Source organism: Ptychodera flava, chromosome 2, assembly GCF_041260155.1.
Source record: "Ptychodera flava strain L36383 chromosome 2, AS_Pfla_20210202, whole genome shotgun sequence".
Lineage (NCBI taxonomy): Eukaryota > Metazoa > Hemichordata > Enteropneusta > Ptychoderidae > Ptychodera > Ptychodera flava.
Window position 1 is genome coordinate 21,488,965 of NC_091929.1, and position 144,179 is coordinate 21,633,143.

At 38.2% G+C, this 144,179-nt stretch overlaps 3 protein-coding genes across 5 annotated transcripts in view; all 3 read right to left on the minus strand.

Annotated features, from left to right (window-relative positions):
- Positions 1-26,177: 26,177 nt before the first annotated feature.
- Positions 26,178-78,434, minus strand: LOC139116851 (uncharacterized). 2 transcript variants are annotated; one of them, XM_070679566.1, is made up of 33 exons: positions 78,384-78,434; positions 68,992-69,100; positions 67,212-67,747; positions 66,402-66,516; positions 65,337-65,872; positions 64,485-64,599; positions 62,969-63,507; positions 62,313-62,427; positions 50,921-51,459; positions 49,823-49,934; positions 48,723-49,258; positions 47,763-47,877; positions 46,910-47,442; positions 46,358-46,472; positions 44,784-45,319; positions 44,424-44,535; positions 43,886-44,229; positions 42,864-43,058; positions 42,302-42,413; positions 41,189-41,727; positions 40,975-41,086; positions 39,789-40,327; positions 38,659-38,761; positions 37,525-37,584; positions 36,920-37,075; positions 35,503-35,739; positions 34,990-35,232; positions 33,539-33,772; positions 31,761-32,048; positions 30,884-31,120; positions 29,381-29,665; positions 27,572-27,808; positions 26,178-26,990 (listed from the first exon to the last, which is right to left on the minus strand). In XM_070679566.1, exons 2-33 carry the CDS (start codon positions 69,065-69,067, stop codon positions 26,764-26,766), a joined length of 8,778 nt encoding a protein of 2,925 aa, XP_070535667.1. In that variant the 5' UTR covers positions 69,068-69,100; positions 78,384-78,434; the 3' UTR covers positions 26,178-26,763. The 2 variants fall into 2 exon arrangements, with proteins under 2 accessions (XP_070535667.1, XP_070535677.1); XM_070679576.1 differs by lacking the exons at positions 62,313-62,427; positions 62,969-63,507; positions 64,485-64,599; ... (3 more) ...; positions 68,992-69,100; positions 78,384-78,434 and adding exons at positions 52,126-52,240; positions 52,635-53,169; positions 55,951-56,036.
- A 19,995-nt stretch (positions 78,435-98,429) lies between these two features.
- Positions 98,430-103,845, minus strand: LOC139116884 (aqualysin-1-like). The gene is made up of 9 exons (XM_070679620.1): positions 103,702-103,845; positions 103,198-103,305; positions 102,722-102,833; positions 101,893-101,993; positions 101,062-101,185; positions 99,909-100,093; positions 99,139-99,295; positions 98,839-98,891; positions 98,430-98,528 (listed from the first exon to the last, which is right to left on the minus strand). The coding sequence occupies exons 1-8, from the start codon at positions 103,801-103,803 to the stop codon at positions 98,878-98,880; spliced, it is 903 nt and encodes a 300-aa protein (XP_070535721.1). The 5' UTR covers positions 103,804-103,845; the 3' UTR covers positions 98,430-98,528; positions 98,839-98,877.
- A 9,028-nt stretch (positions 103,846-112,873) lies between these two features.
- The window catches only part of LOC139116867 (aqualysin-1-like), a 31,808-nt gene continuing 502 nt past the window's right edge, over positions 112,874-144,179 (minus strand). Inside the window, exons 2-9 of one of the 2 annotated variants that reach the window (XM_070679608.1) lie at positions 144,166-144,179; positions 143,602-143,713; positions 143,114-143,214; positions 142,287-142,410; positions 141,148-141,332; positions 140,376-140,532; positions 113,277-113,328; positions 112,874-112,972 (exon numbers count right to left, since the gene is read on the minus strand). The exon at positions 144,166-144,179 is cut by the window's right edge and continues 94 nt beyond it. In XM_070679608.1, the coding sequence (XP_070535709.1) occupies positions 113,315-113,328; positions 140,376-140,532; positions 141,148-141,332; positions 142,287-142,410; positions 143,114-143,214; positions 143,602-143,713; positions 144,166-144,179 (707 nt within the window). In that variant the 3' untranslated portion in view covers positions 112,874-112,972; positions 113,277-113,314. Of the gene's footprint in view, positions 112,973-113,276; positions 113,329-139,666; positions 139,765-140,075; positions 140,129-140,375; positions 140,533-141,147; positions 141,333-142,286; positions 142,411-143,113; positions 143,215-143,601; positions 143,714-144,165 lie in introns of those variants that run through there. The other variant, XM_070679601.1, reaches the window with a different exon arrangement.

A 144,179-nucleotide genomic window follows, 5' to 3' on the forward strand; every position in this document is an offset into this window, starting at 1 on the left:
ATTACTGATGAAGCAGCACGAAACGAATTATTTTGATGCAAAGATTAGGTATGGAAAGCTGTATTATAAAAACCTCAGGCTATCAAAAACTACAGGACGTGGATTTAGATCACTCGAGACAGTAAAAAGAGTAGAAGGAGGATCTGAATTTGTAAGGAAAGTATATAATTATAGTGAGCCCGAAAATGTGAGTCGTGAATTGCATTCTTTAGATGTGGAAAACGATAAAATACCGGCTGAGAAAGATGACACCAAAGACATGGGTATATACAAAGATAAACTGACATTCTTACGACAAGATGCTTCTGGTAATGCAGATAAAATACAAGCTTTTGAAAATAAAATCGAACAATGGAACAATCTAAACCCAGAATATAGAGCTATTAATGATGAATTAAGGATTGCGAATATGCGTCTTGGCGAGCTTAACAATGAAAAAGTTAAAATAAGGCTAGAGAAAAGAGAAGTTGAAAAACAGTTAGAGGAAATTCCTGTAGAACACACCCAAGCAAAAGTAAAAGCTAAAAACTACTAGCTGAACTCATAACAAGAGAAGCTAAAATGTTGATCGAATTGAATACGAACATGGTAAGATTAGCGGGGCACGTGAAAGTCTCGCTACGACTAGGTCTCTTCGTGATGTAATTTCCGATCCAGAATTGTCACTCAGGCTGAAGCTGACAGAGTTATTTAAACGAAAATGGTATAACAATCGCTGCAATACTGACTGCCCTTGGAATGACAATATCAACAATTGCCCTAGCTGTGACTAAAGGAGGGGGAGGAGCGGAGCAGGGGGAGGAGGAGCAGAACGGCGGGTCGGTTCAGGTCCACCCAAAGTATATACAAAAGCGAAAGAAATTGTAAAGCAATTTGGCGAATGGTTAAAAACATTGGCCGCAAAAAGTGCTGCTGCAATACCAGGTTTATCGGTCCCTCGTCAGTTTTCTATGAAAAACAGCAGGATCGGTGGTCGGATTTGTTGGAGAACAGCTATGGATATTTTTAACTGGATTAACATTAGTCATTATAAATAAAATTATGTATTAATATATCACACACCCCTACGGCATCAACATGTTTGGTGAAAAGAATATTGCAAAGTTTCTTTCCAAAAATAAAGACCTGTTTGTTTCTCTGTCGAATTGGAATGGTGCAAACTCCGACGGTAAATCGACATATACTTCGAGCAAATCCAGGTGTCCGACTCAAAGATGATAATCTATATCATAACATATTAGCTTTCGTGAAGGAATGTCAAAAGACTAACTTCTTTAAGCGACTAGAATTCATAGCTGTATTCCAGGATACTGAGGATGACCAAGAGGCTCATCATCTCCAAGAATATTGGGTTCTTCGATTGATTCGCGACACAGGCAATCGATTTATCTTTCAGGCAGACGGAAATATTTACGTAAAGATGTGATTTTTTCTTCTAAGTCATTATATACACGAAGTGAAACTTAAGATGTGATTAATTTTCTTTTTTTTCTCTACTATATACATTACACGAAAATGGGGTACGATAGAACATTATCACCGACTTTCACCAACCGAATACCGAATGGAACGAAGTCAGAAAGAACTCATCATGTGATTGCTCATAATCCAAGTGAGGCAGATCCAGGCCAGACACTTATCATACGATGTCCGAAGTTAGAAAGCGGAGTACTCTTAGTTCCAGATACTTTCGACCTGGTTTTTGATCTCGAAGTAACGGGGGTGGAACTACCCGTGTAGTAGTCAAAATGTTGCAAAAAATTTGGTGGAGCGTATGAAACTCACATTTGAGGGTCAGACACTTTTCGATTTGAATAAATATAACCTTATTGAATGTTATCGCGATCTCTTCAAACATAAAAAGGAGAGAACTAACATGACACTGTACGGAATTCAGAACGAAAATCTAAGAAAATTAAGAAGCGGTTCGACCGATGCAGATCAAAACGTCGTGGGCGATAAGTTACTTTTCGACACATATAAAACAAAATATGCTATTCGTCTCACTCACCCCCTCGTGACAGACCATGGAGTTGCATATCCAAAAGCGTTAGGGAGTCATATTGAATGGGAAATTACGTTGGCACCCGCCCCCCAATTACTTGTCAGTAATCAGTTTATTACAACCAATTATAAATTAAAAACATTCAAATGGAATACGAGACAATTTCTGACCTCAATCTCGCGAGGTCAACTGCTGGTTATTACAACGGTGGAAAAAGTTACCTTTACGAGCATATACATTATTTTAGAACAATCCCATTCAAAGAATCGGACACGGTTATCAATGAAAATATAAATGTACCACGACGTAGCATTAGAGGTATCGCTATACTCTTCACTAAAAATCAGAATCAGGCAGAACTGAACAGTGAACTTTTCTTTAACCCCATCCATTGAATCTGTGTCTGTATCAATCGAAGGCATTGCAAATAAAGTGTACGCTCAGAAGATGATACCAAGACAATTTTGGCAAGAAGTGCCGACGGTATTTTGCTGAAGATAAAGATTGGTGTGAAATTGATATAGATGAGGCCGATTATTTGAAGAATAAATTCTGTCTGTTTATCGATCTGCGTAGTTTTAAAGATATTGAGTTTCATGGAAATGGTTTAAAAGTAATGAACACAAAGGACGGAATTCAACTTGAGATCCTGAAGAAAGATACCGCGTGGGTTGGCGATGACGCTCACAATGATAATATATTTGCCCACATTTATGTTATCAGTGATGCCCTGGTCTCTATTGAAAATAGTAGATTAATGTCTTTACAATATTAACCATGACCCGTCGTCCGTCCTATCGGCCATGTTTCTGCCAGCCATTCGCCCGTGTCTGGATTGTATAACTGCACACGTTTGATATCATTGGCGCCATCATGATTTTACTACGCTTTTCACTACGGATTTCTCCAGCCTTTTTCCGTACAAACTGTACAAACTGTGCCGGCTCCGGCTTCTTCCCAGTTTCAAACAGATCTTTATAATCTTCAAAGTTCAAATGTTTTCTAACACAAACATCTTTCACCCTTTTTTTTTTTCGTCTCGGAAACGGGAGTTCGAAAAGCATACACTTTCGAGCGTATGCCGACAAAATCAAGAATAGGTTCACCATTCAACTCATCTTTAAATTTACCTATCACTTTTTATTAATCTTCGGAAAGTTGGGGCCACCATGGCCCCACTCATCCCACTAGTATCATATATAGACTTCTCACCATTCTTTTCAACATCTTCTCGGACTATATCATTGAAAGTTACGTCCGGGTCCGGGGAGGGTATTGGTACACTGTAAACAAAACTGTCAGTATCCATGTAGGCTAATCGTATTCCAGGGAACTGGGCCCGAAAGTAATTGTAATGCGTCTCATACATAAGCAGCTTAGAAAGTTCCAGTACTGCGGCGCCGATGAAAACTGGTTTTACATATCTATGCTCATCCGTTTTCAGTTCCAGTAGGGCACTGTCGCAGGAATCGCCATCCTCTTCGGAAGTTATGAAAGTTATATGTTTCATCTTTGGATTATACTTCTGAATCTTTTTACGTCCACTATCCGTGCCGTTCCAGTCCGAAACAAATTTAAAGTCTCTGTACTTTCGAACATCTTCTATTGTCTTACCGAACATTGCATTATTCATCAGCTTATAGAAATTCTTTTCGAAATCTGTCCTCCCCTTTGTCCTCATTTTAGTGTTAAAGTCAATATATTTCGCGAGACATGGAGCTTCATCGAAAGCAAGCACCCGATAAATCTTTTTCAATCTCATTCCCATCCGAAGATAGAATTCCAGCAACTTGTAGTGTAAGACATAGGACTCTCTATCCATCACACTTGTAATCAGTCGACCGCCCTGCCTCGGAAATTCATAGTGATGCGGTGCTAATGGCAAATCGCTGTGTTCTTCATGTAATTCGGTGGGTATTCTAAGTCTACTTCTAGAAAACTTGGTGGAAAGGTGGAACCAGGTCCCCCCCGCCCTCCGGCTCCGCCCCCCGCTCCGCCGGCTCCGCCCCTTCTCCCATTCCTCCCACTCTTCCATCGTCATCCAATGAAGTCCGCCCGTGGGCATTGCCTGACTCATTGCCCAGCCGTAGAGATTGTTTGCATCGAGATATTTTATTTCGGTCACTGGCTTCTCTGGATCGTAATTCCCGTAAGCAGGATGATTTGTCTGTAAATAATGAATATTACACTGGCTGATACCGCCTCGAATTCCCCTCTGTACGAAATTCATCTGCTCAGCATCTTGAATGAGCCCAAATTTATTACCTGTGTAAAGTAACATAGCATCCCATGTCAAGCCGGGCGCTGACATATAGTGGGCTGGATCTAACTTATATGCTTCTAAACATGTGTCACGGAAATTTTCAAATATATTGCAAGAAGTAGAACGTCAGTCTCACAATAGAATTCCATATAATCACGAATCGTCTTACATCCAACTTCGTCCCATACTCTTAATGCATGTTCGTAATCAGACTCTGAAATCCCCTCTTCCGTCAATTCGCTATAAAATTCCCCCTCTTCCGGAGCTCACCCTCTCCCAGTCTGTCAACCGAGTCTAAATATTCGTAGGGGAAGAAACCTTTCGCCCTTTGAATGTCCGGGTACGAAAGTGGGCCGCCGTCCACCCGTGGGTCTCCGGCACAGTTTTTGCCAACTTCGCCAATGACCCCATCATCAACTGAGCACTGTCCATAAACTTTATAGAAAATAAACGTCTCTTTATCTCCCTCTTCCCATCGACAACAATTGAGCCACTAAAAATAAATGTTTTCGAGAGACCCATAATTCCACCATTGCTCGTCTTAGCTATTAAATTTGGCTCTTGTCCGGGACCATCATCTATTTCATGTAACTTTTTCAAAATAAAAGAACCATCGTATCCCTTGAGGTTGTGAAAGTAGATAGGAATGGTTCTCGACGGGCGACATCCCTCGCAATAAAAGGTCGCCTCCTCCTTCACTACTCGGTATCCTGCCGGCTCTCCACATGCAATACAGACTGGATCACATCCGTCGCGCCGGTAATTAGAAGGATCCCTCATCGGTATTATTTTCCAATAATACGATTTCGAATAATACTCGGCCCGTTCTTTCATATCCTTTAGAAAGTCTGTAACACAGGAGAGACCTGTGAATGTTCTTTTACCATAAACAGTGGGTCGGCCCGGGCCTCGTTCCGAAGGTCCCCACCCCCGTTCCACCATAACATACGAAAGACAAATTGGAATGTGCCGGCCGGTCCCCTTCTCAATAATTGCCTCAGTATCTGCATAGACGACGTAGGGGGCGGGGACCTTCTTCCGATGTCCTTCGAATTGACACACTTCCTTAGGAAAAACTGGCTGGGCGTCGTCTGTTCCACAGTACACCTGATGTATTTCTAATTCTTCTGTTGACTTAAAACCTCTTTTACAAACCAGGCAAATACACTTCCTTCTGCGCTCATTCTTTCGATTAGTACGAGAATTACGAAGGCGATTTAACGCAGTAATTGGTATGAAGTGGCACCTTCGGGCTTCGCCAACTATCAGTAAGATATTTGCTATTTGATTCCTATCACCTTCGGAACGGGCTCCGCTACAGCTACTATATAACACATTTATGCCGGACGGATCGGGATCATTCTCGTAGATCTGAAATACTTGAAGTTTGACGCTCGGATTTTGCTGCTCGAAGCGCCTGAATACAGTCATATCGGCGGGCGTGGGCGTGGGTATTCCCTCCCAACAGTAGTCAGCCATAAATGGGGCGTACGTATTCCATTTTCTCCTTACCTGACCACATTTCTTTTCACGAAACTCGGGGTCGGTCAACTTTAAACTTGCTACGACAGCATACTGAAAACAGTTCTCGCTGCCCGAAGGTAGCACCAGATCGCTCACACAATGCTTATTTTTTAACCATCCGGGAAGTTGAATCCCAGCCCCCGGGCCAGCCCCGAGTAAAACTTCTACTAGAATTACTTCAAAATTAAGTATCTCCTCGAGAACGAGACCAGAACCCTCAACATTTTCAATTGTATCAAGCATACGATCGTAGCGATCTATTAATTGTTGCCCCACATCCGCCCCTCTTACATCTTTTGTGTATGTATCTTTTAATTTAACAGGCAATGTACGATTTTGTGTATTACCAGTTTTCGGATCCGATAATTTGACTTCCATTTCGGTATAAACAGAGTACATCTTTCGTTCCGAATGGCTTTCTTTGACCATACCTTCAATATCCACCAGCTCCCCGATATCCTTGACTCGCTTGACTTCAGGAAATTCTTTTCGTAAAACTGCTCCCTTGAATGCTGTATGTAATTGACTGGCCATAATAATCTTTATGATATATACTATCCTAAAAATTTTTAAAATGAAAAAATAATTATTCTATGATAGGTCATCAAAATCCACTATAATATTTTTGGCAGCATTTATTTGTTTATATATCTCGCCTAATCTTTCTAAGTCGACTATTCTTCCGCATCTTGAATTTCTGGTTTATTAGGCGCAGCACAAAAATTAACTCTCAACAGTGAAAGAAAGAGCACGCTTACTTAAGCGCGGTTTAAATGCTAAGAATTCTATCTTACTACCTTTCGGATATTACGAGGTACAATAGCAGGATTTTCTCGGACTGGTAGTAACGGACTCACTGTTTTAAAACCGCAGTCAATTTCTTGAACCATATCAATACATGTAGCGAAATCGTGAGCCCCTCTCCCTCTCCCTCTTTTAAACTGAAATTTAAAATACGCACTGGCTGAGGCCCCTCGCTCCCTCGCTTCTGATACACTTTAGATGGATTGTAAAATCCGGTAGTATTCTTGGAGTGAGCGGCCAGGCTTGCAGCATAACTTTTAGCAGTGCTTGCATCGAAACTTTCACCTAGGGTACGGAATATTATTAAATCGGTAAACTTTTGAAGACTCGGTTGCCAACGGACACACACCCCATCGCATGTAGCAGGATCTCTAGAGCGTACTTAGGTCCGATGGGGAAAACACTTCTAGCTCACTGTCTACGTATATGAAAGGATCTACCAATGATTCACCAAATATGAGTTTGCCGTCACTGATTTGAATATTCTCTTCTCCGGTTTCAAGTATTTTTATTGCAGTTGAAATAGAAAGGATTGTCATTGTCTTATCGTATATATCTTAATAAAAATAATTTAAAAAATTTTTTTCTATGATATAGTATCCTAAAATGTCATACATATTCATAAATGGACCAACTGGAAGTGGTAAGAGTTACGATGCAGTAAATTTGGATCCGTATCACGTACCAGAATTTGACACTAGTTTTTCCAGCAACATTGCCGACTTTTATAATGGGCGTGTCACCCACGTTTCGATTGCCGATTTTCAGAACCAGTTATAGAACATACGCTTAGTTTACAATGTCAGGCTGGGAGGAGGAGGGAGGTTTCCCTCCCTTCAGAACAATACATTATTTGTGACTCTTCCATAATTCAACATCTGACTTTTTCTCGAATCCGGGGCGTTTCCGTGGCAACGGAAAAAAAAAGATTGTTTCTAGAGCATTTGACCATTTACCCAGTTTCATTATCATATTCAAAGATATGCCTTGGGATTATTGCAGGCGGAATGTGTTGACTCGAGCCAGGTCGTACGAAATAGCCGCCTTAGAAGAACTAGAAGAGATTCACAATAAGTTCAAACAGACTTTCTTAGAAATTTGCCACGACTACAGACTTCCATGTTTGGTAATTCGGAACGCTCTTACCCCCCTCGTTCTCAAGAATATACTTAATCCAACAATTGATACCGAGACAGTCGGACCAGTAGAATATCCACGAGCTTTTGACTTTGGAATTGCATGGAGCGGCGGCAGCCAGGGATTTTTAATAGACGGTTTCAAGGAGGAGGAACTTGAAAAAGCGTACTTCCCACCTGGTCAAGAACAACTAGAACAACCTCGAGTCTCACTAAAGAACCTACACAAACTTCTTAACGCTTGTGAATCTGTGTGTGCTTATAATGCTTCGTTTGACCTACGAGCACTTGACATTATGAAAAGGGGGGACTTTGAAGTTACTTGTCTATGGCTTATGTCAGTTGTGTACATTATACTTCAACCAGAACTTATCGATAAAGCTGAACAAGGGGGACTCGAAAGAACGGACTGTGGTAACATGAGAAGTCGTTTTGAAGATCTTGCAAACTTAATATGTTCAGGAACTGAGGGGTACCACCTCATCCACATACGGCCGAAAAAGATGCAGTAAGTGAACATTACTTACGACAGTACATGATAAATACTTGGCCAGGTGGGGGGTGGAAGTGGGGTGGTAAACTGACACTTTCGGCTTTCAAGAAATTAAGACTTTTTCCATGGTACTTATTGAATAACTTTCGTAAATACTTACGTTAGTACTTACGTAGTACTTGACAAGTACCATGGACAGGAACTTACGAAGTACTTACGTAGTACCAGCACAGGAACTTACGAAGTTCTAATAACATTTTCCTCCGGCTCCCAACTATTGAAACTTTCTGGATAACCTTTCCATTTTATCAGATAATATTTCTTTCCTCTAATTTTTTTCGTCTTCAAAATTCGTTCTACTCTGTACAGCTCGTCCGAAAGGGCGCTCTGAAGTTCATCAGAATAGAAAGTGCCGAGTATTTCCTCTCCATTCAGATCTTTTATTTTGTAAACTGGTGGTGTTCCCAAGCCAGCTGCGTACACAACTTTTGAAACTACGAAAATCTCCTCTGTCCAATTTGGTAAATATCCTTTCTTGAAAGTGGTCTTGTATTTTGTAATTCGGACCCGTTCTCCCGGCTTGAATTCAGGGTTGGCTCCCCGGCTGCCAACTCAGGACCGAATAGTGTATAAAATGCCTGCCAATCGTTTCCTCTGTTACGTCCCTGGGTTTCATTTTGATACTTCCATGAACGGTGTTATTGTAATTCTCGAGAAGGTGGGGTAGAATAGAAAGCCATTCACGTGTCTGTCTGTATGTAAAGTATTTCCACATCATCGTCTTGAGGGTCCGATTAAAACGTTCAACGACGCTAGCTTTTTGTCACTGTAGGTGTGAAACCAATGAATTCCTCACCTCCTGGAGCCACCCCTGCATTTTCGATTAGTAAATTCCCGCCCCTCATCTGTCTGAAGTTTGTCGGGTCTTCTCCCAGATTTCTTAATCACATCTTGTAGTGCCTTCAGAGTGTCATCGGCCGTTTTTGACTGTATTGGCCTAGCCCAGGCATATTTACTGAGTACATCGATTACTGTTAGCATGTATCGAATGTTATGATTCTCTTTTGCGAATGCTGCAGGGAATTCCACAAGGTCTGCTTGCCACTGTGAGTCTATCGATGTTACAAAAACGCGTCGGCCGCCCGTAGCATGAGAACGAGGTACCGGTTTATGTAGATTATAAGTTAGCTGAGTTTTTAACCAGTCCTTCACCTCTTTCTTAGTGACGTGGAGTCCGCTGGCCCGTGCTGCGTCATACAATTTTTGTACACCTCCAAAACCAGTTTTCGGGTTGTAATATAATTCTCTAAGAGTACGCTTCAGCTTCCATAATTGTTATATTATACGAATAATTTATGTCGTACGGTTGCCGTAAACGAAATACTAGTTTACTGAATGGTCTACTTTCAATTGCTTGATTAGGCCCACGGCTTCCTGTTCTGACACCTCCATTCCATATTCTTTATAATAGTTTTGTTGTCTATCTTGTTCGGTGTGTAAAATAGTACTAACATCTGTATGTTTTCCCTGAATGGTTTACTAATACTAGTATATTGTTGAGTCAGAACCCAGACAGATAATCCGTCGTGCCTTGCGCTGAAACCAAGTTGGACTAAAACGTTACTGCGCTTCTTCATATCTTTGGACGAGGCGCAGTCGTCGAGGATTATTAAAGTGTTCGTGCCGGCCCATTCTTTATGCACGTAGGTTAATGTATCATCCACTGCATCGAGTCCGACTGGAAATATAAACACATTATCATCGGTGAAAATGAATCTTCTATTATACGCTTTATTATTCATGAATGTTGGGCAAATGAATATCACATATTCGAATTTCCTTAAGTACGGACCGGTGAGGAGGTCAACATAAATTCTGTTTTGCCAGAATATGTCGGTCCAGTTATAATCATGTTGAATGGTGGGGTTACGTATATTGACATTTCCTCTGGATCTATATACTGTAAATTAATGAATCTCTTCTAGTTCTTTTAAGTTACTGGTTCGAGTTAGATGAAACCCAGTCACATCGACAGCATCTGAATGAACTATATAGTTAGTGACTTTATTCCAGTACCTACAATAGTAATGAATATTGCTAAAGATAACAAACCAATTTTACCATATTCGTGAATAGGGTCTGCAGATGCTGCCCGTTCCGGGGAGGGGAGGGGAGGCCCCCGAGTCGTGTCATTGTGAGGTGACTCTCCGGGCTCGTCCTGCCACTTCACAGGATCCCCCCCTCCTCCCCTCCTTCCATCTCGTGTACAGCACTTTCTCGAACTTCCGTGTTTATATCACCGTTCACCCGAAGGACATAGATTCTGTTGCGTATTGCAATTCATTATTATAACCCGAGATTGCCGGGCCCGAAAGAATGACCATCTCAGACGGTAAGAGAAGTAAATTTGGTGAGACTGCCATATCAAGTTTGACACCAGTATTCATTATTGTGTCTTGATATCGCCTATAACTAATTACTTTGTCGGTATTACGAATTTCATCTTCGAGGAGAACACCGAATTCTTTTCGGACTTGCTCTGCACTGCCAGTATCGCCCACTATGGTACTACGAATATTTGCTTGTGCGCCAAGTATGCAATATACGTAGGCTTCAAGGCTTTCATTGAGGCGGGCGAGACCGGCCTTTGTTAGTCCCGAGTCTCCTTCAGAGGAATGAAACTATTGTATTGTCCCTCCGATCCATCATTTCGGAAGAAATAATAGTGTGGTCTGTCTTTGTCGGGCAGTACATGTTTTTTCTTTCCAAAAATGGTATGTGTATAGAAAACGCCTCCGTCGGCGGAGAGGAAAAAGTCATGACCGTTGTATATCGCTTTTGCTGTCGAACGGGACCACGATTAGTGTAATATTCATATCCATAACCAAGACCTTTATTTTGACCTTTTCGATAACGAAAGTCGGACTTCGTTGGACTTATATTTCCAAATTCAGTACATAGAAGTTCATATTGGACGAGATTGTATGGATTGTCGCCCGCTTTGAAGGTGGGGGTATCGTCTGGAAGTGCAACGCCCATTTCGTGAAGGATCCGACGTATTGTAAAGTATACATGGAAACGGCAGAATGATCGTATTTGCGGAGGAAATTTCTTATCGAAGAGATGGGGGAATGATATACCACAACCAGTAGTGCTGCACCATACAGCGAAATTCAGTTGCTGGTCCCAGTATTTCATCTTTGGGCTGCCCAGCCAGACATTACTTTCTTTGCTGTTCGATGAGTGATTACATTATCTTTGAACACATCCCGTGGATGAAAAGTAAATTTATCTGTCGGCGTTACATATATTTCTAAGTCCATGAGAATAGGTTTTATTCCCCCGTCCGGTTTGGAAGGAATATCAGCATGCTGTACTGTCGGTACGCTCGTCTTATTCAATTGAAAAGCAACTGGGAATAAGTCTGTACTCATTATTCGTGTTTCTATATACATATAGATTTAAATGGAGGAGAATTTTCCGGAATCCCTGTCGGAACGTTAGGGGTACTAACATTCCAGACTATGTTAATACTTTATTTCGGATTCAGGTTTAAACGAATTTTTTATTTTTACTAAGAATAGATAACATACTGCAAACAATGGAGAATTTAATAAAGTCATCGGCAGCGGCAAATATGGCAGCGCATTCCGAAGGGGCTTCGGCACCTTCAGCGCCTTCGGACAATAATCAATCCATAATAGAGACAAAACGTGAAAAAATACTCTGTGTCATCGCAAGTGGTCAAAGTAAGTTATTTTTGGTAAGGAGATTTCAGTTGCTGACGTAGAAAAATGGAAAGATGAAACGGTGGTTAAAGCCTTCAAAATGTACGAAGCGAAATACAGTTCTCTTATAAGTGATACCATCACTCAAAGTTTCATAGATCTAGGAGCCCGTGCAATCAGTCAGGTAGTTCCAATCGATGATCGAGATAACTATGCCACTGATCTTAAAAAGGATTTTATTCTAAACAGTGAAATAAAACGATTATCAGGACGGATAGGGTACACGTGGGGGCCCCTGATTGCTCTAATTTCCACCGGTTTAATTACGGGTAAACATTTAAATTTTAAAAAAATCGGGTTTAATATAGTACCTGAAATAAATGGATTCAACTTCGACGACTCAGCAAACGGCTCCGCCAGGGACTCCGTCAGGGACGATCCTAACACCAACACCGGCACCTCCGACACAGCGCAACATAGAGAAAATGACGTTACCGACGAAGCATCCAGGGAGAGTTGCTGCGGGCAAGAAATTAGCGGAATGGAACAGGCAAAACAGGGAGAAGAAACTAAAAGCAATGGAGGAGGGAGGGGGGGAGGGATCGATGCGGTAGCAGACCTACCGCCTACAATGAAAGAACAGTGTGATAATAATTCACGCTGGTATAATAAATGTTATCTTGTTTTAGGAATTGTGGGAGTTTCATTGACTGCATTAGGGCTATATTGGGGGCGTGCTCGGCATACCCCTGTCCCGTTAATCGATCGAGTCCAGATCGGAAAGATCCTCCCAAAATAAGAAAGCGGAAAAAACAGAGCCAGTAGCGGCTCCCTCCAGAACAGTTCCGACGGGAGGGGAGGGGGAGGGGGAGGGAGGACCCAGCTCCTCTACATTGTATGAGATGGATTAACTCCCCATATTTTTTATTTTTTTTTTATTTTATATACTAGTCAGCAATCATGGATATTAAAACAGTTGTAAACACAATGTACGATGGTATTGTAATCGCAGGACTTGCGATGGGATATCTTATGATCTCCAGCAAATTTCTGAAAATAGAGGTTGGCGATCCAAGTCGTCCAAATTTGACTCGATTGGCAAAATTAGGCGGTGCGACTGCTGCCGCGGTAGCAACCAAAGATCTCCTTGAACAGAAAAATATTATTCCTGCAGAACCTTATACTGTGTAATGGGCACCTTCGGAATAATAATAATATTCATCGAACACTTATACTTAGTAATATATACAGCGCACAACATGATCATTTGGATTGAAAGCCAAACAGGTGAACCAGTCACTGTTAATTTTTACCCTTGCATTGACACGACACAGTTTACGAAGATAAGACTGCTAGAGTGCGGACTATATAATTCATGGCATAACATAACATCGACGAATAATGTAATAAAATATCAAGAAGGTGACCAACCGAAGAAGACTAAATCAATACGTCCAGGTAACTACAATATCGATACGTTAAACAAAGCAATCGGGTTGAAGCAAAAAATTAATTTTGAAAAACATCTGCCGACAAACCATGTTTATCTAACTTTGGCTAAAGATATTAAAGTCTATTTCAATGCCACAGGTAGCTTCGCCAACGTCGTCGGCTTTTCAGATAAACCTGAGAACAACCCAGTTATAAAAAGTACTATGAGTCCGAAGAAAGTGGATTTCTTAACAGTCACTAAATATATAGTTCATTCAGATGTAGTCGATGTTACTGGAAATTATGTTTCATTTGGTTCGGGTGCCTCCGGAGGATACATACAGGGGAAAGTATCGAACTGTTTACAAATACTTCCCATCCGGGATACGAGAGAAATAAGTGAAAAGGTTACTTACGATTGATTTAAAAACGGAGCAATTTCTATGCCATTGAGAAAAGGGGGAGATTACATGAATTCAATGCGTATCTGGATAACAGATCAGGATGGGAACATGATCGATTTCAATAACTGGCCAATTAGCTTTTGTATTGAATTGCTGTAGTCGTTCTGAAGCGTTCCGAAGGAGCCCTACCGGTGTAAACATAAACCATCCCACGACTAATCCTCCAGCAATATAGATCATCTCATATTTCTTTTGCTCAGGGCTGGGTTGATAATAATCTGAGAATTGAACTGGACTTGACGTAGAGTTGCTTTGCACCGCTTCTGCTTCTTCCAGGATTTCTGCATCTGTATCTCTTAATTCTGCCGCAGCATGCGCATCCTTTGCTTGATTTTCTCTTTCCCAGTCAGCCTGTAGTAATCTTTTTTCTGACCAGACGTTGCGATCATGTTCAAATTTTTCTAATGCTTTATCATGTCGAACTTTCTCTTCAATAAGAGCCTCACCATTCCAGAAAGCTTTTGTCCGATAATATTTCCTCCTGTGAATGCCGTTGCATTAATACAGCCGAGAACTGTCATTCCTATAGCTGAAGCCATGGTTGTGTATATTACAAGGTATTATTTTAATTTTCACTGTATATAGGACTAATTATGTCTGATCCAAGTGGCTTCGGTCTAGGTACAATTCGTATGCAAAATCTTGAGCTTGAAGATCTGAGTGATGTTAAAGTTAACAATAATACTAAGATGGCTGCTAATCATAATAAGGATTACGTCCTTCGTTATAAAGACCGCGAAAAATATTTCGTTTTAGCCAATGCCGCGGCGCCACCCACGAACATGCTGTAGAATTTTCCGAACTTAAAGACATTGATGAAACTGTAATTGACGCCACAAAGGCTTCGAATGATTCTACTCCTTTTGCTCTGACATGGGATTCGCTAGTCAGAAATTCATGCCTTATAATGTGCCGCGTAACATCTTAGATATATTGGATAGTGAAATTGCAGGAGGTGTTGCTGAACCACCAGGAACTCCGAATGTGATTTATTTTGATAGCAATGTAAACAAATATAAATTGTTAGATTTTCGTAGTTGGCTTACTCCTACGAATCCATACATTGCACTTCTGGTATACCGATTCACCTTAAAATTAGTCCTCTTAATACAATAATGAAGGCAGATAATACACTAAGAAGGTGGATAAACGAGGGGGAGAATTATTGCTCGTATACAGCTAGCGGAGTTCCAGTTAGATTATTTTGGGCACAACTTTAAAGAAACTGGGTCTTAAAAGTGTCGGTGATGAGGCAGCTGTTCTCACTTTACAGACTGTAAATCAACAGATGACTGATAATATGAAAATACTTCAACATGGTACAGTTCTCATTAGATGTGTAAAGTTAGCTACTGGAGATGAATTTGACGATTTGGTTGGATATTATGCTATGAAAACAGATAACAGAACAACTTGTGATATTATCATAAGTATTGATAAAGATCGGGGAGGGGAAATGAGTATTGAATGTTTTGTTGGTGGGAATAGAATAGAGAACGACTTAGGAACTACATTTGTACGTAGAGATAAAAGAGTGAACACTTTAGATATCAGTACCATTCATCTGAAACGTCTCATATTATTTGAAGTAATGGTCTTCCGTCACATTTTAAGTTCAGAGGAAATTACTAAAATTTTATCTATCAGGTGAACAAGTTCGCACCGATAGGAACTTCGTGTTCAACATCAGCTAGACTCCGCGACCGGCCGGCCGGACTGACAACGGGGTCCTTTATATAGGCTAGTTTGATGGTGATGACTCACACGGAATTTCCCGTACATGTATAAACATGTTGTGTGTGACTCAGAAGGAATTTCCCTGCTTAGTTCAGGACAATGCACTGCTGCGCGTGCGTGAGTTCGTATATAGGTCAGGGTCACACTTTAGTTACATAGATGGTTAATTTTTCCTTCGCTTCATGTAGATAAATGAATAAAATGGGGTGTAAAATTCTTACTTCATCCCAGTTGTCCACGTTTACTTTACTACTTCGAGTTTCACTCATTTAGAGTTTGCTGAGTCATTTAACGTCACATTTTGATTAAAGACACAAATAAGTAACATGAAATAACGTTTTTTAAGTATCCTTGCTGCAATATAAAGTTATTTTCTTCCTCTAATAATTGAATTTTAACTGTGATGACTCAGCAAAATCTAAATGAGCGAAACCCAAAATACATCTTATGCGAGTGTTCTTATTGTATAGCAATCATAGGCAAAGATTTATAAGGAACTTTCGTAATGCGCATGCACGCCTTTCATAATAGCCAATGTGGCATTTTCCACCATATCACGGAGCTTGGTCGTTATAGAAAAGTGCGATTTGCCCAGTCAGGAATGTTTTGAATTTCTATGGTAACGAACGGACGACCGCCATCTTGGATATTAGCACGCCATACCCCCTCCCAACAGTTACCGATAGGTCGCTGTTATCAGATGATCAATACACTTTGTGATAGGAGGATCACTATCAAAAAAGTCCTGTTCACGTAATCAGCAGGGAAACACTCAGGCCACCTCGAAGTAAACCGTTTTATAGTACCCTCTTGTATAATAAAATCATAACCCGAAAGAACTTTTGATAAAAAGTTCCACTCTGTCAACGTATTACCTGGAAGGTTCATTTAGTGTGTTTCCTGTACTTGTTATGTGTATGCACAATGTTCGGGTCAGATCTTGTTTTGTATCAGGATTCTCCTCAACTGTTACAGTATGAATTACATTTGAGAGGTTAAGTGTAACTAAGGCAGTTTTTGTAACTTAGCATACTTTGTCTTGAAACTGGCGAGGTTACTCGATATTGTACAGTGTCACATCAGGCTCCCCAACTAACGGTATTATTTTTAAGTCCATTCCAGGTACATGTATGCCCTAGGCGTGTTATTACTTCAGATAACACAGTCTGATGACGTAGGTCAAACGGTTTAATTAATTACACATAGTGTGGATGTTTTGACGGACGAATTTCATGTGTTATACAGCTATAGTACGCAGTAACGTAGTACACAATTATACCATAGTAACAGTACATACTCATTCAATGATTAAGATAGAATGCACCTGAGTGACAGACATTCCAAAATTACACAATATTTTTTCTGGTCTTCCGCTATTTTGAATCACTTAAAATGGCTAAAATTTTCACCGTATTTTTTTGTGAATTCGAATTTTTAATTTGCCCTAACGGAATTAACACTTATATGTTGGCCATTTTGAATTTCGTGTATCAGTAAATTTAAGATAATTTGTTTCCACAGCACAAAAATTTGTGCGGTGATGCCGATTTTGATTCTTATTTTTGTAAGAGACTGTGTGAGGGTTTCCTTGAGAAAAGTTTGAGCAAAAGTTTCATGTTTCTCAATTCCAAAGCACGTACTATCCTTAAAAAGAAAGACGCTCTACAACTAAATTCCTTTGATCAAAGCTTTTGTATGGAAAAGGATTAAAGTAACTACCTTGTCACGTCCACTTCATTGTATCGATGTATTATGTATCGCTTTCAATGAACTATGGCTAAGTTCGGCTTGTTTTGCGACTTGCCGTGATAATAAATAACGATTATAGGAAACTTGATCCCCCTTTGAAGGTAGTCAACTTTTCATTATCGTGACAATTCCCAGGCACCACTGTCGCCGCACTCAAACATAATTGTGTAACAGTTAGGTAACATTTTTTATCTGCCTTGCACATTGTTATGTAGGTCATTTCCCCCACACTCATCATGACCTGAGTTCAATTAGTCTAGAACATTCCCAAGGTCACTGCCCTTGATGACCTCACAACCTTGAATTCAATTAGTCATGTTTGGAATGTTCTGGAAAGTTGATTAGTTGTGTAAGGGAGATAATTTTAGAACAGTAATTAGCATGTCAATAAAAGTTCTAGATTGTTCTTACATGCCTTTATAAAAGGGACGTGCACAGCTTCCAGTCAGACTTTTGGGATCGTGTCTCTTGTGTGTTACTAAACTCCAGCAGTAGTCATTCTCAAGACTTTTCAAGACCTTCACTGTCAACGCTGGATTTATACTGTGGACTTTGTACAGCTTCAAGCCTGCAAGCCAAAGGACTGTTCATTCATTCGACTGACTGTTACAACTCTGAGACTGGAGCTTTGCCGTCCCAGCTGAGATAAGTAGTCTGTACACTTTTAAAGCTTGTACTCTATCCCTGACTTAGCAATTAGTTTTATTTTTGTAATAAATTTTGTTTAAACGTTAACTGCTGAGTTCACCCTTTTGTTCGTTTTCTCTGCACGTAACAAAATTGGGGGCTTGTCCGGGATACGAATATTTTGAGCCGTTTGACAACATTTTGCCAGCCTTTTCAAAACTACTGTATACTGTGAACTCAGCGAAATTTAATCATGGCGGAATTTAAACCAGACGAATTTATGGATGACCTTGATCAGGACACATTTGATTCCCTCAGAAAAGACGACCTCATAACACTGGCCAATTTCCTTAAGGTAGAAGTTAAACGATCTATGCGCAAGCGAGAAATACAGTTCAAGATTGCAAAACATTTAGTTAAATCAGGCCATTTTGAGGAGTCTGCCTTAAAAGATTATGAGCCCGAGTCTACCTCTGAACTCAGAAAATTAGAATTAGAAATGCAGACAAATTTGGAGATCAAGAAACTAGAATTACAAATGAGAGAGAAAGAATTAGAAATGGAAGAAAGACAAAGAGAGAAAGAAAGAGAGGAAAAAGAAAAGGAAAGAGAATTAGCAGAACACCGACTGCAATTAGAAATGAGACGTTTAGAGCTTAGAAAGTCAGGAAAATTCTTCCCTTCAGACAATTTTGACATCACTAAGCATTTCAGGTTAGTTCCCCTTTCCAAGAAAAGGATGTTGATAAATATTTCCTTCATTTTGAGAAAATTGCTCAGAGTCTGAATTGGCCTAAGGAGTCCTGGTCTATGCTTTTGCAGAGTGCTTTGGTGGGTAAAGCCAGAGAAATTTACATTCAGTTGTCAGTAGAGCAGGCTTCAAATTATGATTCTGTGAAGGAATTAATTCTCAAGGGTTATGAGTTGGTGCCTGAAGCGTACCGTCAGAAATTTAGGGATTGTGAGAAGGTGAAAGATCAAACTTATGTTGAATTTGCTCGAACAAAAGAACAACTGTTTGATCGTTGGTGTTCTTCTGAAAAGGTCAGTCAGAATTATGACAAATTACGACAACTTGTTTTGATTGAGGAATTTAAAAGGTGCATCCGGAGTGACATCAAGACATTTATCATCAATGAACAAAAGGCAGATACATTGGAGGTTGCTGCACGTTTGGCCGATGATTATTCATTGACCCACAAATCTTCATTTCTCAGCAAACCATCCCAGTCCTTTTCCTACAGAAACAATGCAGGTAAATTTAACTCCTCCTTTTCATCCAAGAATTTTTCAAAGGAGAGTAGGAAATCAAATGACAACAGTTCACAAAATTCAAGTAACACTTCCACATCATCAGATCCCAAGTCTCAATCTCCTTCTGACAAACAGTTCGGTACACTTTCTTGTAATTATTGCAAGAAAGACGGCCATTTATGTCAGAGTGTTTCAAGTTGAAAAGAAAACGTGAAGGTCAAAGTGGTCAAAGTGGATCTAAGCCAACCGGCTTTATTTCTTCATCAACTCAATTAGAGTCTAATAATGTGTGCAACACATTTTCTGAGGTTAAATCCCTCTCATCCCCAATTAATGAGGTCAAGGTCAATTCTTCTCAAGATAGCATTATGGGTATTTTCGAGCCATTTATTCATAATGGTTTTATATCACTTTCTAGTGATTTTTCTTCCGCTACCCCTGTCAAAATTTTAAGAGATACCGGGGCTTCCCAGTCTCTTTTGTTGGCAGATACCCTGCCGTTTTCTGAAAAGTCATTTTCAGGTTCTAAAGTTCTTATTAAGGGGGTAGATTGTAATGACTACATTCCTGTTCCTCTCCATAATGTCTATTTGTCTTCGGACTTTGTTTCTGGACCTGTGACTTTAGGTATTAGGCCTTTTTTGCCTTTGAAGGGATTCACCTTCTTCTTGGAAACGACCTTGCTGGGGACAAGGTCATTACTAATCCACTTGTGACTGATAATCCTAGTTTAGATCAAAATCCAGAGCCAATAGAGGAAGACATTCCCGGCCTTTTCCCATCATGTGCTATTACTCGAGCCATGTCAAAGAAACTTCCGAGAATCAAAATACTCTCAAAAATAATGTCACAGATGTTGACTTAAATGACACCTTTCTCAGTCAGGTGTGACACGGATCATTCCGTTATCCCTCGTGGATTTGAAACTTCCAGTAAAACTTCTGCTGACCAAAGTCAGACATTTTCTAGATCAAATCTCATTGCAGAACAACACAAAGACCCAGATATTTGTCTTTGTTTGACAGGGTAGATGATGAAGGTAAAACTTCAGATAGCTCTGTTTCCTATTATACAAAATCTGGTATTCTCATGCGTAAATGGAGACCTCCAGATGTTTTGGTTGATGACGATTGGGCTATAAAACATCAAATTGTGGTTCCAAAGCCCTACCATGCTGAAATATTGCGCCTAGCCCATGAAACCCCCTGGGCTGGTCACTTAGGAGTCAGGAAAACTTATCATAAAATTCTCAGTCACTTTTATTGGCCTAATCTCAGGCAGGAGTAGCACATTTCTGTAAAACTTGTCACACATGTCAAATGGTAGGAAAGCCAAATCAGACCATTCCAAAGGCCCCTTTACAGCCAATTCCTGCATTTCAAGAACCATTTAGTAGGATACTTATAGACTGTGTTGGCCCCTACCAAAAACAAGATCAGGAAATGAGTATATGTTGACAATTATGTGTACATCAACTCGGTTCCCAGAAGCCATACCACTGAGAAATATAAAGACAAAGACTATAGTGAAAGCTTTAGTCAAATTTTTCACTTTATTTGGCCTCCCTAAATGTGTCCAGTCCGATCAAGGCTCCAACTTTATGTCTGGAATTTTTCAACAAGTAATGGATCAGCTAGGCATTAAACAGTATAGGTCATCCGCCTATCATCCAGAAAGTCAGGGTGCTCTTGAGCGATTTCATCAAACTTTGAAAAACATGATTAGGACCTACTGTTTTGACACAGAGAAGCAGTGGGATGAAGGAATTCATTTTCTGCTCTTTGCTGTAAGAGAGTCAATTCAAGAGTCTCTTGGTTTTAGCCCATTTGAGCTTGTATTTGGACATACAGTCCGTGGCCCACTTAAGCTCGTTAAAGAGAAATTCCTATCAGACGATGATGATTGTCTGAATATTTTGCAATATGTGTCAGATTTTCGTACAAAACTCTCTAAAGCATGTGAATTAGCCAGAGAAAATCTTGAGTCATCTCAGCAGTCAATGAAAACCAGATATGATAAAAGCACCTCAAAACGGAAGTTTGAACCAGGTCAAAAGGTTCTTGTTCTACTTCCAATTCCTGGCAAACCACTCCATGCTCGTTACTTTGGGCCATACCTAATTGATAAGAAATTGAGTGATTTAAATTACATCATAATAACACCTGACAGGCGAAAACAAAAACAGCTATGTCACATAAATATGCTTAAGCCATATTTGGATAGGGATAATCCTACTATAACTCAGCCTGTCAGTGCAGTCAGTTCTGGCCATTATGAAGATAGTGATACTGAAACTGACTTGAGTGAAAATACTCTAAACTCAAAGCTGGGCTCGGTCAAGCTTCAGAACTCAGAAATCCTGGAGAAGCTGGAGTCTACAAAGTTGGCACACCTCCAGCCAGAACACCAACAACAGCTGAAAGAACCAATCCATGAACATTTGTTCCAAGATGTTCCAACGAGGACAAACATCATCTACCACAACGAAGATGTCTGCGACAGTAATCCAGTGGAACAACATCCAGACGGACTGAATCCTGCGAAAGCGGAATATCTCCAGGAGGAAGCCAAGTATTTGCCGAACAATGACTTTATCGAACTCAGTAAAAATAACCGGACTTTGCCGTGCATACTTTATGCCAAATTCAGTGCCATTTCAAGTTTTCCAACAACAAATTGCAAGAAGATAGTCATGGGACATCCTGTTTGCTACTTTTCACACAAATTTAACAAATCTCAGAGAAACTACTCTACAATGAAAAAGAGTGTTTATCTTTGATATTAGCTTTACAGCATTTTGAAGTTTATGTTACTTCTTCAAATCAGCCAATAGTGGTTTATATTGATCACAACCCTCTTGTTTTTCTGCAGAAATTCAAAGGCAAAAATCAGAGATTGCTAAGATGGAGTTTAATGTTACAGGAGTTTAATCTTGACATTAGACATATCAAAGGCAGAGACAATTTAATTGCAGACTGTCTCTCTCGTATTTAGAAATTATTGTTGTTCACTTTCAAGAAATTTTATTGTTGTTCACTTTCAAGAAATTTTACTTTAGAGTAAAACAAAAAATTTGAGTACTTAAATCCTTTTCAAGATTACATTTGTAAAAGAAAGATTTTTCTTTGAAAAATTTTCTTTTTTGAAGAGGGGGTGTGTTTGTAGGTCATTTCCCCCCACACTCATCATGACCTGAGTTCAATTAGTCTAGAACATTCCCAAGGTCACTGCCCTTGATGACCTCACAACTTGAATTCAATTAGTCATGTTTGGAATGTTCTGGAAAGTTGATTAGTTGTGTAAGGGAGATAATTTTAGAACAGTAATTAGCATGTCAATAAAAGTTCTAGATTGTTCTTACATGCCTTTATAAAAGGGACGTGCACAGCTTCCAGTCAGACTTTTGGGATCGTGTCTCTTGTGTGTTACTAAACTCCAGCAGTAGTCATTCTCAAGACTTTTCAAGACCTTCACTGTCAACGCTGGATTATACTGTGGACTTTGTACAGCTTCAAGCCTGCAAGCCAAAGGACTGTTCATTCATTCGACTGACTGTTACAACTCTGAGACTGGAGCTTTGCCGTCCCAGCTGAGATAAGTAGTCTGTACACTTTTAAAGCTTGTACTCTATCCCTGACTTAGCAATTAGTTTTATTTTTGTAATAAATTCTGTTTAAACGTTATTTGCTGAGTTCACCCTTTTGTTCGTTTTCTCTGCACGTAACAAAATCAAAAGTTTTGACCGCCCTTGGTTAAATGTAATCCAAATAGCAATACTCAATATATGGGACATGTTTAAGCCCGTTAACTTGTATTGGACACATATTTACAAATATTTAAAAGATACTCTATAAAGCATAAATCTAGATTAATTTCTTTTGCACAAGGACGGTATGTAATACATTTCGACTAATTTAAGTAAATATCAATAGTGTTTTTTATGTAAATAACTTTTTATGTAAATAACTTTTTATGTAAATTACTTCAGATAACACATTCTGATGACGTAGCGAGGTCAAACGGTTTAATTAATTACACATAGTGTGGATGTTTTGACGGACGAATTTCCTGTGTTATACAGCTATAGTACGCAGTAACGTAGTACACAATTATACCATAGTAACAGTACATACTCATTCAATGATTAAGATAGAATGCACCTCGGTGACAGACATTCTAAAATTACACAATATTTTTTCTGGTCTACCGCTATTTTGAATCACGTAAAATGGCTAAAATTTTCACCGTATTTTTTTGTGAATTCGAATTTTTAATTTGCCGTAACGGAATTAACACTTATATGTTGGCCATTTTGAATTTCGTGTATCAGTAAATTTAAGATAATTTGTTTCCACAGCACAGAAATTTGTGGGGTGATGCCGATTTTGATTCTTATTTTTGTAAGAGATTGTGTGAGGGTTTCCTTGAGAAAAGTTTGAGCAAAAGTTTCATGTTTCTCAATTCCAAAGCACGTACTATCCTTAAAAAGAAAGACGCTCTATCTACAACTAAATTCCTTTGATCAAAGCTTTTGTATGGAAAAGGATTAAAGTAACTACCTTGTCACGTCCACTTCATTGTATCGATGTATTATGTATCGCTTTCAAGGAACTATGGCTAAGTTCGGCTTGTTTTGCGACTTGCCGTGATAATAAATAACGATTATAGGAAACTTGATCCCCTTTGAAGGTAGTCAACTTTTCATTATCGTGACAATTCCCAGGCGCCACTGTCGCCGCACTCAAACATAATTGTGTAACAGTTAGGCAACATTTTTTATCTGCCTTGCACATCAAAAGTTTTGACCGCCCATGGTTAAATGTAATCCAAATATCAACACTCAATATATGGGACATGTTTAAGCCCGTTAACTTGTATTGGACACATATTTACAAATATTTAAAACATACTCTATAAAGCATAAATCTAGATTAATTTCTTTTGCACAAGGACGGTATGTAATACATTACGACTAATTTAAGTCAATATCAATTGTGTTTTTCATGTAAATAAAAAAAAATATGACAGCAACAACAACAGAACAAGCAGCGGACGTGAAGGGGCAAACACGCATATTAGAGCTCCAATTTGCACAGTGACTGTAACGTAGCGAACAGAGCGCTTCTAGCATTGTTCGTACATCATAATATTTGATCAGGGAGTCCCTTATATTCAATTTTAGCAATTTCGAAAGGGTGATAAGTAAGCCACATTTGAATGGACTCGGCCACCATTCCAATAAATAAACGTCACTGGCCAGCGCCGCTCTTTATTCTCTCCTAACGATACAGTTTTGTCCGTTCTATGCCACAATTGTCACTGCTTTATTTGTCTTCTAAATAAAGCTCTAAGGAGGAACTCAGTCAAATATTTCGAGTAATTGAACTTTGTCCCTACTTTGTTGATGCCACTACTTTAGAGTCGGCGTGGGCGTAGCTACTAATTGACTTTGTATCAGATTTATCGATTATCTGAACGGCGTCTGTAAATATCTTACTTAGCATACTCCATGTAGAATGTCGTCCTGCCATAGCTTTAGTTTTGCGTGTAACAAAATGACCATGGCGGGCTTCTGCATAGTTTTCTTTCGTTTTATTTTTATTTCTGCCAGTTTCGCATAGTAAAAGATCGTAAAAATACTTCTTTCGGATATAACAAATTTCAGATTATATATTTCGAATAACGCGGGCAAGAATACCAAAAGACCCTTCTATGAAACAGGAACGCCTCTCTAGGGGTTGTTCGCTGAATTCCTCTTTGTACACTGTGACTGCAAGTCTCTAATATCATTTTGCATGAGTTGTATATGAGGTAGACCTAACTTACCCATAGACCTTTCCCCGGTTATCCCACAATGCATCGCTGTGGCTGTATTAAACATCGCGAAAACACTCAAAACTATTATATACTGATTTTGTGCTGTTTAACGGTTTGTAATAGAACAATGACACAAATTTCAAATGCTAAAAAATGTCTCGTGTATTTTTTTATCCATCGGCGACGAAAGTGTAGGTCAGGTTGTGACCTGCCATAGTGATCTACATACTCTGCATGTACCCTACGGCTAAATAGTTCAATGAGTAACATACGCTTTATATACTCTAGCGCGCACTGCATCATGGAACCGGTAAATGAACTATTGTACAGCTTTCATCCATTCCAGGGAATGCGTATACTTTTTGAAAATCAAACCCAAGAGGGAGCGATTATGAATCAGCGAGAGTGTATTAAAGCGGGATATCTGTGTAATTATCCCACCGCCACGTCTATACTCGTCCACATACACGCTGCTGATAGGAAGGGAATTTGAGTAGTTCGTATAGTATTGGTGAAGTAAGTGCCATCAAAGAATAAACACGTCAACAAAAATATTTTAAAATCAATTCGTGTACGACAAAAAGATCGTGCCCCAACACCAATTTCTTTCGTTTCTATTCGGAGACTAGTTGTTGAACTCGATCATGGAGATAGCACATACTGCATCTGACGAGATTTCATAACAAATAGCAAGATACGAATTGAGAAAACCGGTATATGACCGTGGCAGTTAATAAGACTTACTTCATAAAATATGTGTGAAGTGGCTGTCCCCTAGACGTGCAGTAAATTAATTTGGCGTCATTCTGTTGACGGGTCCAAAATTGTCCATCGTCCTTCAGCTGTCTTCTCTCTCTCTTTACTTCCAGGCTGTCCTAGCAAGGTTTGCTTTCGCACGATGTGCATGCCTTTTGCAATACGATGTAACATAGCTGTATTGGAAACGACGATCAGGCCATTTTGCTTTGATTTATTATTATATCTCTAACATTACTAATATGTGCCTAAGACCCATTCGTTGAAGTGCAACTTACTATACATTGCGAACACGCATACATTTGTTCCCCGTGACAAACCGTAGCTTCTAAAAAGATATATTAAGTGATTGTCGAGGTGGAGAGTAAAGATTTCACTGAAGCATACCAGATTTTGCATAGACCTTTATTAATCTGAAGAAAAACGAAAGAAGTGTTTATCAGTAGTTCTTGAGAACTTAGGGGCGAGCACCTTCGTCCGTTGTTTAGATATTTCATCAACGTTTCAACAAGTTATTGGATGTCTTCAACGAATTAAAATTGGGAAGTGTTGCTCCGAGTCAACTCTGGAAGAGAGAAAGTCCTCAGCTAAACTGATCGATAGATGAGGTTGTGTTGCTTTGTACCAGTGTGTTGTTCAGCCTACTTACAAAATGTAGCTAAGGACATTAGGCTTGTAAAATCGGGCACATGGCATTTATCAATCAGTGAATGCAAAGCCGTATTGGATGTCTCTGTATGAATATGGTCCTAGTATATCTATCTACTAGTATCCACCTACACAAATCTATCTACATATATCTATCTATCTACATAATCTTACTGTCTATACCACTAGCGACATTTTCAAAGACAGCGACAGGCGATAGAAACTTGCCCTGATAATAAGAATAATGATTTCAGTAAATTCCTTATATGAGTGAATTTCTTTCATCATGACAGCACTGTCTACAAAGTTTTCGTCTGGAGAACTATTCTACGGAGCTGCGAACACTTCGAGTTCACAGATGGCCAGGGTATTCGTCTTGTCCTCTAGTTGCACGGAGACGTAGCGACCGGCCATGGGAACTTCACAGCCGCACACGATGTCGATTGTCGCCTGCCTGACTCTTCTATCAGAGATCGGACCGCTTCCGCACATCGGGTTTTCACCGACGTTGGGGCTGTCACCAACTCGTATCACAGCGCCTTTCAATCGGAAAGCTGTTGAACGAGAAATAAGAATACGAAACGTGAGATGTGGTGACATAAAAGTCCAAACTATTGAGGTAAAACAGTTCTTCTACCTCAAAGGATACATCCTTTAATGTTTAAATTTGCTTGTTCTGCAAAAGGAGAAAAAATGTGGGCACGAATGAAGATGAATGAACACAGACCTATGGACACTAACCTATGGGGTCTTCCTGAGTGACAGCACCGTATGTATTCTATTCCCAACCCAAACAACTCCCTTGGTCATTGGTGATTAATATGACATGCTGCGCTTGCCTTTGTCTAATAAATTTCACCTTGCCCTTCGCTTTATAGGAACAGAAAAATGCAGTTTCATGATCAATTGGCACGGTGGCAGACTTTCAAACTGCTAATGGCATCCCCATCGTTTAGGGAAAAAAAAACGATATTTAATTCAATTAATACGTTGTCTGTCCAATATTATTTTTCCAACATAATTTCGGGACAAGTCCTTGATTCGTTCGTTTGTCCATGACATTTCACTTAAGTATAATCTAACGAGACATATACGTTGGGTATGAGCTATTAGCGTGCAAGTTAGCCTTACTCACAGCAACAATCCTGACGGTTGGTTATCGACACTTGATGAACTTGACGTTGTTGGCCAAGGTCGAGTTGTATCCAGGGTTCGGTCTCTTTCTTCGTCATTGCACAGTGACCATCGGACAAGGTACCGCTCTTGTTTCCGTCAACAGCTCTAGTAGCATCGTTGCCGCTTTTTGTCGAACTTTGTTCCGCCGCCGTAGACGGCGTAGCGATGTTCACAACATCGTCCGGTAAAACACAGGCTGTAATAAGAACCAATAAGACAAATCTGTAGTTTATTGATAGTCAAATTTAGAGGACATGGTCAAAAGGAACGCTTTCGATTGGTCTCTGAAAAATTAATATGGGGAGAATGCTATCATTTCTCACCAATCAATAATGACAGTTTATATATTCCCTCAGGCAATAAACGTTAACCACACTCAGCGATTGTATACTACAAGATGTTGACCAGTTTACGACATATGTGCACTAGAGATAGCGAGTGCATATGTAGAGTAAACTGGTCAAAATATCAATCGAGAGGTATACCCGTTGCTGATGTGGTTTATCACCGTTATATCATAATATTAAATTGCAATTCTGGCAGGGAACAGGGAACTGTTCTGTACCTTGGAGCTTGTGTCTGTTCCAACTGTGCCATATTGCACGAAACTGGCACGATTATTTTCACCTCTGGACTAATCAGATTGCAGTATTTGTGCCATCAATATACTGTTATGATGTAATTATGTATATATGTGTAGGAAGTGCAGGTTAAATCTACATTTGCTTTAGCATAAATACTTTGGTTGTTGTTTAGTGGGAAAAATCTGTAGCAGAAATAGAATAAATGCCCTACCAAGAATACCAGAAATATGCAGGACGGGATAAATCTTACTCTTATTCTTGTAAATAATTGTACAAAATCATTTCAAAGGTGATTGTAATGAATGACGATTACAGAACACGACCACATCTGTATCACCACAATATGTAATAATTAACCCAATATGTAATACTAACCCAATATATAATAACACAACCCAATATGTAATACTAACCCAATATGTAATAACACGTAACCCAATATGTAATACTAACCCAATATGTAATAACACGTAACCCAATATGTAATACTAACTCAATACGTAATAACACTTAACCCAATATGTGATACTATGAGGTTATTACGAAAATACCGCAAAGGATGCACGAGGACATTGGCGCAGCGTATCGCCCGACGCGAAGCGGAGGGCGATGCGAGGCGCCAATGTCCGAGTGCATCCTTTGCGGTATTTTCGTAATAACCTTATTATTATACATCTTACATTCCTGATCGGGGCATCAAAATGTCGGAGTAGTGACCGTTTTCGTGCAATGTCAACAATTTTTCTTCCGATTTTATCGCGCCAGTATGGAACGCTACCCTCGGACGCGCTTCTGCAAGTTTTGGAGTGTGTGCACTACACACATACGTACGTACAGAGCGCGCGCGAGACTTGTTCTGGCACTCGTCCAAGGGGTCCCTTGAAACCGTTCTACAGTGAACGCGCAGATACAGCCGCAGGGAATGGGGCGCCTTGAAACCGTGCCGTACGGAACGGGCGCGAGTTCCGTACGGCTTTTTTAGCGCACGCTAAATTCTATTGTTCTCGATGGTAGATGTATAATAATAACCCAATATGTAATACTAACCCAATATGTAATACTAACCCAATATGTAATAACATTTAACCTAATATGTAATAACACTTAACCCAATATGTAATACTAACCAAATTTAGTCATTACATATTGATGACACACACATCAACTAGTAAATGTCAACTTACGTTCCTCTGTAGTGTAAGACGCAGCTGCAGTCGTATGCTCGGCTGGTGGAACTGGCGACGCTAAGGGCATCGCAAATGCTTCTATTTCACAAATTGTGAGTTGCTGGGTCTTGTCGAAAAGCTGTACGCTGATATAGCGTCCAGGCATCGGGTCATCGCAGCCACAAATCACGGGAACCGTCTCCTCTTTCACTCGCCGGTCGTTGAGCGGTCCTCCGCAGATTGGATTTTTAGTGTGGTCGGGATTGTCTCCGACTCGGACAACTGCCCCTTTCAGACGGAAACCTTGAAAGGACAAACACGTAAATTTGTTATGCCTTCTTCCAAACAAAAACAAAAGCAAGCAAACAAACAAAACTTACGAGGAGGTTGCTCTGTTTTTTATGATGCAATCTTAAAGGTAGCTTGAATCAGTGAGTGAAATCCACTAGAAAAGTGAAACACCGTTTATTCTATATTAAAACTCCATTTTGACACAGAACTTGACAGGTCAATATTCAACTATGTAGATATGCCTCTTGATGATTATGTTCGGGACGGGTTGCATTGAATACAAAGAGACTTATGACAAGAGAAGTTTTTGACAAAGGAAAGCAAATAAAGTCTTGACCAGATTGTGAATGACGTATGATGCAGTTTTACGTATTCTAAATTGAGCTTATTTGTGTGTTAAATCTATCAACTTTAAGGTGGTGTTGCACGTAACACTTTTTTTGCTCAAAATCACGTTTTTTGCAAAGATTCACTCAGTTTTCATTAATATGTTAACCCAAGATTAAAACAATGTTTTGCTTCACCTTTTAGCACGACAAGCTGCCGTACGTTTGGTAAGAAAGAAGTGTTATTGATGAAAATTTATGTAAATCATCCGATTACCTAGTTACCTGGCGTCTTTTTTCCTCCCATTTTCAGTATTTCAAAAACATATAACTCCTCTCTGGCGGGGTCAAAGTTTTTGAAATCTTCACGTTATGTTCTTGAAATACTATGAAAAAACGACATTTTTCTTTGGCAATAAAGTTCGTACATTTTGAATAAGAGTCTTTTTAATTTTGTTTATCTCGATTTCAATTTCCTTTTACTGTCAGTCTTTCAACCCCTGCCATTTAAGAATTAGAATAGCTAGTACAAAATAAAATTGTCGCTTTTTTCTACATTTACTTTAGTATATTTATATTCATATAGTATATTTAGTTTCAAATGACAGATTAAATTTCATAAAGTACAACCACGTTTTCGACTGAAATTACTTTTTATCATTAATATCAAAATTAATGTTTTCTACCCCAAATGTGTATCCCTTCATCCTTCGAGTAAAATATTACTTCCGTACTAAACGTCAGATTCTTTGCTTTCTTGAAAATATATGCAATTTGGCGGTTATCTGTCATCTTTGATAGAAACATTGCTTTAAAAAGGGAATGTTGGTTAAGAGCATCGACAAATAAAGTGATTGGTGGGTCATAAGACAGGGTAATCTTCACATTGAATTCGGATACATACTACAGCAGTCAGCACGGTTGGTGATTGTCACTTGATGAATGTCACGAGACACTCCGAGGTCAACTTTGAACCACGGTTCAAACTCTTTGTTGGTCATACTGCAGGAGCCTTCGCTGAGAACGCTATTCTTGTTGCCGTCAACCGCCCTGGCAGCCACGTTGGATTTCTTTGTTGAACTCTGCTCCACGACACTGCCCGCATGGATGACATCTTCGATGCTCTCGGGGAACACGCAAGCTGAAATGTGAAATGCAGAATTGTAGTTTTCCTGTCCATGATGCACTTTGAAACGCGTCACATTGTCGCAGGAAAGATTTTATACGACGCAAACTTATTATAATTGAAAATTCAGAGAAATTACGGAAAAGAGCAAGATGATTCGTATATATGATCAGAACAGAGGAAAGTTATGTTCATGTGATATATCAAAGAAATTGTAGGCCACTTTAGGATGGCTAGCGATCGAAGCAATAACACACGTGAACGCAAAGAAGCTATGGTGATTTTGGCGGGTTCAGTTTTTGAGTAGAAAATAGTATGCAAAACAGGATATATTACTTATGTAACATTTATTGACTATTTCTTTTTTTTGACGAAATAAATAAAAATGTGTGTTTACCCGCGTTAGTCCTAAGTTAAAGGGAATTTGTTCTGGAATAATGTCAAACTTTTAGAAATGAATTTATACTAGGTAGACAGAATTATAGAATAACAATAGAACTTTTATTTTTTGTTCGTTTTTTACCTCGCCTAGTTGATCGGATTGTGTTCGAAATTGCCAGGATATTCTGAGAATAGCTTAACAGCTCTGCAAATCACAAATTTATAAAACATAAATGTGTGGTTAGGCATTGTAAAGAAGTTGGCGACAACATACGTTCCTCCGTGGTGAAAAACTCAATTGTCGACACGTCGGGGGCTAGTGTCGGAGCAACAGTGAGTGTCCCCTCTGTCCACACCTCAACTTCACACAGTGTTAGCGCCCTCGCCGATCCCGCCAGCTGTACACTGACGAAGCGTCCATTGAGCGGATCTCCACAGGCACAGATCAGTACAATGGTTTCTTGGTTCATTTCATCCTCGGTGACTTTCGTCCCACAGAGGGCGTTTCTAGCGATGTTCCTACTGTCGCCAACACGAACTTCAGCGTCCAGTATCCTTTCGGCTGCATAGAAAACTTATAGTTAATAACTTGGCGTGTTAAGGTAGCTTGCACTTCAAAAATGAAAGATTTAATCGTTTGCTCAAACTTTCCCCAAGTACACTTTCAACCATTCTCTTTCAAAATTAAGAATAAACATCAGTGGTCACCATGCAACTTTTGGTACCAGAGAAATAAATAACCCAATTTCTACCGATATTTGAAATTCAAAATCATGGCCGCAATCCCTATATTATCCCGGGGGGGGGGGGAATTCTCGATTTTCACAAAACTAAGCCCTGTGAAACCTTTACTTACTCCATAAGCTTCAAAATGAGCCCTAACAAGCGGAAGTCCAAAATTGTAAAAGTTTTAGAGTCCAAATATCAGTTCACGAGGCTCATTCTACGATATCACACATCGTAAATAGTACAACATAGTTAAAACAGCGCCTATAAAAGTTGCATGGATTTTATTGTAATATTATATTCAACTTTTCGAATACTGGGAAATCATTTCTACAAAACGTTAACGAGCAACTCCGAAAAGTTAACGAGCAATAGCCGAAGGCTTGTATTCAACAGCATAGGAACTCGACCACATCATGCATTGAGCTTTCTATAGAGCCCTTGCCTGATATTCAACTTTAATTTGTGAACAACTATGCTATGAAACCACAGTAGTATCAACCGATTTGTAATGTGATCACTTCGTCTTGTATGACCCAACAGGTAGTTAGTGGATAGAGTATGGTAGGGGGAACTCCCGTATTGTTACCGCTGCATGGCGCGCCTAGGGGACAGACCATTCGGACTCTCAAACTTATTACATTTCTCTTCTGATATACCACTTGTGGGGGTTCGTTTTGAAGCTATTGGTGCAAGAAAACTTTTCACCGGCTTAGTTTTTCGAAAATCGAAAATTTTATTTTTTTCTCCATAGAGTTAACACAGGGATGGCGGTCATTTTGAATTTTAAATATCGGTAAATCTTGGGGTATTAGTTTCTCTTGTATCAAAATTTGCACGGTGACCCCGATTTTTATTCTTGATTTAGCAAGACAATGGCAGAAAGTTTCACTGAGGAAAGTTTGAGCAAAAGTTTAAGTCGTTCACTTTTTGTGGACTAATTTTGAAGCCTGTGGAGTGATTTGATTTTTTCACCGTACGCGTCTCGGCGGTTGCTGTGGAAATCAAAGATTTTATTTCCCCCATGCTGGGGATATGCTGGCCACTTAAAATTCCACCCATCGGCGATATCCGAAACTTTGCTCAGTTAATTCTGACTTTTTAATTGGATTTCTTGAAAATGTTTGCAACAAGGCATGTATAACTTTAAACAGGCAAAATCATGCAAGATACAACGTCACCATTAAGAGAGAATTCCATTGCTTCCTCACTTTTCATTTGAAATTGCTCATTCTTTAAGCTCTTTGTTTTGTTCTTTTTTGGGGGAGGGTAATATTCTTGATACAGCCATCAGGTTTGTTTATCCCTTTAAGTGTTTACACTTACCACAACAATCTTGTCTATTTGTAATAGTGACCTGGTAGACATCCCGACTGTCGCCTAGATCGACAGACCACCACGGGTCGCTCTCTGAGCCAGTCTTACTGCACGATTTCTCTTTGTAGTTGCTGTTTTTGTCGCCATCAACAGCTCTCGAGGCGGTGGCTTTACCAGCATCTGAAATCTGCGAGGCCTGCTTACCAGCAGCAACATTGATGAGATTCGGAGGTACGACACACTCTGTATGAGACATAAAGATAGTTTATAAATGCATTCTCTGCATAACGTCTTTAAAATAACAGATGATGGAAATTAGCCACATGTGGGAAACTCACACCCACCTATTTTTGCTCCTGGTAAATATTCCTTGTGCAAAATCGTGTGACGTTTCACTTCGTGTATCCCGTAGTAAGACAGGGAGACGTATTTGCATCGTTCACCAAATATACGTATGCAAATGATGACGTCACAAACATTCAGGTAAAATGCGCCTCGGGGACAGATATCTTGACTCTAAATTTTTAAAATACTTTTCTGCTCTATCGCTTGTTGGGGCTCATTTTTAAAATCTTGGAGTAAAAAACAATTTTCAGCGTCCAATCTCTCTGACAATAGAAAGTTTCATTTTTCCTTATAGAGTTAACACAGGGATGGTAGCCATTTTGAATTTAAGGTATCGCTAAGTATTATGTGATTTATTTTTCTTGTTCCAAAATATGCACGGTGACCTCCGATTTTTATACTTGATTTTGAAAGGGAATTGTTGAAAGTTTCATTCAGGATAGTTTTGGAAAAAGTGTGAGTATTTCGCTTTCGAGGCGTATACTGCCTTAATTGCCCCGTGTATTTGTAAACTACTGTTTAAGGTGAACTTCTTATAAAAACTACGCAAAATATGGTACAGCCTCTAAAGACCATTGGGTAGTGCAGCATGTATACGTCAATAAGCTTCATAAAATTGATAATATCAAAATTTTACGAGAATAATATCAACATTTTGTGTATCATGCTAAGCCTGGACATTCATAATTCATAATAACATGAAATACGCGTTAACATGATAATAAGTGACCAATTTGCGTTCTACCGCCACCTGCCTTAAAGTGACACAATTCACTTTTAATCAATCACATTACAAATTTTCATCATTTCCCCCCCGCAATTCAAACACTTTCATTCATTGAATAAAATGGCATGTCCACCAAAAACGTTTCAAATTGTTGTCCTTGTTTAAAATATATATCTCATCAAAGAAAATGATGAACTTTGATTTCAGAACTGTTTGGTTTGCCAATGAGAACAAATTTGCTCAAAGACACACAGTCATAGACATGATACAGAAACATAGATTTGACACAGTGTATAACAAAGGCGCTGTACCGTAGGCTACAACCACGCGTCAGTAAAAAATGTGAGCGTTTCTGCTTCATACTGATGTCAATTATGCAAATACGTACCTTCCGGTTTCTCGGTAGCCACGGCTATTCCTCCAACGCTGACCTCACATAATGTCAAGGATCGTGTAATTCCCGGAAGATGGACACTCACGTAGCGACCATTGATCGGTTCCCCGCATGCGCAGATAATTTCGATATTCTCGTTCGCTATATCACTCTCAGTCACTTGTGCTCCACAAACATCGTTGTCATCGAGATTTGGACTGTTTCCAACACGTACTTCAGCACCCACTAGATCCTCAGCTGCAAAATTGAAAAAAAACCCAAAAATGATTGTTCACGCGAATGTTGACGAAATAAGTAAATTTTGGCGACCGTGTGAAAGATGTCAAATCAAACGATTTGTAAATTGATTTCTCAATTAAGAAATTCATCGTCAGTATAAATTAAAATTCGATATATGTATCAGACTAAATAATTGAATGTCATTACATAATAATTATGTTGAATAATCGAACATGAGTTCTCCCTCCCCTCCTTCCCCCCCCCTCTGTCATTTAGTTGGCTACTCACAGCAGCAGTCTTGTCTGTTCGTAATGGTGACTTTGTAGACATTTGTAGACCTGCCAATATCGACCATCCACCACGGATCTCTCTCTTCAAGCGTTCGCGAACATGACTTGCCAGTTGACATATTACTATCAGCATTGCCGTCGATCGCCTTCTTTGGTTTGCCGCCGCCTCTGACGGAACTTTGACTTGCCTCGCCACCAACGGCGAAATTGTCCATGTCGTCGGGTACGATGCAGGCTGCAAGAGGAGGCAATACATATTACATCCAAACATTTTACTTAAATGGGCAATATACTTATTTGTTTGTGGGAATCAGAGCCCGGCGTATTCATTCTTTTGATGTAGTGATTTACTCAGATATAAACTAATATATAGTGACTTGTCTGATAGCATTCAAGCTTTGTTTTGAAAAGTCCTGGGGGAATACTTAAGATGGAATATGCTTTGGGGACATATTATTCAGACTCTCAAAGTCTTGCAGTACTTTTCTGGCCACTCATTTAAACGATTATGGAGTATCCCCATAGAGTTAACACAGGAATGGCAGCAATTTTGGATTTCAAAAACGGTAAAAGTTTGGTAATTTGTTTCTCTAGTACAAAAAAATTGCCCAGTGACCCCTGATTTTTATTTCTTATTTGATAAGAGAATGACTGACAATTTCTTTAAGAAAACTTTGGGCCAAATTGTAAGTCTTTCATATACTATAATAACGGAAAATAATAAAGTTAATTTTAGCATCAATTTTCTCGTTTTTAGTTACAACATATTTAAAAAAAATATTCATCTGATAGCTTTGAAAAGTTTAATACTTTCGGTGGATCATAAAATGTACATTTCTTTGAAATATGACGTAATTTTTATATGAATCTTTTTGGACCGATTTAAATTTTTTTATCAAAGCATATTGTTTCTGACAGTGTTTGTATCGTACCTTTCATATTTGGTCTAAAGACGCTAAAGTAACCGTATAGGAAGATTTTCTTCTTTGTTTTCCCATGCTCGTATTTATTTGAACGATCCCTTTTATGAAATGTTGTTGCCAAAAATAAATAGGCAGTTCAAGTATTCTTTCTATTTAGTTTTCTGATGCTATGCACAGGTTCAGTCTTTACCGAATCTATTACGGAATTATTTACACCTTTTATGCTACATAGTAAATATTTCTGTCACGTGTTTGAGAATAATTATTTTGCCTTTCGGACATTATAGCTAATTTGTACAGGTAGCTTGTTTTATATTAGTTTCGTGAATAACTGTTATCATTCTATAATGTACTTTCTGGTGAAATACAGATTTAATATTTGAATAAAACATGTAACTTTCGTATTAACATAAAAGAACGTGGACGTGTGTATAGATATATTTTGACTTATTCAAAATTCAAACCTGATGCTGAAACCGTTGCCTTGTTTACCTTCTGTGGTGACCTCTGGGGTCACAATGACAAATTCTTCAGTCGTTATGCTTGGCGCGGCAGTAATAATGACGACGGGTTCGGTCGCTTCCTCGGTAGGGACAACCGGCTCTTCGGTAGGAACCATTGGTTCCGCTGTTGTGGCCACAACAGGCGCTGATAGTAAAAAGATGCACCAACATACATCAATGTTTGAAATAAACATAGCCTATTTGGTATGCCATGGCGTGACATGATATGGCACGATATAGCACAATATATATATATATATATATATATATATATATATATATATATATATATATATATATATATATGTATATATATATATAATGCAAACATTAAATTCTTTTAAATATATCAGTAAGTCACATTTTAAATCTATATGCTTGTCACTAAGGTTTGCAAAGGTTCTTCATAATGGATTTAATAAGCTTATTAGGCAACTAATCTAGAGACCACCATATGCAACAAGTTTTTCACAGACATAAATTTTCGGTAGTTCGTGAGTAATATGCCCCGTTTTCCCAATACATGTACACAAGATCTCGAAAAATCTCGCAAAATGGTCTGTTTGTGGATAACTATCAAAAAGCTACACCTACGCGTTTCAGTTGTTTCGTCTTCCCCTTCTTCAAGATCAATGGAACCGTCAGGATTTGTCCCTGTGAGAGAGGTAGAAAACTTAGTGTTATACTTCGTGTACAATCGTGGGGCACGATTTGATAGGCCCACTCAAAAACGACGCCCTCAACACGTTGTCAAGCTCCGCTGAAAATTCCTACTTTTGATCTGTGCAATGGGAGTTGCCAATCGAACGATGCTGATAAAATTAGATTAGATGAAACGATAGCATGGCAATTGATTAAGTATAAACTACACCCAACGGCGGAATACCTCGAGATTTTGACCAGTTCATGACATATATGTACCATCGATAGCGAGTGCATATATGAAGTGAACTGTTCTAAACCAAGTGGCACACCGCGCCGTCCCTGGGTTTCATTTATCGCCATTATATCATGTCAATATATTGAAATTCTTGCGTAAAACGTTACAAAAGTGAAGTTTCTTTAGATAAAAACTCGCGATTGTTACAACCGTGCTATATCGCGAATATACCACGGTTATTTTCATGTCTCGACCAATCAGATCACTGTATTTGAGCCATCAATATACTGGAATGATATAATACCGCATATAGAACACTGTATAGAATAGGCTAGGTAAATATGTACTGTTATATACACAAACGGACATTTTGGAACAGCGTTTATGTAAACGTCATGAGTACTGCACCAACCCACTATGTCCTGAATTTCAATGTGTCTCTGACATGTGTTGATTAGACTCAAATGCCCGTTATGTTGTTTATGAATACGACCACCTCACTCACATACTACAGTCATATTCCGAACGGACACATTTCTATCAAATTTTGCCGACGAAACATTTATCGTTAAAGATCAACATTGTTCTACTACACTAATAGTATTCGAACAACGCATCCTGACAGTTGACCTGTTTGGGCAAAAAAGTTGTGATATTGGCTCGTAAATCTGGACTAACGAACCAATGAATAGTCTACATACAATGACGTCACATATCGAACGTAAAGTTTACATCGACACCCTCACTCCTTGATATTAGTGTTATACTGACATCACCAATTTTTGAGGCAACCTTTTCAAGAATTCTGAGTCTGATTTATCTTAATGTCTTGTAATCAAGTTACTTACTACATCTCATTTTCGTGGTTGACACTGATGTGACGTCGAAATATGTAAATTCATGCCATGACATCAAATCTCCACAGCCTCCCTTGCACATATTCTCTGAAGACTGTAAGGAGAATTTCGAGTTATTCGTGAACAGTGGGAACAATATTGATGCTCTGCGTCTTAGGTTATATATGTAGCGTTGGTGCAGTCTATTTATTTATTTATTTAATTATTTATTTATTTATTCATATTTATACTGGTTAGCTCTCTCAGTCAAAATGTACTGATTTCCAAGGAGGACCAGTGTAAAATAAAATAAAATATTGTAATAATGAAAACTCAAACACATTAAATGGAATAAAAGACAAAACACAAAATACGATTGAAATATAAACGTCACGCGGCGAACAAAAAGTGAGATATATACAATAAAAAACAACACTGCAAAAAATCCAACTCAAAAAATTGTATAGGAGGATGTTTCTTAAGGAAATGTTTAAAATGCCGTAAAGAAGTAATCTCCGGAAAAATAGCAGGTAAACTGTTGAAATAGTTAATTGCACGATATATAAGGGAACAACACGCTGTAGTTCTTCTGTAAGAAAGTAGAGTAATTCTTTGAGAGCTCTTGTTTCGTATTGATAAATTGGTTTAAAACAATCGAACACTGTTTCTAAATTTGGCGAAACAATATCCCCTTGATTAGATTTTAAACACTAGAATATCATATGACACACATAGCCTCGACGTCTAGACTCAATCGTAATCCAGCCAAACGTAGCCAGTAGCTGTGGCCCAGCTTTAACAAAAGCCAGTACTGTTATATTGTAGAGGAAATGTTTTCGCGACAGTTAAGCTTACACAAGGGTCCGGAAGTAGATGCGCTAACAGCAAAAAATAGTAGGCGTGTAAAGAAAATCAAACAAAACATAATACACTTTTTATTTATTTGTGAATGTGTTATTTTGAGTAATTTATCTCATTTCTGCCAAGTGTTTCCTGCGGGCGGGGAGAAATGAATGCTACAGGTATTGCGTCATTTCACAACTAGCCACTGAAATACTATTTGTATTACTTCGAGGGGCTTTAAACATATTTGACGTTATAATTGGGCATGTGAATAAACTTTATTGAATGTAATAACTCACTCCCAGTTCGTCTTTGTCAAGGACTGTACTCCACATGTTGAAGTTCATAATGTTACCATTCCATGAATACGATCGGTAGAAATATCCTGGCTTCCAATACTGATTCTGACCAATCACAAAGGAGCCGGCGCCTTTGATGGTTTTGCCGGAGGCCAAACCTGAACCGCTGTGCTGCAGGGTGCCCTGGTCGTATAACTTGTATATTCCCCCATCAGACGACCACGTGACACACAAGTAGTGCCAGCTACCATCGTCCACTTTCTTGGACGTCTGCGCGCCCCACTGGTTGATGACATACAGGCGAAGATTCCGTGGGAACGAGAAGACGATGCTGCTATACCAATCGCCACTGGCCAGGTAGCTGAAAACGGTGCTGTAGTAATTCGTATTTGACTCTGGAGTTTTCAACCACAGGCATATGCTAAATTCAGTCATGTCCGGCAGCTCCTTCGGCACAGTTGCATAACTCCAGTCGACGGAATTATCCAAAAGCCATGCCTTGCCCTTGAACGTGCCTCCATGGCAACGGTCTTTGTCGACTGAAGATAATAAGAAAAGAAAAGAAAACATAATAGAAACTTGTAGAATCAACTTCCCTACATTTTTTCCAGATCTCAATCCTTGAGCCACATAACTTCCTTTATAGGCAACATATTACATTCCTTACCTTCGTCATAGACTTCAATGCACACGTAAAATGTTTACAAGATTTCTGAACAATGCTGTCGATAATATGATTCATCATAATGATTATATTTGACTTTGTAAACAACTTGGCACGATCGGTTTACAGATCAATTTTGGTGTGCTTTAAAGAAGTGTGTTATAGACTTTGACTTTAGTTTGACCACCATCTGTCGTAGAAACTAATTTGCAGACGCGTATACCAGCGGGTAAAATCATCAAGCCCCATAGCGTAAGTGCTATCGGGTACCCTTTTCAGTTTCACATTTGAGAAGACAGTATTCGCAGATCGTCAATGGAATGAAATGAAATTCGCTCCCTTTTTGAAGGTAGCCTGTGCCTTAGGATGGAATGAATGACAGATTTCTCTGTCGATGTCGACAAAACAGGCACAATGGGCGCTTTATATCCGCAAAGGTGAGTACACGTACTATTATTGGCATAAGAAGTGTTGATCAATTCTAAATTCGACATGAGAACTCGTTCGGAGTGAATGCCTTACCACACTGAATGTCAGAATCAACAACGTCAACTTCGGTGAGATCATCCGATGTAAAGGACGGCCACCAGACCAGGTTACCACAGCCGTCAAGACAACCATCGTCTGCCATGGCCTGGAAGCAAATATTAAAGTCATATAAGTCGATTTTAAAAAATAATTTGAAAGGTCAAATGTCTGTTGATATGCGCCTCCTGTGAAAAGGATACACACATACCTGAATTGCTTCGTCAGCGATCACTTCACCCCAGACATTAAAACTAGTCATCTCTCCTATGTATGCTCTATTTCTGGTGAAGCCTCCTCCGAGACTAGCCTGCTTCTGACCAATAACCATTTCACCACCCCCGCGAATGAGTTGATCCTTCCGCAGGTTAATATTGGTGTAGGCCAGATTTGCGTCTTTGAAGTACTGGTACCGACCCTCGACGGTGGACCACGTGACGCACACGTGGTGCCACAGCCCGTAGTTGACTTCCATGGAGGAGAACGCCCCCGCCTGGTTTCCGATCCACAGCCTCATATTGTGGACGTACTCCAGCACAACGCTGCCGTAGGAATCTCCGAGGGCGAAGTAGCTGACCAAACTACGCGGGAGATTTGAGCTGTCCGTCGTCTTCATCCAGAAGCTAATAGTCAAGCCATCCTGGTCTCTGATTGTTTTGTCAACATTTACGTAGGTGTACTCCGCCGTGCTGTCAAACTCCCACACCTTGCCTTTGAACTCACCGCCGTAACATTTAGGCATCTCTGGACCTGTGATGAAAAATGAGTTCATTCAGTGAGTGAACAATCAAACGAATGATTGAACAATTAAACTTGTAAATAAATAAATAAATAAATAAATAAATAAGTGTGAACACGTAAACAGGTTGTACATTATGTATGTACATTGTATACTTATATATACACATAAATTGTTAACACATTCATGTATATATGCATGTATATTCATGTATATATAGACACGCATACACATATAACCAATTTGTGAAATGTTATACATACATACATACATACATACATACATACATACATACATACATACATATATATATAAATATATATATATATATATATATATATATATATATATATATATATATATATATATATTTATATATATACATACATGTACATACGTATGTACAGACAGACAAACAGAGGCAGACTACAGCAGATACATATGTTATTTGCAATCACACTGTTGACTATCACACTTTAACGGTCAATACAATTGGATACAAGTCGACTGAAATCGAATTAGCCAAAGCGGTCGTCTACAAACACTTGGCAGAGGAAGTGTGTGATAGGAACAGGTTTCACTTACTGCATGGTATATCATTTTCCTCTTTCTCCACGTTGATGACGTCAGAGGCTGTGAGAATCGACCACATCATGATGTCACCACAGTCGCTATCACACGGTGCGACTGCCATGCCCTGTCAAATACAACCATGTCAACAATCAATATCAGTACGTACATGGATGTCCTCACAATTATCTATTTGTATATATGTTCTTTATTTCTTGCAGTGAACATAAATATTCTCGACAAGTTAAAAATGACAGCCGTAAAGAGCAGAAAAATTAGGCAATGCAAAAATATAAAAAGCAACAAGAAAAGAAAGTGATAAAACAGAACTAGCACACACGTAGAAAAAACACTGTTTTGAAATTTGTTAAGAGACTTGCCCCCCTCCTTGGATTGTGGTGATATTAAAATTGATTTTGAATTGATCATTGTTGACCCGGCTGACATGCTCCGTTTACCATATGTGGACATGTGCAGTGAACGAGTAACTTTGAAGGGCATTTTATATTATATATAAATAAAAGGCTGGAAGAGAATTTTAACTTCGAGACCTGAAGAGAATTGTTTGAAGTTTTACCTTTATTTCATCAGCGTCCTTCGCTTCACTCCACCAGTTAAAATTCGCGAGATCTCCATAATAAGCGTAATATTTATGGAAACCCCCGCCATAAGAAGTCTGTCTCTGGCCAAGCACCAAAACGCCATTACCGTCTATTGTTTCAAAACTCCGGAGATTAACGCTGGAATATCGCAGCTCGCCATCTTTGTATGCCTGTACCGACATGAGAAAAACCATACCAATGAAGTGAATAGTTACAAAGAGACTAAGTGCAACCATTGAATTATGAGGACTTGCCGCATTCTTGAAGAGACCGTGCTTTCACAAGTCATGCAAAATTTTTCAGTGAATTATTCTCTATTCAGAAGAAAGAAAGAAAAAGATAAGAAAGAACTTCTAGCATGATGGTGGTCTATACAAGTTATCAGCGCATAATCACTATTGATGTCACGTGACCAAACGGTCATTGACACCAGGTTTGATAACGGCAAAGGGAGGTTACAGTAATGGAACTGTTACAGCAAAAATTACAGGCATATAAATTTTTGTCTATATTAAAGGTTGAGAAAACTATATGCAAATTATGATATTACGTCATCTGATATTTGTGGACATCTCAGTTAACAATTGAGGATTTCATATGATAGAGGGCGTAACACTAGGGGTTCTCGCCACCAATTTGCAAACTTAAGCAAACCCAAGAAACAAAACTTCACAGATAGACGCAATCACAAGAAAGAAATTCGCGCAATATAAGAATGCACCCTATATTTCCAAACATTCTATCTGCGATATATCTTTCATTGTCTATACAAGGAATTAAAATCTATGTACAGTGCAAGATGCGAGATCGATAAATATTCCACATTGATAGTGAAAATGTTAACGCAGAAACAGTGCTCATTAATATAATATTCTTAATGAATATTAATCGACCTCGCATCTTGCACTAATTGAAAAGCTGTCTGCAAAAAGGTAAATGTATTGAATGACTTTTCCATGAAAACCAGACTGTCGATCAAAAACACGCAGCTTTTTACCTTGTATGTGCCGCCATTAGAGTTCCACGTAAAACACACATGATGCCACAGGCCGTAGTTGACTTTGATGTTGGTATATGGCCCTGCTGTACCCTTCACCCACATGCGTAAGTTCGTTGGGTATTCAACCCATATGGTGCTGTAGTAACCGGCTCCCGGAGCAAAGTAGCTGACCAGCGACCGCCTGTAAGCGACCGTGTCTGTCGTGCGCATCCACCAACACATGGTGAACTCCTGGAGGTCCGGCACGGCTCTTGTGATCTGAACGTAGCTCCATAGTTCCGAGCTATCCATTACAAACGTGTCGTTCTCAAAAGGACCGCCGCCACATTCAGGCTCGTATCCTTCAATTGAGATGAATATAGTGTTAACATTGATTAAAATAATATTTTCTCAACTTGAGCAGTCGACCAAGGGGCTATGTACATAATTTGACTTAAAAAAACAACGGAAATCCTCCACTTATGAAAAATGACGTTTGAATGTGACACACGGAACAGAAATTTGAGCACGGACTGAAATGTAAAGCCTTACTTACGACATTCAATTTCGGAGTCCAACACCTCAATTTCCGTGAGTTCATCTGATGTAAAGGAGGCCCAGGACAGAACATCCCCACAGTCATTTTGACATCCTTCAAGTGCAATGCGCTGTGAAAACAGGCCAAACCACTTAAACGGTTTCTGACATATCTGAACAGAATATCTAGCTCGAGTACCATTTTGAAGATAATCATTCAGTATTTTAGGGTTCAACATCAAATTCGTATGAAGATTGGCCAATTCTGATATCAGTTTTGGAATTCTGTGTAAAGCTGGAAGAGTTTTCTACTTTAGAACGTGTTTAGCGTTGTTATATAGTGCGTAAAAGGTTTGTACGGTGGAGCAGTTTTTCTTACCTCGATTTTATCGTCAGTTAATATGGTGCTCCACAAGTTGAAGTTGGAGATTTCGCCCTCCATGAAGTATGTCCTCGCCATGAGAGACCCATCAACAGCAGTGAGACGCCCACCAATGATGAAGTCACCATTACCAGGGATAAGGCCGTTCGCCTTTAAGTTTGTCCCAGATTTAGCCACAGCCCCATCGTGGTAGTAGCTGTATGTGCCGTCCGACCTGTCCCACGTGAAGCACAGGTGGCTCCATCTATCATAGTTCACAGTGACAGTGCTGGCGGTGGCCGCCCCGTTGTTGACGTAGAGTTGCAAGTTGCCGAAGTTCCACACCATTATGGCTAGAGTTTGACCCACCGCGCTGTAGGTGAAGAGCGTTGAATAGACGTACGTATCTGTAGTCTTAACCCAACTACATACGGTAAACTGGAAGAGGTCGGGTACGGTCCTAGAACTTCGCGCATAACTATATGTCACAGTGTTATCCAGTCGCCACTTTTTGCCATCATACTCACCACCATTACACAAAGGCAGCTCTGGGCCTGTCAAGTTGACATCAACAGAGTCACTTTTGGTATATAACATTCTTTAAAGTGAATTTAAAACTCTCTATAACACCATACATTACCTAGGACCGAGGTCTGACATTCAGATTTAAAACAACCTAATTAAATTTTGAGGCATTTCTGTTTACCGCCCGTGTTGCTGAAATAACTTGTTACAGAGTCCATTTACTTTGACAGCAATTATGCATAAAGGTCAATGACAAGGTTTATAATTACGGACGATGTACGATAGCGATACGGACTGTGAGAAATCAAACAATTAAATAATTGTTCTAGAGTTTATGGTGTTGGCCATTGATATGAACCTTGACCACATAGGAAGGGGCACTAATGATGAGATGGTAATTGTATGTAAACAACCACAATTTAGATTTTGTATAGGAGTTGTATTTGCCAACACAAGCACTAGACAGTACATGGGATAACACCTGGTAGTAGGTAACATCTTTGTATTAGAAATAAATTGTGTTATCTTTGGAGACTTCGAGCCTCTACTCTGTTGCGTTATCCGGGCAACATTTGGCTAGTCATTCCCCGAAGGGAGACTATGAGTTGTAATACATGGTGAAGAATCCGGGTACCTCTCGCTAGCTATTGCCGGAAGCACAGTCCCTCTATCTACTGTGCCTGAAGGGAGACGGTGAGCTGTAATAAACTCATGGTAAAGTCGTAACATCGAGTACATAAATATTCAATCATTTCTAAAGTAACCACATGTCAACTGAAGTTATACCACTTCATGAAGTCATTTTCATATCTTTCTACAACGTGATTGAGCGAGCTCTTTTACAAATTAATGCTCCTTTGCACATAATTGGTAAATTGCGTTAATTATGATTCTAACAGTTGAGCTTGTTAACACATATAACACTAAAATTTCCATTCAATTGCTCCGAATGTATTCCGAATCTTTCAGACAGTTTCATTTCTGATTTTTTTTCCAGAAAATGTCTTACATCTCTGTCGTAAAAGGAACGCGTGCAGTTCCTGGCTGAATAGTTGACATTTGCTTACCACAAGGGATGTCCGAATCCTTCACGGTGACTGCCGTAGAAATGTCACTCGATCTAAAATAGGACCATGAAATCGCATCCCCGCAAGACGGGTCACACGCATCGTTGGCAAGTTTCTGTAAGGAAACAGGCATAAATTTATGGCAAGGAAAAGTGCTGCACCTATATCTGTAAAGGGTGTGTTTTATCCCCAACGATTTAACACCCAATGAGTTGCATTTGGCCACCACGGTATCGTTTTCAGAATTCATGGTATCCTAGCCAAGTGTTATAAGCAGCGCACTGTTTATCATTTTACACTGAATTCTAGTCTGGATGAGGATTCGCTTTTCAGCAATAACAATGAAGTCGACACATGTACAGGCAGAGTTTACAAGCTTATTACTGTGTGTATCAGCATGTTTTGGAACGTGAAACAAGAAATTATGGCTGACATTTAAAAAAAATCATCAAAAGGTAGCATAACTGGCCCTTTAATGTTTGGAAAAAATGAAGCTAATTTGTGACATGAAAAAAAATTGAAAAACCCTTACAAAATATTCGTCGCACTCACCGTAATATCACGGCTCTGAAGAACTTCTGTCCATATGTTGAACTTGGATACTTCATGATCAAAGGAATATACCTTATTCAACCCTCCTCCTACAGATGTCTGATACTGACCAAGCATGAGTGACCCTCCGCCGAGAATCGTCGCTCCCTTCCTCAAATTGTACCAAGTCTTCGTCATGATGCCGTCCTTGTAGTAGAAGTAATTACCGCCACCAGACTCCCACGTGACGCACACGTGATGCCAAAGCCCGTAATTCACGCGAATGGTGCTCGCAATTCCCGCTACATTGTTGACGTACAGCGTGATCGTTGTTGGGTTGTAGATGTATATGTTGCCGGTGGCTCTATTGGAAGTGACGTAGGACACAAGGTACGACGCAGCCGCAGTGTCTGAGCTTCTCAACCACCAGCACATTGTAAATTCTGTCAGATCCGGCATGGTTTGGAACGACTGAACAACGCCGAAATCATCAGTACTGTCTAAAACCAACACTTTTTCATCGAATTCACCATTTTCGCAATCGACCCTTGGCTCTGAATGAAAAGTTGTTGGAATTAGTTTTTCTCATAATTTCCAGAATGATCGTTAGGCGTTTCATTGATTGTCGAGCTAAAACACCAGCAAAGAACACGCAATGCTATACATGTATGATCATTGGCAGTGTCTCTATCGTGCCATACGCCAACCTTCCTCTCTCATACGCTGACATGAATTGATATGAAAACCGAGACCAAAAAATACCAAAATGGTCTTCCAGTAGAAACAAAACAGTTCGAGAATGCTGCACTAGATATTTCAAATACCGATATGCTCAATAAGTTTTGAATGGCACTATGCCACAGCGTCTACTTACGACAAACAGCGTCAGCATCACTGACGTCAACTTCCGTTAAATCCGATGACGTGAAGGAAGCCCACGTGACCAAATCTCCACAACCATTGTCACAGCCACGATTTTCAGCAAAGCGCTGAGAAGATAATTGATATATAGGATAAACAATATACAGAATTAATGAAAAAAAAATACATAAAAAGTACTTAAATAAATGAGTAAATAAGTGAATCAATATTAAATAAATAAATCGCTGAGAAGATAAATGATATAAAGGATAAACAATATACAGAATTGATGAAAAAAAAAACATACATAAAAAGTACTTAAATAAATGAGTAAATAAGTGAATCAATATTAAATAAATAAATCGCTGAGAAGATAAATGATATTAAGGATAAACAATATACAGAATTAATGAAAAAAAACCATACATAAAAAGTACTTAAATAAATGAGTAAATAAGTAAATCAATATTAAATAAATAAATACGCAAAAATAAATAATAATAATAAATAAATAAATAAATAAATAAATAAATAAATAAATACAAAAAATAAATAAATAAATAAATAAATAACTGTTGATGGACTCACAAAAGACAGTTTAATTATTTACGATATAATAACTTTTTGAGATTATGGTCTCTGTTAAAATACTATTGTTTGTCATATTGTATTTACAGGCGTACAAGCAAAACGTGACTCGGGGATAAATGATGTGTCCAGAAGGCAAATACTTGATCGAAAGAAGGATAAGACCTTAATCTGCATCTAGCTTCTTTTTGAGAACTTTGACGGAACTGCTTCACTGTGGTAAGTCAATATGCGAACCCTGTGCATGTATTTTCAAGAAAAATGCAGGTGACCTCCCATACCGGATTTAGTGGATAAGCATTTCAAGGCGTGCAGTGTAAAAATTGGATGCGTCATTTTCCATATTATATATTGAAATGAGACGTTCTTAACACGAGTATAGTACCTCGATATCTGAAGCCAGTAATACTTCACTCCACATATTGAATTCAGACAAGTCCCCTGTGTAAGAATAAGCTCTGTTGTAGGTACCAGTGGTCATCTGTCTCTGTCCGATGACAAGTTTTCCGCCACCACGAAGCATCTTATTCACCGCCAAATTTGATTGGCTAAACGCACGCCCACCATCTCTGTAGAACTCGTGTTGTCCACCGTCGCTTGCCCACGTGACGCACACGTGATGCCAGATGCCGTAAGTCACAGATATACTGGATGAGGTTCCCCAAACGTTCTTAATGCACGCCCTCAGATTGCTTGCCGTCTGCACAATTATGCTGCCCGGATTGTCTCCACTTGCAAAGTAGCTAAAGATTGCACGAGCTTGTCCTGTGGCATCATTGGTTCTCATCCACCAACAGGCAGAGAAAGACCAGAAATCGAGAAAATCTTCTGGTGCTGTAGCATAGGTGAACTCAGCGGTACTGTCAAACGACAGGGTCTGGTTTGTGTACGGTCCAGCTTCACAAACTAATTCTTCCTCCTCTGTTTCACAAAAGCAATGATACCAGTGAATGAAAGTAAACTCATCATATGAATACGGAAAAACAGAAGTATTACTGCTCATTTTGTATGCAGAACGGTTTCTGCAAACCACGGAGAACGCTTCATACCAAGTTTACAAAGTACGGCGTCTTAGAGGATTCATGTGTACCTGTTGCTCTATCTGCTGGTTCAACATTCTACCCCAGGGTGAATGTACCAAGACATCGTATACCCCTTTTCCCCACTCGGCTACTTGAAATATTTGATGGGATCGGCGGGATTGCTTCAAGCCAGAGCCTTCAATGTTATATATGGGCTTAGCCACCTACATAGTGCTACATCCCTGGAGGACGTGTGCTTTCTCAGCAAGTTCCAGCTATTCCCTTTGAAAACTACAATAAATAAAAAAATTGGAACATCTAGGTCCATTTTGCTTGCTGCTTGCAGCATAAAGCACATACTAAATCTTACAGCTCTCTCCTCAAGGAATATATAAATTTGATGCTTCATAATACAGTAATATTTGTTGCTTCATTGTACTTCAAAATAAAATGCTTCCCATACCACATTGTAAACCATGGTCTTCCACCGTAATTGACGCGGTGTCATCAGATCTAAAGAAGGACCACCACACTATGTCACCACAGATGTATCCACACGGCTCTGTGTACATTTCCTGTGTATAGGACGGAGAAGAAAGAGATACATATATCGATTGATTGATTCGTAACAATCGATCGTTAGCACTTTAGCGATGATTAATTAATTTTAAACCAGGCCTTTCATTATTTGTGTCCTTGGCCACCCATTGATTGAATGTTTGTGCAGACAGTATATTCAAAGTATGAATCCACAGTGTGTAAAAATATTTGAGTTTTGTGGCAGATCGTTTAATGTCAACTCACTTGCTACGGCATATGGACTACTAAGATTTATAACGCACGTTCAAGGGCAAAAAATAGTGCAAATTTGACAAATTGCAACCAGAGGTACTTTTTAAATTTCATGTAAACATGATTTTCTAACATATCTTAAACGACATAAAATTGAACACGGAAAATAAACTATTGTAACTGCGCTCCCACACTACGGTAAGACAGCTTTCACCTCCCGCCCATAAGTTCTGTTTTCCCTGCTCTTCTAGCTTCATAAATCACCAATGTTTTTTTTATTTTCTATGTTTCCTCCTCCCCTTTGGCAAAGTCTAAAAACAGCCTTATACTCTCCATTAACCGTTTTGCCTCTCTTAAAGTGCCACGACAGCTAGAGAATGAACTTTTTTCAACTACTATTTAGGCGGCATATTTGTTCGCGCGCCCGTCACCTACATCCCCCCTCAAATTTTCGCTTACAAACACCTTTTTATATGGACAGCTTTTTCCCACTTTTCAGTACACAAAGACAGCTAATTAACTAACATTGTGAGGACCTTGGCCGTCTTAAAATGACGCAATGTGTCAAGTAATTTTACGTAAAGTTACCCATACTTTCTGCAGCACAAGTAACCCGGATGTCAACTTTTGTGACAAAGGTCTCTTGTAGCTACTCCAAGATAAGCACCTCCGACAATATATATATATATATATATATATATATATATATATATATATATATATATAGATCTGAATATATGATCTAAAACAAAAAACAAGCAAGCCTTGCCTCAATTTCAGTACTGCTTAGAACTTTACTCCAGATGTTAAATTTGGTGATCTCTCCATTAAACGAATACACAGTGTTAAATCCGCCTCCAGGAGTGCTTTGATATTGGCCTATTATTAAGGTACCACCTCCATTTATTTCAACGTTGGTACGGAGATTGACTCCTGAGAGTCTCATATTGGCGTCTTTGTAGTATTGGTAAGCTCCCCCAGCTGACGTCCATGTTTGGCAGATGTGGAACCAAAGTCCATAGTTGATGGCCACTCCACTGGCTGTAGCAGCACCGTTGTTAACGCCAAGCTTTACACTGTTTGGGTTGAGGAGGTAGATGCCACCAGTGTTAACGTTGGATGTGGTGTATGTGAAGAGGTAATAATTGGTACTTGTCGCCGTAGTCTTCACCCACATGCATGCAGAGAACTTTGACAGGTTTGGTATACTCTGTCTGAACGTTGCATAGCTGAACTGTGATGTTGTACTTTCAAGAGTCCACTTCTTGTCGTCAAATTCACCCTCACCACATTCGGTCACTCTATCCTCTATAAAGACAACGTCACAATTGTCATAATGACGATAAGATATAATATGGATATCTTATTTAATGATAATTCAATAAACAAAGTCAGTATAACTGTGGGATTTATTGTGCTTAGGGTGTCAGGGTTAAGAAAATGACTTACACTTTTACAGATATTTACCGGTATAAGATAACACATTATATCTCAAAGTAATTTTTAAGTGCAGTAGTCCCTGTCCAACGCTGAAGACTTGTCATCTCGAAATGGGTTCAAGTTGTCAGGTATTTACAATCTCTCGGATTTGCGCATTTTTAGTTTTCTACCAATAAAAGTGAGATGGTGGTGAGCTTATGACTTTTGTCACCGTAGAACAATTATCCAAGATTTCCTCAATAGAAAACTGCCTGTATATCGAACACACTGGATGCTACTGGTAAATATTACGTATGTCCTTCTCCTCCAATAAGATTGTATGAAAGTTGTCCCGAGCCAACGCTGACTCCATCTCGAGGCGACTGCTTTGGAAAATAAAAAAACAAACAAAAGCAAAAACAAAAATAGACACAAAATACTTCAACCACTCCATCAATAATGACATAGTTAATATTGTTCTGCTAAAACAAGTTCCAAAGTTGCTATAAAACAGCGCATATGCAAACGTGCTCATTTTTCAAACCTTTTACTTACCACACACAGCATCAGCATCACTTACGTCAACTTCAGTCAAATCAGATGAAGTGAAGGAAGACCACGTGATCAGATCTCCGCAACCATTTTCACAGCCACGATTTTCAGCAAAACCCTGAAATTTAATATATATAGAGAGAGAGAGAGAGAGAGAGAGAGAGAGAGAGAGAGAGAGAGAGAGAGAGAGAGAGAGAGAGATATTAAACCTCTGGCAATCGTATATAGCTATCAGAGATACATCTTTTAAAGAGATATTAAAGACTTCGTGAGCTTTTAAAACATACAATGCGAAGTTATACAGTTGAATGTCTGTAGCAGAAAGAACTTTTTTGTTTCAAAAGATGTTAAATCAAATCTTAGCAACCTGGCTTGTATTTTCCTGATTCTCGTCAAATTCAGATATCTCCCAAAAACCATTCAAGTTACACAGTTCAGAAAGTGCATCATTTTTCATTATTTTTGAATGTGTGCCTGAATGTAGTGTGTTCACTTTTACCTTCGTTACTTACCTCGATCTCTGAAGCCAGTAATACTTCACTCCACATGTTGAATTCAGACAAGTCACCTGTGTAAGAATAAGCTCTGTTGTAGGTACCAGTGGTCATCTGTCTCTGTCCGATGACAAGTTTTCCGCCACCACGAAGCATCTTATTCACTGACAAATTTGATTGGCTGAACACACGCCCGCCATCTCTGTAGAACTCGTGTTGTCCACCGTCGCTTGCCCATGTGACACACACGTGATGCCACATACCGTAAGTCACAGAAACGCCGGATGAGGTTCCCCAAACGTTCTTAATGCACGCCCTCAGATTGCTCGCCGTCTGCACAATTATGCTGCCCGGGTTGTCTCCACTTGCAAAGTAGCTAAAGATTGCACGCGCTTGACCTGTAGCATCATTGGTTCTCATCCACCAGCAGGCAGTGAAAGACCAGAAATCGAGAAAATCTTCCGGTGCTGTGGCATAGGTGAACTCAGCGGTACTGTCAAACGACAGGGTCTGGTCTGTGTACGGTCCAGCTTCACAAACTAATTCTTCTCCTCTGTTCAAAAAAAGTGACGATGACCATGAACGAAATGAACAAAGAAATACAGGAAAAAACTTCGAAAATAAGACTACAAATGTTACAAACGGAAAAGTTTCTCTTAGTCACGTTTCGCTATAGGGGAATGGTTGATCGAAAATATAGATATGAGAAAGGAAACTTACTTAAGTCAATGCATGTGAAGATTTTAATATTTGAGTGCAAATTGTAATTTAAAATAAATAATTTAGTGTTACTTTGGTCTTATTTGAACCAGTCGCATGCACTTTCACACCGTACACAACACGATTATTCAAAACAGAAGCAAGGACTCACTTATTGATATAATTTAACTAGGCAAAATATCGTACACATTAAAGTAAAAATTAATGGTTGAGAAAATAATATGTAAGCTTAACCTCTCGTACGCCTGATAACTTGGTTTCCGTTGTTCATTGAAATTTGCAACATTTCACTATTATAGTAAATCAAGGTAAATTTCATTTTCACTCGCAGAACGATGCACACACAAAATCTTACAGCTGTCTCCGCAACAAACACAGATATATATATATATATATATATATATATATATATATATATATATATATATATATATATGTATATATATACATCATATCATAACACACACACTATATATATATATATATATATATATATATATATATATATAATATATATATATATATATATATATATATATATATATAATATATATTATATATATTGACAGGATAGGTCAAGCAGCACCAACTCTAGGACACAGTGTTCTTCATTACAAACTAAATTTTATTGTCCGGCGTTTCGTGGGCTTAATCCCACTTCATCAGGGTTAAAAACTGAAATAAACGGATAACAGACTATAAAGCATGTGAAAGAAATACAGGAAGCTAAAACATTGAAACGAACTTGAAAACTGAAACTCTAAAAAAAGTACTTTTAGTGGTAACTGGACCTCGGACTCAACAGGAGGATCTCTACTACACAAAGAGTTGTGGAACAACGCAAGAGTGTACTCACTTGTTGACTGTCAAGATGGAAATGACACTGAACCAACCAGAGTAGAGGTTGAAATGCATTGGGTGATTGACTCCTACAAGCTGATTTGCATAGTTTGAATGCGATGTACATCACATGCAGACGTAAGAAATGTGCAATACGGTGTACAATACAAATGAACAAACAATGTCTTAGAAAATGAAGAGACTATATATATATATATATATATATATATATATATATATATATATATATATATATATATATATATATAAATATATATAGTCAGAAGTAGTCATACAGTTTAAATTCACTCGGACGGAAATACGTACAGCAATAGTCTAAAGTAACGTCCTGCAAATGCAGAGAGTGGATCATTATGTGTTCTCTAAGATAGTGTCAGATGCATGATGAAGATAAGACATCAGTAGGATTAGTTTATACTAATTAACATGTAGCAAAGAATGAACATCATCAAAAGCTCAATAAGTGTTCACCAGTTATTTACCAAGGCGACTGTTTCGGGGATTTGAAAAATATACAGTCAACTGCCTTTGCTCCCCCCATGTAGTACTGATCAGATACCACCACACCTGAAGTTATTCGGAGTCTGATGTCTTTAGGTGTTGTATTTGATTTTTCAAAAAGAAGAGGATATCTTGACATAGCTTTATGAAACTGTCTGATGATTTCATGTTGTTCTCCTCCTTGATACAGCATCCTGTTGTACAGGCTGGCAACTTCCGGAAGAAAGCCTTCTATCAGAAGTGTTGCACGAGCAATGCGGAGATATTCTGACAACACAGTGCCATAAAAGATGTATTAAGTGATGTTACTTTCGCGATCTGGCATATTCACAATGAAAAACTTGAAATCGTCGCGCTTGTCATAGAGTTTGTCAAAATATTCCATCCACTATGGATATGTCCATTTCAAGAAATGTAGCATGTTGCCCATTATCTTCACATTTCAACTTGAGCTTTGCAGGATAAATTTGCTCGTGCGATGGACAAAACTCTCCACCATCATTTAGGAGACATATGACATCGATGAATCATGCACATCCATGAAATTTGCGAGCACGAGCTATATCAGTAAGAATGAGTTTGACATGAATCTTTACTCATGTCTGTGTAAGTATAAATTTCCCAAGAATGGCACTGGGTCAATACCCATAGGAATGCCTTTGGTTTGTAAAAGCACTCTGTTGCCTATCTGGAAATAGCTTTCTAATATGAGATGTTCTATGGCAGATTTTAATGATGCTGAGCAAAAACAAGAGCTTTGTTTATCGTTGCGCAAAAACGCCTTCTAAGATGAGAAATCAATATACCGTTTAATTTCACCCTCAAATACAAAGTCAATTTCATCATACAACTCTTTCAGTAGATCCTTATGTTCAATTTTGGTGTATAGTGTGCTGAAGTCCAATGTCGAGATGCATTTGGCCTTTATTCTAGTCTTGATGAGAGAGAGAGAGAGAGAGAGAGAGAGAGAGAGAGAGAGAGAGAGAGAGAGAGAGAGAGAGAGAGAGAGAGAGAGAGAGAGAGAGAGAGAGAGAGAGAGAGAGAGAGAGAGAGAGATATGAGGGGCAGAGAACAGAATGTGAGAGAGAGAGAGAGAGAGAGAGAGAGAGAGAGAGAGAGAAGAGAGAGAGAGAGAGAGAGAGAGAGAGAGAGAGAGAGAGAGAGAGAGAGAGATATGAGGGGCAGAGAACAGAATGTTCACAATAGAGTAAGTGGTAATTCCATATTCCTCAACTTAAAATGCTTCCCTTACCGCATTGTAAACCATGGTCTTCCACCGTAATTGACGCGGTGTCATCAGATCTGAAGAAAGACCACCATACTATGTCACCACAGATGTATCCACACGGCTCTGTGTACATTTCCTGTTTGAAGGATAGAGTAATAGCGATATTCAATTGTTTGATTCGTAGCAGTCGATCATTGACAATTAATCGATGATTAACTTATAATTATCCAATGATTTCATTTCTTTGTCCCTGTCGTCCCATCGTGTTGATGGTGGCTATGAACAGCATATTCAAAGTATGAATCCACAGTATGTTAACACATTTGAGTGTTGTTGCATGTCGTCTAAAGCCAATACACTTGCTACGACACATTAGCAACAATTAAGTCGTTGTTCAAGGCCAAAAAATAGTGCAACTTTGAGAAATTGTAATCAGAGGTGCCTTTTCATGTAAAGATGCTTTTCTAACATATTTTGAACAATATAACTGTGGCGGAGATAGTAAATGATAATACTCTCCCACACTCCGACCAGAAAACATTCTACTCTCGCCAATGAACTTTTTCTTCTCCGCTCCTCCTACATCAGTCCCTGTACGCAAACTCAATCATACTCTCCATCAACCGTTTTGTCTTTCTTAAATCGCCGATTTAGTTAGATGTTGAAAGTCTCAATCCACTGATTAGGAATAGTTTTTGTCCAACCGCCTCTTACCCGTCAATCCACCAAGATTTCGCTTAAAACATCTTTTTACACGAACATCTATTCTAGTTTTGCCCTTGATGACAAATAATTAAGAAAAACCCTGTCCAGATTAATTGTGTTAAAATACACGGTGTGCTATGCCACTTTAAAGTACAATTCATGTAATCTCTGCAAACAAGTAACCCGGATGTCAGTTTTTTGCAAAAAGAAATAAATTGCTAATATCACATATAAGAATCAGCTTTAACCTAAAATAAACCATATCTACTAAAAATACAAAACCAAGCCTTGCCTCAATTTCAGTACTGCTGAGAACTTTACTCCAGATGTTAAATTTAGTGATCTCTCCATCAAACGAATACACAGTGTTAAATCCGCCTCCAGGGGTGCTTTGATATTGGCCGATTATCAAGGTACCACCTCCATTTATTTCAACGTTGGTACGGAGATTTGCTCCTGAGAGTCTCATATTGGCGTCTTTGTAGTATTGGTAAGCTCCACCAACTGACGTCCATGTTTGGCAGATGTGAAACCAAAGTCCATAGTTGATGGCCACTCCACTGGCTGTGGCAGCACCATTGTTAACGCCAAGCTTTACACTGTTTGGGTTGAGTAGGTAGATGCCACCCGTGTTAACGTTAGATGTGGTGTACGTGAAGAGGTAATAATTGGCACTTGTCGCCGTAGTCTTCACCCACATGCATGCAGAGAACTTTGACAGGTTTGGTATACTCTGCCTGAACGTTGCATAGCTGAACTGTGATGTTGTACTTTCAAGAGTCCACTTCTTATCGTCAAATTCACCATCACCACATTCTGTCACTCTATCCTCTTCAAAAAGAAGACCATAATAAATGTGTTTTATATATGCGATTCTCTAATTAGAAAAATATATCAGTAAAACACAATATTTCGAAAAGAAGTATCTTGTGTCAGGCAGCAGATACTTATTTTTTAAATAATTAATCGTGGCGAATTAGAAATATGATAATTGACTTGTGTCTCGAAATAATGGTAGTTGTCATTTTCCAGTTGACCTTTGTCGAAATTGCACTTTGTTTGAAAGTATTTCTGCAACTACTTTTAATTTTTGTCATTCAGTAAATAACTGTCCTAGATTCTTCCCCCTAGTAGCAGAGTTTGTCCCTAATTGAATACAGTGTGTTAAAGTTGCAATACAGCAGCGCATATGCAAATATGCTATGGTATAAAATGTTTGTACTCACTACACACAGCATCCGCATCACTGACGTCAACTTCAGTCAAGTCAGATGAAGTGAAGGAAGACCACGTGATCAAATCTCCACAACCATTTTCACAGCCTCGGTTTTCAGCAAAACCCTAAAATTTAGTATATCAGAGAGAGAGAGAGAGAGAGAGAGAGAGAGAGAGAGAGAGAGAGAGAGAGAGGTGTCAAACCTCCGGTAGTATTACATTGATACTGAGGTACATCATCTACAGAGAGATCAAATATTTCGTGAGCATTTAAGCATTCTATTTGAATTTCCTAAGCAGACATTTTTGTTTCCGAAGATTACCAAATCTTACCAACCTGGCTTTTACTGGTCCGACATTCATAAAATTGACATAACTTACAAAACCATACAAAGAATCATGTTTGGCTTTTTTTGAATGTATGTTATGAACCAAAGTGTGTCAACGTCTGCCTTCTTTATTACCTCGATATCTGAAGTCAGTAATACTTCACTCCACATATTGAATTCAGACAAGTCCCCTGTGTAAGAATAGGCTCTGTTGTAGGTACCAGTGGTCATCTGTCTCTGACCGATGACAAGTTTTCCGCCACCACGAAGCATCTTATTCACTGACAAATTTGATTGGCTGAACGCACGCCCTCCATCTCTGTAGAACTCGTGTTGTCCACCGTCGCTTGCCCATGTGACACACACGTGATGCCACATACCGTAAGTCACAGAAACGCCAGATGAGGTTCCCCAGACGTTCTTAATGCACGCCCTCAGATTGCTTGCCGTCTGCACAATTATGCTGCCCGGGTTGTCCCCACTTGCAAAGTAGCTAAATATTGCACGAGCTTGTCCTGTGGCATCATTGGTCCTCATCCACCAGCAGGCAGTGAAAGACCAGAAATCGAGAAAATCTTCTGGCGCTGTAGCATAGGTGTACTCGGCAGTACTGTCAAACGACAGGGTCTTGTCTGTGTATGGCCCAGCTTCACAAACTAATTCTTCTTTCTCTGTTTAAATGAAATAACAAATTTAAAAAATTAGGAAATGTTTTCTAAGGCAGGGGAATTTGATATTTTTTTTAGCCACAGGGCACGGGGAGCCTAAAAAATTCACAATGGGGAGGGGAAACAGGCACCAATATGTCGGGAGTGGGTAAAAGTGAAGTTTGACAGCGGAAGGGTAAGTCGAATAATTTTCAATTCGAGGGAAATTATGAATAGCTTCCCTCTTGACTTAAAATTAATAATTTCACATAACTTGTCATGTACAATATATCTTATCAAAATAAGCACGCCTTGAAAAGTGCATTTTTCGTTGGCTGCATCTTCTGTAAAGATGTTCAGTAGGGATAAAAATGGTAAATCTCACGCACGAGTTTCAGAAGCATGTATACAGAGTCACTGTGCGATTGAGATCGTAATGATTGCATCCAATTCACAGTTATCTATATAAAACACAGGCTTGTAAATACTCCCACTCCGCTCAATCTTCTGATATACCAGACGAATATTTTCATATGTCGGGAAATCCTCAAGTTTATTTCATGACTGGATGTCGTGACGGTCATACTGTTTGAAAGAGTTACGGAACGCTTAACTGCAATTAAGGGACCTGACACAACGAAACTGTTCATTAAAGTTAATTACGAATTGAAAATAAAAAAGAAAAGTGTTGAAATTTGGAATCATGAGATGAAATATCTAAAAGAAACGCGGGAGTCCACGTAAAACGATGCTGTTAAATTTGAAACAAAGGTCTACGTTGTGACTATATATGAAGTTTTAGCTCCTTGATTGTACTAAAGTGTCGATTTTAAAACGCTTAAAGATATACTGTCACCTGTTCCAATTTTGCCACCGTTACCATGGAAAGAGAAAATCTAACCAATCACAGATTTTAAGCGGGTGGCCGCTTTTTAAAAACAGCGCCCTCACATGGGCATTTTGATAACCAAGGAATGCCCTTTTGACCATATATGGACATATTTAGATTACAGGTGACTGTATACCTTTAAAGGAAATGTCGATAGAGAGGAATTAAATAATATTTGTCAGCAAGGAGAGTCTTCAGCAAAATAGCCTCTCGCCTTGGATGAGTGGCAAATTACTTAGAGGCATAAAAGTGGACCGATAATAAGTTTCTTGGAGAGATAAACATAGAAAAACAATGCCTGCCTTGATTTTGTCAAAACTTTCGCGTTTATACGAAATCGTAAAACCTATGTACCTTCCTTTGAAAGTCCCTTATAATCAGATGCCAATCTACATCTGCAAAACATGTTACTATGTGGTATCAACATAGGGTGTTCCAATAAAGTTTTCATAATTTTGTCTTAGTTTGTACTTCACCCTTCGCAGTTACACATATATTCTTGCCTCTTTTACAGTGCAATGGGGATACTTAAGGTAGACAGTCACTTGTAATCTTAATATGTCCATATATGGCCAAAGGGGCGTTCCTTGCTATTCAAAATGCCCATATGAGGGCGTTGTTTTAAAAAAGCGGCCAGCCGCTTAAAATCTGTGATTGGTCAGATTTTCTCTTTCCATGGTAACTGGGGGAAAATTCGAACAGGTGACAGTATACCTTTAAGGTAGTATGCGCCTCGCGAACACATTTTCGAAATCTCAATTTTTACGATTCTCTTCTGATCTACCACGTGTGGGAGCTCATTTTAAAGCTCTTGAAGTAAGAAAACTTTTTATCGTCATACTTTTTCGGCCATCTAAATTTTTTTTTCCACCATAGAGTCAAGATAGGGATGGCTGCCATTTTGAATTTCAAAAATCGGTAATTGTAAGATAATTTGCCTCTCTAGTAAAAAACTTTGCACGGTGACCCCTAATATTTATTCTTGATTTGGTAAATGTGTAGTTGAAAGTTTCAGAGAGGAATGTTTGAGCGAAAGTTTGTCCTTTCACTTTCGAGGCACATACTGTCGTAAATGAGACCGGGTGTATAATGCTTCCCTTACCACATTGTAAACCATGGTCTTCCACCGTAATTGACGCGGTGTCATCAGATCTGAAGAAGGACCACCACACTATGTCACCACAGATGTATCCACATGGCTCTGTGTACATTTCCTACAGTAAAGTAGAAGTGGAAAAGAGATGTCAATTTGTATTCACACTGCGACAAAAGCTGTTGTATAGAGATCTGACAGACGCATAAATGCAGTAAATACGCCGGGATAGAAGACATTTTTGAGAACATCGCAGGATTCCTGCACTAATTACTTATCATGATATTTGAACAACCATTAGAGATAACGTACAAAATCTACCAACTTACAAATAGTGTTTGAACATCGTCGTCTACTCTACCGTATCCGCATTGGCACTCAGTGTTATGCTATTTTAAAGATGAATTGTATCTTCAAGTTAAGACGGCTACGTGTCAGCTTATATACATTGTAAAATCTAAAACTGATACTAAATTTTCGCCCAGTGAAAAACAAATGTATGTCCTGAAAACAAGGGTTACCTCAATTTCAGTGCTGCTAAGGACATCACTCCAGATATTGAATTTGGTGATCTCTCCATTAAACGAATACACAGTGTTAAATCTGCCTCCCGGAGCGCCTTGATATTGGCCAATTATCAGGTACCACCGCCATTTATCTCAACGTTGGCACGGAGATTGACTCCTGAGAGTCTCATTTTGGCATCTTTGTAGTACTGGTAAGCTCCGCCGTTTGACGTCCATGTTTGACAGATGTGAAACCAAAGTCCATAGTTGATGGCCACTCCACTGGCTGTGGCAGCACCATTGTTAACGCCAAGCTTTACACTGTTTGGGTTGAGGAGGTAGATGCCACCCGTGTTAACGTTGGATGTGGTGTACGTGAAGAGGTAATAATTGGCACTTGTCGCCGTAGTCTTCACCCACATGCATGCAGAGAACTTTGACAGGTTTGGTATACTCTGTCTGAACGTTGCATAGCTGAACTGTGATGTTGTACTTTCAAGAGTCCACTTCTTGTCGTCAAATTCACCATCACCACATTCGGTCACTCTATCCTCTTCATACGAGAAGAGGGGATTGGATTCAAGAAGATAAGAATTAAGTCAAGCTGTTAAAGTGTGTGTAAGATGACAGTAAGCGAACTCTTGCCCACATCTTATGTATATTTCGCTGCAAACCAACGTTTGTCTTCTACTACAAATTATTTATGCCACTAGTTAAGATATTGAAGTATGCCTGTTATGTTGTTTTTGTAACATTTAATGAACTATGTTTGGATCTAAATTTCAGCATGGGTAAAACCGGAAAAGAGTACTTATGATATGATACAAATAAATGTGCCGACGTGTGTTGACAGACTCGTTCAAATATTATGGCAAGCAGAGCCAAGCAAACAGGCAGTTTTCATTGCAAAACCTATAAATATTTTCCAATGCAAACAATACCCAATTCGTGCTTTATCGTCGTAAATTCAGCAGCATTAATTTACAAATAAAGCTTACTCACCACAAACAGCATCAGCATCTTCTACGTCAATCTCTGTGACGTCAGACTCGGTAAAATCCAACCAAGACAAAACATTTCCACAGCCATTGTCACAGCCACGATTCTCGACAAAACCCTGTAAGTAATATGGCAATCGTTTTAAGGTACTGGACAAATAATTATGATACGTTTCATAAATGAACCGACAATTACAAATCATCATCATCATCATCATCATCATCATCATCATCATCACTATTATTATACTTGACCGGCATTACAAGGGTCTGGAGTCTTTTGCTACAAATGCAATCCTGTTATTTCACTTTGCTAAACTATTCTTATTACAGTCATAACTGACAAGGTTCACCACGAACTCACTCTTTCCATTCAATTACTTATAAGAAAAGAGATGTTGGCAAAATTCGACGACCAACTCAGAAGCCCCGATCAAATACCCCCTATTGATTTGATTATACATGTTCTGTGAGGATATTATCATCGAATGTTAAATTTCAAATACGCAATCAGCCTATTCCTGACTGGCATTACCTAAAGCTTATATTGGAAAAATTGTTCAGAACGAAGAATGTCATAACTTTCTAAACTGCAACCGCGACTTCTTCATCACGAACGTAACTTTACTTCTACCGCATAAATACTGGTAATGGAATTACCTCAATTTCATCTGAGTCCAGAACGGTGTTCCATAAATTGAAATCAGACATATCTCCCAGGTAAGCGTAGGTTCTGTGAAAGCCGGTTCCCATACCAGTTTGCCTTTGTCCGATGATAAGTGTGCCGCCACCTCGCAGAATTTCATTGGCGGAGTAGCTAGACTGCGTATACGCCATACCGCCATCTCTGTATATTTTGTACACGCCACCATCCGACGTCCACGTGACACACACGTGATGCCACATGCCATAGTTCACAGCTACCTGAGAGGACGTGCCATACTGGTTGTCGATTGCTACCCTGATGTTGTATGGGTTTTCTACTCTTATACTGCCCGCAGAATCTCCAATTGCAAAATAGCTCATCATCGTGTGGTACGTACTGGTTGTACTGGGCGAGCTCATCCACCAACAAACAGTAAATGCCCCGAAGTCTCGGAAATCGCGGTCGATAGTTGCATACGTGTATTCAGCGCTGCTGTCAAAGTGCCAATATTTTCCCTTAAAGGCTCCATTTTGACACTCAGTAGAAATCGGCGCTGAAAGTTTGAAGACAGTTCAGTAAAGCACTTGGTTTTGTCATCGGCTGAGTGAAAGATATGAACCCTGGCACAAATCTATGAGCGCATTCAAGCAACTTGCATTTTTGATCGAGGAATTGGCTATAAATTCTTTTTCAAAATAGCGTCAGAGGCCTTGATTTTAGTACACAAGGAAGTATGAGAGTTAAGTCTTTTACAAACTGTTACGTTACAGGATGACGTTTGACCTCACATTTACAAATATGCCTAGAAATTAGTAATACTTGGTGGACAGGCATTTGTCATGTGACCAGAATGATTCTGTTACTACAAGTGCTACTGCCTTCACATCTGGTTGGATGAAATACCTAATGGCACCACATTTTCTACCTCATTAAGTATGTGCATATCTCATTCTGGACTGGAAAGTAAAGCTGGAGGTCCGAACTTTGATGAACTAGAGAAAGTATTTGAGCAAAGTTTTTGGCCATGTGACAAATATGACCTTTAACCTCGATTTCACAAAACTGCATATAAATCAGTAACTTCAAGTGCCGCAACCTTTATAGTTGGTGGGACGCCACATTTTGCACCTCATTCATTATGCGCATATCTAATTCTGCGCTAGCAAATGAAACTAGAGGTGTCACGTTTGGTGGACTGGGATAAGTATGGGAGCACTTTTTGCCAATATGTAGTGTTATCATTGTGACTTTTGACCTTGATATAAAAATACGTCTATGACTGCTTGGGCCCCGGAAATTTCTGCATTGTGTCTCCTATTAAAATGCGAGGAATCACATGTTCATGTATAAACTACGTTTCATAGTTTCAGAGGAGATGGAATTTCTTAATGACAAAGAGATACAGAGATGTAACCTTATAGAAATACTGTATAGAGAAATTTAACATATATCAAATTAACGATGTTCGAGTTGCGAATTTACCGGAATGCAAGAATTGTTAAGAGGCTAACTTGAGAAATGCAAACTTACAGCAAGGTATGTCAGAGTCTTCAACGACCACCGCTTCACTGACGTCACTGGACCGGAAGTACGGCCATGACACGACATCGCCACAAGAACCATCGCAGGGAGCAGCAGACATAGTCTGCAGGGGAAACAACAGTCCAATTAGTACAAAAATATGAAACTTCAAATCTGATTCCGCTACATTTCGATCGCTGTCTTTGAATTTTTGAAGCTGTGATGTTGATTTTAGCTATGCTTCATGCCAGTGTCTCCCCACAACGTCCACACTTTTAGTAGGAGTTTCTGCTCTCTCGGTTCCGGGTCCGTTCATGGCCAGGGTTCCCAGCACGCACCCGAAATTCAAAGATGTAACTATTCGGAGACTAAATCAACATGATGATCTTTAGTGAGGTTGCAGTATCGTGGCGGAATACGGCATTCTGGTCTTTGCTAAAACGTTTCATCACATGAGACTTTATTAATGCAAATTCAAAGCTCAAAAGACCAGAAATGGGTTTGTTAATTTCTCGTTTAATTTCAAACGATATATCTCTTCTCTACATTTTCAAGACAGCAACACGTTTTCTTGGTTCATGAGCATGGACATACATACCTATACAAGCTGACCTACATACATATATACATGCACAATACATAAGAAGAAACAAAGAAACATACATACATACATACATACATACATACATACATATGCAAATAAGTACGCCCATGTACACAAAATACATGTGTGTAATCAAATAAAGAAAAAACAATTAGATAAATTTTTCACAAATTAATAACTAAATCGATGAATCAATCAATCAATCAATCAATCAATCGATCAGTCAATCAGTCCATTTTGTAATGTATTGTACTCACTAAAATGTCATCTGCATCTTTAATATCACTCCAAATGTTAAACTCAGTAATCTCGTGATTAAAGGAATAAACCTTGTTGAAGCCACCTCCCATGCTAGCCTGCCACTGACCAATGATTAGGGTACCTCCCCCTAATATCGTTTGGCCAGCTCTTAAATTTTCATAGGCTCCCAGCAAGTGTCCATCTTTGAAGTATTGATAACTGCCTCCGTCTGATGCCCATGTGATACAAAGGTGATGCCACAGACCATAATTGACGGCTATTTTACTGGCTGTTCCCGCTAAGTTGTTGATGTACAGTCGAACAGCATTCGGGTTGTAGAGGTAGATACTCCCTGTGTTGATATTGCTGGAGCGATATGTCACTAGATACTTGGCGGCAGACGAATCAGTGCTTCTTATCCAGGAACACATGGTGAACTCGGTCATATCTGGGATGGATTGGAATGACTGGGCATAGCTGATAGTGCTGGTGCTGTCCATGTTTAGCATTTTGCCATCCAAGTCCCCATTGTCACAGTTCTCATTTCGTGACCCTGTGAATTAATACACCACATTTTATGAGCTCGGAACAAAATTTGTCTTCGTTAAAGTAGCTGACACAACCGTTAAAGAAGCACAGTCGAATATCTAAACTATACCTTGAACTCAATTTTACAAGGTGATATCGAGATATGACAAAAGAACACGACACTACACCGCGGCACCGCACTACTTTACGATACATTTACGTTACACTACAGTCAACGATACCTACGCTACACTTCAACTCACCTCAAAGAGATTCCACACCAGACTTGACTGCACTACACAGTAAACCATGAATATAACACTTTGCCATTCTTTGTTACCACAATTTACTTCAGTAATGTAGTTTGGAATTATACCGCAAAGTGACGTACCGTACACTAATTCACACTCCCTTTTTCATAACGCTCTAAAACAGACTTTTCATGGAAATCGCATTCATTCATGAACATTTTTAGCCCCATAAATACATTTTCATTTATGCTCGGCTTCTCATGTACTGGAGCGAATGAACACACGGAATCTTCAGATACTCACCACAAGTAAGCGTCGTTGAGGGCGTTTCAACAGAAAACAAATCAGATGAACCAAAACTTGTCCAACCAATGATGTTTCCACAAGTGTCTGACGCGCAACCGCTCGCGGCCATCGCCTGGAAATGGCAAAGGAAATGTACAACATGTAATACACAGAACATTCACAGAACGTGTAAATTTCGGTTATAAATCTCTCAGGTCTCTTTTAACTACTTGGTTATCATGTGTTGACTGTTTAAGGTAGAATACGCCTCTCTTGGCTAATTTGTGAATGTTGTGATAGATAGATAGATAGATAGATAGATAGGTAGATAGATAGATAGGTAGGTAGGTAAGTAGATAGAAAGATAGATAGATAGATAGATAGATAGATAGATAGATAGGTAAGTAGATAGATAGATAGATAGATAGATAGATAGATAGATAGATAGATAGATAGATAGATAGATAGATAGATAGATAGAGATGGATGAATAGATAGATAGATAGATAGATAGATAGATAGATAGATAGATAGATAGATAGATAGATAGATAGATATATAGATAGATAGATAGATAGATAGATAGATAGATAGATAGATAGATAGATAGATAGAGATAGAGATAGATAGATAGATGGATAGATAGATAGATAGATAGGTAGGTTGGTAGGTAGGTAGGTAGGTAGGTAAGTAGATAGATAGATAGATAGATTGATAGATCGATAGATCGATAGATGGAGACAGACAGATGGACTGTAATGTCAGTCAGTCAATCAGTCAGTCAGACAGGTTAATATATCTAGATGTGTATTGTTACTTTACGTTTACCTGTATCTCATCGCTTGTTACAACTTTGTTCCAAAAACCGAATGCTGCCATGTTGCCTTGAAACGCATATGGTGCGCCATACAGTGTCCCAGCACTGGAGACAAGTCGTCCTCCCAGAACGAGTAGACCGCCCCCTGCGACCGTCTGTGAAGCTCTGACATTGACGTTTGAATAGGTCATACCGCCATCTCTGAAGAACTGGTAGTGACCGCCGTTGTTTGACCATGTCGTGCAGACGTGATGCCACTCACCGTATCGGATATCAATCCCACTCGCTCCACCTTGTTGATTGTTAACATTGATAAGAACACTGGCGAGTCCATAGGAATAGATGGCGCCAGAGTTAACGTTGCTCGTCAAATAGTGGAAAACGGTCATATAAGTGACTGAAGTGGCTTCAGTCTGAGCCCACCAACAAACAGTGAATTGCTCGAGATCGGGTATGTCAGCTCCAGAGTATTTGACGTAACTAGCTTGCGTTCCGGCAAACTCCACCATTTTATCGTTCAGCGTACCTTGGTTGCAGTTGACATCGGCTAGGGAGAAGTAAAAGTTTCAAATGACGTTAGTGTAATAACAGTGATACACCGATACAAATTTCATCAAACTCTACCCGTTTTTCGTACAGACCAGTAGAAGCACCAGCTGTAATTTTCATGCTTCTATCTGTTATAGATGTTTGTTTTCTGTACATGATATAATTTCATCTTGAATGCTAACATACATTGAACAATAATATGTTATTATCAGTAAAGTTTTTGCCATCTAAATAGTTGGAAAGTAGGAGAACTCAATTCAAGATGATGAGGCGTTGAATAATGATTTGTTTTGTCATTCTTCTACGCCGCTATTCCCACTTAAGGTAGTTTGCGCGAAGAAAGTGAAAAACTGAAACTTTCGCTAAAACTTTCCCCAAGGAATCTTTCAACCATTATCTTTAAAAAGCAAGAATGGAAAAAGGGGGGGGGGGGTGTCACTGTACAAATCTGGATTCTAGAAAAATGAATTACCATAGATTTACCAATATTTTAAATTCAAAATGGCAGCCTTCCTGTGTTAACTCCATGGAGAAAAACACAATTTTTTTTTTATTTCCAAAACACTGAGACGGTGAAAGATTTTCTTTATGCAAGGGCTTCAAAATAGGCCCTGATGGGAAACGGGTTTGTTAATAAAAAAACGGGTTGTATAAGAGATCGATTAGCGACTATGTAGAGAAATTTGGGCTTGATTTCCGAAAGACACATACTAAAACAGATGAAGATTATAACTGGTACTGGTATAATACATGTAACATATTGGTTTTGCTGGCTGTCTCTGAGGTTTTTCCATCTGTGAAAATTGCTATTGTGCATTTTGAAACTGCCAAAAATAATGCGATGAAGTTCAGGAAGATGTTTTGTGTTTTGATTTTTTGTCATGCGCTCGTTCTTACTTACAAGCATGCGATCGGAGTAACGTGAGTGAACCAAACTGTGATCATTAATAAATCTTTCAGTCTTGACAACATTCAAACACATACATATACTTATCATGTGGCAGAAGAACACAGTATCCAATTTACAAAAATGTTATGAAGGAACTATTTACAGCTATATTGTTATAACTTCCGCATGATGATTATTGTGAAATACAAATAGCAAAATAAAAAATATACCCATGTTATCTGACCACACAATTTTTCTATCAAGGCGTAAATTTTTGATGATTTAGGATTACTCAATGTATTGTAAATATGTACTACATTAACTTCAGCTTTTTTCTCTCGAAAACTACTCACCGACTGTAAATCTGCCAAAGATTTGCAGAACGACCAATGTGACTGCTATCGGTCCCATTTCTGCTGACGGAACCATACACTGTCCCCTCTATCGGATATTCGTCTGCAACTGGAGAAATCATTAAAATAGTTGAATACTTTGTTTGAAAGTTTTTTTACCGGTAAAATCAGCGTTTAGCAAACATCATTTAATCAGAAGAGACTTTCAAGGATTGACTGACATGGCAAAACGATGGAAAATAAGAATAAATGATTTCTCACGTGTTATCTAAATCCACACTTCAGCTGACCCTCTCCTTCATTTAAGGAGCAGGTAAAAATGTGGACAGTTTACATTGTCTTAACTTGTTCGTCATAAGCATATCCTCATACATTATTGGTCTCTTGCTAATTTGCAAAGAAATTGGTTTGATTATATGAGAGTGGTAGCTCAGAGTCAGAGTGGTGGCTCAGAGTCCGAATATCTGTTCCCGAAGTGTGTTCTACCTTAATATTTTATCATAGTATCGTCAATGATAATAGCAAATATTGGGGATTTGGCCGAGCGGTTTTGTCTGTGGATTCTCCGCTAGGCGACTTGGTGACATACGTTGTGAGTTCGAACCCATTTTAATCACCATATTTGGTCCCCTAAATATGTAAATTAGTAAATGATTTATAGAGAAATGCTAAAACGACTTTCATGAATATTAGATCATAGCATCTCAAATCTACATACTCAGTTTCGCCAAATTTGATCAAATCAATGTAATTATATACGGTAACTGGGTAAGTTAGTTAAAAATGGAAATTAGTACTTAGTTTATGTAAAAGTACTAAAACGACTTTTATGAATACAATATTTATGCAATGCAGTTGAAAGCCCTCTTCATGCTAACTCTTCATGTCAAAGAGTGTTATTGGACGTTCCTGGGAAAGTTCGCGCAAAGAAAATGTCCCATGACAGACATGAACATGTCTATTTGAACTGTGGTGTACAGGTATGCATCTGTGAATTTTGTGATGCGATCCAATATGACTGCCAGTGCCCATGCTTCTTCACATCATTTCATGTTAAAATCCGTCAATGAGTCGTGCTTGTATGAATGTCCTTTAAAGTTCACAACGAAAAGTGTATTACGATTTATAGATGCAAGTCATGCTGTGTTTTTACCATAAGATAAAAGTAAAATTAATCAAGGCATACATATGCACATTATGTTTATTGTCAAATGCTCAAATTTTGCTGCCAGGTCGCTATTGTTAAAATCTCTGTTATTCATTATGATCTTGCTATGATGAATAATTCCATTTTAATTTGTTAACACGAGACCTTGTTATAGTGGTGATTCACTTTGACATCAATTCTGCATAAAGGTCAAGGATCAGGTTCAGAATTTTGAACGATGTACGATAGGGATGCGGATGTGAGAAATCAAACGAGTAAATAATTGTTTTGATGTTTATGGTCTTGGACCTTGATATAAGCCTTGGCCATAAACACGTCATTACTAGGGAGGGGCACTAATGATGAGAAGATAATTATATGTAAACAACCACTGTACAGATTGTATATAGGAGATGTCTTTACAAATACAAGCATTCAAGAGAAGGACAACACCCGAAAGGATGTAACATCTTTGTATAAAAAATAAAAGCAGTTGACTTTGAAAACTTCGAGCCTCTTCTCCGTTTTTGTATCCCGACAACCCCTCGCTAGCTATTTCCCGAAGGAAGATGGTGAGCAGTAATACATGGTGAAGAATCCGTGTACCTCTCACTACATATTCACCTAAGGGAGACGGTGAGCTGTAATACCCTAACATTACTGTAGTCTGGCATCATCACTCGAACACATATCCACGGGTCGCTTTAAAAGTTGCTTTAAAACTATATCCCAGGATGCACATGCGCGGGACAATCGAACGAATTTGGTAAATGCAAATTTGCCCGTTCTTTCTTAAACGACAGAAAACATTTAATTCAAATCTGGTCATAGATTTTAACTTTTCGATAAGCCTAATGTCCTTACAAATTCGAAAAAACTTGTGCTAAATAATGTAGAGAGTACACGAGCCCGAAAAAGCTGTATGTAGGAACTCAAATATGTTTGATTTTATGAAGAAATGCAGTACGACATCTTTTAGAAAATCATAAAACAATTCATTCTGTTGACGATTCAGAATTGGTCGATTATCATAATAATTACTGATCCGTGTGGATATCCTATTACTGTTTCTTTCTGGCTATGTCTTGCATTGATATGAAGCTATCGAAGTGCAGCGAAGATAAGAATCTGTACAATAATGATAGTGAATATGGGAGCCAAAGTGAAAATATATAATATGTGTGCAGTGGAGGAACACGCAGTAGGAGCCAGTGGTTACTTTTCATATTCAAAGTAGGTAGAGCGGATCACATACAAAACTGAAATGGTGCTCCTCAAAACAAGCTAACGATGTTGTACAAAGGAATGCACTGTCTTATTTTCACTGCATGGGCTGATGTGAAATATAGAAATAATGGGCGACGCACAGACCATTAACTTTCATTTATGGCAAAAGGCGAGAGGAAAGCCAAAAATGAACAGGCGAGGCTTGCCGAGCCCGTTAATTTTGACTTTCCCTTTGCCCGCGCCCATAAATAAACGTTCATGGTCAACGCGGAGTCTGTAATTTCCGTTATATTATCAACGAACCCCCAAAACCCTCAAAATTTACGAAAATCTCCCACGCGACGAACGACGACTGGGCCCTAGAACTTGTCAGAACTTGTCAGTGAGTAGTACGCTGTAAACATTTTGCAGATCCGGAGATTTTTTTCAAAAAAAGTGTAAACACTTGGCCAACAAGTGTTCCATTTTATTTTGCGATTGATTGTGATCTTTGTACAAATTACAATTTACGTTTTAGTTCTAAAGTTACGATGTTTACGATATTATTCATATTTACGGGCACATAAACAAACCATTATTGCGTATTTGTGGTCGGTCACATGGTTCAGCTCGACCAATTAAAATGCGACGGAGAGGGCATGATAATATAATACATTATGTGTATACTTAAATAATCCGGCAATCGTCAGAAAGGCGAAAAAGTCGACTTGTCAAACTTTTTGAAAATGCAAGTTTCACACTGTTCGTAATTTACCCTGCAAACACACGGAGGAATGGACCATAGAAATGAACATATCGCATCGAGAGCCAACAAGAAGTGACCCAAACGTTTTGTTGTTAAACAATTTCATTAGCCCATGAATGTGACGTTTTCTGATTGCAACTGATTTCAAATTTAAATTATTTAGCGTAAGCGGTGCTTTCCTCGGCTTTTTACAACACAACATGTTATTAGGTCCGTTGTTATTCTTTCTCTCTAACGACAAAAGAAAACTCCCTGGGATATCTTTATCAGAAAATGACATGACCTGCCCGCATCAAAGACTTTAGCACTATTTTCCGAAACAGTGCGGCCTTACACAAATGATATTTTGTGTGCTATTGATAAAAGGCGGCGTCACATAAAACGACGTGTCATAAATAACCTTTGTGACGTCGGGACTACATGTAATTTATACTATTCTGGGGTATACGGTGTACCATGGGCTTTGCCATTGTGCGGTTCTTTATTATGACTGTGAACCATAATTTCTTTAAATAATACGTGGTGAGGCCTTCGTGCATGTACTTTCTGACATATGGCAGTTACTTTTCTTCAGATAGAACGATTTTGGCTTTTACGAAAGTAATACGAATTTAGTCATAGGTATTTAAGATAAAGCGAATGTATATGACAAATTTTCCAATTGTATAAATATCGATGTAAATAGCGACGGATGTAGTAGCAGAGACAGACGTCATTTAGGCGAAGATTTATCGAGCAAGCTTAAATGACGCTAAATGACGCTATGACACCAAATATAAATATAGATGGGAAACCGCTGCATTCGAGTAGACCTGAACGCTAAAACTTTAGCTTGGTAGACTGGTACCGTAAGGCGATTTTGAATCCGACGGACTCCGATAAAATTCTGATAAAATGTATGTAGTACAAGTGTACGAGTGGTTAGCGGTCGTATCGTCATGTCAATATGAATCTTTTATCATAGTGCCAGTCGAGCAGATTGAAGTAGTATCATGGAAAATACACAGCGACAGAGTCGGACTGGTTATAACTCTATGGTGCAGTAACTCTACTCTAATGCTCTAATGGCGCAATGTTCAGTATGAATGAATTCGCCAACTTTCTTTTGCATTCCATAATATCAAAATTACCAGAATGTGCGGTCATGCAGAGCCGTCAGCGAAAATAATGCATTGCTAAAGGTTATAGGGAAAACAATTAAAGCTTTCTTATTGAAGGACACTCTTGCCTAGGTTCACACTCACGCTCCTGACCACCTCTGAGTCTGGCGCAAAACGGATAAAAGATTAGCAAAATTTTGGTCATCATTAGCACTGTATTTGAATCTCCCGCCTTTGTATCGATCAAGCTCTAGGCCGATTGTAAGGGCTGGTATTAAGCGTGTGCTCGCAAATTTATGTCGACTCTGAACCCACCCCTCAGACCCGACATAAATTATGCGGGTCCAGGGCCGTTCCAGGGCTGACAGAGCGCGTTTTTTTTTTAAGCGCCGACTCAGAGGAGAGTTGAACTCTGTACTGTAAGCGCAGTGAATATAGCAACAGACTATAAAATTGTTAAGCTCCCTCTTAGCGATAGGTTATTCTGACGGCTGCATAGCGATATCATTCGAAAAAATGTTTTACAAAACGTCTATGCATTTACTTTATCTTTAGAGGATTTATAAGCACATATTACTGATTTGATTTCAATAATAATTGACGAAAAATTAAAGATAACGTTTCCTTTACAGGACTGTCCTCATATTTAAAACGTCTATGTTTTCTGCATCGCACTTAAATAAAACCCGCTATACAACTTTACTTCGGCAGGAAGTAAAGTCTCCTCAAATGCCATGCGCTTATTTACTATATGATCAAGCCTGGTGTGTCAAGTATCCTGTGAAAAGCCTGCTAATATAACTCACCATTTAGATCCTGCTGACACAAGTTTACTCGTCTTTACAGACTGACGTAAGCAAGATGTTAAGGTAGCAATCTCCTCGAAAATGAAGATTTAAACTTTCGCTCTTACTTTCCAAGGAAAATCACACTCTCACCAAATCAAGAATCGGGGTCACCGAGCACGATTTTGAATAAGAGAAACAAATTACTTCACATTTACCGATATTTGAAATTCAAAATAGCCGCTATCTTTAGACGATGAAAATGTTCTTACTCCAACAGTTTTAAAATGAGCCCCGCAAGAGGCATATCAGAGAAGTATGGAGAAAATTTGTTTTTTGAGTCTTACTATCTGTCCCCCGAAGAGCATCCAAACTTAATAAAGCATATTATATTGTTTTCAAAAATATAAACAACTTTGAAAAACAAATTACCACTATTGTCCAAAATATTCTTTGTGAAATGTGACAAGCCCTTTGACTCGTTGCAAATTTCGATAATCAGTGACTACATAGGGTTTTGAGTGAATAAACCACGATACTCTCGCAATTTCAAAATTTAAGATGCCCCGTGGATATTTCTACCTTCCTGGCGTAATGACTGAGTTCTCCCTCAATACCATGGTGCGAAAAAATTAAGTGTCATTTCAGTAATCTATACCAGGCTGAGTATCAGCTATTTTTATAGTACGCTGACATGCCAAGAAACTTCGAGCTAGGGATGCCACAACTGATATTTGGGTGTTTCAAACAGATAGGCCTAAAGAGTATAGGCGAGCGTTTATATTTCGCTGATTATGAAAAGTCAACGATGCTCTTTGAACAAAGCAAGTTAGCGAGCCGTGTATTTTAATAACGGCTAATGACATCATTTCCATATGTGTTCCAAACAATACAATCTTGATGACAATACTAAACTGTCCTCTACTAAAATTTCCGTTCACACGTCGTTATTAAAAGACACTTTGACATCAGAAGTCTGTTTCTATGCATGATGACTCATTGTCAGGACATGTAAGTTATGAGAACGTTTGTTTGCTTCTTTGAAGAACAGTTCAGGTGATACAGAAGCTCCATCGACATTGTTTGAAAGATAGTATCCTACACTGTGAATGAGATGGTCCTACAAACACCGCTAAAACTTGGCAAGGGGATTAGCTACACGAAAAAAAAGCATCAATGGCACTGTGTTCAAATGTAACTAGAACCGACAGACATACACGTCGAGTGACTTGGACGGTATTACTGCATATAATGTATATATGTAGAATAATTGAGTAAACACAATACAAGGTTAGGGCCCATTCTAAGCATACCAAGTAATACAGGTAGCAAATATCAAAGAAAGTTGAACAGTGTACCCTGATTGTTTTGTTTTTGTGTCTAATCAGTAATTTGCAAATTTTTGAAACCATCGTTATCCTTATTTTGAACATAACCCATGACACATCGTCACACTACAGTGATATATACAGCAAGTCCAAAGTGGTTTTAATATGCACAAACATACCGAAACGCATACATACATACATACATACATACATACATACATACATACATACATACATACATAATAATAATAATAATATTTATTTCTTATAGAGCGCATTACATTTTAAAAATCTCAATGCGCTTTACACAACACTAAAAAAGAGGTAAATTATAAATAAAAATTACGAGAAAACACCAATAAAATGCAAAGAGGTAAAATTTTAAAAAGTGTCTAGGAATAAAATGATCTAAAAAGATAAGTTTTTAACTGACTTCTAAAATTGTTAAAAGAATTAGCAAGCCTTATCTCAAATGGTAAAGCATTCCACAAATGGGGAGCACATACAGAAAAGGCTCTATTGCCATAAAAAGCCGTGTTGCAAACAGGCTGATGCAAAATGATCGCACCACTAGACTGGGACCTAAGTGTACGACCAGTATGACGTACTGTTAGCATTTCTTCTAGATAGTCGGGGCTTGGCCTGTTAGAATTTTGTAAGTGAAACAAAGAATTTTAAAATCAATTCGTTTCTGGACTGGAAGCCAATGTAAATTTTGTAGTACTGGTGTTATGTGGTCCCTTTTCTTCTTTCTGCTAACAAGCCGGGCGGCTGAATTTTGAATAGCCTGGAGTTTACGTATTTCAAAATTCGGAAGACCAAAAAGAAGACTGTTGCAGTAATCCAAACGTGATGTAATAAAGGCATGAACAAGTTTCTCCGTGGTACGTTGGTCGAGAAGATCACGAATCTTTCCTAACCTCCAAATCGCATGTGATGCTGATCTACAAATATTTGTAACATGGTCTGACATGGTGCAGGCAGAGTCCATTGTAACACCTAGATTGCGAACTGATTCAGATGGATATACACTGACATCACCAATCCGAAAATTACAACGAGGGACAGTTCCCTCAATCCCAAATTTTGAGGAAAAATGTACAACCTCTGTCTTACCGTCATTGAGTGCAAGCATATTGACCCTCATCCATCCCCGAATCTCGTCTAAACACGACTCGATCGTGGCAATGGGAACCTGGTTACCGTCGCATGTAATATAGGATTGGGTGTCGTCAGCATACATCATGTAATCTAAATCATATTTGTTAATAATGTCCTCCAGGGGTGCCACATAGAGACTAAAGAGAATTGGTCCAAGGACAGAACCCTGAGGAACACCACAAAACAACGACTGTTCTTCCGACAGGATTGACTTGACGCAAACAGACTGTGTACGCCCCGTAATGTAAGAATTGAACCAGTCAAAAACAACACCTGTGATGCCAAACCGATGACGCAGCCTGTGTAACAGAATGGCATGGTCAATCGTATCGAAAGCAGAAGAAAGGTCGAGTAAAATCAAAATTACATCTTTACGTTTATCTAAAGAGCGAAGTATGTCATTCTGCACTCTAATGAGGGCAGTTTCTGTGCTGTAACCCGCCCTATAGGCAGACTGACACTTGGCGAACAAATTGTTATTATGTAGGTATGCGTTCAATTGAGTGGAAACGACGCGCTCAATTAGTTTTGACAGAAAGGTTAAATTTGACACATACATACATACATACATACATACATACATACATACATACATACATACATACATACGAGAAAAGTAACACTAATTGAAGCCAATATTTCCCTATGATATATTTATGTATGGTATATAGTCATATCACTTATTGATTGATGAGCACCTGCATTTATTCATTTTTATTCATTGTTTTTGCAAATTTACAAAATCTTAAATCTATGATATCTGCAGTGATATATGCAGACAGTCCATTGTGTTTTTAGCACACATGTATGTTTTCATTGCTCCAGAACAAAACACACAATTTTGCCCGTCTAAGCAATGTAAAAAAGTCCCTCTCATTTAGCTTCAGATACCTTTACGGTAGTACACGCATCGAAAGTGGAGGACTTAAACTTTTGCTCAAACTTTTCTCAATGAAAATTTCAACCATTCTCGTACCCAATCAAGAATACGAATGAGGGGTCTCCGTGCAAAGTTTGGTTCTACAGAAACAAAATACCTGACATTTACTGATATTTGAAACTCAAAATGGCCGCATCCTGTATTTGTCAACTCTGTTGGAAAAAATAAACTTTGAGATTTGCAAAAAACTGAGATGGTGAATTTTGTCTTTATTCGGCTTAAAATGATAAGCTCCCACAAGCGTAGACCAGAAAAAGTATTTAAAAATATTCAGAGACTCCGAAAATATGTCCCGGAGGCGCATTCTACCTTAAGAATAGTTCTGTCTACTAGTAGAGCCATTGTAATCTGGAAAGATAATTCACTAGTTTTAAATCGAATGCGAACGAACGCACACTATACAAATGTACGCGCACTGACCATGTCACGAGCAATACATATTTTACTGAAAAAAAGACAATAAGTACAGAGTACTTCACACAAAACTTATGATATTTGGAATATTTGTAACACTTTTACACCTTTCAAAGGCACAAAGTCGCTTGTTTCACAACTCTTTGTAAAGTCGTTCTTTAATTTCTCTGTAAATATTTTGTTCGATATCAATAACATTCTAGGCAAATGATCGGCAGAATCCAGTTAGCTGTAGACAGAATCAATGAGGAAAATATGATATAACTTGTTTCATCCACAGAGATAGTGCAATGTTGCAACCTTTAGAGTGACGTTAAATCGTTGGTACGAATGACAGCATACGACGGCGTTACTGGAGTCTATAGTTGATCTATAAATGTATTTTCTTGCCAACCCAATTATAGAAAAAATCCCGCAAAGAGCCGCTCTGTCTATCCTAAGTATCACACGCTTCAAAACCAAAATATTTTCTCAAACCAAACTCAAGGAAACTTTTCTCAAATTTTAAAAAAGATGCGCATACACATAATAGAAAGTATACTCACCTTTCAAGCTACTCGATCAGGCTAACACAGTCCAGACCCGGTGTATAACCTAGCTCACAGTGAATCAGTAACTTAATTTATAGTGTCCGATATGCGTATGCAAATTTCAGATTATGAATATTTTGGTTAGAGGAACCTATCAGTTTTTATGGGTCACTCACACCCCGTCGAGTTCAGTGGCCTTCACAGGCTGGCCTTTTTTAGATGTGTTAACGTTGGTGATACGGGCAGATGGACCATAAATTCATCTCGATAAATGTCATTTGAAACAAACCATCCACAAAGATGTCAAAATTTTTAACCCTTTAATCGCAAAAGTCAATTTTTGTCACCTTTATAAAATATACCCCAGTCAATTTTTTTCTGATATCTGCCAAGATTTTGACCAAAAGCTATCGCAAATGAAATGTGATGTGCATTTGGTCAAAAATTATCAAAAAAATTGCAAAAGAATCATAAAAATTGGTAAAATGTTTCCCTAAAATTTTGGAGGGAAAAATTAGAGCAATTAAAGGATTAGTGCAAAGAGGCACAAAACGAAGGATACAGTGAAACAATTGGAAAGTGAGTGTGTTCCACAGGGAGATGAAGTGAATTTAAGCCTTAAATGGTTGAACAACTTAAATGCTGGGAGTCAATGGCGGCTGGCGCAAGTGCTTTATAGAAATGGTACAAGCTGACAAGATATAATTATACAATAAGATTACTTCTTCCCAGATGATAATGGACGAAAGGAAATTTTGGACAACATAATATACCAGGCGGAGCCAAGTGAGTGAAAAGTTTGATTTAGCAAGATGTTATAGAAAATGCTGACTTGTATTTGCACAGCCTTTTCAACATTTCCGTCCTTCGTAAGAGTTTGATGGAGAATGAAGTAGATTTTCTTAGGCAGATCGCGATGGAATCCTGTCACTTTGTCCTGGCTTATAGCATATTGCACCCTCATTTAGCGTGAACCTGTTCACTTTGGCCAAGTAAAATGTTTTTTGCCCCCCCCCCCCAAATGTCTTCTTATTCTGATGTTGCACAATTCTCATATTATGCCTCGCCTTTAGTTAGAATGCGCCTCGGGGACTGATTTTCTGTTCTACAGCTTACATAGATTAATTTCGACTATCTTGAAGCAAATACAGTTTCTTACCCGAAACGAAAGTTTTAATTTTCCCCTTAGAGTTAGCCTGTAATGGTGGCTATTTTGAATTACAAGTGTTTGTAAATTTTTGTTTGTCTAATACCAAAATTTTCATAATGAAACAGGATTTTAATTCTTGAGTTTGAAAGAGAATGATTAGAAATGTTTTTGAGGAGAGTTTGAGTGGGCAGAAATTGAGTCTCTCAGAGTCGAGGCGAGTACTACCCGAACGTCATTCATGTCGTATTATATATGATGATACTGTATGTGAAAAAATAATAATAAACTTTTTACCACCATCACAGTTTTTCTGTCTATCTTCTCTGCATTTTCCTGTGCTACTTTACTATATTTGTCTTGCCATCAGTTTTTTATGGTTTACATGGCATCATGCAAAGTGTGACTTTAAAAAAGATACGCTTTACTTATACCAATGTGTCATTACATTCATGATTATAAGTCCACTATATAACAACATACACAACGTAAGACAAAATGGTGATTTTCATACCGTAAGAAATTAAAAGAGGACACGGCACCGCCTAAACTGTTGCCGACAGTTAAAAACATTGAGAGTCAGAGCTAAAATTAACGTGTTATTGAGAGTGCGTTCGATGATCTGCCTTTTTTATTTTGTGCTCGCCGACAAATACTTTAATGTCTTTGACCTTTGAAAAATACGGCAAATCAGCCTTCGCGTGCCAGAGAACGTTAACCCCATTATTAAAATTGTGTCCATTATTTGGTCTCGGGGACAAATATTCTGACTCGATTCTCAAACATTTACAATATTTCGCATGTCTTCCAGCCGTATGTACTTATTTTGAATCAGTCTTGAATCACCACGATGTTTTTGTGTTCTTCGGGAAAGTAAAAATTTGATATTTCGTAAAAGAGTTAAGAGCGGTATTGCGGCCATTTTGAATTTCTAGTATCGGTGAATTTTATGGTAATTTGTTTCTCTGGTACCATACTATGCATAATAGCCGCTTAATATTATTCTCAACTTTAAAAGAGAATGATTTACAATTTCAATGAAATGTTGAAAAAAGAAAAGTTCTGAACTTCTAATCGATTCACTGGGTTGGGCTGGTGGTAACATTCAACAGCTTACAATAGATCTGATATCAAGCATCAAGAAATTTGATCCCGGACATTAGTCATGTCACTACATGTAAAAAACCCAAGTGTCAATGACTCATAACTCGTTTGCATACTATTTGCAAGTGATATCTTTGTTCGGTATCCTTGACACGTTTAACAGTAACAATATCCACTATTGTAAATTTCCAGCTTTGTGTGTTTTGTGACAGAATATGTTATCGCCGAGCCAATCAGTGGAATGCTTTGAATTGACAAGTCTGTGGATATTTGGTATTTGCATGAATTTCCCTGTTTTCTCACTAAAGGTGATATTTCGGTCAGTTCGCGCCTCGAACATAAAAGATTTTAACTTTGGCTCAAAGCTTCCTGCATTAAACTTTCTACCATTATCTTTCATTCTCTGCATCAAACTTTCTACCATTCCCACCGCTGTGCGGCTTTTAAATGATTCGTAAACTGTCTTGTGTGATTGTTTTGATAACGTTCTGTGTCCATGTACTTTTTTGTATATTTATGATATTTTAATGTATTGTATTCGAGCCACACTTTTTCATTGATATGTAAAGTTCAATTGAATTGAATTGAATTGAAATCCAGAATATAGATCAGATGTCCCACATGCAAATTTAGGTACTAGAGAAACAATTATTATCGATATTTGAAATTCAAAATGGCCGCCATCCCTGTCTTATAACTTTGAGGAAAAATAAAATCCCAATTTTTCACAAAACTAGACCGGTAAAACTTGTTTTACTCAACAAGCTTTACAATGTAGCCCCACAAACGGTAAGCCAAAAGAGCACTGTAAAATTTCGAGAGTCGGAATATCACTCCACAAATATCTCCATCTTTAAGATACAGTGTACCTGGACGCGCTTCTATTTGTTAAAATGCCTTCCGAAAATAACCTTGAACTCAAAACAGCTGACCATGCATGATTTCATCGCCAAATATGCCCTCACTACATTTTACGTAGAACTTGCGATGGGAGGTATCATAGCTAATTAGCATACTTTAGGAAATTTCCGGTAGCTATTAGAAACTACGCTATCGCCATCTTTATTAGTTCTATCAATAAGCGGGTAGAAGGTATCGTTTAGTCACCCCTACCTGCCAACATTTGAATGATCAGCAGTTGTAACTTCGGTGATTTTCCCACTATTTTGTTTTATATGTCACCAACAGTTTGCTGTCCTACATCAAAAAGCATGTCGAGATACCCAATTTTCAGCTTCTCAACTCAGTTTCTAAGTGTATATACTGATTTTTTGTTATTGTTGTCACGTGAATTCTAGTCCGGACTTCAATTCAAATTTCAAAAGTAACAGTGCACGCTGCAGACATTCTCACTGTGGTGACAAGCGACATAGTGGGTATTTCAACACGCTTACGGGAGCAGAACAAGACCTTGGTGTCGACAGAATTCAAAACTAGTGGCCAAATCGTCAATAAATGCCCTTTATAGAATCCTTTAAATATGAACACGATTGGAACTGATTTAGGATATTTGGATCTTCATATTTTTCAAATTTCTCAAAAGTGTTTGATGCCATATAACTGAATGTTGCGATACTAACATTACTAATAAAAAGTGTGTAACTTAAAAAGAAAACAGACGAGCATTCATTTGCAGGTAAAAACGAACGACCTTACTTCATCATCCAATTATCCCAAATTAGTTCGAATCGTGTTTACAATAACTTCTTTATCACTACAAACTATCAATAAATTATGCCAAAACAGTGCCTTTATTGTCACCAGTGACTGAAAAGTAATTTCAGCACAGCACTGCTCCTGAAAAATGACTAATGGAAATAATGTTATAAATACCGAGTATCATTTTCAAGTAGGGTGTAATGTACATGTATCGTAAATCATGAGCTGGTACTGTTTCGTAGTTTCGTATCGATTCCTCGACTACAGATGGGTCATCGTCGAAAAGCGTGAACTTGCCTGTCTACAAAGTGACACAACAACGCTAAGTTAATAAACTCATCTCAGTTTAGATTAACTGATGTTACAGTTACCGCAGTGTAACCTATCTATTGTGTTTGAGAATGTAATATATCCCTAGGACAAATATTTGAACCCGCAATATCATTCCCCCACACCTCTTGATAAAGTGAAATCTCTTTAAAACGTTACTCCATGCATACATGAAAATGAAAAATGTTCTCAAAGAGTTAATTTTTGAGAGCGGTAACCATTTTTGAATTTCACATACCGTTACATTTGTGGTTATTTGCTTCTCTTTTCAAAACGTTTTTACTGAATATTTGTTTTCATAAAGACAAAGAGTTTGAACTCCGCGAGGCAATATGTGAGAAAAAATGTCAAACAATAGTTTTGAATTCATCATTGCTTTGCAGAGGCAGGTAAACCGTTTAAGGTACCATGAATTCGTGCAAAATGACAATCCATTTTGAAAAAGGTTATAAAAACACAAAAAATGTCATATCACTATAGTAAACACTACAGAGCTTTATATGTAGGTAAGATTTATGACACGGCAGTTCACAGAACCCAGATATGATATCCTTTACGGACATGATGCAGAAATACTGTTTGTTATAGTGTTAAAATAACGTTCATGTGGGTTGTGAGGGTACCCATTAAAATGGACATGTTGTTGAAATTTTTATGGCCTGTGGAAATGGCACGTTTTGTTGAAATCGGTATGTGACAGGCATTTATTTGTACGCTGTACGATAATAAAAAAGTGTTTGAAGGAAATCAAGTCATTTTTCCTTTAATACAACGCTGCACTACTGTAGTTTTGAATTAAACAACGTGTCTCTGAAGATCAGGCTTCAAAATCAATTTTCATCCACTGTCGATCAGACTTTTTCAATAGTATCGATCGAGAAATGATCGCAATGCAAAATCAGGAATGGGCATGCTCTTCAAATTATTCAAGTTCAATTATTCGTTTTCGACTGAGGTAAATGTAAAGCGGTATGGAAACTTTGCACTGGATATTTCACAACACAATTCCATAAAACGACAAATCATCTTTGGATAAACTAAAAGGACTTTTCGATTGCATTAACTATGCACTAATCTATTCGTTCCCTAGGCCGTCAACGACTCCATAGGTTACTGATCCTTTTCACTTCTGCTGCAATCATCTTCCTTGCTTTACAATAGTGGTCACGACGGGCGCGTCCGTCCGCCCACCCAATTTGGAAGCAGAAAGCGCAGTCCCTCCATTACACAGTCCCCATCACATGAAGAGCAAGCAAAATCCAGTTAACTTGTTGTGTTTACTCTGCACGAACGCCTGATTCCTTTTGTTTGTCAGGTCTGAGATGTAGCTTTGTTCCACTGCGTTGTGTAAGTGCCCTCTGTAAGATAAAAAAATCGCTATGCATAACCCTGGCAAATGTTTCATGTAAAATACGAAGGTTAGCTCGTTTGGCCATATACGGCAGGATAACAGCACTATTTACAATGACATTTGGCACTAATGGACGCTACAGGGAGTCAAAGATACTTTGTTGAATGAGCAGGCCACTACAAGAATTTGTTGATAAAGAAAAACCTTGTTAAAGTATAATTTCGAGTAAAACATGAGTTAAGAATTGCTCTGGCAGGTAACTCAGGACGGGAAGGGGCTCTATTTTAGTTAATAGCTACAGCAGCATAAATGACTTTTTTGTGAAAAGAATGAAATAGCCCAAGCGTATTGAGATTCTTCTGACATGCTGTGTGTTATTTACAGTTCGTATGGGGCCAGAACTTTTTTGGTTGTTTTTTGGTTGACCTTTTTCACAAATTCTCGCAGCCACAAAGATAAAACGACAGTTTTGTTTGCATTCCACTGACTGATGAACTAACAGAGATTGAAAATCTTCTAATTAAACCAGTAGTCAGCCATCAGCCATTTGGCAGAAATTCGAGGCATTGCAATCATTACCGTTATTTAAAGAACACAAAATATCACGCTAGTCTTTTGCGTTTGACACATATATTGTAGTGCAAGCAATGATTTTACCATCTTCCTAACTCTGACAACAAATTAGGATCTTTTTCGAAATAATCCTCCCGGCTTTTCCTGAATCATATATCTTCAACACTTACCCCAAATATCGTTAGATTTTTGTCGCCTAGCTTGTTACGGCGGGTGACTCTTATCTAGGAATATTCCAAGGGATCATTTTTGCATTCTCTTGGGGCAATAGAGTTTTGGATGTATTTCTATTCCAAATTCTGGTCTTCCACAAATCACCATGGTGAATATATTTACTTCACACAAATATATGTGAGATAAAAGGCCAGCCACTTAGACACGTGAAATGGTTATTCTCACCCCAAATTTTTCCCTATCTTACTCATTCATGTCTGGCTGAGATTTAGTAAGTCAAATACTTCGAGCAGATCTACCTTATCGACACATGAATCAACGCTTTTACCATGGAAGTTCGTTTCTGAAGACTCAGAAACCATAAAGGTAGATCACTTCACTGTTCTTTTTACGTCTTTTCGTGTCAATGCATGCTAAACTGGCATAAAATTGCCGCAGTGTATTGTATCTTACTTCGGTAGACTGCGTATTTGGATCAGAGATCAGAACTCTCAAATTTCCACAAGCTTTTTCTCATCAACCGCTTGTGGATGTTTATTTTAAAGTTCTTGGGACAAGAAACATTTTCACCGTCTTAGTTTCTCAACAATGTTATTTTTCCTGTGGTGTTAATATAGGGTATGGCGACCATTTTGCATTTAAATTATCGGTAAATCTTAGGTTAATTTTTTTCTCTATAACCAAATTTGAAAACGGCCCATAATTTTCATTTTGATTACGTAAGCGAATGGCTGAATGTTTCATACGGAAAGTTTTTGAAAAGTGCAAGTCTTACACTTCAAATGACAAATGATATACTTACAATGAAATCAATTGTAATATTATTTGTAGTAAACATTCAAAAATATGTAATCACCTATGTGATGAAACGTCAAGAGACGCAGCGTGCCACGTCGAATCGTAGCATCTAGACACAAACTAACATGGCAAAGCTGATAAAGATTTAGCTCACATTGCAATTTTTGAAGCTTACATTCAACAGGCCAAAAGAGCACTGTAAACGTTTGAGAGTCCGAATATCTCTCCCTGAACAGCATCCTACTTTAAAGGGCAGTGTACCTGGATGCGTTTCTATGTGTTAAAATGCCTTGTGAACATAACCACGGACTAAAAAAACTGAGCATGCATGATTTCATCGTCAAATATACCCTCACAACACCTTACGTAGAATTTGCGATGGAAGATATTATAGCTAATTAGCATAAATTTATGGTAGTCATCTCTATCTTTATCAGTTCTATCAATAAGCGGGTAGAAGCATAGACCCTAGTTTTTCTCTAGTGTGTATGGCAAAAGGTATCGTATAGTCACCCCTGCTTGCAACATTTGAATGGCCAGCAGTTGTCACTTTGAATTTTTTCACTATATTGTTTTATATGCCATCCACAGTTTCCTGTCCTATACCACAAAGCATGTTGAGATCCCAAATATTCAGCTTCTCAACTCAGCCTCTAAATGTATACACTGAATTTTTTGTTATTGTTGTCACGTGAATTCTAGTCCGAACTTCAATTCAAATGTCAAAAGTTACAGTACACGCTGCGAACATTCTCACGGTGTTGACAAACTATGTAGAGGGTATTTCAACATTCTTACAGGAGCAGAACAAGACCTTGGTGTTGACACAATTCAAAACCAGTGGCAAACTCGTCAACAATTCCCCTTTATAGTATTTGTAATATAACTTCTTAATTACTACAAACTATCAATAAACTATGCCAAAACAATACCTTTATTGTCCCCAGTGACTGAAAAGTAATTTTGAACATAGTACTGCTCCTGAAAAAATAACTAATGCAAATAATGTTATTAATGCCGAGTATTATTTTCAAGTAGGGTGTAATTTACATGTATCGTAAATCATGAGATGGTACTGTTTCCTGGTTTCGTACCGATTTTGTGTGGAAAATTTGTCATTCCTCGACTACAGATTGGTCATCGTCGAAAAGCGTGAACTTGCATGTCTGCACAATGACAAAACAAGGCTTAGTTAATAAACTCATCTCAGTTTAGATTAACTGATGTTACAGTTGCCGCAATGTAACTTATCTATCGTGTTTGAGAATATGATATGTCCCTAGGACAATTATTTGAACACGAATATCATTACCCACACCTCTTGATAATGTGAAATCTCTTTAAAAAGCGACTCTATGCATAAATGAAAATCGAAAAATGTTCTCAAAAGGTTTATTTGTGAGAGGGGCAACCATTTTGAATTTCACACACCGTTGCATTTGTTGTTATTTGCTTTTCTTTTCAAAACATTTTCACTGAATATTTGTTATTATAAAGAGAAAGGGTTTGAACTCCGCCGGCAAAATGTGAGAAACAATGTCAAACCACTAGTTTTGAATTCATCATTAGTCTGCAGTGGCAGGCAAATCGTTTAAGGTGTCATGTATTTGTGCAAAATGACAATAACCGTTTTGGAAAAGGTTATATAAACACAAAAAAGTCAGTTTACACTCACCATAGTAAACATTACAGAGCCCTGTATGTAGTAAAGATTTATGACACGGAATTTCGCAGAAGGCAGATATGGTATTCTGTAGGGACAGAATGCAGAAATATCATCAATGTTTTTTTTTGTGTTAAAATAATATTCATGTTGGTTGTCAGGGTACCCTTTAAAATGATCATGTATTGTTGAAATTTCCATGTACTGTGGAAATGGCACGTTTTGTTGAAATCATCATGTGAAAGGCATTTATTTGTACGCTGTTCGATAATAAAAACATGTTTGCAGCTTGAAATCAAGTCGATTTTCCTTTAATACAACACGGCACTACTGTAGTTCGGAATTGAAAAACGTGTCTCTGACGATCAGGCTTCAAAACCAATTTTCATGACCTGTCGATCAGATTTATTCAATAGTATCGATCGAGAAATGATCGCCATGCAAACATTCGTTTTCGAGGAAAAAATGTAAAGCGGTATAGAAACTTTACATTGGATTCTTTTCACGACACAATTCCATAAAATGACACAATATCTTTGGAGAAACTTAAACGACTTTTCGATTGCGTTAACTATGTAATCTATTTGTAGCCTAAGCCGCCAATGACTCCTTAGGTTTCTGGTCCTTTTTCAGTTATGTTGCAATTATCTTCCTTGCTTGACAATAATGGTGATGACGTGCGCATCTGTCAGTTCGTCCAATTTGAAAGCCGAAAACGCTGTCCCTCCATCACACAGTCCCCAATCACAGTAAGAGCAAGCAAAATCAAGGCAGCTTGTTGTGTTTGTTCGGCATGAACGCCAGGTTCCTTTTGTTTGTCAGGTCTGAGATTCAGCTTTGTAACACTGTGCTGTGTAAATGTGCTTTGTAAGGTAAAGAAATCACATTGTAAACTCTATAGCACTCTCAAAAAAGATATGGCTCGCATCGGTTAACCCTAGCTAAGTGTTGCATGTAAAATACTTAACGGTATTAATCCCCTCGATAGTGAAAGATTTAAACTTTCGCTCTGACTTTCCCGTAAGACTCTTTCAATAATTATCTTTCAAAATCAAGAATAACCAGATATGAACTGAAAATGCTCACGTGTTTTCAGGATGGTTTATAACATATGCAAAGAGCCATTAATGATCATGACACTGCTAATTGCTTCACAGAACAAGCAGATATCTGTCAGATTACTTTCGCATGGTACTTTCAGTGTTGAATCATTAATTACAAAACTTGATTTAGTATGCAAATGAGATGTTTATTAACTTGACAATGCTAAATGCTTCATAGGATCTTATGACAGTAATTTATTTTGTGAATCAAATAACTCTCGTTTAATAAATGAAAACAACAACAAGAAGAAGATGACCACGCAAAATGTTGACATCTTAGCAAGCTTTGACATTTTTCGTTATGACATCATATGTTAAATAACCGAAGCATATCAATTAACGTCATTTGTAGTTTTTTTCATACACGAAACATTTGATACATTTTCTGTTTATGGATGTACCGGAGGAAATGAAAATAAAACATGCGGTCATTTTTTCAAATGTGTCCTACTTTACTCAAATGACCCCAGACGCCGAAAATAGAGATATGTTTACCTCTTTGTGATATAACGACATGGAAAACTGAAAAAAAATTAAAGTGAACGATGAAAGCGGTTGTAACACTTTATCAATAATTAGGACCTCAAGAGGTGTATTAAGCATTGCGTGGCAAACCATATGGTGGTAAGATAGGCACTACACCGAACTTAACGTTTCACATCCTTCACAATTAGAATCGGACTAACCGCGAAAAAGAGAGCTTTCTGGTGTAGCTTTCAAATAGGGGCAATGATTTCACAGTGTGGGTCTGATCATTGTACAAACAAAACACATTGATAGTAACTATGTTTTTTTACTTTTCAGTCACAATCTACTCTAATGGCACACGTCATAAAGGAGCAGTAATTACAAAGGTAGTTCTTGGATACCAGTATTGACACGTTGTAAAATATTATAAATATACATTCTTTCTCCGACAGTTAAGTCACAGGAACAAGGTTGGCGCACGCGCAATGTTTTTTAAAGTAGGAATTGAAGAGTGACCTACTTCTATTTGAGATCGCGTTCTAACTGGACATACGAGTTTGCATATGGAACGCCAACACCGACTTGTCCCTTATCGCAGTGTAGATTTTTATCATGCAATGACAGTGTGTAAGGGTGAAATCGTCACCGCCTACTTCGCTAGATTTGCAGGAATGCTTCTTGGTAGCCCGTTTTTTACAAGCACAAGCGGTACGCATGCGTGCATAGTACGCTTCAAGGAGCTGCGCTTCCACGGAAATGATGACTTCAGCAGAGAGTTTGGGTGAAATGGTAATTTTCGGCCCCACATGATCACCAAAGAGTGTCTGTTGAAAACACCGAAAGGATTCTCATCAGACAGGAGACGCTGGTTACTGGCGTTGTATGAAGCACATGGGATGTTAGCGGATATTATCATACTCGGGCATTAACATGCATCTTGACCTTATATGGCGCTCATGTTATAAGAAGTCACAAAAGTAACGAATTTTATCTCCTGCAAACGTTCATACAGCGCCACCTGTGGCGGGGTCAAGAGGTCATCGTGTAAGCTTGTCCTATCCTCTTTTGCCCTGAGACGGTCCTCCAGGCAAGACTGCCATTTCGGCAGCTGGGCCTCATCTGAACTTTAACAACGCCCTTTTCCTCCCCTTTACACCACATTTTACCATGTATGGATTTGTGTTTGGGCCCCCCAAAATTGGGGCAAGATTAAATGAGTTACCTATGTAGGTGAATTCTTTGTTAGACTGTTAATTGGTCACCCATTTGTTGCCCACTTTATGTATTTCACAGTTATGAGCATGTTAATCATTGTAAGGAAATTTGTTTGGATGTCAGTTTATTGGTCACCAATTTTGTGGCCAAATTGATGTATCTCACCTTTACAACTTTAATTTTATCACAATTTTATACAAGATTCAGACGATTTTCTAACTTTCATTGGCGATCATGAATATAAGAAAAGTCGTGTTAGTGATTTAATAAATAGCTGGTCTTGCGAGAGAATGTACGGAAAAATTTTATGAAATAGGTTTTCATAAGGTTGAGTTTGTCATCACCTGCATTCAAAGAGTGCAATATTTGTATTACCACAAAGGCATGATGATGAATAGATTTTGAATTTTAATAATCGAAGTGACTAATTTCCAAAAAACTAGCTTACCCCAAATTATTATTCATTGAATATTTTATACCGACGATCATGAAACCATTCATTAAAGAAATCCAGTCACATGTAGCAGTAAAAGCCAATCACATATTTTCAGCTGGGAGGCCTGGCAGAAGCAAGCATGCCATCAGTACTATTTACCTCTGATGAAATATAGCCGACACAAGTCATTTACCATGTAGGGACATACTCAAAATTAAAGATGATCTAGTACATTTCAGCTATTGCAATTTGATCAGTTACTGTGGTTGGATGTTGCTTGTGAAGAACACACTAGGACGTAGTACTGAAAATCTTGACTGCAGAATGATATCTTAGACTGCCATGTTGGCAGCCGAAACATCATTCACTGTGTTTTGCATGCTTCGTATGACCACATGTATAACACAGTGTCCACAGATTGTAAGCAAATCAAAACATACACTAAAATAATGATTTGACAGTCTTAAAGGTATAGGCTACTGTCACCTGTTCCAATTTTGCCACAGTTACCATGGAAAGAGAAAATATAACCAATCACAGATTATAAGCGGGTGGCCGCTTTTTAAAAACAGCGTCCTCATAAGGACATTTTGAATACCAAGAACGCCCCTTTGACTATATATGGGCATATTTAAATTAGAGGTGACTGTATACCTTTAAGAAAAAGAAATGACTTCAAATGTTCGACTTACTAGCATAACCGTTTTATGTAGTCATGCGTGAAACATGATTGAGCATAATACCAGAAAACAGAATCACACGAAGAAAGGTTGAAAGTGCTATTATGATATTTATTTCCTCGATTCTTTTAAGTCACATTTCAAATACCATGAAAGGAAGCTTGTAGCTCGAAAGTGACAAAGTCCATCGATTGACCTGTAAAGAGATAAACATTACATGCTTCATTAAATTGTGTTCATAGATGAGAGGATAGAAAGCACTTTGGAGTATAAAAAAATTACCCATAAGAAATTGGTGGTAGACATTTTTGGCAGTTTATGTGAAAATGCAGAAAGAAAGACTGAACAAATGCATGTCATGATGTAAATGCAAGCTGCTATGTTAAGGAAGATAAAATTCGTGTCACCAAATAAATATTTTTTATGAGTTTGATTGTTGAGTCGTTCGCTTAATTAACAACTTACCTCAATTATTAAATCTCATCCTGTGTGCACCATCAAGTTTTATGCAAGGTCGCCTATTTAAAGAAAAAGAAAGTGTAAGGTATATGTTCGAAATATGATGAGTTATAGTTCATACCTCTTGTGATGTTTTTGTCAGATTTCAACAGTCAAATTCCTTCCCTGAAACCAACCTTTGGTAGGCATCCGTCCTTACCAAACAAGGAGTCATAGACATGAATTCGAAGATACAGATCGCAGTATTTACCCTATACATAAGACTCAGCCATTTTGATTCATATTATTGCAAATAAAAAGCCTACTTGATACTGCAGCAGCAGCAATGGATGTTCCACTCATGGTCTCATAGCAGGTATCGCAGTCGTTGCTAGCACTTCTGATGTTGGTACCAGGAGCACTAGTGTCAACACATGGACCATAGTTGGAGAAGGAAGCGCCTTCGGCTCCGACGGTGGTTGCCTGGATTTAAACGGGAATATGGAATTCAAAATCTAATAACTGACAACACATATGTAATTCTTTAAATGTCACTTAGTCCCACTGCTAGTCCGCAAAATTTGTATGGTAAAAAGATACTATTTCAAAAGAAAGGACACACCATGGTCTCTTGCTTATACATAATATCAACTTCATGAAGGGCTAAAGGGCAAGATATTAACTGGATTGTCATTTTCCCATATGTCCTTTTGTCAGTAATAGTACTTTAGTTCTCTTCTCATTCGCTTCGTAAAACCTTTTCTGTCCGTAAAATACTTTTCAAAGTTCATTTTGACATAATACACGAGTTCAAATTAGGGTAGAATGCACATAGGGGACAGATATTCTGACTCTCAAACATTTACAATATCTTAATTTTTGGTCTAACGCTTGTGGGGGGCTCATTCTTAAGTTCATGGAGAAACTAAAGTTTTCATCGGCTTAGCTTTTTTAAAATCGAAAATTTAATTTTCAAAACCTAACACAGGCCATTTTGAATTTCAAAAATCGGTAAATTTAAGGTTATTTGTTTCTCTAGTACCAGAATTTGCACCGTTATTCACGACATTTATTCTTGATTTTGAAAGAGAATGGTTGAAAGTTTCCTTGAGGAAAGTTTGGGCAAAAGTTCGCGTATTTTAATTCCGAAGCGCATACTAGTAGGAACTGCGCATGTGCAATTTTCTTGTTTACAAACAGTGTACTTTATGCGCTATGTATAGATGCATCATGTTAAAATATAGCTGCAACATTTAAATTTAACGATGTACATTAAGACAAACATGTTTTAACTTTCATCAATCACCAACGTAGCTGGGATACAGTGTCTATATTGGTCGTAGGGGTCACCAGCGACCTTTGAGCGCCGTTCCGACGACCACCGCCCTTTAAAGAAGTGTGCTTGACCACAGTCTTTCTAGAGACTGTGGTTTGACAGCGGCCGAGCATCTGTCTGCTGCTTTGGCAACACAGAGAGACGTGCAAATTAATATCTCACCTTAGCAACACGGGCAGGGGAGTAGTTGCAGGCATCGTCTCCATTGTTGCCAGCGGCAACAACGGCTGAAAATCCAGCGTTGGCAACGTTTCTGACGCAAGCATCGAGTGCAGAGTTAGCGCCACCACCGAGGGACAGGTTAACAACATCGCCTCTACTACCACCGTACAAGACAGCTTCGAGACCTGCAAATGTATATCAAATACGCAATGTAATCTTTTGGCGTGGTCTTGTATGAATCGTCGTAATGTTGACAGTATGCTACATACTGCCAACGACTATAATCAACATTATTAAGTATGAAAGTCCAGAGATCATTCACTATCGGCCTAAAGACGACCTGATAAGTGTAAAGGGAGAGGACCATCCCATGTGAGGCTGCGCGACTTTCTTGCTGATAAAGGTTGCCTTTTCCAAGAAATCGACGACGAATGTCAAGCAAATGTTAAGGAAATTCAGAATTTTAAGGCATGTTCATAGTTCACTAGTTTTGTAGCTTTCCAATCACCACAAGGCCTTTGTTGTCGATTAAGTTCTAATCAAAAGTGAAGATAATTGGCCTCACCGTCACAGATGCCTGATGTGGATCCAGCTCCATTACAGCCCAAAACACGGACGCTGCTGAGTGAAGCACCAGAACCACCAGCAATGCCAGCAACATGTGTACCGTGGCCATTGCAGTCACCGCCCTGACAAAAAGAGGGCAATGATATCTCCCTTTAGTAAATTATTTCCATCAATCTGAGTTTTGAATCAGTTTGAATTACCTGTAAACCGTGCCGACGAGATTCTTATGGGCAGATCTGTGAAATGTAATTTATTTACGCAGCATTCTGAAGAACTTTTTATAACAGTGAATTCTTGTATGGATGACAATTTACGTATAGCTCACTTTGTTCCGCAGAAGTTACTTAATTTTTGTCATGCTGAAAAGGGTGACATTAACGGGCGACAAATACATGAACTATATTATCAACAATGATAAAATGTTGAAGATTCTTGAATCTTTCACTTACATTGCCACCCTCGAAATCGAAGAAGGGGGAAGCGCGACCTCCGAACTCAACATGAGAGTCCACGACGAAAACGGTACTTTCACTGGCTATAACGAATAAAATGGAGAGTGTAAAAATCGACTCAATATTGTGGATCAAATCTTCTCACATAATGATACGTAATTATAAAGACCAACTGAAATGTTCTTCGTACTAGTGCCAGGCCTGGAAAGGCTACGATAAGGTTCAAGAAAAATATACAACCATTCCGGGAATAGGGTAGGTCGATTAGGATCCTTCAAAAAAATTTTACCTTTATTTTAGCGTGACGCATCAAAAAACAGCACATTCAGCAAAATCATGCGTGGTTTTTTGAAAAGGAGGAAAACAGTTCAGGGTTTGAGGATTTTCAAGAAGGTTACCCGAAACAGACGCATTTTTTAATTTCAAATTGGTTATTAAAGCTCAAAGGTAAGTTGGAGTATTAGAAACTGTTCAATATATTTTCATTAGCCGGATGATTTTCTCATAAACTTTAAAATAAGCTTATCCATGTCATGCCAGCCTGAACTTCAAGTCTAGACGCAATGTCAGGCGTTGAACTTGTCATATTGGTGGGTCTGCTCCTAGAAACCTGCGCAATGACCCATAATTTTGCAAAAAAGAAACGCTCTATTCACTACGATCGACTCTTTACAGTACCTTCAGACGCACGACTCCAATCGCGGGAGAAACAAATATCACCATGTTATTTATTACATAGACGAGCTCAGAGAGAATATCAACTAAAACTTCATTACTTAACGTTGTTTTTTGTTAAGTAAAGAGACCAGTGTGAAACTCCTATTTTTTTGGAGGGAGTGGACAAATTTCAATAGTGCATGTGATAAATTTTATTGTGACACACATACAAGCTTCCTTTACAAGATAAACACTGGCAATCATGAAAGCCCAGACGAGCCACGGTCAACCAGACCCCCTAAGTCGACATGTGTTAGTCCAATTTTACACACATATACTTGATCACACTCATGGCATCAAAAGGGATGGAGAAAAATTAAAAAAACAATTTACAAGAGTTGAAAGTCTCACCTCAATTTTATTCCCTTATGGGTGCCACGTGATAAACAGCTTGGATATTATATTCACCAATAATTTTTGGTAAATATGGAAAGGATGAATATGAAAGTGATAAGTCACAGTTTCACTAATGATTTGATCTTATCAATATAAAAGAAAATGAGGGCAACTACACACATCGGCTCTACCAAGATTGTTTAATATTACGATATGGTGGATAAAAGGATCATTGCAGTTATTTAGTTTGGAATACATGGCGAGACACCGGTGAATCGATAGTGCTTTGGCCCTAGTCATGTGATCTGGGTCCCCGGTAAACCGGTTTGTTGATTGAGTGATTCGTCTTAACGGTGTTTCGGAACCACAAATGGGGTTCCTTCATCAGCCGCTCTCTTGTTTTATATCCCCTCCGCTTGGTTGTGTGATAAAGTCATCTTCGTCCTCGAAGTGGAGAAGCCAGATTCGTTATTGAGAAAGTTAGCCACTATTGACGGACATCTATAGTGAGCGGATCCGATGTGTGGTCTAGCATTATAATTAACATGACCCAGCATCGACCGGAGTTTCTAGACACTTATAAGGATTTTTGTTTTAGGGCATATTTTGAGCGTTGCTAGTGCTCGTTATATTAACAGAAAATGTTGTACTAATCTGTCAACGATTAGTTTGTTTTAGGCATTCAAATGATTTTCCGAACTTTTGGTTTGTGTCAATTTTTCATGGACTTTGTAAAAGATTTCGGGTCGATATTGGTGCCTGCTTTCCGGCCGAACAAAGGCAGTGCTAAATACATAATACATTACAACTGATGATGATTTAATATGGTGTTATATCATAGAGTCCAGATTCCTATGGAGCGATGTATTTCCAGGGAAAATGTGATACCCTACTCGATTGACAGGGGCGACTCTCCGCAACGTCCTGCCTTACTACTATGCTCAACATCCACAAATTTGACCAAACAGGCATTCTATTCCGATCAAATATTCCTATATAAAGCTACAAAGTATTTGAGTGTGTATGTAGCAACCTCGTCTTTTGCATTTTTTATACATTGTGTGCTGATAATAATGGCAAAAGTGAAAATGGCCAAGTAAGTATAGACTATGAAAACTACTATGATAATGATATTTGACTGTGTTGTATTTGTCTTGATACGGAAGTAGTTGGTTACGTGATGTGTTTTTGACTTTGCTCATGGCAGTGGAAATTTCCGAACTTTTCTACTATCTTTCAGTGAAACGATAGCTGAGTTGTTTCGTTTAAACATAATGCAGGTGATCCGATGAACATATTCTGTCGACATCGCACACCTTGAAGCTTACCAATGGATCTGAAAATGTGGTGTTGTCGGCAGGACGATAGCGATAGATATGATGAACACGAGTAATGCGCAGAAGAGGAACTCACAGCACAAACGCGGGATCAACCATTATAATACAGGGGAGTTCTACGATGTTACATGTATTTCTAAGAGACTCGGTCAAAAAAATTAAGTAAAAGCGCAATTTCAACAATTGATGTTAAATACATGTGCTACAAAGTAACCTATTTGCGGCAGACTGGAGTTAAATCTGCGCAGAAACGTTCTAAAGCGCGTGCGCGTCCGAATTCGTCGCACTTTACCTTAAGAATGAGATTTCCGATGAATTGTATTCTACTGTGGACTTAAATGACGAATGGCATTGCAAAGGTCGTACATTATTAACAAACAGTCGATTAGGTAGAGAATAGCCCTAGTTTTTGACTACTTCAGTTGCTAATGGTAACTACAATCTTCCAGTCAGATAAAACTTTTTAGCCGCTGCACAGTACCATATTAGACTCACTGATTACATCTTGAAAAATGTGAAGAGATACTTGGTACAAAGCGACTGCATGACACTTAGAAGTCTAGCAATAATACACTCCAGAATTATCGTTCGTCATGTCAATGTGGAAACCAAAGATCATTTATTCAAACACAGCTGCTGCTAGTTTACTCACTTTCTTCTAAACTTTCTGTTTGGCTGCCAATAAAAAACGACTGAAAAGTTTTACAAAATTGCTGTCTCCTCTTAAAAACAATGAACATTTCCCAGTATATAAATGTACGATGAAAAACCACAGAGTGATTGGTTAAAAAATTGTAAATATACCATGTCTGTCTGGACTCAGATAAGATTGTCCCAATTTCCTGAGGCATGCTCTGTTGTTACAAATCAGAGTGAATCATGGGTACCTCTAATACTACGTCGCCGGTGCAGACATTCAGGGCTCAATATAAATTGTAATGATATACAGGAAGTATTAGGATGCTCTATTAAAGGCGGCAGAAACTACAGAGACATTTTAACACAAGGATACTAGGAAACCGGACACAGTCACTGTGTCGTGAGGTGAACATAACATTTTAATGATACCGTAGAGAAAGGATCCAGTCAATCATTGCGTTTTGAGTGGTCCTTTTAGGAAAAGAAACACCAATCACTGTGGACGTTACATATCAGTAGGATATAAGTCGTAGGCCATCTTGAAACGAATAGAGTACTTGGACCACGCCACCGAAGAATTTATGTATTCCACTAAAATTTTCGCTGAATCTCAAGCTAACAGGGAGGCAGAGAATATAAAGTTACTATAGGGAGCACGAACCACGTACCATTGTAGTATGTTGTGTACGGGCACAGCCAAAGAAGGACAAATTGTGTAAGAATCATGAACTCAGCATTTTTCATTCTGTATTTTATCCAGAGACAAAATGAATTCAGTTTGTCTTTTCAATAGTTACATATTCCTTTAAAGATGGCCATCTTAGTGAGTATAAGAGTTCCATGGTTTCTTGGTTCCTTGGTCATCTAAAATTTGAATATGCCCTTTTATAGTAAACGAGGCGTCTCAGCGCCATGTGGTGGCGCATTCGTTTTGCGTTCCGCTCAAGAAAAGAACGATGATTGGCTATTACAGATATAGACATGAGTGTCTTTACTTGGCCACCTCAATGGCAAATACACTAGTCCACTTCAAAACTTCGGTAGCCCCTATACAACGAAACTTTCACCATGCTTACCTATAATACGCCTAAAGTTTCCTTGATAAAGTAGTCATAGATGCGGTGACAGGAAACGTTTTTACGGCAATGTAGAGTCATACTATTGAGGACAACAGGAGATTTTGACATCATGTAGGCATACAGTATCATTGCTGACAAACCCCTCATTATGACACATCGTCATTTTTTAAGGTGGCCATTTCAATTCAATGGGATTTTACGTGTTTACTATTAATAAGTCATTTCAATATGTTAGTATAACAATAACCAGATAAATCGCATTCCAGAAAACAGAATCACACAAAGAAGGATTGAAAGTGCTGTTATGAAATTTATTTCATCAGTTCTTTCAAGTTACATTTCAAAAACCATGAAAGGAAGCTTGAAGCTGGAAATTGACGAAGTCAATTGATTGACCTGTAACGAGATAAACATTACATGCTCCATTTAATTGTGTTGATGGAAGACAGGACAGATAGCGATTTGCAGTAGAAAACAATTATGCATAGAAAATGCGCGCTAGGCGTTTTTGGCAGTTTATGTGAAAATGTGGAAAGAAGGAGCGAACAAATGCATGTCATGATGTGATTGCAAGCTACTAATTTACCAAAGATAAATGTCATGTGACTACTTTGCTGTTATTTCTGTATAAGAATATGTCTGAAAACTGAAATCTTTTTATATGTTGTGTTTGGTTGTTGAGTCGTTCGCATAATCAACAACTTACCTAAATTATTATATTTCATCCTGCGTAAACCATCAAGTTTTATGCAAGGTCGCCTATTTAAAGAAAAAAAATAGTGTAGGGTATATGTTAGAAATACGATGCTTTATAGTTCAAACTTCTTGTGATATTGTTGTCAGATTTCAACAGCCAAATTCCTTCTCTGACACCAACCTTTGGTAGGCATCAATTCCTACCAAACAAGGAGTCATAGACATGAATTCGAAGACACAGATCGCAGTATTTACCCTATACATAAGACGAAACCATTTTGATTCAGATTATTGCAAAAAGAAAACCTACTAGATACTGCAGCAGCAGCCATGGATGTTCCACTCATGGTCTCATAGCAGGTATCGCAGTCGTTGCTAGCACTATTGATGTTGGTACCAGGAGCATAAGTGTCAACACATGGACCAGTGTTGGAGAAGGAAGCGTCTTCGGCTCCGACGGTGGTTGCCTGGTGTGCAAATTGGAATATTGAATTCAGTATGCAATAAGTAAGAACATGTCTGTACCTAGTACATCTCACATTGCATCCAACACTGTGCCAAAATTGTCGTGGAAATAGTTCGATAGCGATAGCTCAGCATGACAAACAGAGAACGCCCTTTCTTGAAGGTAGAATGTGCCTCGGGCACAGCTATTCTGATTGTCAAACTTTTACAATCTTTTGTGATCTATAATGTGTAAGGGCTCATTTTAAATCCCTTGGCGTGAGAAAAAGTTTCACGATTTAGTTTTACGAAAATCGAAATAATATTTTTCCCCATAGAGTTAAAACAGGCATGGCGGGCATTTGGAATTTCGAATATCGGTAAATCTTAAGAAATGTATTTCTCTAGTACCAAAATTTGCATGGTGACTCCCGATTGTTATTCTCGATTTTAAAAGTGAATGATAGAAATATTCCTTGAGGAAAGTTTTAGACTTTTTTCTGCGGAACCAGTTTGCCAATATAAAATTCAAACTGAACGCAAACTCACGCAAGAAGGGGTCACGACATATCAAAGCTAAGTGTCTACATCCTTTGCCAGATATGCAATTTTTTGAGGAATTAAATAGCATCTCACCTCAGCAACACGGGCAGGGGAGTAATTACAGGCATTGCCTCCATTGTTGCCAGCAGCAACAACAGCTTGAAATCCAGCGTTTGCAACGTTTCTAACACAAGCATCAAGAGCAGAGTTAGCGGCACCACCGAGGGACAGGTTAACAACGTCGCCTCTACTACCACCGTTCAAAACAGCTTCGAGACCTGAAATGCAGAACGGGTTCTTTCTCTAGTCCAGTTTATATCATCACAACATTGTCTTTGAGCTTAGAAAAATTAAAATTGAATATTCATTGAAGAGATTTTCACTGGTGCATCATAGATGACAATGTGTACAGGAAACTAAAATAGGGCCAATCCTTGGTTTTTATGTATTTTGAGTTTATGTTACGCCATGTTTGGCATAGATTGCTACAGTATGATTAGCTCTCACTTTATATTTGACATCGACTTATAAATGTGGGATTCATTGATTGACATACTGCTTAGTCATCACGGTGAAGATTTGATTGAATAAAAGAAAGAAACTTTTAAAAGTTTTGCACTACCGGTACAACGGCCACTGTCTAAAGAACATATGCCGTGATCTTGATTTCTTGAATGTAGAAATGCACCTCGGGGACTGATATTCATATCTCAAACTTTAACAATATCCTTTTTTGCCAGTACTTTGTTGGGACTCATTTTGAAGCCTATAGAGTAAATAAATTTTCACTGCCTTAGTTTTGTGAAAATAGGGAATTATGTTTTATCCATAGAGATGACACAGTGACGGCGGCCATTTTGAATGTCAAATATCGGTAAATATTGGATCAATTGTTTCTCTAGTACCCAAAAATCTATGGTGACTCCCCGAGTTTTATTCTTGATTTTGAAAGAGAATGGTTGAAAGTTTGCTTTGGGAAAGTTTAAGCGAAAATTTAAGTTTTACTAACGCAAGCTACCTTAATCGAATCGAATCAAGTGCTCAGGAAAAAAATAATTGAGCGAAAATGAAAGGAGATAAATCGGCCTATTGATAATGAGTGAAACCAGATACCGTTCACTATGAGTTGATGTATGCAGGGGACAACCATGTACACATGTAGACTTGAGTAAATGTGTATCGTAATAAATTGTAAGACGTTGCTATCATTTTGCTTTGATCAAGAACTGGACGATCGACGACTCACCGTCACAGATGCCTGATGTGGATCCAGCTCCGTTACAGCCGAGAACACGGACGCTGCTGAGTGATGCACCAGAACCACCAGCAGTGCCAGCAACGTGTGTACCGTGACCATTGCAGTCACCGCCCTAAAAGATAAAGAATTTATGATACTTGCTATTAAGGTAGTACGCGCTATGGGACAGATATTCGGACTCTGCAACCTTTTAAATTTCTTTTGAACAACAACTTGCGGAGCCTCACTTCAAAACTTATTGAGTAAATAAAGTTTTCACTTGCTTAGGTTGGTGAAAATGGAGAATTTCATTTTATCCCCATGGAGACAACACATGGATGGTGACCACTTTGAATTTCAAATATCGGTAAATGACGGGTGATTCGTTTTTTCTAAAACAAAACTTTGCTTGGTGACCCCCGATTTTTATTGTGGATTTCGAAAGAGAATGGTTAGAAGTTTGCTTGGGAAATCTTGAGCAAAAGTTTAAATTTATCGATTTCGAGGCACGAACTACCTTCATTGATAAACCAACCGTATTTCGTGCGTGTAGAGTGTGCAATGGTGGTCACATATTTGAAAAGTATAGTGTTCCCGTAACAGTTTGACCAATGGTTTGAAAGTAGCTGAAATAATATGGAAATGGTAAGAGTTCCATACGTGACTAGGACGACATTTTACTGTGTATGGGTGTTATTAAGAGCTGACCAAAGTGTACTCTCTTTTAGTCACTGTTGTTGTTTAAGTGAAAGTAAAGGTAGAGTACTGTACAAATGGATTTGGGTTTGCATTATTCTTGTACTGAATATCCTTCTATGGTTCCAGTATGACTTCACTTACATTTCCACCCTCGAAATCGAAGAAGGGAGAAGCACGACCTCCGAACTCAACATGAGAGTAACGAATACCAGAGTCCACGACGAAAACGGTACTTCCACTGGCTATAACGAATGAAACGGAGAGTGTAAAAATCGACTCAATATTGCGGATGAAATCTTCTCACATAATGATTCGTAATTATAAAGACCAACTGAAATGTTCTTCGTACTAGTGCCAGGCCTAGAAAGGCTACGATAAGGCTCAAGAAAAATAATCCGTTAACAACCATTTCGGGAATAGGATAGGTCGATTAGGATGCTTTAAAAAAATTACCTTTATTTTAGCGTGACGCATCAAAAAACAGCACAATTCAGCAAAATCATGCGTAGTTTTTTGAAAAGGAGGAAAACAGTTCAGGGTTTGAGTATTTTTTTTAAGGTTACCCGAAACAGACACATTTTTTTAATTTGGCTATTGAAGCTCAAAGGTATGTTTGAATATTAGAAAAAAGTTAATATCGCACTTAAAAATCTTTGAAACTGTGACCTTCGATTGGTGAGAGCAAAATTTTAGTCATATTAATTTGAAAGAAGATTTGTTTTATACATCAGGAAAAATATCAAACAAGCGCCACCAGGAAATGCACATTGGTGCACAATATGGTATAGCACGGAGGGACCGTGGGTATAGGAACGTGTGCCGAGAAAAGCCAAGTGACTGGGAGCCAGGCTCATATACTACTAGTCACAATGCCCAGGGACTCATATGTTCCTATTGCAATGGAGAACATTTTAGTACCGAGTTCAAAGCACATGCGCAGAATCATTTTAAACTGCGCAAACTCACTCACCAGCTGCAGCTCTTGCTGGACGACCACGGGCAATACGATCCAGAGTATTGTCAAACATAGCAGTCACGATGGAGTCTTCTTGAACATATTCAACATCATCACGAGCGAGAAGCTGAAACAAATATGCACACATGGACACATGTAATCTTTCAGAGTCACCATCTGTCTTGAGCGTTAGCACTTATTAATTATGAGTGTTTGTTACCACTGAAGCGGTTTCAGTGCGCACCTTCCTTGGCAGTAAGTTTTACAAATTAATGACGTCATTCGTTCCGGAGTAGCCAGTCAATTTTCGTTTAAAACGAAACATCTGCAAACTAATGGATTAAAAGCGCACTTTTATCTCACTTTTCCATACTTTGAGTCGTCGTACAGACGTATCCGAGTCTACGAACAAACTAATCTCCATGTTTGAACCAACAAAACTACAATATATCGCAAGAGTTGATGAACCAAAGTATCTGTATTACACTCACTTGTTTGATGTCATTGGTTTCAACAGCGACGGCGTTCAACACTTTGGACCAGCTCTTAGTGACAGTGACACCAGCGGGAGCATTTCTAGCAAAAGCTTTTGCGTTACTCTGCAGGTTAAGCAAGACACATAAACGTTAAGAAAACATATTAGTATGAACAATTTTTTGATGTCGAATTAAATTAAAACCTCTTGTAAACATACACAGGACAAACAACAATTGCTTCGTTTAAAGGGAAGTCCAAACACATCGAACGCGTTAGTCTTTACTCTCACTGAAAGCAACCAATGGAACGTTGCATCCTTGCTCAAGCTTTTAGCGGCTCTCATACCTTGGGCAACGTTTCAAAAATCGTTATGTTAGCGTCTGACCATCAAATAAAATACCAATGGACGGAATTATAAGAAACACGTCCATTACTCGCGGTCATTTTGATTCAGAATATAGCGATCGCAGTTATTGGCAATAGCACAACATTTAAGTAACGGACGTTATATTTCTTACCTTCAGTTTGACGATATATGAGTTGGGAATAGCGGTGGATGAAGTGTAGAAGTCGGCTGCTGAAGCAGCGGCGACCAAGAGGGCGAGGAGAAAGAGACGCATTTTGAGACGGTGACCTGTCGAGAAAAGGATGGATCATTTCGTATTTATATGAAGTAACAATGATATGTACGAAGAAGCAAAGACAGTCACAATGCAGTAGGTATCACGATACTGTAATGTCAGAATATTTCAAAGGACACTTACCTGTTAGACTATGCCAATGTCGAGAGCGTGCGATATGCCGCTTTATATTCACTTTGGTTCGTCCTTTATCAGCTTTTGTCCGGATACGGGGACTGCGTGGACAGATGTTGGCTTTCGCAGCGTCAACAATTTATTTGACAGGCGGATCCGTTTTTAGACATTTTTTATCTTACAAATCCGAAATAATGCAGTTTGCTTTGGACATCATGCAGGTGGACGACGGCTTGCTGCGCTTTAAGTTGATAGAAATCCATTATGGGTACATGCGCAGGTCCCGTGTAAGCTATCATTACTAACATAAATCACCGGTCAAACAAACTTGTTCAAAAAATGACGGGTGCAAGGAGAATGGAGCGAACATATCCGATCAAAGGAATACCATTTTCAGTTGTACCGCATTTATCTTGTGTGTTGTTGATGATGGGTCGACAACTCGCACGAAGAGAAAAGAGCCATACGAGTTATTATTTTCAATCCTGACTGAAAACAGAGTTGAATCCGGGACATGAATGCAGGTCAGTTTTCATCAACAAAGTTTGAAGTTGGATCAAACCACCTAGAAGATAAGATAATTTTAAACTAGCACGCAATGGGGGGGGGGGGTGTAATCATTAGCATACCCCGCATGGCGTCGCGCTGTCAACATGGCTTTTGTGGGTGTCATGCTTGCGAGCTTACCATTTATCAAAGAGAAAGATCGGTGCGGTCAGCGTTGTAGTTTATGCGTATGATACTGATGTATACAGAGCTTTACTTTTACAGTACATCGCCAGACTGATTTACTTTATCATGCTTCTCCAAAGCAGGTTCAAAACATTCGGCCAAAGAAAAAGTAACGACTGGGTCAGCCAGTGGGCCTGCTATCTTAAGACTCGCCCTGTAGGAGCATTTCCTTGCACTATCGCACCCGGTATTGTGAAGTGGCATTTGTGGATAGATTTTGATGCCGTTCCTCTGAAGAATCACCAGTAAATATTTGATATGATATTTCGTTTGCTTCGCTTTCCAGGTGAAGTAAGAATATTATATTCGGCCTCCATTTTGCAAGTCGTATATTGTGTCAATTTTTACTTTGGAGAAAGGTTTTGAAACTTTCGTTTTTATTTTCACTTCCTTTGCTCAACAGAATAAGTACATTGCTTCTTCTTCATAAAATAGAGTGAAATACAAGGTATTTGTTTCGGAAATACGATACACAATATACAATATTTCATGCTATCATGGACAAATGATTTCTATTCCGGGCTGATAACATTGAACAATTCACGTATACATGACGTGTTGACGGGGCGATGACTTGGTTTCTCAAAATGATATTAGAGAATAGTAAAAAAACCCAGAATATTATGAAAAGAATCAAAAGTAACTGAATACACAGCGGTATTACAGCTTTGTGTATATTTGATATGCACTTATTCGCCCGCTGAATTGTTCATGAAACATAATTCACTGACATTACAATGCATGACAAGAATGCAACAAGTGGAGTGCCTCAGAAGATAAGTGAATCTAAATGTCAAAGGTCACGGTCCATTGGTTCAGACGTGACGCACGTACAACGGGAGAGGGTTCTATGAGGACAGTGTATGATGAGTTACCACACAAGAATAGTGAATCATAGAGTTATCCAGTAATGGACTTCGAACAACAAAGACTTATACATAGTTGTCATTTTCTTCTTTTTTAGCGAAAGAAAGAATAAGAAACCATTACTCGAAAACAAATGTTGAAACACTTATTACTTCAACAGTATTTTCCTAGCTGAACATAGAAAAAAATATTCATCGCGAGCAAATCAAAAATTTCGTCATTATTTGCGAAATTAGTGTTTAATGATTCGAGAAACGTTTTCACGTTTAAACTTACGAAATTGTTTGTAATGGTAGTCAAACCACATGGGCAACCTATCAATCATTTCCAGCTGTTGGTCGTCAGAGAGAAACAACAAGTACGTGGCTGATGCGATACAGGCACGCGGTCTACACGTGTCTTCCGCAAAGTTATACACTATTTGAATGGCGGTTTTTTAACCTGGGCATGCATTTGCAACAACATTGCGCCATTTGTTTAAAGGAAACAAAGAATACTGTGCTTGTATGGTGAGGACGCTATACAATTTTTGTCCTCTCAACCGACACTAGAAATTAGAAGCCCAATGGCCGGGTTTTCCGACTCAAAGTTTGAAACATCGCTTACTTTTAGACACATGTATACAACTGTTCAATATATTTTCATTAGCCGGATGATTTTCTCATAGACTTTAACATAAGCTTATCCATGTAATGCCAGCCTGAACTTCAAGTCTGGACGCAATGCCAGGCGTTGAACTTGTCATATTGGTGGGTCTGCTCCTAGAAACCTACGCAACGACCCATAATTTTGCAAAAAGAAACGCTTTATTCACTACGATCGACTCTTTACAGTACCTTCAGACGTACGACTCCAATCGCGGGAGAAACAGATATCACCAAGTTATTTTTCACACAGACGAGCTCAGATAGAATATAAACTAAAACTTCATTTCTTAACGTTGGTTTTTTTGAAGTAAAGAGACCAGTTTGAAAATCCTAGTCTTTTTGTAGGGAGTGGACAAATTTCAATAGTGCATGTGATAAAGTTTATTGTGACACACATGCAAGCTTCCTTGACAAGATAAACACTGGCAATCATGAAAGCCGAGCCGAAACGAGCCACGGTCAACCAGACCCCCTAAGTCGACGTATGTTAGTCCAGTTTTACACACACATACTTGATGAACAATTTATGTGACAGGCGGGTCCGTTTTTAGACATTTTTTTATCTTAGACATCTGAAATAATGCAGTTTGCTTTGGACATCGTGCAGGTGGACGGCGGCTTGCTGCGCTTTAAGTTGATAGAAATTCATTATGGGTGCATGCGCAGGTCCCATGTAAATCACCGGTCAAACAAACTTGTTCGAAAATGACGGGTGCAAGGAGAATGGAGCGAACGTATCCAATCAAAGGAATACCATTTTCAGTAGTATCACATTTATCTTGTGTGTTGTTGATGATGGGTCGACAATTCGCACGAAGAGAAAAGAGCCGTACGAGTTATTATTTTCAAGCCTGACTAAAAACAGAATTGAATCCGGGACATGAATGCAGGTCAGTTTTCATCATCAAAGTTTGAAGTTGGATCAAACCACCTAGAAGATAAGATAATTTTAAACTAGCACGCAATGGGGGGGGGGGGGTAATCATTAGCACATCCCGCATGGCGTCGTTTGCAGGGAAAATGTGATACCCTGCTCGATTGACAGGGGCGACTCTCCGCAACGTCTTGCCTTACTACTATGCTCAACATCCACAAATTTGACCAACGAGGCATTCTATTCCGATCAAATATTCCTATGTAAAGCTACAAAGTATTCGAGTGTGTATGTAGCAACCTCGTCTTTTGCAAGTTATTATACATTATGTGCTGATAATAACGGCAAAAGTGAAAAAGGCCAAGTAAGTATAGACTATGAAAACTATTATGATCATGATATTTGACTGTGTTGTATTTATCTTGATACGGAAGTAGTTGGTCACGTGATGTGTTTTTGACTTTGCTCATGGCAGTGGCAATTTCCAAACTTTTCTACTATCTTTTAGTGAAACGATCGCTGAGTTGTTTCGTTTAAACATAATGCAGGTGATCCGATGAACATATTCTGTCGACATCGCACACCTTGAAGCCTACCAATGGATCTGAAAATGTGGTGTTTTTGGCAGGACGATAGCGATAGATATCATGAACACGAGTAATCACGAGTAATGCACAGAAGAGGCGCTCATAACACAAACGCAGGATCAACCATTATAATACAGGGGAATTCTACGACAATATTTATGTTGATAAGTGAGTTTGCTGAATACGGTAGTTCGAATCTACTTCGATGATGGGTATTTAAGAATGAGATTTCCGATGAATGGTTCTACTCCGGAATAAAAAGGACGCGATGCGTTCTACAGACTCAGTACGCCCAAATAATCACATGATGCCGGTACAAACAAACCCACATGTGTACTAACGCGTATGGAAATACACGTACGTCTGTGCGCGTTTGCGTACATGGCTTTGTTTGTACCGTGGTCGATTCGAATTCCGGGTTTGGCCTATTGTATTCTACTGTGGACTTAAATGACGGATGGCATTGCAAAGGTCGTACACTATTAACAAACAGTCGATTAGGTAGAGAATAGCCCTAGTTTTTGACTACTTCAGTTGCTAGACTACTTCAGTTGCTAATGATAACTACAATCTTCCAGTCAGATAAAACTTTGTAGCCGCTGCAAAGTATCATATTTGGCTCAGTGATTACACCTTAAAAAATGTGAAGAGATACTTGGTACAAACCGACTGCATGACACTTAGAAGTCTAGCAATAATACACTCCAGAATTATCGTTCGTCATGTCCATATGGAAACCAAAGATCATTTATTCAAACACAACTGCTGCTAGTTTACTCACTTTCTTCTAAACTTTTCTGTTTGGCTGCCAAGAAAAAGACTGAAAAGTTTTACAAAATTGTTGTCTCCTTCTAAAAAAAAATAAACATTTCCCAGTATATATATGTACAATGAAAAATCACAGAGTCATTATTATATATAATCCCATGGTATTGAAGTTGTGCGGCTCTGCGGAAAACACTCGTATACGATGACGTCAAACAGAGAAAAATACCATGGGATTATATATTTATCACATGAACAGTCTTCTTATTAGCTCACGTGTATAAACACATGGGCTAATGTCATAGCGATGTCTGTCTGTCTGTCCGTGTGTGTGTGTGTGTGTGTGTGTGTGTGTGTGTGTGTGTCTGTTTACACGATAACTCAAAAACGCCTGAACGGATTCAAGTCAGATTTGGTACACAGGTACCATATGCTATTTGCAAGAACTGAATAGATTTTGGTTGGTGTAGCTTGCATATTAATGAAGTTATGCAATATCGTATTTTTCCTTACAATGGTTTCCCTATGGAGACGGTAATGACAGTGTAGACATATATCAAGAAATACTGCACAAAATTTCATGAAACTTTTCACAGATGACAATCTAAGAACATTATGATGATACTGTGAGTGTCATGTCAATGATCTTCTCATTTGCATATTTAATGAACTTTTGTTATTAGTGAGATAACTCTGAAATTCCTGCACCAAACTTGATGATACTTGCAACAAATATTGATCTGATATATGTCTAATTATACTTAGAAGCATTAGGCAGTGTCAAGTTAATAAATAGCTCATTTGCATATTTTATGAAGGTTTGTAATTAGTCATATAACTCCGATAAAACTTCACCAGATGTGATGAAATCTGCTGCAGATACTGATCCCACAGTAGTGTGAAATTAATAAAGGGTTCATTTGCATATTTAATGAACTTTATAATTAGGTATATAACTCTGAAATTACGGCACCCAAGTCAGTGAAATTGGGTACAGATATTGTTTTGATAAATATCTAATTGTACTGAGAAGCATTTGGCAGTGTCAAGTTAACAAATAGGTCATTTGCATATTTTATGAAGTTTTGTAATTAGTGATATAACTCCAAAATAACTGCACCAAATGTGATGAAATCTGCTGCAGATACTGATCCCACAGATATCTAATTGTGGTGTAGAGCATTTAGTTGTGTGAAGTTAATTAAGGGTTCATTTGCATATTTAATGAACTTTGTAATTAGTGATATTACTCCAAAATTACAGCGTTGAATTTGATGAAACGTGCTACAGATGTTGATCTGATAAATATCCAATTGTACTGAGAAGCATTGAGCAGTGTCAAGTTAATAATTAGCTCATTGCATATTTCATGAAGTCTTATAATTAGTGATATAACTCCGAAATAACTGCATCAAATGTGATGAAAACTGCTGCACATACTGATACGACAGATATCTAACTGTATTGTAAAGCATTTAGTAGTGTAAAGTTAATTAAGGGTTCATTTGCATATTTAATAAACTTTGTAAATAGGTATATAACTCTGAAATTTCGGCACCAAAATTTTGTTAAACATGCTACAAATATTGATTTGATAAATATTCAATTGTGCTGTGAATCATTGAACAGTGTCAAGTTAATTTAGGGTTTATTTGCATATTTAATGAACTTGATAATGAGTGACAATACTCTAAAATTACAGCATTAAATTAAATAAAACGTGCTACAAATGTTGATCTGTTGGATATCTAATTGTCCCATAAAGCATTGAGCAGTGTCAAGTTAATGAACAGCTCAATTGCATATTAAATAAAGTTTCTAATTAGGAATACAACTCTGAGAGTACTGTGCGAAGTTGAAAAAACCTGCAACTTATAGTGATAACATATCTCTCATTGTTCTGTGAAGTTCACTACTATTAATGAACCTGTTGTAAAACACGTGAACATATTCAGTTCATATCTGGTTTTTCTTTTGACGTAGATGGATCAAAATTATCGTAACAAATTGCAAGAATTTCGTCGCGATTTGTGTTTAACGTACGCGGATTACTTTCATTTAAAGAGTAAAGCGGCCCGTCACCCAGGAGATACTTTCATTCATAAATCCCATCAAGCTGAAATTGCTACATCAAATGGTATCTCCACCAACCAGACATACGGATTCGGTCACGCGAACGTGTCAATCATTGTCTCGCGCTGTACCGATGCCAAGGCAAGTTGGCCATCGGCAGACTAGCTTTCACCGTGCTAGCGACGGATAGCCATAGTATTCATCGTTACTTACAGTATTTACAAATAGATTTATGAAGGAAATGCAACGACACGATCGAAACAGTAATTCTCATTCTAAGATATGCCGTGGCTTTCAAAATATCACACAAGTTTACGACCTTGGCGAGCGCGAGTACCGGGGTTCGATGACACACTCATTGCATGTTTGTGTCCACAACGTTGCCGTCACCGGTCTCTGCCGCCGCGGTGTCAACTCGTCGATCCTGATCTCGGTCCTCAATATTTTCGTCTTACGGACTTTGATGTTTGCAGTGACACACATCTCGCCCGTGGATTTGTTACTTGACCGAAACTCTGTTTTGAGTGTTGTCTGAGTCAACTTTCGAAGTACATGGGATTCCACAGCGCTGCATACAGCTTGACAGCTTATGTCTTCGCTGCAGCCTTATGCCGCGCTGCAAGTTTGATTCCAAGCGAGAATTTACGGAGTTTTTGTGCGATTAAGAAAATTGATCGTTGTTAGTCGAATGACTTTATCCTTGTGCCTCCTATGTCGCTTTCCCGAAGATTATAACTGTCCTCATTTATTCAGTTTAACTTACATTGAGGTGTAGGTTTCGGTTTTATCGCCAACCGGGATCGCCAGGTACGACGTGCACATTGAGCGTACACGACTCGACTGGAGCCGTGACGTTACTGAGCCATTAAAATAAAACGATCGTCGGTATCTCCATTCGATTCCGGGAAAAGCTATAGTTTTAGCGACTTGAAATTTCGTTGCCTTCTATGTTTCCATGTCTGGATTTATCTGGTCACCTTTTTGTAAAAATAATGTGCGACAAAGCACGGCATCAATCACAACAAATCTGTTTGTGTCGCGACGCTTGCATGCTACGCACGAAAAAAGTTCCGGTTGATGACGTACAACAGGGGTAATTCGGATTTCTTATCCGTCCTGTTCTACGTCACACAGGTGGAGATTCGGGCCAGTTCATATGATAAGTTAAAAAATTGTAAATATTCCACATCCATCTGGACTCAGATAAGACTGACCCAATACTATGTCGCCGGTGCAGACATTCAGGGCGACTGCTCAATATATATTGTAATGATATACAGGAATCATTAGGATGCTCTATTAAAGGCGTCGGAAACTACAGAGCCATTTTAACACAAGGATACAGGCAAACCGAACACAGTCACTGTGTCGTGAGGTGAACATAACATTTTAATGAGACCGTAGAGAAAGGATCCAGTCAATCAATGCGTTTTAAGTGGACCTTTTAGGAAAAGAAACACCAATCACTGTGGACGTTACATATCAGTAGGATATAAGTCGTAGGCCATCTTGAAACGAATAGAGTACTCGGACCACGCCACCGAAGAATTTATGTATTCCACTAAAATTTTCGCTGAATCTCAAGCTAACAGGGAGGCAGATAATATAAAGTCACTATAAGGAGCACGTACCATTGTAGTATGTCGTGTACGGGCACAGCCAAAGAAGGACAAATTGTTTAAGAATCATGAACTCAGCATTTTTCATTCTGTATTTTATTCAGAGACAAAATGAATTCAGTTTGTCTTTTCAATAGCTACATATTCCTTTAAAGATGGCCATCTTAGTGAGTATTAGAATTCCATGGTTTCTTGGTTCCTTGGTCATCTAAAATTTGAATGTGCCCTTATATAGTAAACGAGGCGTCTCAGCGCCATGTGGTGGCGCATTCGTTTTGCGTTCCGCTCAAGAAAAGAACGATGATTGGCTATTACAGATATAGACAAGAGTGTCTTTACTTGGCCACCTCAATGGCAAATACACTAGTCCACTTCAAAACTTCGGTAACCCCTATACAACGAAACTTTGACCACGCTTACCTATAATACGCGTAAATAGATTTAGACCTATAATTTATAAACTCTCATACATGAATATTTAGCCAAAAGTTTCTTTGATAAAGTAGTCATAGATGCGGTGACAGGAAACGTTTTTACGGCAATGCAGAGTCATACTAGTGAGGACAAGAGCAGATTTTGACATCATGTAGGCATACAGTGCCATTGCTGACAAACCCCTCATTATGACACGTCGTCATTTTTCAAGGTGGCCATTTCAATTCGAAGGGATTTTACGTGTTTACAATTAATAAGTCATTTCAATAAGTAAGTATTACTGTAACCAGATAAGTCGCATTCCAGAAAACAGAGAAGACAAAGAAAAATTGAAAGTGCTGTTATGAAATTTATTTCTTCAGTTCTTTCAAGTTACATTTCAAAAACCATGAAAGGAAGCTTGAAGCTGGAAATTGACGAAGTCAATCGATTGACCTGTAACGAGATAAACATTACATGCTTCATTTAATTGTGTTTATGGAAGACACGACAGACAGCGATTTGCAGTAGAAAATTTGCATAGAAAATTCGCTAGGCTTTTTTGGCAGTTTATCTGAAAATGCGGAAAGAAGGACCGAACAAATGCATGTCATGATGTGATGGCAAGCTACTAATTTACCAAAGATAAATGTCATGTGACTACTTTGCTGTTCTTTCTGTATAAGAATATATGTGAAAACTAAAATCTTTTTATATGATGTGTTTGGTTGTTGAGTCGTTCGCATAATCAACAACTTACCTCAATTATTGAATTTCATCCTGCGTAAACCATCAAGTTTATGCAAGGTCGCCTATTTAAAAAAAAGAAAAAGTGTAGGGTATATGTTAGAAATACGATGCTTTATAGTTCAAACTTCTTGTGATATTGTTGTCAGATTTCAACAGCCAAATTCCTTCCCTGACACCAACCTTTGGTAGGCATCAATCCCTACCAAACAAGCCTCATAGACATGAATTCGAATTTACACAGATCGCAGTATTTACCCTACACATAAGACGTAACCATTTTGATTCAAATTATTGCAAAAGGAAAACCTACTAGATACTGCAGCAGCAGCCATGGAAGTTCCACTCATGGTCTCATAGCAGGTATCGCAGTCGTTGCTGGCACTTCTGATGTTGGTACCAGGAGCATAAGTGTCAACACATGGACCAGTGTTGGAGAAGGAAGCGTCTTCGGCTCCGACGGTGGTTGCCTGGTGTGCAAATTGATATATTGAATTCAGTTTGCAATAAGTAAGAACATGTCTGTACCTAGTAACATTTCACTTTGGATCCGAAATTGTCGTGGAAATAGTTCGATAGCGCTAGCTCAGCATGGCAAACAAGGAACGCCCTTTCTTGAAGGTAGAATGTGCCTCGGGCACAGTTACTCTGATTGTCAAACTTTTACAATCTTTTGTGATCTACAATGTGTAAGGGCTCATTTTAAATCCCTTGGCGTGAGAAAAATTTTCACGACTTGGTTTTACGAAAATCGAAATTTTATTTTTCTCCATAGAGTTAAAACAGGCTTCGCGGGCATTTGGAATAGCAAATATCGGTAAATCTTTTGAAATTTATTTCTCTAGTACCAAAATTTGCATGGTGACTCCCGATAATTATTCTCGATTTTAAAAGTGAATGATTGAAATATTCCTTTAGGAAAGTTTGAGACGCAAACTCACGCAAGAAGGGTCACGACATATCAAAGCTAAGTGTCTACATCCTTTGTCAGATATGCAATGTTTGAGGAATTTAATAACATCTCACCTCAGCAACACGGGCAGGGGAGTAATTGCAGGCATTGCCTCCATTGTTGCCAGCAGCAACAACAGCTTGAAATCCAGCGTTTGCAACGTTTCTAACACAAGCATCAAGAGCAGAGTTAGCGGCACCACCGAGGGACAGGTTAACAACGTCGCCTCTACTACCACCGTTCAAAACAGCTTCGAGACCTGAAATGCAGAACGGGTTCTTTCTCTAGTCCAGTTTATATCATCACAACATTGTCTTTGAGCTTAGAAAAACTAAAATTGAATATTCATTGAAGAGTTTTTCACTGGTGCATTATAGATGACAAAGTGTACAGGAAACTAAAATAGGGCCAATCCTTGTTTTTATGCATTTTGAGTTTATGTAACGCCATGTTTGCTATAGATAGCTACAGTACAATTAGCTCTCACTTTATATTGACATCGACGTATAAATTTGGGATTCATTGATTGACATAATGCTTAGTAATCACAGTGAAGGTTTGATTGAATAAAAGACAGAAACTTTTAAAAGTTTTGCACTCCCGGTACAACGGCCACTGTCTGAAGAACATATGCCGTGGTCTCGATTTCTTGAATGTAGAAATGCACCTCGGGGACAAATATTCAAATATCAAACTTTAACAATATCCTTTTGCCAGCCAGTTGTGGGGACTCATTTTGAAGCTTATTACAAAGTTTTCACTGCCTTAGTTTTGTGAAAATCGGGAATTATGTTTTATCTATAGAGATAACACAGTGACGGCGGCCATTTTGAATGTCAAATATAGGTAAATATCGGACCATTTGTTTCTCTAGTACCCAAATATCTATAGTGACTCCCGAGTTTATTCTTGATTTAGAAAGAGAATGGTTGAAAGTTGCTTGGGAAAGTTTGAGCGAAAATTCAAGTTTTACTAACGCAAGCTACCTTAATCGAATCGAATCAAGCGCTCAGGAAAAAAATAATTAGCAAAACTGAAAGGAGATAAATAAGCCTATTTATGATGAGTGAAACCAGATACCATTCATTATGAGTTGATGTATGCAGGGGACAACCATGTACACATGTAGACTGGAGTAAATGTGTATCGTAATAAATTGTAAGACGTTGCTATCATTTGTTATGATCAAGAACTGAACGATCGACGACTCACCGTCACAGATAGCTGATGTGGATCCAGCTCCGTTACAGCCCAAAACACGGACGCTGCTGAGTGATGCACCAGAACCACCAGCAGTGCCAGCAACGTGTGTACCGTGGCCATTGCAGTCACCGCCCTAAAAGATAAAGAATATATGATACTTGCTATTAAGGTAGTACGTGCCTTTGGACAGATATTCGGACTCTCCAACCTTTTAAAATTCTTTTGAACAACAACTTGCGGAGCCTCACTTCGAAACTAATGGAGTAAATAAAGTTTTCACTTGCTTAGGTTGGGTGAAAATGGAGAATTTAATTTTATCCCCATGGAAACAACACATGGATGGTGGCCATTTGAATTTCAAATAGTTTCTCTAAAACAAACTTTGCTTGGTGACCCTCGATTTTAATTCTGGATTTCGAAAGAGAAACGGTTGAAAGTTTGCTTGGGAAATCTTGAGCAAAAGTTTAAATTTATCGATTTCGAGGCGCGAACTACCTCATTGATAAACCAACCGTATTTCGTGCGTGTAGAGTGTGCAATGGCGGTCACAACTTTGAAAAGTATAGTGTTCCCGTAACAGTGTGTTTTGAAAGTAGCTGAAATAATATGGAAATGGTAAGAGTTCCATACGTGACTAGGACTACATGTTACTGTGTATGAGTGTTATTAAGAGCTGACTAAAGTGTACTCTTGTTAAATCACTGTTGTTGTTTAAGTGAAAGTAAAGGTAGAGTGTTGTAATGGATTTGGGTTTGCATTATACTTGAACTGAATAACCTTTTATGATTCAAGTATGACTTCACTTACATTTCCACCCTCGAAATCAAAGAAGGGAGAAGCACGACCTCCGAACTCAACATGAGAGTAACGAATACCAGAGTCCACGACGAAAACGGTTCTGCCACCGGCTATAATTAATGAGAAGGTCAATTTAAACAGCATGCGTTTTAAATTACGATTAATTTATGAATGAAATTTTCTTTTTTCTTGTTCCTAATTATCAAAGCCAGCTTGTCTGTTCTTTGTATCACTGTTGAACACTCGAAACGTAAACTTTGATCTTACTGATGAGGTAAAACCGATATGAATATTGTAGGTATTTATTGATCATTGAGACTGGGCGTAGATTGTTAAGGACAACTTTTGCCGTCAAATTGCCGCCAGGAAAGTCAGATAAATAGGTATATATTACGTTTGATCGCGTCCTAAAGGAATAGAAACACCATTGCAATGCAGAATATTCTACTTCCGAGACCAAAGCACATGCGCAGAATAATTTTAATCTGCGCAAACTCACTCACCAGCTGCAGCTCTTGCTGGACGAGCACGGGCAATACGGTCCAATGCATTGTCAAACATAGCAGTCACGATGGAGTCTTCTTGAACATATTTAACATCATCACGAGCGAGAAGCTGAAAAAAATATAATCAAGCATATACGAAATGTATGTAATCGTTTAAGAGTCATGTTCTTTGTAACCCATCTGTACTGGGTAATTACGGATGTTTCTTCATATTGTAACCTCAATATTTACGAATCTGTGACAGTATTTGTTTTATAGTTTCCCAATCAAGTATTTGTTCCGGCGTAATTGGTAAATAATTTTCAACGACTTTAAGGAAAACCTCATTTTCGAATCAAATAAATATGCTGCTAACTGGTGGCACAACTTGGTACGTTTCCATATTTTGTGCGTCGAATCGATCAATTGTGAACAAAAACATCTTACGTGCTTATTTTCGTCTTCAAAACTAACAAAAGTTATGCAGTGTTCATGTTCAAGTACTGTTGCAACCACCAAAACTCTACAAAAGGTCGCAATCATTTCGGAATGTGTACTACAAGTATTTTTAGGATACTCACTTGCTTGATGTCATTGGTTTCAACAGCGACGGCGTTCAACACCTTGGACCAGCTCTTAGTGATAGTAACGCCAGCGGGAGCATTTCTAGCAAAGGCTTTTGCGTTACTCTGCAGGTAAGAAAGATATATAAATATTGAAAGGCTATAGTATGATAGGTATGTCTTTCACTGTTTATTTGTGGCGAATGTAAACATTTTAGGACTAAGAGCAGCTTTTTCATCTTATTAGGAAGAACAACAGCAAGACACGTTTGTCTTCGGTTAAACTTGAGGTAAACAGCAGTTTGATGTTGCATACACGTTTAGAAGGTTTCGGACGTACGGTTCCAAATTATATAAAGCTGTGTCGTCGAAAATCATCAATTGCTTTACTAACGAAAAATATTTCGTGATAGGTTGTTGATGATGTCCTCGATTTACAGTGATATTGATTGAGACCATCGCGATTGCATTCAATAACAATAATACAACATTGAAATGAACGGAAATTATATATCTTACCTTCAGTTTGACGATGTACGAGTTGGGAATAGCGGTAGATGAAGTGTAGAGTCGGCTGCTGAGACAGCGGCGACCAAGAGGGCGAGAAGAAAGAGACGCATTTTGAGACAGTGATCTGTTGAGAAAATGGAAGATCATTTAACAGCGGTTCACGACAGACTTGACAAAAAGATGTTAACGGGTCAAAGCAAATTCAACAAAATCATCAACATGTCGTTAAATTGTTCACAGCGGAAAATATGTTGAACTGATCTATAGGTTTTAAGAAACTGGAAATAATACTAACACAAAAAGTACTAATATTTCTCAAAAGCTGTAACATATTTTCACTGCCCAAAGCAATAAGTACGGAGAATCCACAGTTTAAACGTTCGTACCACGTTCTAGACAATTTCAGCGATCCGTCATTGGAACTCCGTAATACAAGCGAACACAATCGGCATTCTCCCTGCCTGCAAACGCATCTCTTCGGAGATTGTCACCGACGTATGCCGTAACAGAGAAATTGCATTTTATTTGCAAAGAGAGGAAACAGTTTTTCACTTACCTGGTTCACTCAGCGAATGTGAAGAACAACGCAAGTTCTGCCGCCTTATATTTGATTTAACGTCTGCCTTATCGCCGGAGGTCCGGATAGGCACGTATCACAGACATATGGTATGGCTCCACGAAACGTCCGGTGTCGTATCTTAGTATCTAGAATTTATGTGAAATCGTGATATCTCTTTGTCATTCAATTTCCTGTGCAACCCTCCCATCCAGGTATTGCACGGCTCCACGAAATGTCCGGTGTCGTGTCTCAATATCTATAATTTGTGTGACTTCGTGATATTTCTTTCTAATTCAGTTTCCTATGCAACCCTCCCATCCAGTGATTAGGCAATGAGGGCATTTTGGTGCCACAGACATTGTGTTGTCCCAGTAGTCATGTGAGGGAATGGAAGATTGTGCTTAAAAGCGATGGACATGATGATCCCCTAATGTTTTTAGCAGGTATGTCGACAGTAATTTTGAATAAAACCTCCAAAATTTATACCAGAGAAATACTTTTTGTAAATGTATATTGCCTTAAAACCATCACGGAACATAAATAATTTTGGGGACAATGTTTTCAAATGTGTGTTCAACCTGACAAAACAATGGCGTTAAATTATACTGAAGATGTCATTTTCAGATTGTTAAGAATTATGTTAATGTATCTCCGATATGACACACTCGAAGTACCAAACAACTGTCGATAAGCAATGCCATCGCAAAATGTGTGGCATTTAGGCTATTTATTACTTAAACACCTTTTAGGATTCCATATTGTACATAAAAGTTTGTTGAAAAATATAGTCTGGTTTAGGAAGTTCCCAATTTGAGCGCTTTGCATCTACTTGTCGCCTATTAATTGACACACTTGTTAATTTTCCATGCTGTTTTTGCCGAACTCATGATACTACAGCCTTTGGTGCTTCCATTAATTGAACGCATTAATTGAACGACATGCCTGCTTAACCAGTAACCAGTTTGTGTGTCGCAGCTGTGGTGATTTAATGTTAGGATAAAAAAATCATTTTGAAGTGGCTTATCCTGCAAATTTCTTCCTCACAATGTGTTCAGTAGTTTCAAATTAGTTTGTATGTCCCATTGAAATTTAAAAGTGTATTTTAATTTTACGTTTTTCGCATGTGATTTGCTTTTCATTAGTTTGTTTTCACATGTAAGTTTGTTTGTTTGTGTCTGTTTGCCAATATCCTGACATATCCCTAATGATGCTGCCCATGGCATTAATGATTGTGCAAGCAATTATAATTAATCCTGTACTAATTGATCCGCTGTCATAACGTTCCGACCCCACCACAATGAGTTCGAAGGAAGCTGACCGCCACTTCAATTTATATTACGTATATTATGAACGTACCTGGAATGATTTAGCAGAATTAGAAGAAATATTTAACGGTCTTTTGATATCTCGAAAGAAAGAGGATTGGTTTTTCAGGTGGTATACTTTGCCGAATATCAACTTCACAAAATTATCCACCACATTGGGAAATTAAATAATAATAACGTTGAATTTCATACATTACGGTAAACATTGTTCTCAATATGTTTAACATGAATAGCTGTAAGACTGTAAATTGACACTTAAATTATTTTGTTTTGAAATTGCTGATCTCTCTGTTTTTATAAAGAGTGAAAAGCAATTTATTTGGATAAGTTGAATATGATTCAAAAAAGTTAAAACCTAATAAAAGCGGTCAACTGTAGCATATTAGTAATAAATTTGCATGTGTTATAGATTTCGGTGATTATGCAAACCCTTCTCAAACCTAGACCAACTACTGTACAAGTAGCTGAATGGTATTCCTTGGATATATTGAAGACTTCAAGATTAGTCAGTCAACAGTTAAAAGTAGATTGCACACTAATTGCCATCCATGTTAAATCGTGTCACTCGCCTTATTGAATATTGTTCTTGTCCTTGATATGACCTTACCTAGCAGTCGTAAAAGGTTGCATCATCTCGATGTTATAAAATTTATGTGTTTATCATTCAATATCCAGTTCCTGCCCAGATACTTAGATCGCACGGACACATGTGGACTTTCTCAGTATTTAAATTTTGCATGACAGATAGATCCATATTGCGACATTTTAAAATCTTGCAGTCTAAAATGGTGCAAAATGGTGCCTTGTAGTTTTCCTTGGCCTTCGTGAGATCGTAGAGGACGGCTTGCTTTACTTTTATGTGGATAGAAATCCGTTATGACGACGCACGCAAGCAAATGTTGATTCTTGCTTCGTAATGGGATGGGGATGGGCAACACATTTATTACAGCGACAGACTTGTTCCAAAGAAGACATTGACTTGTAAGGTAGTAAGCGCCTAAAAAGTCAAAACTTTAAAATTCTGCTCAAACGTTTCCCGAAAAGAAATTTCAACCTTTCTCTTTCTTAGTAAGGAATAAAAACCGGTTGTCGCCGCACAAATATTGCTACAAGAAGTACAAATTAACATAAATTAATCGTTATTTGAAATTCAAAATGACCAACATTCCTGTGTTAACTCTGTAGGAAAAACGGAATCATTTTTCACAAACTAAGACGATGAAAACTACATTTAGTCAAACAGTATCAACATGAATCCATTTCCAAAGTATCGACGCTACGGCAGCCTTTATTATTTGCGAAGGTAATGCAGATTGCATCAAACATCAATGCATCATAGTTGGTAAAAGGGAAAACTATCACAAAATTATCCTCCAAACGGGAAAATTAAATAATAAGGACGTTGAATTTCATGCACCACGATAAACATTGTTCTCTATAAGTTTTACATGAATAGTTGTGACATTACAGTAAAACTGTCGTTGACGCCTAACGTATTGTTTTGAAATTAGTGATCTCGCTGTTTGTATAATGAGTGAAATGCTGTTTATTTCGGTACGTTGAATATGATTTAACAAAGTTAAACCTAATAAAAGCGGTCAGCTGTAGCATGTTAGAAACAAATTTGCATATTTCATACATTTAGAAGATTATACACACCCTTTCAACTATCGTACAAGCAGGTGCATGGAATGCTTTGGATATGTTTTTAAGATTCAAGATCAGTCAGTCAACAGTTAAAAGTAGATGCACACAAATTGCCATCTATGAAAATTCGTGTCACTTGTTAAATATCAACAGAATTGCGGCATCAATTTTTGTGTATTCACATTTTAAGACTTTATGAATGCGATGTGATATCTACGGGCTTGAGATGAACGCAGTCGTTTTAACGTGGTTTAAATGACTTGCTGGTCATTTTGTTAACAATCGAAAACGCCTTCCATAAATTTTGCAAATTGAATCTTGTTATGTTTGAGCTTGTTGCTGTTCTGTTTACGAGCAATGTCACAGAAGTGAGCACTCAAGGGGATTCTCGCCATCTAGAATATCGTTCTTGTCCTTGAGATGACCTTACCTAGCAGTCGTAAAACATTGCATCATCTCGATGTTATAAAATTTATGTGTTTATCATTCAATATCCAGCTCCTGTCCAGATACTTAGATCGCACGGACACATGTGGACGTTCTCAGCATCTGAATTTTACATGACAGAAAGATCCATATTGCGACATTTTAAAATCCTGTAGTCCAAAATGGTGCTTTGCAGTTTTCCTTGACTTCCGTGTGATTGTACACGACAGCTTGCTTCCCATTTATGTGGATAGAAATCCGTTATGACAACGCAAGCAAGCAAATCTTTTTTCTTGCTTCATAATGGTGCAACACATTTCTTTCAGCATCGGACACGTTCCAAAAAGACAGTGACTTGTAAGGCAGTAAGTACCTCGAAAATAAAACACTCAAACTTCTGCTCAAACGTTTCCCTAAAAGAAATGGCAACCTTTCTTTTTCAAAGTAAGATATGAAAACCAAGGGTCGCTGTACAAAGTTTCGTACCAGAAGTACAACTTACCATAAATTAACCGATGTTTAAAATTCAAAATGACCACCGTTCCTGTGTTAAATCTGTAGGAAAAACGAAATAATTTTTCTTAAACTAAGACAATGAAAAGTATTTTTAGTCAAACAGTGTCAAAATAGGCCCATTCCCAGAGTGGTAGACCAAACAATGTATTGTAAAAGTTTCAGAGTTCGAGTATCTGTTCCTCTAATCGCATTCTGCCTTAATGGACTAATGCAGGTCGCGCTTGGACACGGTATTACAAATCCACCGGACCGACTGGTATCCACAGATGATGGGCACAGGGAAAATGGAAGCAACTTATCCAAAACAGAAGTATGCGTTTAACTGATTTCAACATATTTACTGATGTGTTGTTGTTGGTCGGGTACTCGTGTGTAGAGACAGTACTGAGTATTTGTTTAAGCAAACAGAAGTTGATTTACAGGGCTGACTCCGAGGCATGAATGTACGTCATACGGTTATGTTCCATAAAACACTAAAACATGGTCGAGAATAGGATGATCTTAAAAAAAAAATGTTAGTTTTATCACACACTAAAGTAGAAGTCTGTGAATGTCTTTTCAAAGTCGTAGTCTTCAAATATAATGGAACGACCCATTCAAGAAAAAAGCTACCTTGTAATCGCATGAAAGAAATGTATCGACGCAGTGGATGATTTTTATCATTTTCGGCGGTAGCTTGCCAAATTGTATCAAACTTCAATGCATCATAGCTAGATTGTAAAATGGAAAACTTTCAGAGGTATATGAATAAATTTGTGTAAGAATGAAATTCTTCGGGAAATATTTTGTCAATTTGTTCTATCTGGCAGCAGGTGAGACATCCAGGATCTATGTCTCTCTAAGACTACATGATGACAAAGTCAGTATACTAAATTAAAGACTCGATTACTATACAGAGGTCTAGCAAAATTCTCAGTAAATGTTTGAAGTGCTGTTCTAGTTTTTCTGATAGCGGAATCCACATATCTTTGAAAATGACGTTGTTCAGGAAGGAGGTAAACACATTTTGTTGACTCAAATGTAGAGTGTACGGTGCCCTATGGATGAGTCGTTTAAGCGGATTTGCGAACTTAAATAACAATCCTATGTTATGATACAAAAGTATTGAAATTAGCAACGGTTGTTGAAGAGCATATGTATGCCCGGCAATACGAATATTTGTGATTTCAATTTAAGGCGAATGTAGACTAATGTATTTTAATTACACATAGAGACGGAAGACCGTTGCCTGCAGAATGTCCGACCCCAATAATGTTCACCATATGTGAACTGAATGTGCTCACGTGTTTTACAACAGTTTCATTAATAGTAGTACTGTTCATAGAACAATAAGATATCTGTTATATCACTATATGTAGCAGGTTTAATCAACTTTCGCACAGTACTCTCAGAGTTAAGTCACTTATTACAAAAAAATTATATAATATGTAAATAAGCTGTTCATTGACTTGACACTGCTCAATACTTCATGGGATAATTAGATATCTATCAGATAAACATTTATAGCACGTTTCTTTACATTTAATGCTGTAATTTTAGAGTAATGTCAATAATTACAGAGTTCGTTGAATATACAAATGAACTCTTAATTAACTTGGTACTGTTCAATTTTTCATAGCACAATTAGATATTTATAAGAACAATATCTGTAGCAGGTATCACCAAATTTAGTGCCGTAATTTCAGAGTTATATACCTAATTACAAAGTTTATTAAATATATAAGTGAACCCTTAATTAACTTCAAACTATTAAATGCTTTACAACACAGTCAGATAGCTATCGGGTCAGTATCTGCAGCAGATGTCATAACATTGGTGCATTTATTTCAGCATTACATGACTAAATACAAAACTTCATAAAATATGTAAATGAGTTATTTATTAACTTGACACTGCTCAATGCTTCTCAGTACAATGGGATATCTATCAGATCAAAATCTGTAGCACTTTCATCAAATTTAATGCTGTAATTTTGGAATAATATCACTAATTACAAAGTTCATTAAATATGCAAATGAACCCTTAACATTAGGGGACGACTGCATTAACTTGCATGGTACATGAAACCCGAGTCCTTGCCTGAGCGACTCGGGTAACAAACAGAAGACTTTTAATCCCAAAGGTGTGATAGTTCCATTGTTATGTTTATCAAATCTAGCTAGTGCTATTGTAGTGCCATTGTAGGAAAGGCAGGTCTGTGAAATTGATCCTCTAGGGAAGTAGGGTATTCCAAAGCTAATGGAGCCTTCCCGTAATGACTTGACGCTGCTCAATGTTTCATAGCACTATTTGATATTTATCAGATCAATATCTGTAGCAGTTTTCACTGAATTGGATACCGTAATTTCAGAGTTATATACCTAATTTCAAAGTTTATTAAATATGCAAATGAGTCCTTAATTAACTTCATACCACTAGATGCTTTACACCACAATTACATTTTTGTCGGATCAGTATCTGCAGCAGATTTCAGCAAATTTGGTGCAGTGATTTCGGAGTTATATGACTCATTACAAAACTTCATGGAATATACAAATGAGCTATTTATTTAATTGACACTGTCCAATGCTTCGCAGTACAATTAGATATTTATCAGATCAATATCTGTAGCAGGTTTCACTGAATTGGGTGCCGTAATTTCACAGTTATATACCTAATTACAAAGTTCCTTAAATAAGCAAGTGAATTCTTCATTATCTTTACACCACTGAATGCTTTACATTACAGTTAGTAATCTGTCGGATCAGTATTTGCAACAGCTTTCATAAAATTTGGTGCAGTGATTTCAGAGTTATATGACTAATTACAAAACTTCATAAAATACGCAAATCAGCCATTTCTTAACTTGACACTGCCCAACACTTCTCAGTACAATCAGATATATATCAGATCAATATTTGTTGCATGTATTATCAAATTTGGTGCAGGCATTTCAGAGTTATTTAACTAAATACAAATGTAAATGAGCATATAATTGACATGACACTCACGGTACCATCATAATGTTCTGAGATTGTCATCTGTGAAAAGTTTCATGAAATTTTTGGCAGCATTTCTTGTTGTATGTCGACACTGATATTACTGTCTCAATAGGAAAATCACTATATGAAAAAAATGATATTGCATAGCTTTATTAATATGCAAGCCACAATAACCAAAATCGACTCATTTCTTGCAAGTAGCGTATGGTCCCTGTCTACTAAATCTGACTTGAATCTGTTCAGGCGTTTTTGAGTTATCTTGTTAACAGACAGACACACACACAGACAGAAAGACAGACAGACATCCCTATAACATTAGCTCGCGTGTGTGAACATGTGAGCTAAACATGGCGTCGTGTATAAAGAATTGTAAATGTAATCATTGTTTCTAGGTTTAATATATATTTGATAAAGATGTCTCAAAACTTACAGGGTCAGTGATGATTTTTTTCCCACTATGTTCATAATTTCAACAATAATTTTTTATATACCCCAAAGCATATTGAGACACAAAATAACTTGTCAACACAGTATTTATATACTTTTAAAATGCTTAAAGGCCCGATAGCTGTATCTTTTAGCATTATTTTTGTGATTTTACTTCCAAACTAGTTCGTGGGAATGAACTCACTGAGGGGTGTTTATTCAGGTAGAATAAACTGTCCACTGGGACTACATGTTATCTTTTGAGCAAGATAAATAATAAACGTTTGCCCAAATATAAAATGGCTCCCTTATGCAAATAAAGCAAAACCACAGTATGCAGTGCATATATGCATTGGAATCTTCACAGAAACAACAGAGTAGTCCAATACAATGCATAGTGCTGAATGTTTTCCACTGGGACATCATATGCTTTGTTGTCTTTGTAATATTACCAGTTTTTGAAAATGGCAAGAAATCAAAATAACAGTTAAAATTTAAATTCACTTGTCCGATTTTCAGTAGTAAAAGACTACATCTTTTAAATTCGTAGACTTTAAAGAAAACCAGACAAAATAGAAAGATATTTTCAGGTCAACAAATTTCAAGAGTTACAGCTAGAAGGGCTTTAAATTCTAGTCAGGATCAGAATATACTCGTCAACAGTAGCAATGAAGTCTACACATGTATAGCTCGAGTTGCCCAGCTGAATACTGTGTATCTCAATATACTTATGGGAGTAGAACATGTGACAATAGGTGACGATAAACATAAAAATAGACAAAGTCAAAAAGTCATTAAAATTTCTTTATCGCCGTTTAAAGTGATATAAAAAGGTTGCATCCCACTTTCACAATTTCGTTCAAAGTTGAACGTAGTATTGTCCTGTTCTCCAAAACCGCGCACAATATTTAAAAATTGTGTTGTCAGGAATTCTACAAAAGATCGACCGGATAGAGTAAAATTCATAAACAAGGGTGCGTGTTTGGAAAGTTACCATATCTAGCAGCATAATTTTAATAATTTTAGCATTATCTCACTCTTACAGCGGCATATGGGCAGCTACCGTACATGTTTCGGTAGAGGACCTGTTTAAAACTTCTGAAAGAGATGTGAGGATTTTTGTGCTCTACAGAGACGTGCATTCTACGAAATGGCAGCTGAAAAATTGGCGGTTCTGCGAGTGAGGCTCAAATGATAACAATGTTATTCGCCACGTTCATTACCAAAAGTACAAGTGTGCGCCTGAAAGCGTGGAACTGTAACTCCAATACTTCAGTACTGCAGCAACGTTCAGTGCTCATGCGTGGGCGTCTAGTGGTGCCTGACCTGACCGCCAGCGATGCAAAGTGTTGACATCTTTACAAACTTTGTATATATATATATAATCGAAACATAGCAAGGCTCTTCCTACGGCAATTTTTGTTTCACACTAAAAATTAGATACGTTGTTTCCGTGAGGAATTACTGGAGGGGAAGTAAATAAACAAATAAACATACGGTCTGTTTTATCAAATGTGTCCTACTTTTTACTGAATGACCCCAGACGCCCAAAATAGAGATATGTTTACTTCTTTCTGACACAAGGACTTAGAAAAAGGAAAATTTTAAATTAAAATGAATAATGAAAGCAGTCGGAGCACTTTATCAGTAATTATAACCACAAGAAGGGTATGGCAAGCCAAGTGATGCAATTAACGAAAATTTTTTGTGTTTTACATTTTCTTGTTTTGTATTCTAAAATATCATGTCTGTGTTCTAAAAATGTATGTTTATGTTCAAAAACCCATGGTTGTATTCTAAAAATTCATGTTGGTGTTCTAAAATTTCATGTTTTGTTCATAAAGCACTTCCTATATGTGAACATTTCATGCTTGTGGTCATGAAAGGTCATTCTTGTGTTCGTTGACCAATTTACATGTTCAAAAATAATGTGTATGTCCATTCTCCCTGTTAACACTGGGGGCGCTCTGGGTGAGCGTCACGAGGCAGCCAGGTGAGGGTGTGCTCTCTATTGCAACAGCTGGATTTTATAAGACGAAATGGCAGGAGCTGTGAAACCAGAGAGTTGTACTGTGTGATTATTTTGCTTCAGTTGGGCTCTTTCAAGACCAATACACACTCAAAAGAAAAGTTACCGTTTCAACAGGCAAAGTTATCAGTAATATTTGTAGTGCTGCCCTAGTTTTTCTGGTATCGGAATCCACATATCTTTGAAACTGATAAGTTGTTCAGGAAGTAGGTAAACACATTTTATTTACTCAAATGTAGAGTATACTGTGCCCTATGGATGAGTCGGCTTACCGGATTTGCATACTTAAATAACAATCTTCTATTATGATACAAAATTATTGAAATTAGCAACGGTTGCTGAAGAGCATATAATATGTCCGGCAATTTTTGTGATTTCAATTTTAAGGCGAATGTAGAAAAATGTAAATTACACATAGAGACATATGACCGTTGCCTGCAGAATGTGTGACTTTACAGACCAAAATAATATTTAAAATGGCGTCATGTATAAAGAATTGTAAATTAATCATTGACTTTAGGTTTAACATATGTTTGATAAAGATGTCTCAAACTTAGAGGGTCAGTGATGATTTTTCCCAGCATTTTTATAATTTCAACAAGTCTGTTATATTCTACTCCCGAAAGCATATTGAGACACTAATTTGTCAACACAGTTTTTATACATCTTTAAAATGCTTAAATTCTAGTCAGGACCATAATGTTCTCGTCAACAATAGCAATGAAGTTTACACATGTACAGGTCGAGTTGCCGAGCTGAATACTGTGTATCTAAATATACATATGGGAGTAGAGCAAGTAACAATAGGTGACAATAAAATAAAATAAAAATAGTCAAAATTCATTAAAAATTACCCATCGGCCCTTTAAGATCATAAAAAGTTAGTGTTCCACTTTCTCACAGTTTCATTCAAAGTTGAACCTAGTATGGTCCTAAGCTCCAAAACCGCGAACGGTATTTCAAAATCTATGATGTGTTACTGTGTTGTCTCGAAGTTTACAAAAGACCCTCAAGATACAGCAAACTTTCATAAACAAGGGTGCGTGTTTGGAAAGTTGCCAACTCCAGCAACAGCGCTCAGATGGGCAGTATTCTTTGCATAATTTATTATCATTATCTCACTCTCAACGCAACATATGGACAGCTACCATACATGTGTCGGTAGAGAGACCAGTTTCAAACTTCTGGACCAATTACATCCAGCAAATAGTGAATTCGTATGACAAAGAAGCCTATTGGTTGCAAACTCAATCATAGTTTGACCAACATATAAGGTGACAACCTCTCCATCAGGGCAATTAAACAATTGTGTTTCCAGTACCTTGCCGCCGAAATTTAGGGTAAATAGGTGGGGGATATATTTTTTCGTTCTTTTGGCTGAGACCCATAAAATAGGGTAAAAGTTATAGAATTTAATTGAATGTTTTTGAAAATGTTAAGAAATGTCTAGGGTCGGCTGATAGGTCTGGTTATCGGAAACACACATGTCCTTCTATTTGACATTATAAAGTACTTCATCTATGGATGCAATAAAATTTAGTTTAGATTCAATATGGACTTGATTTTAAGCGTTGTCGTTAAACTTACTGAATATGTGACTTGCAAACAAGACGACATGTGATACACTTATGCCCGACTACTAAGCTAATTTCGACGTGTATACAAATCAGAAAAAGATGTGAAGATTTTTGTTCTCTACGGAAACGAGCATTTTTGAAATGTCAGCTGAACAATAGGCGATTCTGCGAGTGAGGCTCAAACGATAACAATGTTATTCGCCATGTTCATTACCAAAAGTACAAGTAAGGAACTGTAACTCCAACACTTCATTATTGCAGCAATGTTGAGTGCTCATGCGTGGGCGTCTAGTGGTGGCTGACCTGACCACCAGCGATGCAAAGTGTTGACATATTGCTAGACGTGGAACTTGTCTTGATTACTCTACAGACTGTTTCATGGGCTTGGCAATCGTCAGGAGTGATGTTGGCGGGCTCGTTGCTACCTATGTATATAGGGTCAGGTGTATATGCAAACGAGGCTGTTGTTCTGGCGCAAACTGAATGTGATACAAGCGCATTAAACAGTCTGTAGAGTAATCAAGACAAGTTCCACGTCTAGCAATACCTATGCCCTGCGGAAACGCATCGAGCACTATACATTGCCTGAATTGACACCAAGCTACTGATATATATATATATATATATATATATATATATATATATATATATATATATATATATATATATATATATATATAATATAAACATAACAAGGCTCTTCCTACGGCAGTTCTTGTTTCGCACTGAAAATTAGATACGTTTTCTGCCTGTGGAATTACTGGAGGGGGAAGTAAATAAACAAATAAACATACGGTCGGTTTTATCAAATGTGTCCTACTTTTTACTGAATGACCCTCAGACACCCAAAATAGAGATATGTTTACTTCTTTCTGACACAAGGACTTGGAAAAGGAAAATTTTAATTTACAGGGAATAATGAAAACAGTCGCAGCACTTTATAAGTATGACCAAAAGAAGGGTATGGCAAGCGGTTGGCAAGCCAAGTGTTGCAAATTAAAAAAAATATTGCGTGTTCTAAATTTTTTATGTTTGTATTCTAAAATGTCATGCCTGTGTTCCAAAAATTTGTTTACGTTCATAAAACCATAGTTGTATTCTAAAAATTCACGTTAATTGGTGTTCCATAATTCTATGTTTGTGTTCATAAAGCCGTTCTTATATGTGAACATGTCATGCTTGTGTTCATGAAAGGTCATTCTTGTGTTCGTTGACCAATTTAGATGTTCAATAATAATTTGTATGTCCATGCTCCCTGTTAACACTGAGGGCGCTCTGGGTGAGCGTCACGAGGCAGCCAGGTGAGGGTGTGCTCTCTATTGCGACAGCTGGATTTTATAAGACGAAATGGCAGGAGCTGTGACTTGATAGTTTTACTGTGTGATTCTTTTGCTGCAGTTGACCTCTTTAAAGGTCAACACACACTCAAAAGAAAAGTTACCGTTTCAACACTGTGGTTAGCCTCAACTACAAAAAATAATCCACTACATTTTCACACATTAGGTAAATGAATATAGGAGGGCAACATAAGATGACAGTGAAACAGAACAAAATGGACATTGTAAATCATTAAAAATTCGCCACACGCGAGAAAAAAATCAAACTGAATGTGATACAAACAGCAACCTCAAATTTATCCGAATTACCCTTTCCAAAAACAGAAGCCATGTCGAAGGCATGGCATTGAGAACACAATCAGAAAACGGTGAGGTACAAATCAAACCAGAGATAAACAAAGTGGAACGATATTTCTATACACTAATGCAGCAGTTACTGTAATCTCGATGGACCCCACCTTGGGCGCTAAGGGGAAAATGTGGAGGATTAGACCGTGCTTGCCATGAAACTATGCCCGAGGGGTTGGGGCAATTGCCTAATATTGACCCCCCTGGTCACTTTCACGGACAAGCGCAGAATACATGAATGCCCTACCCATTGGGGTGGGGGAAACAGGGATTTACTTGTTTCAGGTGGAGATTTTACATATTGTATTGCCCTAGGGGTGGGGCATTTGACAAATTTCATAAGACTAATTTGCCAAATCCCCCACTATGCCCCGAGGTTAGGGGTGGGGGTTGACATTGACTGCCGCATAATGATTACATAACAAGGAAGCGTAAAAAATAATTCGTCAACCAGTGTTATCACACAAAGTTTACAAGAGACAACTAACCACAGAGAAAAAATACAACCTTGTAATTAAGTAGAAAACGGCAAGACCGACAATACAAAAAGAGAGAAATAGAAAGCATTAATGAAGAAACAGAACATAAAACAAGAAGTATACGTAGGTAACTTGAACAAAGACAAAAACAATACCATGGACAATACTCTGGTATTCATAATAACATACATTCCATACATTAAACTAAGAAAATCAAACAAACCCTAATAGAAAAAATCTGTTCCAAAAGCAACCAATAATAGCATATAACAAGAAGCAGAAATGTAAGCGATACACTTATCGATGCCAAACTTCACAAAAGCAACAATAGCTCGTGATCCGAACGCAAATAACTAAGATATGAACGATGTGTTGAGTTGCTTTCCCTTCAATACATTTAAACAGAGTCTCTCTATGCTGGAATAGAGATACCATTGCGTGGCGCAGGGCTGTGTGTTACGGGCTATAGGCCTCCCTAGTGGTGGAACGCCTGTACAGAATAGACACTGCACTGACACGCAGATTACAGCCGTGTCTCGCCGTGACTGATCAGTTTTATAGACAAGACAACCAAGATGTAAGCGTAGGTAGAAACAGGAAGTAGAAACACATCATTTATCGACTCATAACACAGTCGCCAGTTTTCTAAAATTCCGCTCTGCGCCTACGCTCCCCTTAGAGGTGTGTAAGCTTGCATACGCCTTAGAAGAATCTTCTTCTTAGGCGTATGTACACACATCTATGTGATGCGTAGGCGCAGAGCAAATTTTAGAAAATTTGTGACTGTGCTCATAAGCACACGCTAATTGTACCCGTGTGAGTGATTTCTTACATCAACTACACCTAGAAATTGGCTGAGCAGTGTTGCTCATTCTTCAATAGTACATTGACGGTTTCAGAACCATGAGAGTAAAACGCATAGTTGCCAATATGGCTGCCTCGTGCCGCTAACACCAGAGTGCCCCCCAATGTTAAAGAGAGAAGAGACCATAAGAATTTTTTGTACATATAAATTTTTAAATGAACACATAAATGACCTTTCATGAAACCAAGCATGAAATGTACACACGTAAGAATGGCTTCATGAACATAAACAAAATTTTAGAACACAAACATGAAATTTTAGAATACAAACATCAAAATTCAGAACACACAATTTTTTTTTAATTGCGCAACACTCTGCTTAGCCAAGATGATACAAGGGTGTTGCGAACCTAATGACACTGAGATAGGCATTTCATATATTTCACATTCTTCACCATTAGAAAAGGAATAACCGTGAAAAGACATCTTTGTGGTGTACTTTCCTGTGCAAATTAGGGCCATGATTTCATAGCGTAGGTTTGATCATTATACAAACAAAACACACTGATAGTAACTATGTTTTTCACCTGTCAGTAACTCCGAGCGTGCTTACCATATCTGTTATCAAACACAAAATCAGACACGTCACAAAACGGAGGTAGAAATAAAGATAGTGCTTGTATATCAATATTTACACGTTATAAATATATATCCTTTCTCCGGCAGTTTAAAACCCAGCTCTATTTTAGTCGCGGGAACAAGATTTGCGCATGCGTAATATTATTGAATGCAGAGGATTGGAGTGTGACCTACTTCTGTTTGAGATCCCGCATTAACTGGACATGCAAGTTTTGTATATGGAGCGCCAACACCGACTGATAACTTATTGCAATGTACATGCTTTATCCTGCAATGACAGTGTTTAAGGGCTGGATCGTCGCCGCCTCGTTCGTCAGATTTGCAAGAATGCTTTGTGCTGGCCAGTCCTTATAAGTATACAGTGCAACATGATTGGAAATAATTTGGGATAATTTGATAGTGAAGTAATGTCGGATTAATCTGCAAATGTAGGCTCATCTGCTTTTCTTTTTAAGTTATACACTTGTTTTAATAAGTAATTTGTAATGTTGCAACATTCAGCTATAGGGCATCTAACACTTTAGAGAAATTTGAAAAAATATGAATATTAAATTATCCCAAATTAGGTCCAATCGTGTTACACATATCTGCGTGGTACGCTTCGAGGAGCTACACTTCAAGTAAAATGGTGACTTTAGCAGCGAGTTTCATGTACACAGGCGTCGTTGAATGTGATGACAAGGTATATAAGAGTTTGTTTGGATTCAGTTCTGGCAGCATATCCGAAAGTAACATTCACTTCATACAATATTTAGACAATTTTGGGACCAATCCTGACGGGTGTAGCATGCTAGCAGGGTACGCTTACCCATTCCGGACACCTGGTACCACCACTAACTATCAGTGGTTCAGGATGGTCCTACTTAAATTTGTAAATCTCAAATGTCCCGTGGACCTGGTAATGTATTATGTTGAATGGAAATGATTATTGGACCAGTTTCATGTCATATTGCGTGTATAGAAATCAATGAAGGGTTTTTTCACATTTTGACAAAATACAAGACGTCCGTAACACAGCTCTTCTCCCTTATCATTTCAAAATGTTACATTTCACGAATGCCCACTCTATTAATATCCACTACTACATGCATCTACAAAACATTGCCCGGTCTAGGTAAGATTCTGTATAGCGCCCTCATGACTTTGATATAAGTTTTCTTTGAAATGAATCTGCACCATGCAAGTCACTGTGTATGAATTAGTCTGATACACTTCCAGTCTCCCACATTTTCAACTGAATTTTCATTCGACGAAGAAGACAAAAAGACAAAATACTTGTGTCAATTCCAAATTCCAATACATAATAAGTTTACTGATTCCTACAATGTGTTTAGAACATAATTTAAATTTTTCACAAATTTGACCTAACCAGAGTGGAGTTGGAATAAATTTATACTTCTTTCTCTGCCAAATTTTGACTGCTTGTCACACTAAAAGGTGAACGCAACCAATATTTTAATCTTGGGTTAACAAATTAATGACAACTGAATGGAGCTTTGCAAAAAAGTGATTTCAAGCGAAATTCGCCGAGTTATGTGCAATGCCACCTTAAAGCCCCATTATCACAGAGTTTTGATGATGGACATATACTTTCCCTTCCTTAAAAATCGTTTCTTGTTCTTTACCTAAATTCACTCTCGGCGTTCCACTCATCAACCAAGGTTGTGTTTATGTAATTCCTAACGTCATCGTTGAGTTATTGCATTTTACGTGCTTTGGCTGCTGCCATATCAGAAACGTAAGCTTGGCTGTGTGTACGACGGTGGAACATCGTTTGAAAATAGTCGCCGATATACATGGCCGACTCATGCATCCTTTGAAGATTAAGAAAAGAAACGTAGACGCAGGTCAGACCTTGTCACTAGTCAAAAAAGAGTTCGTATCCACAAACTTGTGACAAAGTTGCAACAACATGTTAGGCAATGTAAAAGCTTGGCTATTAGTAAACATGGGAACTAAAATCGTTCTTGTTTTTGCTTGTCTAGTGATGGCAAGTTTCATTTCTTGGAACGTAAATGGTTGTCATGATTCTTTAAAACGGTACAACATTTTGTCTTCGCTGAAGTCCAATCATTACGCTGATTTTTATTTTTTACAAGAAACTGTGTATTTACTTCTCTCACGGTACGAGTAACTCTGCTGGGGTTGCAGTGCTGTTTCCGCGAAATAATAATGTTGATGTTGTTTCTGTTAAAAGTGTCGTCCGGGATCGTTTACTGCATTTGCATATTAAGATGGATGACAGTTTCTTTCATTTACTCAACATTTATGTTCCTTCCAGTGGAGATGATCCTTGTATTTTCTTTCAAAGTCTTCGTAAATTTCTCCTTGATATTGATCTTGACAATGAAAATATTGTCATAGGGGAGACTTTAATTGTAATCTTGTTCCTGATTTAGACAGATCGTCTCATATTGAACCACATTTGAAGTCTTCTTGTCTGGAAAATAATCATTTTGACGCTCTAGTTAAAACGTTGCTAGTCCTAACATTACAGTCTTCGCAAGTATTTTCTTCGCTTGTCCATCGTTGTAAGCTTTCTGATGCCTGGCGTTATTTTCATAAACAGTCTCAAAATTTTACGTGGCAGAGAGGAGAGCAAAAAGTCGCATTAATACTTTCTTCATTAACAAGAGGTTGACTTCGAAAATTAAATCTGTGTCTATTAATTCTCCTACTGATTTATATGACCACTCTCTTGTTTCTCTTGTTTTAGCTATGAATACGTGTGTCAACAAAAATCGTGTCTGGGGTCTCAATACTAGTCTTCTTAATGATGAAAATTACTGTACTTTAATTAAGGAATTCTGGGAAGGTTGGCGTAATGAAATGGATAGATTTTCTTCTCTTTAGTCTTGGTGGGATATAGCAAAACAAAAGATTAAAGAATTAAGTCAGCAGTACAGTGTTGAACGAGTTCATCACTTTAAACATTCAAAACAAAAGCTTATTGAGGAAATTCGTTCTTTGGAATCATTGATTCATACTCAGCCTTCTCTTGGAAAAAATATCCAGACAAAGGATGGAAATACACATGTTGCTGCTGCTGTTACTGTGCACTGTGTGTCTGCATCCATAGTATTTTGAATTTGAAAATAAAATGATATTAAAAGGACAGTAGCTGTGTGTGTGTGTGTGTGTGTGTGTGTGTGTGTGTGTGTGTTTATAATTTATTTTTGTATTTGTATGCTTGTTTGTATGTTTGTTATATTTTGTTTATTTGGTTATTTATTTATTCGTTTGTTTGTTTGTTTTTTTACCTCCCTGGCCCCCTTGTGGTCTACAGACAGGAGATTTTCAGTATGTTAATGCGAATTACCCCTTATTTGTGGAGGTTTTGATTTGAATGCTCATTCAGCAATTTACTGTTCAGCTTTAGAAAACATATGGATCATGGATGTGTAAAATACTTGAAATTTGACAAAACATTTAAAAGCTTACGTTATGGACTGCCCTTTTACGTGTTGCTAGGCAGATCAGTTTTGTAATTTTAGCATTTATTATACAAACCTTTGTCTTTATATAATACAATAAACCTTGTATTCAACCACAGACTTTCCTCTCCTTTCTAATTTCACAAGTCAACCATCTCCCCTCAAATAAAAATACAAACTGCACATATCTGCTACCAAATATTTTTGCAAGGAAACTAGAGACCACTATCAGTGAATATTAAAGGCATAGGACGTCATGGCGCATTGCAATGCATTTTGGGTAATCAAGGTTAAAATTGTATATAATGCCAGCTACGACAGCACATTGCAATGCATTATGGTAATCTACCCGGCACCCCCAAACCTCAAAGCTTAAAATTGAGCATAGCGCCCCCGTACGATGGTAGTCCATGAAAACAAGGACCAAACGAGTTTCACACCTGGTCTCTATGGCTTATTCATTGACTTTCAAAATAGCAACAATTGTTTAGATTTTGCTGCATGACGCGTGCATATTTATGAAGTCACATATAAAAAGGTATTTATCAATGATTTTCAATTCGCAATGCTGTGTGAATTCACTTTTAATTTTAAGTGAATAATAGTCCCAATATCGGACGTAACAGACTCCATTTCTCTGGCAGTTTGTCTGGTATAACAATATATAACGAACGGCTACATGGATTTCAGTCAAATTTGATACAGAAGTTTAGTTACCAAATGACCAAAACTCGTCACCTTTTCATTCATGCGGGCTACATATTAATAATTTTATCAAAATTCTAATTTATCTGTTACATATTACTCAGGGGAGCATCAAAATGACCAAAGTTTGTCACGTACCAAGGTTTACTGCACCAAAAATAAAGTTTCTTGTAAAATATTTGTAATGTTCTGCTTCGAGTGAGTTGCACCATAACAACTAGTGATTAAGCATACTTCAGTTAGCACAACAACATCAATAATATTCCAAATGAAATTAAAATCACCAAAATAATGTCAAAAATGAGCGACTTTGTACCTTTAATGTGCTTGCATTGCAACTTATCCATGCCTTTGTGCTAAACTCCCACCAAATTAATACTCCTGAATACCGTCACCCGTGCTATGGCGACTTTGGCGCTATGTTTAAAAGGCGAGTTTGTTCTCGCAGTTTAGAAGAATACTATTACTTCACGCTCAGTTCAAACATAGTTGCTTTCAAAAACATTTGGTGTGTTAATGACATGATTGCTTCTATAGATATTGATGGAATTATTACTATTATTAGTATTAATTCCTCGGAGCACTTTAAAATAAATAGATAAATAATCAAATAAGTATGCGAAACTAAAAGGTCGTCAAAGATTTCAAAATACACAATCAAATTAAGACGACGCCCCCGTTAATGAATTTTTATACAGATAATTTCGTAATGCATATTCAAAGGATAGCACAATTTAACAGCTACGAAAGTAAGAGGAAATCGTATTCCAAATATTAGCTGCTTGATAAAGGAAAGATCTCTGACCATTGCGCGCCGTTCTAAATGTGGGAGAATATTAATCACTGTCACTGGTGTTTGTCTGAAGGAGGGCAGAATTCATTACATAAGCAGCGACATTATTTAGAGTTGTAAAAATAATTTGAGCAATGAAATAAGTAATGCGAAAATAAATTGGCAAAAAGTGAAGACTGGTGAAAAAAATACGAGAAGAAAAAGTTGTATCAACCCCTAAAATAACCCTGACAGCCCTTTTCTAGAGTTCATGCAATTTTTGGAGATTAAGTGTTAACCCAGACAGCGCAACAATAATCGACTGAAAAAGAAATAATGCATTGTAAACCAACAGTAGCACATTTCTATGAGTGAAAGAGTGAAAGGGCGCAGATTTCGCACGATTCCGATTTTCATAATCAAGTTCTTAAATAACCTGTTAATGTGATCATCCCAACTTAAGGTATATTTACACACCTAGAAGTGTGTGACCAGAAACATTGACAGTTGGAGTTTCATTAATTACATGAGGAAATGGCATTCACTCATATAAAAGCTTGATTTTCGGGGCATGATGCAACAATCATACATTTCGTTTTCTGGTATGGATTGACATAGTATAATTTAAAGCTAGTTCGACACCGGCATAAGATCCTATCAGAGCTAATGTACTTTATAGGAAAACAAGCACCAATCACTGTTGACGTACCTTCACATAAGATATAGGCCGTTGTCATTTTGAACAAGTCTACTTGGACCACAGCACTGAAATATGCATATATTCAACCACACATTTCCCTGAATTTCAAGCCAACAGGGTGGCAGATCAAATAAACTCACTATAGGGAACACGAACCTCGTGTCATTGTAGTCTGATGCGTATGGGCTCAGCTAAAGAAGGTAATATAATGGAGTAAGGATCATGCACTCAGGATTTTGGATTCTGCATTTTATTCCAGAGACAAACGAATTCAGTGTTTGGTATTCAATCGTCATCCAGCAAACTTATATGGTCCTTTACATGTTGTCATCTCAACAAGAATTATAATTCCTTGGTCATCTAAAAGATGAATATGCCCTAATGCCATGTGATGGCGCACTCGTTTAGCAAGGCCACCCGCGCAAAGAACAATTATTGGCTACCATAGATAGAGACATGGATATCTTTACTTTGCCATCCGAATAGCAAATTCACTAGTTCACTTGAACACTGCAGTTACCCTCATACACCGAACCTCTCAACTAGCTTCCATTCATTAAAGAAATCCCGTTACATGTAGCAGTAGAAGCTAATCACATAGTTTCAGTTGGGAGGCCTGGCAGAAGCAAGCATGCCATCTGTACGATTTACCGCCTGTGAAATATGGCTAACACGACTCATTTACCATGTGTGGACATACTCAAAATTAGAGAATATCAAGTACATTCGAACTATTTCAAGTTGGACAGTTGCTGTGGTTGGACGTTGCTTGTGAAGAACGCAGTAGGACGTCGTACTGAAAATCTTGACTGCAGAATGATATCTCAGACTGCCATGCTGGCAACCGAAACATCATTCATTGTGTTTTGCGTGCTTCCACTCAGTTTAATCAACAGATGTTGACAGATTCATAGATGCGGTGACAGGGAGCGTTTCTATGACAATGCAGAGTCATCCTAATAAGGACAACAGCAGATGTTCTTTGTACATCATGTCGGCTTACAGTGCCATTGCTTACAAACCCCTCATTATAACACCTCATCATTTTCAAGGTGGCAATTTCAGTTGAATTGAATTTTACGTATGTCCTTCAATTAGGGTTAATCAGTCATTTTTAATATTTTATCATTGCCATAACCAGAGAAATCACATTCCAGAAAACAGAATCACACAAAGAAGGATTGAAAGTGCTGTTATGAAATTTATTTCATCAGTTCTTTCAAGTTACATTTCAAAACCATGAAAGGAAGCTTGAAGCTGGAAATTGACGAAGTCAATTGATTGACCTGTAACGAGATAAACATTACATGCTTCATTTAATTGTGTTTGTGGAAGACAGGACAGACAGCGATTTGCAGTAAAAAACAATTATGCATAGAAGATTAGCGCTAGGCTTTTTTTGGCAGTTTATATGAAAATGCGGAAAGAAGGACCGAACAAATGCATGTCATGATGTGATTGCAAGCTGCGAATTTACCAAAGATAAATGTCATGTGACTACTTTGCTGTTCTTTCTGTATAAGAATATGTGTGAAAACTAAAATCTTTTTATATGTTGTGTTTGGTTGTTGAGTCGTTCGCATAATCGACAACTTACCTCAATTATTGAATTTCATCCTGCGTAAACCATCAAGTTTTATGCAAGGTCGCCTATTTAAAGAAAAAGAAATAGTGTAGGGTATATGTTAGAAATACGATGCTTTATAGTTCAAACTTCTCGTGATATTGTTATCAGATTCAACAGCCAAATTCCTTCCCTGACACCAACCTTTGGTAGGCATCAATCCCTACCAAACAAGGAGTCATAGACATGATTTCGAAGACACAGATCGCAGTATTTACCCTATACATAAGACGAAACCATTTTGATTCAGATTATTGCAAAAAGAAAACCTACTAGATACTGCAGCAGCAGCCATGGATGTTCCACTCATGGTCTCATAGCAGGTATCGCAGTCGTTGCTGGCACTTCTGATGTTGGTACCAGGAGCATAAGTGTCAACACATGGACCAGTGTTGGAGAAGGAAGCGTCTTCGGCTCCGACGGTGGTTGCCTGGTGTGCAAATTGAAATATTGAATTCAGTATGCAATAAGTTAGAACATGTCTGTACCTAGTACATTTCACTTTGGATCCAACACTGTGCCAAAATTGTCCCGTAAATACTTCAATAGCGCTAGCTCAGCATGGCAAACAAGGAACGCCCTTTCTTGAAGGTAGAATGTGCCTCGGGCACAGTTACTCTGATTGTCAAACTTTTACAATCTTTTGTGATCTACAATGTGTAAGGGCTCATTTTAAATCCCTTGGCGTGAGAAAAATTTTCACGACTTGGTTTTACGAAAATCGAAATTTTATTTTTCTCCATAGAGTTAAAACAGGCTTGGCGGGCATTTGGAATAGCAAATATCGGTAAATCTTTTGAAATTTATTTCTCTAGTACCAAAATTTGCATGGTGACTTCGGATTGTTATTCTCGATTTTAAAAGTGAATGATTGAAATATTCCTTTAGAAAAGTTTGAGACTTTTCTGTTCTGCGGAACCAGTTTGCCAATATAAAATCCAAACTGAACGTAAACTCACACAAGAAGGGGTCACGACATATCAAAGCTAAGTGTCTACATCCTTTGCCAGATATGCAATTTTTGAGGAATTAAATAACATCTCACCTCAGCAACACGGGCAGGGGAGTAATTACAGGCATTGCCTCCATTGTTGCCAGCAGCGACAACAGCTTGAAATCCAGCGTTGGCAACGCTTCTAACGCAAGCATCAAGAGCAGAGCTAGCGGAACCACCGAGGGACAGGTTAACAACGTCGCCTCTACTACCACCGTTCATAACAGCTTCGAGACCTGAAATGCAGAACGGGTTCTTTATCTAGTCCAGTTTATATCATCACAACATTGTCTTTGAGCTTAGAAAAACTAAAATTGAATATTCATTGAAGGGATTTTCACTACTGCATCATAGATTACAATGTGTACAGGAAACTAAAATAGGGCCAATCCTTGGTTTTTATGTATTTTGAGTTTATGTTACGCCATGTTTGGTATAGATAGCTACAGTATACTTAGCTCTCACTTTATATTTGACATCGACTTATAAATGTGGGATTCATTGATTGACATACTGCTTAGTCATCACGGTGAAGATTTGATTGAATAAAAGAAAGAAACTTTTAAAAGTTTTGCACTACCGGTACAACGGCCACTGTCTAAAGAACATATGCCGTGATCTTGATTTCTTGAATGTAGAAATGCACCTCGAGGACAGATATTCGAATCTCAAACTTTAACATTATCCTTTTTGCCAGCCACTTTGTGAGGAATCATTTTGAAGCTTACAGAGTAAATAAATTTTCACTGCCTTAGTTTTGTGAAAATGGGGAATTATGTTTTATCCATAGAGATTACACAGTGACGGCGGCCATTTTGAATGTCAAATATCGGTAAATATCGGATTATTTGTTTCTCTAGTACCCAAAAATCTATGGTGACTCCCCGAGTTTTATTCTTGATTTTGAAAGTTTGCTTTGGGAAAGTGTGAGCGAAAATTTAAGTTTTACTAACGCAAGCTACCTTAATCGAATCGAGTCAAGCGCTCAGGAAAAAAAATAATTGAGCGAAAGTGAAAGGAGATAAATCGGCCTATTTATGATAAGCGAAACCAATACCATTCACTATAAGTTGTTGAATGCAGGGAACAACCATGTAAACATGTAGACTGGAGTAAATGTGTATCGTAATAAATTGTAAGACGTTGCTATCATTTTGCTTTGATCAAGAACTGGACGATCGACGCCTCACCGTCACAGATGTTTGATGTGGATCCAGCTCCGTTACAGCCGAGAACACGGACGCTGCTGAGTGCAGCACCAGAACCACCAGCAGTGCCAGCAACGTGTGTACCGTGGCCATTGCAGTCACCGCCCTAGAAGATAAAGAATATATGATACTTGCTATTAAGGTAGTACGCGCTATGGGACAGATATTCGGACTCTCCAACCTTTTAAATTTCTTTTGAACAACAACTTGCGGAGCCTCACTTCGAAACTTATGGAGTAAATAGAGTTTTCACTTGCTTAGGTTGATGAAAATGGGGAATTTCATTTTATCCCCATGGAAAAAACACAAGGATGGTGGCCATTTTGAATTTCAAATATCGGTAAATGACGGGCGACTCGTTTCTCTAATACAAAACTTTGCTTGGTGACCCCCCGATTTTTATTCTGGATTTCGAAAGAGAATGGTTGAAAGTTTGCTTTGGAAATCTTGATCAAAAGTTTAAATTTATCGATTTCGAGGCGCGAACTACCTTCATTGATAAACCAACCGTACTTCGTGCGTATAGAGTGTGCAATGGTGGTCACATCTTTGAAAAGTATAGCTTCCCGTAACAGTGTATCCAATGGTTTGAAAGTAGCTGAAATGATATGGAAATGGTAAGAGTTCCATACGTGACTAGGACGACATGTTACTATGTATGAGTGTTATTAAGAGCTGACTAAAGTGTACTCTTTTGATGTCACTGTTGTTGTTTAGGTGAAAGTAAAGGTAGAGTACTGTAATGGATTTGGGTTTGCATTATACTTGTACTGAATAACCTTTTATGATTCAAGTATGACTTCACTTACATTTCCACCCTCGAAATCGAAGAAGGGAGAAGCACGACCTCCGAACTCAACATGAGAGTAACGAATACCAGAGTCCACGACGAAAACGGTACTTCCACTGGCTATAACGAATGAGAGGGACAATTTAAACATCATGCGATTTTTATTACGATTAATTTATTTATGAAATTCTTTTGTCTTGTTCCTAATCATCAAAGCCAACTTATCTGTTCTTTGCATCACTGCTGGACATTTGAAACGTAAACTATGATCTTGCTGAGAAAGTAAAATCGATATGAATATCGTAGGTATTGATCGTTCAGACTGGGCGTAGATTGTTTAGGGCAACTTTTGCCGTCAAATTGCCGTCAGGAAAGTCAGATAAATAGATATATATTACGTTTTGCAGCGTCCCAAAGGAATAGAAACACCATTGCCATGCAGAATATTCTACTTCCCAGTTTAAAGCACATGCGCAGAATCATTTCAAAATGCGCAAACTCACTCACCAGCTGCAGCTCTTGCTGGACGAGCACGGGCAATACGGTCCAATGTATTGTCAAACATAGCAGTCACAATGGAGTCTTCTTGAACATATTCAACATCATCACGAGCGAGAAGCTGAAAAAAATAATCAAGCATATACGAAATGTATGTAATCGTTTAAGAGTCATGTTCTTTGTAACCCATCTGTACTGGGTAATTACGGATGTTTCTTCATATTGTAACCTCAATATTTACGTTTCTGTGACAGTAATTATTTTATATTTTCCCAATTAAGTAATTTGTTCCGGCGTAACTGAGAAATAATTTTCAACGACTTTTAAGGAAAACCTCATTTTGGAATCAAATAAATATTCTGCTAACTGGTGGCACAACTTGGTACGTTTCCATATTTTGTGCGTCGAATCGATCAATTTGTGAACAAAAACATCTTACGTGCTTGTTTTCGTCTTCAAAACTAACAAAAGTTATGCAGTGTTCATGTTCAAGTACTGTTGCAACCACCAAAACTCTACAAAAGGTCGCAATCGTTTCGGAATGTGTACTACAAGTATTTTTAGGATACTCACTTGCTTGATGTCAT

What these genes read in the sequence shown, in the direction of transcription:
- LOC139116851 (XM_070679566.1), bottom strand. Translation starts at nt 69,067, where the DNA reads ATGGTTCCGTCAGCAGAAATGGGACCGATAGCAGTCACATTGGTCGTT. An exon ending in TTCAGAGCCGTGATATTACG is followed by an intron (nt 46,473 to 46,909) that starts GTGAGTGCGACG and finishes GTTTCCTTACAG; the next exon opens with AAACTTGCCAACGATGCGTG. An exon ending in AACCACGAAAATGAGATGTA is followed by an intron (nt 37,585 to 38,658) that starts GTAAGTAACTTG and finishes CCTCTCTCACAG; the next exon opens with GGACAAATCCTGACGGTTCC.
- LOC139116884 (XM_070679620.1), bottom strand. Translation starts at nt 103,803, where the DNA reads ATGCGTCTCTTTCTCCTCGCCCTCTTGGTCGCCGCTGCTTCAGCAGCC. An exon ending in CATATATCGTCAAACTGAAG is followed by an intron (nt 103,306 to 103,701) that starts GTAAGAAATATA and finishes CTTAACCTGCAG; the next exon opens with AGTAACGCAAAAGCTTTTGC. An exon ending in TCGATTTCGAGGGTGGAAAT is followed by an intron (nt 101,186 to 101,892) that starts GTAAGTGAAGTC and finishes TTTATCTTTTAG; the next exon opens with GGCGGTGACTGCAATGGTCA.